General features: G+C 32.2%; 1 protein-coding gene across 4 annotated transcripts; it reads right to left on the bottom strand.

The window, feature by feature from the left end:
- Positions 1 to 24,201: 24,201 nt before the first annotated feature.
- On the bottom strand, positions 24,202 to 125,350 carry Nhe3 (Na[+]/H[+] hydrogen exchanger 3). 4 transcript variants are annotated; one of them, XM_085823183.1, is made up of 19 exons: positions 124,875 to 125,349; positions 113,780 to 114,018; positions 101,419 to 101,496; positions 100,660 to 100,736; positions 96,265 to 96,362; positions 93,518 to 93,623; positions 88,914 to 89,063; positions 87,748 to 87,848; positions 86,631 to 86,719; positions 86,423 to 86,536; positions 82,521 to 82,632; positions 77,488 to 77,641; positions 77,289 to 77,340; positions 71,505 to 71,531; positions 61,535 to 61,647; positions 58,965 to 59,073; positions 43,388 to 43,492; positions 31,320 to 31,360; positions 24,202 to 26,560 (listed from the first exon to the last, which is right to left on the bottom strand). In XM_085823183.1, the coding sequence occupies exons 1-19, from the start codon at positions 125,119 to 125,121 to the stop codon at positions 26,545 to 26,547; spliced, it is 2,028 nt and encodes a 675-aa protein (XP_085679309.1). In that variant the 5' UTR covers positions 125,122 to 125,349; the 3' UTR covers positions 24,202 to 26,544. The 4 variants fall into 4 exon arrangements, with proteins under 4 accessions (XP_085679309.1, XP_085679307.1, XP_085679308.1 ...); XM_085823181.1 differs by lacking the exon at positions 31,320 to 31,360 and having other exon boundaries at positions 124,875 to 125,350; XM_085823184.1 differs by lacking the exons at positions 24,202 to 26,560; positions 31,320 to 31,360 and adding an exon at positions 31,857 to 31,901 and having other exon boundaries at positions 124,875 to 125,350.
- Between the last annotated feature and the right edge of the window lie 7,808 nt (positions 125,351 to 133,158).

Genomic DNA, 133,158 nt, shown 5'->3' with positions numbered 1-133,158 from the left:
CCTGCTCCCCCAAGCAACGTCAGTTCACCATCTTATGCACAGATGGTGAAGAACACCACCGAGCACGGATTCAAATCCACGAATCCAAGACTGCCGGTTGCAGAAGCCCCTGCAGCCCCAGCAGTGTCAGCCACAGCAGAGTGTAGCAATGATTCAGACGATGTCTTCTCATCTACACTAAAATGCTTAATCGAAATCTCCCGCGACCCAGCGGTAGACAAGCATATTCTGCTCCTTGCCTTCAAAAAAGAAATGCCTAAACTCAGGCAAGCAGATGCTTTAATGATGGCATTTTATATTTATGAAAGCTATGTTGAGCTTTCAACCTAATTCGGCTTTTTTAGACCCATGTCTTCTGTTTTTCAGTGAAGAACCTTTAATAACGGCTTAAAATTCAATTGTATGAATAACAGTTCAAATACCACCAGAGAACTGACCATTTGCACGTGGAATGCCAATGGTTTAACATAAAAAATTCACGAAGTTCGTGATTTTGTAGTAGAGCACGATATTGACGTGTTTTTAGTCCAAGAGACTCACCTTACCCCAGGGAATACTCCCAAAATTGGGAATTATGATATTGTACTGACAGGGTGTCACAGGGCAGAAATCCCTGTGGTGGCACTTGTATCTATGTGAAGCGTTCGTTAAAGCACCACATGATACCGTCCCCTGATTTAAATTTTTTGGAAGCGACAATCATCAAAATTTTCCTTCAAAATTCCTCCCCGCTGACAATAGTCTCAGCTTATTTACCTCCACTGTCTACAGCACGTGGAAGGCCAGCTTTTCCTGTCAGTGATTTTGATAAACTTTTGAATATTTCAAATCACCTAATAATTGCTGGTGATTTAAATTCACGCCATACCGCATGGTTTTGTTCTAATAGGAACAGGTATGGTATTAGTCTAAATTCATGGTGCCAGAGTAACCATGTACAGATCATAGCTCCTACCCTCCCGACTTTTTACCCTCATACAGGGTCCCCTGCAGTTCTTGATCTGGCTGTCTTTTATAATATATTCTTTCGGCATGAGATAAAAGTGATTCAGGAATTGGACTCTCATCACTACCCCGTTTTGATATCCCTAGATATTCAAAATCGATACTCAAAATTAGAGGAGCAAGTCTCAACAAACTGGGACGACTTTAGATTTATTTTGGTAAAAACTTCACTCCCTTCCATCAAAATTTCGAGCAATTCGGACTTTGACAGGCATATCAAAAGTTTGGAGTCTTTACTGAAAGAAGCGAGAGCTGCGGCTTCAAAACCACGCAAACATCCAGGTGCTAGGCTCCCACCTGAGACTAAATTCAAAATTAAGCAGCGAAATTACTTGCGAAGAATTTGGCAAAGGTCACGAGATCCCAATATCCGTTCCCAATTTCGCAAGATACAGAACGAGATAAGGACCGAAACCCGCTTATTAAAACAAGCGGAGTGGAAAACATTCATTGAGTCCCTAACGACTGAAGACAAATCGATTTGGCGCGCAGCCGCCCGATTACGCAAACATAAAACACACATTCCGCCCCTTCAAACGGCCGATGGCGCGCAGATGGCCTACACTGACTCAGAAAAGGCGAATGTCATAGCTGACAGCCTTGCAACCCAATTCACAACAAACCACGACTCCTACTGTAACCGCCCGGTTACACAGGGGCGCATACAAGAACGGGTTAAAGATTTTTTAACACAACCTACCACATCTGAACTCAGGCCGACGGACCCTACTGAAGTCATGGTTTTCATAGACAAACTGAAACCTGACAAGGCACCTGGCATAGACTCTATTTCGAATCGCATGATCAAAAACTTCCCCCCTATGTTTATCGTATGGATCACGGTACTCATAAATTTAATGCTCAGGAGAAGCTATTTCCCCGACTGCTGGAAAATTGCAGCAGTCGTCCCCATTCCAAAACCGGGACAAAATTTAAACCTGCCCGTCAATTACAGACCCATCAGTCTGTTATCTTCTCTCTCTAAGATCTATGAATTTGTCTTACTTAATCGCCTGAATGAATTCTGTCGGGATCAAAATTTACTAATCCCGGAACAATTCGGCTTCCGACCTAAACACTCCACGGTACACCAGTTACTCCATGTAGTGGAATTCATTCATGAAGGCTTTCGTAAGCGAGAGAGAACTGGAATTGTCTATCTAGACGTTGCCAAAGCCTTTGACAGGACTTGGCATGACGGGATTATTTACAAGCTTATGCGGCTTGGTTTTTCGGCTCATCTCATTAAAATTATTAACTCGTACTTGACCGGACGCAGTTTCCGCGTGCGAGTTAACCACGAATTCTCCTCTCCCCGCCCAATCTATGCTGGGGTGGCTCAAGGAAGTCTCCTCGCCCCCGCAATCTTTAACCTTTATGTAAATGATATTCCTAAGGCCCCAAATATCGATCTTGCATTATACGCAGACGATACAGCCATCATTTCTCAACACTCCAACACCCTCCAGGTAATCTCACAATTGCAGAGTTACCTTTCGACCTTAGAACTCTGGCTCGGTCTGTATAAAATCAAAATTAATGTCGCAAAATGTGCTGCCACCATGTTCATCCGAAGAAATATCCCAAATTTACCTAACTTAATGCTCTTCGGTGAACCCATTCCCTGGGTCTCTTCTTACAAATATCTAGGTGTTTTACTAGACTCAAAATTAACTTGGCAGCCTCACATCCGCAAAATCATAGCGGGTGCGACAGCTGTCAAAACCGCCCTACGCCCCCTCTTAGCTAGTCATAGCGACCTGTCAACTGATAACAAAATCTTGCTCTACAAATCAATGATTAGGCCGGTTCTTACGTATGCGTGTCCCGTATGGGGCCCATGTGCACTGACTAACAGAAAACATGTCCAAATTTTTCAATCTAAAATGCTTCGGCAAATTCTAAAAGCTCCGTGGTTTGTACGGAACGAAGAGATTCATAACGACCTCAAAATTATGCCCATTAATCGCTATATACAGCGACTTTCGGAAAAATGTTTCAAAAATATTCAACGTGTTGCAAATCCTGTGCTTAATATGCTACCCGTATACGATCCTGCTGTTGCTTCTTCCCGAAAAAGACCCAGAGCGGTTCTTAACAGGGAATATTCAGCTCTGCCATTTAAACGGGCTAGATATGAGCACACTGATAGCAACGTGAATAACTACCTCTCGTTCCTTAACCCCCCCCCCGCCTCTAAAGTTCTTTAATGCACACGGCATTAACTCGAGGAACCTCCTTAACGTTTCTTTAATAAGAAACATCACAGTCAAACAGGACTGATTTAACATACTTCAATCTATCAACTGCAATAAAACTGAAAAAGATTTTTTAAAACTGAAAAAGATTCTTTAAACTTTAACTTCTCTCTTCCTTTAAAAAGGAACTTTCTTAGGCGCTTAACAGCGTCCTTTTTGGCTTTTAAAAACCGCAATGAATAGCGGTCAAAAATGAAACTTCTCCCTCCCAGCTGATCACTGACAGAACTACTTTTTCGACCTGTAAACTGGTTCCCCCCTCCCTCCCACCCCGAAGAACGCGCATCGGAATTCCCCTGCGTGTCCTTCATCTGACGTATGCAAAGAAAATGATTATCAAGGTTCAAGGAAACTTCACCTTTTATTTTTCTAGTCAAAATTTTTCTGGCTGCCCCTATCTAAATTATTCCGGCCCTTTTTCGGCGCAAAATTAAGACCTTCTGAGTTTTTTGCCTTTTTTTGACTCAGTGTGAAGGCACTTACTCCAAGTCATTCGGCTTATCAAAATTTTTACCTTATTTGACAATACCCTCTTTCGGATGATTTAATTTCCTTTGAAGATGTGGAGGTAAAGGTGTAATTGCCTATGAACTCCATAAATTGCACTTCCTTGATCCTTGATCCTTAAGCTATTCGCTTAAGCTATTCGCACCAACATTAACCACGCATGCGCATTGAGTTGTCAAAGGCGGGTTTCTACCTTGGCGTAGTTTACCATTTTTTAAGCGTTGGCGACTTTCAAAAGTTTAGAAAGAAAAATGGGTTCCTTTTCTTATAAAAAGAAGGAACACATTTCCTTTTATTAAAATATATATAAAAAAGGGCAGATTTTTATGTTCGCAATGTTAATCCTTTTCCTGAACGGTTTGAATAGTTTAAATGACTGATTTGAAGGGGGGGCAAAATTGTGTTGACATTTTTTGTACTTCTTAGAATACATTTAGCTTTAAAGATGTGTTTTACTCAATCAAACATTTTATCATTCCTCTTTGAAAACTTTCGTCCGATAAAAGATAGTAAAAGTTAGACAGCGGATTTCTGTGTAGAAAATTTAGATATAAAATAAGTTAAAAGCTATTATATGAACTATTAAATGAATTATTCTGTATGCCTGCTTATTTTTTTTATGGAAATTTTTGGCATTTTCTGGACACAAAAAGTGCTTCAAAGAACTTTGAAATATTAATACAAACACATTAATCAATTAAATTGAAATAAATAATGGGATGTAATTTAAAAGACAGAAATAATTTAATGTAAGAGATTTAGATTTAAAAATTTGCACACACAAATGATTTATCAGATTTTATAAGGTTTTTATTTCATAAATAACTTTGATATTGAATATGGCATTTTAACCTATAAACATGAGTGGATACTGAAAAAGTGATGAATATATAAGAATATTATAAATTTCACTAAGTTTTCTTATTGAATAATAAATTCTGACAGTCCAATGTTATAAGACTAGGGTCTAAGTTTACATAAAAATTCCTCTGTTAAATAAAAGAATTTAAGTAATTTCTGTAGCCTTTTTGTCAATACACTAAAGATTTTTTAACTAATTACTTGTCCTCGCTTGCAATTAGAACCATCATTAAATCCCTATTTTATCTAACCATTTCCTGAACACTATCATGTATATAGAATGACTTCGTCTTTGTAACTGATAATTATTACTTGAAAATTATTCTTTTGCTGTTGAACTATTAACAACCCTTTCCATTGCTGAGTTAGGGTTAACAACCTTCGCTCTCACTACCGTCTGCCTTGTACTTGTCTTGGCTGCTTGTGCGCATGCGCGAACGTAGGTGGTGTGAATAGCGTGTTAGCTATTCGCACCGTCGGTGCGATTAGCCACTGCGAGAAATCTTAGCCAGGTACATCACAAAGGGGGAAATTCTCGCCAACAGGTTCCGTTGTCAAATCCCTTGGCGAATTGTCGCGGCGTAGAAGACAAACTGGTTTACATTAATTAAGACACAATAACACACCGAATAAATACTATTGAAAATATAACGCTGATTTTTGTTGTTTGACTTCTGAATTGGTTTACATTACGTCTATGGAGCCTTTCCTTCTTTACATAGACTTTCTTTGGTTAGGGGCCGTATTCTCCTAGTGTGCAACGAGATCTCAATACGAGTGATTAAGGTTCCTATATCTTACGAGTCTTACAAGTTATGTCACATATGACGCCTTTGTCGTGCGGAACGACAATTTGCAACGAGATACATTGTGTTGGAAATTCGGAAACTGTTTATTTTTAATTAGTTATGAAATTTGCATTTCGTATGTAATTATTATTTCATCCATTAATTAACTGTTCATTCAATTGGTTAGTATAAATTTTGTAACTCTTTCATAATACTCTTTTGTTCGCTGCTTTACCATATTTTGATTGTTGATATTTATTCTTGAATTCTTACCTTGATATAATTAATTTGTTAATAAAAAATGTAAAAATGAATACATAAAATCATGTTTATATAGATTACTCTTCTACATTGAAAAGAAAGTTACTATAAATATTTTTGAGTCATAATTTTATCAGCTTAACAAGGAGAACAGTAAATATAAATAGTTGGTTTCTGAAAATCGTAATAGTCAAATTTCCGGAGCACTGAAAATGCAGTTGGCCCTTAAATTATGTAAGGATAACGATGCCAATGTTCTGCGCAGTTCAAAATTAATATTTAATTTTTAGCAACTAACTATTATCCTATTGACAGTATAAAGTGCAAATTAACACATTTTGTATACTATAATATAAATGTCAAAAATTAAAATATAGAGATTTGTGCAAGAGTTACTGCAATACTAGCTGTAAAACTAATACTTTTTCATAATGCATTTTTCTTCATTTTATAGTAACAAATAATAAAAAAGTACTATCTGTATACATTTTAAGTTAATCTTGTAAGTTACATAATTAATGAACAGAATTTTTTTATTTTAAAATCACGTAGCTCAAAAAGGTTTTCAAGAGAATTTATTGAAAATATCTACCATAGGAAATAGACTAGTGTAATTCTAATGCATATACTTAAGGCACATGTTATCTCAAACTATGGACTGACACAACCATTGATTTTTAAGGACTAAATATACGCAGTGGCTAATAGCTAAGACGCTATTCACACCAGCTATGTCTGCGCAGGCGCACAATCAGCTCAGGTACCAGCATTTTATGCCTATTTCCGTAAGGCAGGCGCACGGAGTAAGGCATTATTATACTCCGTGGGCAGGCGGTAGCGAAAGCGAAAATTGTTAACCCTAACTCAGCAATAGAAAGGATTGTTAATATTTCACCAGCAAAGAAAATAATTTGCAAGTAATAATTATCAGTTTCAAAGACGAGGCCAATCTATATACACGATAATGTTCAGAAAATGATTAGATAAAATAGGGATTTAATGATGGTTCGAATTGCAAGCGAGGACGTGTAATTAGTTAAAAATCTTTAATGTATTGACAAAAAGGCTACAGAAATTACTTAAATTCTTTTATTTAACTGAAGAATTTTTATACAAACTTAGACCCTAGTCTTATAGCATAGGACTGCAGAATTTATTATTCATTAAGAAAACTTATTGAACATTATAATATTCTTATATATTCATTGCTTTTTCAGTATCCACACTTGTTTATAGGTTCAAATGCCATATTTCAGAATCAAAGTTACTTATGAAATAAAACCTTATAAAAGTTTATAAAATCTGATAAATCATTTGTGTGTACAGATTTTTAAATCTAAATCTCTCCCATTAAATTATTTCTGTCTTTTAAATTACATCCCATTATTTATTTCAATTTAATTTATTAATGTGTTTGTATTAATATTTCAAACTTCTTTGAAATACTTTTTGTATCCTGAAAATGCAAGTATTTCCATAAAAAAAATAAACAGGCTTACAAAATTGTTAATAACCAGCATTATATGATTAATTATTCATTTAATAGTTGATTTAATCGCTTTTAACTTATTTCATGTCTAAATTTTCTACACAGAAATCCTCTGTCTAATTTTTATTATCTTTTCTCAGACAATTTTCAAAGAGGAATGAATTAAAGTCTTGATTGTGCAAAACACATCTTTGAAGCTAAATCTATTCCAAGAAGTACAAAAAATGTAAACAAGAATTTGTCCCCCTTCCCAAATCAGTCATTCCAAACCTTCAGGAAAACGATAAGCATTGTGATCATAAAAATCTGCCCTTTTTACTATATATACTTTAATAAAAGGAAATGAGTTCCTTCTTTAATATATATAAGAAAAGGAACCCATTTTCCTTTCTAAACTTTTGAAAGTCGCTTAAAAAAGGATAAACTACGCCAAGGTAGTAACCCGCCTTTTTTTTAAAAAAAAAAAAAAAAAAGATTCACTACAACCAAGGAGGTTAGATTCTAACCTCCTTAACTACAACACTTAGGTAGTTCGCGCAAAGTTCTTTAATATTAAGAAGTTCGCGTACGAAGAATCCGTTCTTTTCGATTGGGTTCAAATGACGGATCCGACAACTCAATGCGCATGCGTGGTTAATGTTGGTGAGAATACCTCAAGCGGATAATCGCACCATTCGGCCCTAAATATACATACTAATTTAATATTTAAACTAAAAAACTCAGCAATCTCCTATTAAAATTTAGAATTAAGTATAAATTCTTATAAAAACATTCTTTTATATTAAAATGTTTCAGTATTACTGATGCTTCTAATATTACAGCTGTTGGCATACTTAATATCTGCATTGGAAGGTATTAAAAAAAAATAACATTCCGATATTTATGTGTATTCACTATAAATCGATTACAACAGCTAAAATATTAAAACACATCCTGATAAAATTAATAAAGTTTTAGCTTCATAATATATTCTATGACATTAATTAATATTAATAAGAGAAAATTGGCTTTGTATTTATGTTCTTGCAGATAAACAGACCTTTCACAAATTCGGCTGTTTCAGTAATTTAGAACAACTGTTCATGAACTATGATTATACTATTATTACACTTGCATTTAAGTTTGGAAAACGTTATTCAAGGTCTCGCGAATAGTTTTAAATTAACTGATATACACTTAGTCGTCTTAATGAAAACATTGTTAATACAGGTAAACATCACGCATAAGAAAAATTTATAAATCTTACCTCGTTTTCTGCAGAAATTTGCACAGATTTTTCATAATTTATTTCTTCATTTCGGCCTTAACACAGCTTGTTATAAGTACCGTGCTATCCGGCATTACTTTGAAACAAATATTGTTCAGATGTTTTTCCTTGAATAACAAAAGACCCTTTTTGTTGACATCAAGGAAAGAGAAATCATTTCCAAGCGTATTTGTTAATTTCTCGCAATAGCCATAAATTTCAAAATTCGAAAAATCCATTAATTTCATCGGAATATCTGCTATCTACTCCACTGTAAACATAGCACATGCGGATGTTGTTCTTAAACCACGTGAACACAATTTTCCCACTTCTTCACTTGCGGAATGTATCTCATGCTCGAACACCGATCGAAACCATTTCGTGCAACGTAGCGATCGTCTGGTTTCCGGCTGCTGATGTGCAACCGTTTAAAAATCTTGCGATCGAAAAGTAATGGCGTCGGATGAATGTTTAGGGGCGAATTCAAGTAGAACGCTCTGGCAATTTGCAAATTTCGGCTGGCAAGAGGCGTTCCTATACGTGCCACTATTCCAAAAACTACCAAAAATAAATTCTCTGAAAATAAAACTTAAAAGAATGGAGTTCCACCCATTATAGTGGATAATATTGTTAAATTGACGAATTTCTTGCAAATTTAAGTAATCAAACCAGAAGAAAGATAATGGGCACTCTTAAAGGAAACAGACTACAAATTGAACCCCCAGATACTGACACTCACCGCTTTATTCACAAAATCATAGAAGAAACACTCTTAAAGCCCATACATTTGAAAAAGTGATTAAAGTAATCAGAGGCCTGCCAGGTGACCATGAACCCCAATTATATTGTTCAAGAACTATAAAAAACCAAGGTTTTGTCTATATCATACAAATACGAAAAATAAGCAAATTACTCCTTACCTTTAATTCCGGAGTTATTGCTACCTTTAATGTGGATGCTCCGGTAGAGCATGGCTTTAATTCATTGATAAGGGTCCATGCGGTCGAAGACACTTAGCTGACGGAACACTTAACTGACACCAGTTAGCAGACAGGGACATTTAACCGACATGGACACTTAGCCGACAGGACATTAAGCCGACAATGAGTCTCGCTTCTCATAATGCTTTCAGATTTCTAATACTTTTACATTTCATTACTACTTTGCTCAACACATCACACTACATTCATTCCTGCATAAATTGGTTTCGCTCCTCCCACTAATGAAATTCCCATTCCCTAGACACCTTTTCCCTAGACACAGTCTGGACACCGTCGAGATAGAAGAACGGGTCGTTTTTTGCGATCTACTCGACAGAGAGCGAGTCTGGTGTCATCGTCTCGACCATTACAGAGATCGACGCGTCGGAAATTTTCCCGTCAGCTGAACAGCTGCCGTTAAGTTTCTGACTGTCGTTTTAGAGCTAAACTGAGGACAGCGGAGGTCACGGATTGTTTTTGAAAGTGTACGTAATAGATATTTTAATTTCTTAAGATTTGTGAAAACCTCGAGTATTTCGCTATAGAAATAACGCATTTGATGCTGACGATTCTACATTATTTATTTATTCTACATTACCAATGCCTTAATTAAATTTTAGTGAAAATAATATATTTGGTGTTTTCCTATTTCACATATAAAGAAGGGGTGCATACTTTTAATTTAAAATTGTAATTTTTAAACTAATGTATATATCAATGTACTTAATTTCATGTTTTGATGAGTAATTTATAAATTTTGAAATTTTATGTTTTAAATTATAATGTATTTCCCTCTGCTTTTATTTGAATTTGTAGTGTATAAAAATGTAATGCATTAGACATGCATTAAAAAATATGCAGTATATAATTCAAACTATGCACATCCTAAATTCAACATTTACATTAAATTGCTTTGAGTTAAAAAATTTATTTAAGTAGTTTTAACTGTACCGATATCAATGTCAATTTCTAATAGTTTCTAGAATCTCCTGTATAAAACAAGTTAAATTCCTGTATAATTTTCGGTTAAATTCTTGTCAATATTATAATGCAAGATTTATAATTAGTTATCAGATTTTTAAATGTGGTCTACTTTTAGATATTACATCAGTTTTGTGTATATTTATTCAGATAAAAGAAGTGCTTAGTTTTGGTTTTATGTAATTACGGCAAAGCTTCGAGGGCTATCTGCCTAAAGTGAGGGTTGCCTTCGTGGAGGACATTCTAAGGAAAACTAGCTCGTATACACGTAACACGTGGGGAAAAACACGAAAACGTCCATGCAACCAACCCGTTTGCGGGATTCCAACCTTGGACCGAACTTCTAGTGTTCAGCGATTTTACCGGCCGCTGGTGGGACCGATTTAAAAAGGGTATAAATATATATGTATTGCAATTTCTTTCACTGCATCTGTTAATATATTTATACAGTTATATATATGTATATATATATATATATATATATTTATATTTAAAACAGATTTTCTGTGCCTTAAACTTCTATGCTTCTGGAAGTTTGACACCCATGCGTCTAGCCCGTTCGCGGAATTCGAACCTCGGACCACACTACCAGTGTTCGGAGATTTTTACCGCTTGGCCACTAGTGGGATCGACTTAAAAAGGCTATAAATAGGAATATGTATTGCAATTTCCTTTCACTGCATATGTTAAAATATATGTATATATATGTGTGTACAAGATAATATGTTTTATGATTTAACCTGTAGTTACTTAATTTTTTTTATTTTTCTTCCTATTACTTTTGTTAAAAGTTTGTTATATTTTTATTCATTGCTTATTGGTATCTACGATACATAGTATATTTGTAGCTACGTGATAGGTATAATTCCTGAATAAATAAAATTATTGATATAATCATGGGTTGCTAAAAATTAAATTTTTTTGATTCAAATTCATTAGGAATATTAAACACGCGTACGCGGTGCTATATTTCAATAATTTAACGTTGTTGCATAATCTTTTCAGACAAAATAATGTATTTTAATCCTAAAATTCCTGTTAACAAATAGTTTACAAACATGTAACCTTTTAGAAAATTTCCATTTTGCAAAAGATCATACGTAAAATTATGTTTACGTTTCTTCACATACCTGAAGTTTTGAAAAGGCCATTTATTTCTTCGTTTAAAATATCCATTAACGTTCTCCATTTCTTTTTTCCATACTCTTTACTAAATCCAGCAGCGTATTTTTTCGAAAAATTTCACCATTTACTCGAACTCGATTTTTTTTCTACCGCCATCCTCAGTAATAAGCACGTGCGAAACAGCCCCTTTGACAACAAACTACCCCCTTCTCCTGAGCCTGAAGCAATGTAGAGGTGAGATAGACTAGTTGCTATGCAATAAACGTCACTTCCGCGCGGAATTTCCCCTTCACTTTCCGCCGACGGAATTTGAAGGGTCCAGAAACGCTCTCCCTTCTGCTGTCTACTGGAAAGAGAATCCCGACTGGTTTTCCGATATCGATCTCGACCGGTGTCCAGACTAGACCCCCCTATCACGAAGTCGAGTGATTCGCCCTACTCCTCGCCACACTGGAACTACATTTTTCTAAAATGCTATTTACACGTTAGGCATCGCATATTTATTAATCTGTGATAAGCCTCCGGCACGGGAATTCGTCCCTCGGGGCCACCTAACAAAAGTAGGTTTGGTTTATGTAATTACGGCAAAGCCAGAGGGCTATCTGCCTTTGGGGAGGAATACCTTCGTGGAGGAGTTTCTAAGGAAAACTGCCTGGTATACATGTTACACATGTGCAAAACACCCATGCAGCCTGTCCGTTCGCGAAATTCGAAATTCAGACCGAACTGTCACTGTTCAGTGACTTTACCGCTCGGCCGCTGCTGGGGCTAACAGAAACAGTGAACGTTTTTCTTCATATATAACCAGACTCTTCCAATGAAAATTGCCTTTTAGGCTAGAACTTTATAAGTGCATTCAGGAAAATGGGCATCAAAACTTTTCCTATTACCATGTAGCTAAACCAAAAACGAGAAAGAGAAGGAATGAAAGAGGAAAAAAAATTAATGAAAAATGAAATAGAAATTTATACATTTTTAACAGATATTGAGAAAAGTTACATTTTATAAGAAAAACATTAATATAACATATTATATTGAAAATTACCCATCGCGACTTTCAAAAGAGTATACATAATATTATCTAGTTGCATGAATGATCTAGTTAAATCTATCATCGATAGATGGAATCACATTACGGTGTCTTTTCAGGATGTCTGGCTTTCCTCCGCCCTGCTTGGTTTGTGGCCCCTCCTTCTGCAGCATGGAGGTAGGAAGTTAGATGAAGTGGCCCTAAACCGGTTTCCCCCATACCTTGTGTTGTGTAATTTGAAGAAAAAGGCTAGAGGGCGCTGTTGCTCGCTTAGTTGTAAGAGAATAAAGTTTGTTCATGTTGAAGGCGGCGGCCTAAGAATACGCTCTGTATATAGTAATTAAAATATTGTCAAAAATGAAAAAGTGTTAAAATTAGTGAACTCACTGAACCACCATCATCTGATTTGGAGATGCACAAAATTATTAGATGGTGCATCGGCCGGGAATTAAGGCTTTGTGAAGATTTTAGGTGTTCGATCCAAGTGTTTCGATTTCAATGGATATTTCATATTCAAGTGACAATGGAATTCCAAATAAAGGTAGGGAAATCTTAAATTAATTATTTAGTGATTATTTGTAGTACATTAGTAAGTATTTATTATTGCTGTCGTGGGTGTATTTAAATTAAATAAAATGGAAGAGAAGTTAGATAGATTGAAACGTAAACGTTCCACATTGAGATCGTCTGTTACTAGGTTAATTAAAGTGATTGAAGATAAATTAAAAATTGAAGGGGAGGAAAATTTGATTAAAGAATTACGAGAATTGTTTGAATTATTAACTGAAAAGAAAAATAATTTAAGAACGCTTGATGATGAAATACAAGAGTTAATTGATGTTAACTTAATTGAAGAAGATTGTAGTATAAGCGAAGAATACAATGACAAATGTATAATTGCTTGTAGTCAAATAAAGCAGTTTCTAGGTACGGTTACCGCAGTACCGCCAGCGAGGAATCCCCAAAGTTCTGATTTAAACCAGTCTAGTGGTAATGGAATTTTGCATGTAAGTTCCAGTTCTAGTGGGAGTAGTACGCTGAAATTACCAAAATTAATGATTGATAAATTTTGGGGAGACCCCAAACAATGGAATGAATTTTGGAATAGTTTCGAAAATTCGATACATAAAAACGAAACGCTTTCAAAAATACAAAAATTTGTATACTTAAAAACATTCTTAACGGGACAAGCTTCGAATGTTGTGTCAGGCTTTGAGTTAACAGAAAGTAATTATGATAGATGTGTAGCATTACTAAAGGACAGATATGGTCGAAAAGACCTGATCATTAATTCATTCATGAATAAAATTCTCAATTTAGAAGCCGTTAAAAATTCTGCTAACGTAAAGGCTTTACGTAAATTATATGACGAATTAGAAGTTTCGATTCGTAATTTGGAAACTTTAGAAGTAACTTCTGGCTCATATAGACATTTATTAATTCCAATATTATTAAAATTAATTCCGGACGATTTAGTTTTGGAATTTAATCGGCAAAGAGGATCGAAAGATAAAGTTGAAGTTTCGGAATTAACACAATTTATTAAAACGGAAATAGAATGCAGGGAAGTTTCAAATCTAGTATTAAGCGGAAGGAAAAATCCTGTGCCTCCGTGACTCGATCAATCAAAATATGAAACTAGAAAATATGTAAAAAATACACCCACGGCTGCATTTCATACTGCAGTTAATCGAAAATGCATCTTTTGTGATAATTTGCACGAGTCATTTAAATGCGAAGTGAATGTTTCTGATAAATTAAAGAAACTAAGATCCGAAAACCGCTGCTTTTCTTGTTTTAAAAAATTCCATACATCAGAAAGGTGCAGAAATAAAACTAAATGTAATAAATGTGGCGGTATGTATCACAATGAATCGATTTGTACTAATAAATCCCTTGTAAACAAAAAGTTGGAACAAGGTTATTCCAAAAATGAAACTGAATCTCTGACTTTGAATTCTGAGGAAAGAAATAAAGTTCAAAACTTAAAATTGATTGCTTCTGTTCCTCAAGGTGATAATAATAATGACTGTAATGCCAGGGAAATATTATTACAAACTTGTACAGTTTATGCTTGTTCTAAGTATAAATCAAAAGCCACTAGATTAATTCTTGATCAAGGCAGTCACAGATCCTTTATAACGAAAAAATTGGCCGACCATTTAAAACTTACTCCAATCCGTTATGAAAGACTTTCTGTTTATTCATTTGGTGCGACGAAGGCAATGAATCATTCCTATCCGGTCGTTGAAATCGAAATTCAGAATTGGAAACAAAATAATAAAATAAAAATTGAATGTTTGATCTCGGATGTTATTTCCTCGGCGTCCATCAGTGTGCCTAGTAAACAAATTGCAGACTTCATGGAGCATATGGGGTTGCAGATCGCCGATTGCGCAAGAAAAAATAACATAGATGTTGAGATATTAATTGGAGGGGATGAATTCTGGAATGTAGTTTATTCTGAAAGAATTAAAATATCTGAAGGGTTGTACGTAGTCAGTTCTGTGTTTGGTTGGGTTGCCGCAGGAATCGAGAAAAATAAAACAAACAAAAATTGTTCTGAAAATTTAGCGCTAATGACAAACACTGTTGTGTTGAAAGATTTAAAAGGTTTTTGGGAATTAGAACATATGGGAATTAATGATTCTGATGATTATTCCGATATTGACTGCGAAATAGTAGACCAGTTTGAAAGAAATTTGCAGTTTAAAAACGGAAGATATGAGGCAAATTTAATCTGGAAATACAGTCCAAATAATTTAGGAAATAATTTTGAGGTAGCTAAGAAACGATTCGCAAACCTTCACAATAAACTAAATAAAACTCCGGAGATTTTTCGGGAATATAAAAATATAATTGAGAACCAGATATTAGAAGGAATTGTGGAGGAATGTCCTAATAATGATACAAATTTGGGATATTTTATGCCTCACCGAGCAGTGATACGACCTAGTGAAACTACTAAGGTAAGAATTGTGTACGATGCTAGCTCAAGGACAGAGGACACGAATTCGTTAAATGACTGCCTTGAATCGGGACCTAATCTAAATCCAAATATACTAGACATTATGTTAAATTTTCGTAAGTTTAAGATAGCGTTTTGTGGAGACGTTGAAAAAGCCTTTTTGATGATAGGAATTGCTGAAGGTGATAGAAAATTTCTAAAATTTCTTTGGTTTAATGAAAATAATGACTCCTTTAAGATTATGCAAATGTGTCGCGTAGCTTTCGGTTTGACTATATCTCCTTTCATTTTGGCCGCCACTATAAAATATCACATTCGAAAATATAAAGATAAAATGCCGGACAGTTTCCAAATGTTAAATTCTTCTGTCTATGTCGATGACCTATATTTTGGAGCAGGAACGGTTGAAGATGCATATCGGTTATCTGTAGATGCGGTTAACATATTTAAGGATGCTGGGATGAATTTCAGAAAATTAAGAACTAATTCTAAAGCATTAAACGATTTATGGGTCTCAGATGGGATTAAGGAATCAGACAACAAATTAACTAGTGAATCGAATTTCTTAGGCATGATTTGGAATTCCATTGAAGACAATATAAAGTTAAATTTAAAAAATTTAATTGACTTTTCTACTGGAAACGATTTTGCTACAAAAAGGAAACTTTTGCAAAGCATCGCCCAAATATACGATCCATTTGGATTTATTGCACCCTTTGTTATTCGGGCGAAAATTATTATGCAAGAAATCTGGTGTTCCGGTTCTGACTGGGATGAGGTCCTTCCTGCAAAGATTAAGGACAAATTCAACATTTGGCGGGAGGAACTTAATGATTTAACTGAAATATCGATACAGCGAAATTTCTTTGATAATGATCCAATGAATATAAGCCTTCACCTATTTTCGGACGCTAGTCCTAAAGCATATGGGGCCATCGCATATTTCAGATATTGTACGAGTGATTCTAAAATTAAAACTTCCTTTATCATGTCGAAATGCAGAGTTGCACCTTTAAGAGCAATCACGCTTCCTCGTTTAGAGTTAATGGGAGCACTCGTGGCTGCTCGAATGTATAAATATTTGAAAAAATTGTTTGGTGATTTAATTGAGGAGGTTTATTTTTGGAGTGATTCCGAAATCGCCATTACTTGGATTAAAGGTTCGCCAAATAATTGGAAACCATTTATCGCCAATCGTGTTACAGAAATACAGAGTATATGCAACAAAAAATTGTGGAACCATTGCGAAGGGAAACAAAATCCTTCCGATTTACTAACTCGAGGAATTAGTGCTCAGTCACTAATTAAGAATGATTTGTGGTGGCATGGGCCACACTGGTTACGTTTTCCTACTGAAAGTTTTCCGAAACAAAAGAAATTACAACCAAATTCAGAATCGTTGGAGTTAAGGAAAAGTATTATTCTGACTGTACCTGTGATTAACAATGAATCCCCAATTTTGCATATAGAAAAATTCAGTTCTTTAGGAAAATTACTTCGAATTACTGCCTATGTATTTAGATTTATTGGGAGGCTTCGGAAAAGGTCTACAGGGAATGGACCTTTAAGTGCTTTTGAGATTAAAGCAGCTGAACATTATTGGGTAAAAATTACGCAACGAGAATCGTATCAAGCGGAAATAATTAAGTTATCAAATAAAAAATCAATTCTCGATTCTTCCATCTACTCCCTTAATCCAAGGCTTGATGAGGAGGGAATTCTTCGGTTGAAAGGTCGCATTCAATTTGCAGACTGTCACGAGAATTTAAAACATCCTATTCTATTACCCTCAAAATGCAAGTTTACCGAGTTGATCATCATGGACTCGCATGAAAGGGTATTCCATGCTGGAGTTAATTCGACACTAACTCAGATCAGAGACAAATATTGGATCATTAAGGGAAGACAGCGTGTTAAGACTATCATCAGAAAATGTGTGATATGCAAACGATATAGTGCTCGTCCTGGGGTACAGGATATCGCTCCACTTCCTCCAGACAGAATCCAAGAGTCGCCTCCATTTGCTGTGACCGGGTTGGACTTCGCCGGTCCATTTTTTACGAAAGACAGGCAAGGTAAAGTTTACATGCTGTTGTTAACGTGTGCGGTCACTCGTGCCTTATATATAGAGATAGTAACTGATCTCAGCACTGAAAGTTTTTGCTAGCTTTCCGAAGATTTTTAGCTCGCCGAGGACTGTGTACCACCGTGTACTCCGATAATGCCAAGACTTTTAAAAGAGCTGATAAAGAGCTAAAACATATTTTTAAAACTTTGAGTGATTCATCTGTGAAAGAATTATTTTCTGCTAGAGGCATAAACTGGAAATTTATTATTGAGAGGGGTCCATGGTGGGGAGGGTTTTGGGAGCGTATGGTACGAACCATAAAATCCAGCTTGCGAAAAATTATTGGTCGATCATCCCTTACTGTGAAAGAGCTTGAAACAGTGCTCATTGAAATCGAGGCAATGATTAATTGTAGACCAATTACCTACATGTTTACCGATCCCAATGAACCTTCTTCACTAACACCCTCTCATTTTCTGGTTGGTAGACGATTGCTATCTCTGCCTGCTAACAAAATAACATCGAATAATTTGATTGGGTCAAGAAATTCAATTATTAAACGATATAAATACCATCAAGATATTTTAAATCATTTTTGGAAGCGTTGGAGATCAGAGTATCTTCTTAATCTGAGATCTGCCAATATTTGTCCTCCACACTCTAACGCATCTCAGTTTAAAATCAACGATATTGTCTTGATTCATGACAACAAACATCCCAGAAATCTTTGGACAATAGGTAAAATTTTGGAATTAATGCCAGGCAGAGATGGTAAAATAAGATCTTGCATAATTAAAACACCTACTGGTACCTTAAAAAGGCCTATACAATTGTTATATAATATGGAACTTAACTAATGTTTGTATTTTGTATTTTTAGGTTTGATTCTCCTGACCTTGCTGATAGGTATCATTTAATGTTTTGTAAAATTTTTTGTGCTTATAATTATGTATGCATGTTTGTTATATTTAACCATTTCTCCAGGATTTATTGTCGAAATATTAATTGTATATTCTAGAATATATTATTGAAAGATGAACTCTCCACCGAGTTCAGGTGGGGAGTGTTGTGTAATTTGAAGAAAAAGGCTAGAGGGCGCTGTTGCTCGCTTAGTTGTAAGAGAATAAAGTTTGTTCATGTTGAAGGCGGCGGCCTAAGAATACGCTCTGTATATAGTAATTAAAATATTGTCAAAAATGAAAAAGTGTTAAAATTAGTGAACTCACTGAACCACCATCATCTGATTTGGAGATGCACAAAATTATTAGACCTTGCTTTGAAGCACTGGCGATCCCTTCGTTGGTGACCAAAACATTGAGTAATTTACCATTAAGTTGAATGGGTTTTGACACGATCGGATGTAAATATTTTGTAATTACGTCGTAAATATGCATATAAATGTATATATTTTCTTTTTTTTACAATACTTCAGAGCCCTAAGTACATGAAAAGAATACATTTTTAAACAACATTTCATTCTGAACGGAATTAAATGCTATACTTTCCACAGAACAGTTTGCTCAGAATGGTTTAATTTGAATGAAATATTTTCACAAGCTTTCGTTAATTACATTAGAAAGAAATTTTAAGGTAATTCGATTTTATTCGGTTAAGGATGAAAAAAATTAAGATCAAAGTTTATTGTATTAAAATTATGCATTATTTCTTTTCTATTTATAGAGCTTCTTCTTGAAAAAGATTCTCCTTCCCTCTCTTCAAGGGAAGTGAAAATATGCATTATATACATAATGGGAAATTTTATAATTTTCTGATAACAAATTCAGAACGTTAAAGTTTAAAATTTTAAGCAAAACTGATACTCTTACAACCCAATGAAAATATTCTTTGAAAAACAGGAAATCCAAGTGAAAGGCAATGGCATTTGAGTTAACAAATATTTGTTTATATATTTATAATTTCGTGGTTAATTTTGCTTGCATTTAAAAATAAAATGTTTATAGACATCAGTTCACATCAGTGACGCTAATAATCAGATTTCCGGTTGAGGATCCAACCGGAAAAGGTTTTCCTTCGATGATATTTAGTTCGCGGAAATTTTTAGCTGTTTTTGCATTGACATAAATGCATATTTTTATTGGAAAATACATTTTCTTTGTCGTGAATAGAAGACCATTACCGTATTTATGCGAATCTAATGCGCATCCCCATTTTAAAACTTTAAATAATAAAAAAATTGTTTGTCGGCGAATGTAATGCGCATCAATGGTGTGAGGAATTTATTGAATCTTATTTTATACAAATATGGATTTGTATATAAACTATCAATCAATGGTATGATAATTTTATTTAAATTTAGATACCATATTTTATACAACAATGGATTTATACATAAAGTAGCACAACATAGAATTAACCTATTAGTGGGCTATTGTTATGTGAAACAATCATTGTTAATTACCACTACCGTATATACGGTATCTATCGTAAAATATGAACATGAAATAAATCGTAACATTTCTATAGCTAGCAGTTTCTACAAACCGTGATTAATAGTAATCGTCTTTATTCACTAATGTTTTCATCACTGGAATCCTCGCAGCTCTCTTCGTCAGAAGCAGATTCATTTCTTCTTTCCTCATCGTCATCCTCGGCGTTCCAGAGCACGTCATCTTCACTGCCATTCAATGAATTTGAAATGCAGCATTTCTTGAAAGATTTCGCAATCATTGGATCTTCGATGCTTTTCCAGGCAGCAGAAACCCAGTGTGCAACAATGTGCGGTGCAGTACGCTTAATTTTTCCTATCGGGGTCAATTCACGGTTTGGCTCACAAAACCATTTTTCGTACTCCGCCTGAACGCACCTCTTAAAAGGTTTTTTTATACTAACGTCCAGTGGTTGTAACACAGACGTCATCCCTCCAGGAATGATTACAAGATCACTGCCTAGGCTGCGCGTGTTCTTTTTCACGTCGTCGGTGAGATAACCACGAAATGCGTCCAGACAAAGCATTGATGGTGGATTGAAGAGCCACCGGGACGGCGTTCCCATACATTTCGGAGCCAATCAAGCATTAATGATTCCGTCATCCACCCCTTCTCTTGGTTTCGAATCAGGACATCATCTGGGAACAGCTCTTCATTCTTAGGGGTTTTAAGGTTTGTTTTCCGTTTGAAGATTAAGAAAGGGTGAAGTTTGCACCCGTCTGCTGTTATTGCCAGCATCACTGTTACGCGTTGTTTTACACATCTCCAAGTTTGAATGATAACTTCCTTCGTCCCCTTCTCCGTAATGGTGTAGTTATGAGGCATATCAAACCAAATTGGCGTCTCGTCAGCGTTGCCAATTTGCCCCATTGAAAAATTCTTTTCCTTCCGAAGTGTGATGACGTGCTGAAATGTTAGTAGTTTTCCCTCAAAATCTGCAGGAAGCTTTTGGCATATTGTTGTACGGCGTCTTAGAGATAAACCCATCCGCTTCATAAACCGATCCACCCATCCACGGCTAGCCTTAAACTCTTGTTTCGGTATTCCAAGAACTTCAGCCTCCTCTTTTGCTTTATTTCTTATGGTGTCACTAGTCACAGGTTGTTCATTTTTCTTCCTTTCACGTACAAATTCCAAAACTTTTTCTTCAGTTTTAGGGTGTCTTCCTTTGCGAGAGCCAGTGAATTTCTTTCTACTAGCTTTAGTTGCAAACAGTGCCAATTTCTGTTGCCGCCACGAGCGAACACTGCTCTCAGCTACGTTGAACTCTCCCCTGCCTTTCTGTTGCCATTTTTTTCAGCATAAAGAATTACTTTACGTTTGAAAGTAGCGTCATATGACATTCTCCTCTGTTTGCCCTCCCTTTCGTGACTACGTACTCTGCAGTTTGTATTCTCTATGCAATAATGTGTCAACGATAAATGTAACGGTAAATCTAGTCGACAAATACAGTAATCCATTGTTACGATTTAAATTTGGTTGACGTCATCGGCGAACTTTGCACTCGAATCTAATGCGCACCCCAATTTTGAATATTACATTTGGCCAAAAACGATGCGCATTACATTCGCGTAAATACGGTATATTACGTAAAAGTCTCTGATCTAGACGAACTTTAAACCACAGGAAAAATTTTTTAATTTCGATAGAAGATTCAATGGATATTCTAGCCTGAAATTTAGAATGTTTTCAATTATTTTTTCATAATTTAGCTAAAAGTATTTAGGTTTAAGCTAGATAAGCTAATAAACAAAATTACAGAAACCACTTTAACAAAAGAGCAAATTTTAATGCATTGAGCTTAGTCTTTGAATACATGTACGGAAACGAACGGCGTAATAACTTTTCTTTGAAACATTTTCTCAGCCTTACGTTCGTATTGATAAATATGTATGTTTCGTCCATTTCTAATATGATCCAAGTTCAAAGTGTCGTCGCAAGCTGCGATTATTGTGCAATTTCGCACAACGCGTTCCGGCTGTCATCAAAACTGGCGCTTCAGGTAGAGGAATGCTTGACTATGGGTCCTGAGACGCGTAGCGTGGTAGTTCGTGACCTTCGAGAGGGAGAAGGTCACGGGTAGGTGCCGCAGTGGCTAATCGAACCGATGGTCTGAATCAAGGACTTTGTCTGAATAGCCTCTAGGCCTCTACGCAAATCGCACCGAAGCTGTATACAAGGTTCTTTAATATTAACTTAAAGGAAGCCACCAATACTTTTTATGTGAACAAGCCTTTCCTCCTCCTGCCTGCCGATATAAGAAATAGCATTAAAGAGAAAAACCAGATCCGTAAAAGATGGCAAACCACCAGGGATACACAACTCAAACACGAACTAAACTCTATGCAAAAACAAATCAACAGAAGAATCAAGAATCATGAAAGCAGTATCTTTAGTGCAGATAGTAATCACCACCCAAATCTATCATTTTCTGCCAATACTTTGGTAGCTTTTCAAAGCCTTCGGTCCAGAAACGTGGTGGCCACGAGTCCAAAAACAGATCAACCTCATTTTCAAACCAGATCAACCTATGCAGAAGGAAAGAAAGCACCAGCAAGATATAGCTGCAGGTGAGAAAAAAGGTAGATGTCCGAAGGAGCGATGCTGGGGCTATATGGTGTGCATTGCAAAATATTCCATTTCAGTTTAATAGAGTCCAGCTGGTGAATGCAGAGACATGCGGTCTTGCAGTATCTTGATGCAATATTACCTTTTTGCACCCGAACTCAGTTCGACGTTTTTCCTTGATAGCAACGTCAGCACGGACTAGCATCTCGCTGTACACCTTGCTGCCGAGGGTTTTTACCTTTTCCCAGATATTCTTTGTGGATAATACCACGACAATCCTACCAGATACAAAGCATGATCTTTAGTCAGTCAAACTCCGATTTGCGCCGCTGCCGGGGAGGGCAGACCAACGCCATTTTCGGCTTGTGTTGTTGTTTCATCATAAGTGACGATTCGGTCCAGAATTTTGTCCATGTGTTGATATTCGAGCATATTAATGCAGGTCCCAACAATGTCTGTCTTTATCTGCTTGAGTCAGCTCATGCGGCACCTAGAAATTGAACTTACACATCAAGTTTATGTGATGCATAGCGTGACTAATGGACATGGCACTAACGTCTCACTCCTTAGCAAGCTCTCGAGTGGTTGCATACTGACCTTCTTTCACAGGTTCTCGCAGGCCAGCCAGAGCACTCTGCTTCTTGAATGTCCTTGTTTCTGAACTTTCAGAACAAAACCTTCACAGTACCATATGATACAACATTTGTACCTACAGCTCTACACAGGATTTGGTGACATTCTGTAGCTGACTTTTTGCAACAGAACTGGAAGTAAATGATGGTTCTCATCTGGTAGCGTGATAGTTCCATTTAAGACACCTTGTATTTAATGATAACGATTTGTTTCCAAATTTCACAACACAATGTTCTAAAGAAGGCCTCTTTCAAACGCAAAAAATCGGTTGACAAAATATGATTAAACACACAAATGCAAACAGTTTCCGCAGATGATATTTGCGGCGGTGGGAAACTTTCGTTAAAGTCCTATATATTCAGATAATGGACCTTAACAATTCCTTTAAATCACTTTCATGAATTAGATCTGCTTGGATATATATTTAATATTTGCATCAGGTAAATTTAATATTTCCATGATATTCTTTTCTGATCTACTGGTGCCTTTATTTATAATTCAGTTACATTTGGTATGTGGAAAGAAATTCCAATGAGAAATTAATAAGTTTACAAATATATCATTAATATTCTCATGAATATTAACAATTAGTTCCATCCTATTTTAATCATTTTTCTTTTTGTCTCCTTACAGATCATATCAAGTGAGGAGTAAGTTTATCATTTAGGCATGTGTTCAACATGATTTTTATAGCAAATTTTATAGATGTGTGGAATTTTTTTATGCAGAGTGAATACAGATGCATTTTTAATAAAGATAGATAATATAATCGTATGTAAATAAACATAGTAGAAAAATTACGTAAAAAAATTATAATATTTTATTTTCTTTTTGCACTCCTAATTTATGTTCATGAGTGTTAATTATAAAAATTTATGTGTCACATACATGCTCAGTTAAAGCAAAAAATTTAATTCTGAAGACTTGTTTTTTTATGCAATACAAAATAACGAGCTTGTAAATTCTAATGATTTAAAAATAAATGATTATAAACACAAAATGAAAAATCTTTATGGTTTCTTAAGGTGAGCAGTTACATCTTTGTGGCTTGCAGTGCAAGGTGCAAACCTTTTTCTAAACAATGACTAGAGTACAAACCAGATGGCCCATCTAATTAACTACAGATATAATCTTTGGATATTTTAATCATTTCTCTCATTTGAATTAATACTGCTAAATTCAAATGAATTATTTTTCTTATACATACATACATACATACATACATACATATCTATATACATATTTATACACCACAGAGAAAATAAATAACAAAGTCTGAATTTAATGGCCTACTCTGCCAAAATGTTAACATGTTTGGAGGTTAATAAGGAAATATGATATGGGGTAAAAAACATCACTTCAACACGAAAATCTAAAACAGAGATTAAAACTGGGGGATCGCTGACAAATGAAAAGAGATAAATAACATTAAAACATCAAATGTCTAAAACAGAAATTTCTAAAATTTCTTTTATCATCCAATTTTCACAGTTTAAAAGAACAAATTTTAAGCTTAACATTAAACAAAAGTATCTGAAATATCAAAATATATTAATGTAAAACTGAAAGGCAGAATTATGAACTTTTTCAAATATTGAATATTAACATCATATTTCAGCAATCCTTCATTTATAAACGAAATTTGTGTATTAATTTTTAAAAGTTCTTTCTTAGTTCTTAGAATAGTTCTTTCTTTTTAAGTGTGCTTCTTTGCTCTTCATTTTTGCAAACACTGCATTCTCTCAAAGTTTTGGCACTCAATAAATTGCAGATACAATGCTATTTGCTTCTGCTTTTATATTTAATTTCGATAATAACATTAATTAATAAATGGATTTATCCACTAAGTAGAGCTTTAAACAAAACAATTATTTTAGCAGCACAAAAGCTTTGACTCTACAAGAGCAAGTTACATACATATAAACTAAGAAAGTCATGTAACATTTAAAGAGAATTAAATATACATCTGACCCTGAGATTACAGTTTTTATGTTGTAAATAACTCCAATGAAAAAAATCTAAAATTATATAATTAAATTGTAAAGAATAAGTTAAATCAAAAATAATATATTTTGAGCTACATGACACTATTTGCATATGCCAGATACCCCCTTTAAATGAAGGCATACATGCTTGAATTTCTTAATTAAATTAATGCAGAAAACATAACCTATAAATTCAATAAATATTTTAAGGATGCATAATTCTAATAAGTATCACCATATTTCTATAATAAATATCTCATAAGTGTCTGGTTTTAAGTCCATACCAGATATAAATAAGTTTTGCAACATACATCCATTCTCATCAAACAAGCATCTGCACCTCACACTACAAAAAGCAATCAATGATTTCAAATAACATTTTTGTAATAGACACACACAGGCCATAAATATAACAAGGCTGCTGTCACAAATATTAGATTACTGAATTTTGTAAAACAGTGCTGAAATACGCAATTGCTTTTGGATACAAAAATTATATAAAATTAGTACTTTAGACAAGTAAAAAAATGGCCTTTTGTGTAAGAGTTATTATCACAGCAATCAAAAAATAAGTAGGACGACAGCCTTGTTTTTCTCCATTTTTAACTTTCATCATGACTATAAGAATGTGATAAAAGAATGCAAAACATTTACAGTTCAAACTCCAAGGCATTAAATTACAGTATGATGTGAATTATTATGCAACAGTAGATGGAAGTGAGAAACTATAGAAAATTCTTCCTTAAAAAATGTAATGTGACATAGCTAATGAATCAAAACTATTTACTGCAAATGGAATTATTTTACAGCCTTTATAATAAGCTGCATAATTTGGTCTCAAATCTAGACAAACAATTAATTTAATACAAAGAACAACACAAAAGTTTTTATAAAAAATTTACGTAACAGACATAGAAAACATATAACACTCTGAGAAAAAGATTTTTGATATTTCTAATTTTACTAGAGCAAATAATCAGAAATGTTTATAACATACTCTTTTATGAAATTGAACTACAAGTTTTATAGCCCCCCCCCCAATGAATAAAAATGAAAACTCTTATTTTTTCAGAAAATTATACTTAGGATTACATATAATCTAAACATAAATATTTTGGTTGATCAAAGTGCTAATGACCCATGTGCAAAAACCACTGCTTCACATATAATTGTCTCAGTAAATGGAGCGTGAATTGAAGACACACAAATCATCAGAGAGGGCTCTGAGAAAAGTACACAGATAAATTATTATTATGGATCATACAAAATCTCCAGATGGTCCAGGGATTCGAACTCTGGAGTTCGGAAATTCTGTAAGTCGCCCAGCAAGTCCAAGCTCTCCCTCTATTTTGGGGGTACCCTAAAAACATAAAATAAATGAAGACGGCATTCCAGAGAACTAACTTTCTCTCACTATACTTTTTGGAATACTAAAGTATTTTACATTTTGTACACTATTTAAATTACATGCAAAATAGTTTTTAATATGCAACTTAAAAACAATTTTTAACAGTAAATATTTTAATTAATTTTTCAATGAGACATTTTAAGTATTTGATAGTATATATTATTTAAAATAATATATTAACTTAGTTTGATGAAATAATTATCAATTCAGAAATTACAAATACATCGTAAATTTAAAGTTAAAATTTGCTCTGATCTTTATGCAATACTTGCATTACCCTTAAAATTATTAACCCTTAAAATTCAGTTGCTTCACATAAAATCCTGTATAATTCTTCCTTTTGTTTTTAAATTACTTTCTCCTCTTCCGTTACTTTAGCATATTTCCATTTTTTGTAGCACATGTCTATTTTTATTTTATTACTCTATTCATTCCTATACTTATACACAGCAGAAGAAGAATTCAGAAAATCAAAAATGGTAATTTTTTTCAAGCACATTTACTTGTAATCATTTCAATTATTTATCAGCGCTTAAACAGATGATGATGAACATAATAAATAACTGCTGCACACTTTGCACAATATTGAAGTTACATGTATGTAAAAATCAGTGTCAAGATAAGTCAAACAAAGCTTCTGAAGATGTAAAAAATGTTAATCATTTTATTAAAAAATACACACAAGCACATATATAATTAATAAAATTAAAAGGAAAAGTCTGGGCAATAAGATAGATTATAATTTCTTCCCTATGAAGGTTCTAACCAATTCTTCCTCAATAACAGTCACAACCCAAAAGGAGTACATGTAAAATTAAAAAACTTCAAATACGTATAAAAAAATTGAAAATAAAACAATATAGAACAAAAAAACTATCTCCTTTGTTCAATAGAAGAATTGGTTAGGACCTTCATAGGGAAGAAATTATAATCTAGCTTAGTGTCCCGACTTTTCCTTTTAATTTTATTAATTGTATTAATTTCGATCTAGCCGTATTTGTGTAGATCCATTTCTTTGCTTTTAAAAAAACTTTATTTTAAGAATTCCTTTTTAATTTCCTTAAGAGTTATGTATATATATATAAACATAAAACATCCAAAATAAAAAATAAAATTAATTTGGAATCAAGATAAGGCAATTTCTTATTAATAATTGCAACCATGGAAAAAGGTCCACATTGCAACTAATTGAAATCAATATTAATATAAGAGTTCATCAGTAGAATAAACCCAAAAAATAAGAAGAAAATTGGTAATAGAAATAAAAACTACAAATAAACCTCTTTTTTTGGCTTGATAAAGTATGCCTTTACATATAAATTACTAAAATTAGCTTAGAAAAGCAACAGAACTCTATGAAATACACTTAATCACTTTAAAATAAAATAGCTGGCATTAAGTTATTTTCTTGACAAACTACACAAAAAATTTTGTTTTTTTTTGTGTAGTTTGTAAATTTTGTTTTCTGATTTTTGTTGTTTGACTTCTGAATTAGTACACAAAAAAGACAAAAACAAACTACAGTACTAGGCCTAGTCTGAATATATAGGCATATTTTGAATATATAAATTCTCTTTAATTTTACAAAGGTGCAAGCTTATTTTGATACAAAAAATCCTTGCAAACAGATTCCTTTTAAAGAATTATTACAAGCTGAAACCTTACCATCTTCAATTTAAACAATTTCATGAAACCTATATTTTCGAGCATTATGCACAAGATGAAATACTGGACACGAGTATAATCTATAATGAACAGTATACTATGTATACAAATTGTTTCTGGCATTTTACTTCATAAATTCTGTCACTAGAAGTAATAGAAAAAGACGCATGCTAAATTATATTTCAGAAACTGAAGAATATAGAATAATTTTTGACAGAAAATTTTGATTTACATTATCACTACACATTAAGCACAATATAAAGCAAAATTAGAAATTGTGGATAACTATATTTTATAATATAGTTACAAATAGTTGCTTATACAACTTAACATCGTCACTGTACACTATGGGAAAAAAAAAAAAAAAAAAAAAAAAAAGAAGAAGAAAAGAAAAGAGGGGGGGGCAGTTCTACGTAGGTAAGTTGAAAAATAAGTTTCCCCTGTCGACTGTGGTCAGAGTTGTGTATGAAAGTCAAAAAATAGAATGAGACATTAAAGATATGACATACCTTTATTTTTCCACATAGGTGACAAGTACATTGAGACATTTGTCATATCGCTTGATAAGCTTCAAAAAGCCCTCCAGGAAAAAATCAGGGCTTTGCATCGTTGAACGACTATGGGCGAAAGGCGGTAGGTATGGAGAGAAGGTGCGTTTTGAAATCGTGGTCAAAGGAGGAAGTGAGAGCGGTTATCCGCTATGAATGGGCACGTGGAGTATCAGGAACAGAAATTCATAACCGCCTCGTGGAAGTCTATGGGCCAGGTGTGATGTCGAAGCAAATGGTGCAGAGATGGTGTCACACATTCAGTGATGGACGTCAGCAAGTGGAGGACATACTGAGAGCCGGACGGATGCGCACGGCCACTACAGATGCAAATGTCAGGAAGGTGGATGACATGATTAGAGCGAACCGGCGTATCACCATCGATGAAGTAGCGGAAGAACTTGGAATCTCACATGAGCGAGCTCAAAACATCATCCACGACATTCTTTGATACAGAAAAGTGTCAGCACGATGTGTGCCCCGACAATTGACCTCGACACACAGGGAACAACGCATGGGGGTCAGCCTGGAAAATCTCGTGCGTTACCATGAAGATGGCAATGACTTTCTGTTTCGGATTGTGACGGGGGATGAACTGTGGGTCCACCATTTCACGCCAGAATCGAAGGCCGCATCTATGGAGTGGAAACATCTGTCATCACCTGTCCGAAAGAAGTTCAAGACAACTCCCTCTGCAGGTAAAGTGCTCTTCACAGTTTTCTTGGACGCCTAAGGAGTTTTGTTACTGGACTTTTTCGAGGTTGGAACCATCAATGCTCCCCGCTACTGTGACACTCTGTCGAAATTGCAAGAGGCGATTCGGAAAAAGCGGCCTGGCCTTCTCACATCTGGCGTTCTGCTGTTGGATGACAATGCCAGACCACATTCGGCTACGGCAATGCAAAACCATATTGCAACTCTTGGTTGGGAGCGCCTACACCATCCGCCATACAGTCCTGATCTCGCACCAAGCGACTTCCATTTGTTTTTGGCTTTGAAGAAAAATCTCGGGGGAAGGCCCTTTGGAAGCAATACTGAAGTGAAACAAGCTGTTCAACGCTTCTTCCATATGCAAAGCCCTGATTTTTTCCTGGAGGGCTTTTTGAAGCTTATCAAGCGATATGACAAATTTCTCAATGTACTTGGTACCTATGTGGAAAAATAAAGGTATTTCATATCTTTAATGTCTCATTCTACTTTTTGACTTTCATACACAACTCTGACCACAGTCGACAGGGGAAACTTATTTTTCCAACTTACCCTCGTATATCTCTTGTTATACTGGATCGACTGACAAAATTCAAATTGCGTTTTTCATGTCTAGAAAGCGCGACTTAGGATAGATATTAGTATACCTGCTACATTTGATGTTTTATCGCTTTCATATATGCCAAATTTCAAATATGCCAAATTTCAAAATGCACCAATATATAAATTCACATAGATCTTTGGAAATTTGGAATAAAAAAAACTGTATTTTTTTGCAGGCATGCTTAGAAATAAGTCTTCTTTAAGATGATGATAAAATGTTTATAGATTATAATGCAAATTTTTTTTTGAAAAAATTATAAAAATTATTTAAAAATACAAATTTTAAAAATAAATCATAAAAAATGGGTAAATTTTATTTGGAACGAACCTGAATTTTGAAATGAGAAAGGAAGAATCAAATAAGTTCAATAAAAAAAGAGAGATTTATAAATTTATACCACACTCAATTAACATTGAGGAGCTAAAATTTTGAGAACTAATTTTTTAAAAACTACTCGTGTGATTTTTTACAAAACTTGGAAGTTTGCCGTAATTTGAGTCGTAGAATCGAAATATGTAAAAAAATAATGGTATGTTATTTCCAAAAAGTCTAATTTTGTGTCAAAATACCTATATTAGAACAATGCTACATATAAATCTAATACATATCATAAGTCGGCCTTCCGAGTCATGAGAAACGCAAGTTAAATTTTTTCGATTGACTCAGTAGAAGAGATATAAAACTGTCCGCCCCCCCTTTTTTTTTTCGTAGTGTACAGTAGCTCAAGTACAAAGCATAATAAAGAATAAATATGTTTTATAACATTTTACTGATCATATATCTTCATATTTTTATCACATTATATAATATTGACATGATCATGAATATCGGAATATTTTGTGAGACTACTTCCAGAAAACTTTTGTTTTCCCTAAGAGCTGTATATAAAGTGCATTACAGTAATTCATAATTAACTCCATGTCTTCATACTGTTATTATTACTTACTACATGATTTTAAAAATTGCAGTTAATTGAAATACATTCAAACTTATTACCATGGTTATGAAAATACACATTTACCATATGTACTGAGTTGGTATGTAAATTATTTCAGTTAATAACAAGAAAAAGATGCAATAAGAAGGGCAAAAAAGGAAACAAAAATATAAAAATTAATAAATAAAAGAAAGAAAAAAATCAGAAATTTTTTTTAAAAAGTGCAAAATAAAAACCAGAGATACTAACATTTTTAACTCTTTATTCAGCTGCATCGTTGCAATACTCAACTGGAAAAACAAAAATAAGGCATAATCAGCTTAAAATAAAATTTCGTGCTATCTGAAGATTTTTATATGTACATTTAAAGCCTAGAAATTTAAGGCAAAATAAAGAATAATTCAAGCAAAAATGCAAGCATAACAAAATGCATTCAAAAGTTTCTACTTTCTCAGATTCATCCATTGAATTATTTTTTTTTTTAAATTCTTAACTTCTGTGATTTTAAAATTTATGAGTCACAGGCAAGCAATCAGAAGGTACTTCACCTATCATAAAAAATAATAAGGTGAGTATAAAATACCTGCTACATTTAGAATTTAAAAATAAGTTAAAAAAACTAGTAAATTTTTCAAGTTTAATTCCAAACTACAAAACCAATGCAATAATTTAGGTTCACTTGAACAAAATAGGAGAAGTACCAACAACTAATGGTCTACCCAGAAGTTAAAGCTTTGTTTTTAATGTGACATTAGTGCAGCAATAGTGGCTTTAGAATATTTATTTTACCAAGTTCTTTAGATGAGCACACTATGGAAATTCCAGTTCAACCTATAATAAAATAGTTTTCTCAAAAGGTTTATTCATGAAAAAGGGATATACTTTAGAAAAAGCAGAAAGCATTTTCACAACTGAGTTACTTAATTTTAGTACCATATAATGCAATAAAATTTTATCCGAACAGTGAAATTCAACTTCATATAATTAAAAAAAAAAAAAAAAGAGAGAGATTTTTACATGCGATATATAAATGCATACACATTTATAAAGTTGATTCACAGGGCCTACAGAGTTCCAATACTGAACACTCCTTCCTCTCAATGTAGGCCTTGTAGAAACTGTATTGGACCAGATATCGCTGTGTGCGCTTGAATTCCTTGGACTCGTGCAGAACCTTGAGGATTGTGAAAGATGTAACACGAACGCGAAACACTAACTAAAGTTTATATGTACTTCCATATGATAAAAGGCGAGAATGCGTCTGACAGGTAAGTGAAATTTCTTTATAATTTATTATTGAGTTTTAGTGACAAATAATGTATTTGCGTATTTACAGGCCTCTCTTTCTTCCTCTCAGTGCAGGCCTCTCACTTCTTCTTGGCCTTCTCAGGAAGTTTTCTTCAGGCATCTTGGCTTTTGGCAACTGTTTTCCAGTTTTGACCTTTAGAATGTTTAGGTCATTTTCAACATAACTGATCCCTCTTAACAGGTGTCTATCTTGAGGTGTGGTAATCTTCATGCATTCTGACCAGATGACCGGTCCGTTTATGTCTCTGTAGTTTAAAGAACTTTAAAACACCAGGCTTTCTATAGATCTTGTATAGCTCTAAATTAGATCTTTTTCATGATCCATTAACATAGACTCCATCAAGTATTCAATGCAAAATCCTTTTCTTAAAAATTCCCAAAGCTTCCTCATCATGTAAAGTCAGTGCCCAAGCTCCCAATGTAGAAGTGAGGACAGATCTGACACTTGTAAAGAAGTAATTTAGTTCTTAACTTGAGAAAACTGGATTTTAAATAGCTCTTCAGGCCACGAAAACTATTTACAGCAGAGATTTTGTTAAGTATTTCAGAAATTTTCTCAATTCATTTCTACTCCAACAAAAGTGAAATTGTAGACTTTTTCAAATCTAAACCTACAAATTTCTAAATGAATAAGTGGCTAAGTCAGATCTTAATATATTTAGTTTTATTTTCATTAATAGATAAGTTAAATCTTTTTGGACTTTTCCACAATGCCATGAATGTCTAAGAGGAGGAAAAGTATGGGCAACGATGAAAATACCATCTGCATAAGGCAATAATTGAACAGTCTTATTAAAATATTTCCTCTAGTATTGATCCTAGAATCTCTAATAACTTTTCTGAGTGCAGTATTAAACAGGATGCCTGCTAATGCATCTCTCTGTCCCTCTATTCTTGAGCTCAAGTTGTTCTGTAAGGTCATCTTTTAAACGTAAGGTCTGTAAGGTCATCTTTAATTTGTATCTTCCTTCAAAGCCACAAATGCAACTAATTTTTCTGGAATATCTCTTTGAATCCTTTCATATTTAATATTAATAAACAAAAATAATAATTTCTGTCCTATTAGTTATTATATTTATTTATTTTTGTCCTATTAGTTTATTCCGAAAGAAAGTATACTGCTAGTTGAAAATGCTTCTGTTTAAAATAAAGATTGTCTGCTCATAATGAAAAAAATATCATGTCTTCAGTTTCAAAAGTTCAAATGCCTTTTCTTTATAAAATAAGATAAAAATTACATTTTTATGAGACTCACATACATTCAATTCACAATATAACCATGGAAAAATATTATAAAAATTTCTGAAAACTTAATTTAATTTTACTACACATTAAATTTTTGAATAAAGTTCAACAAATGTATGAATTTTTGTCAAATACAGTACAAAGTCTGTAACCCGGACTCGTCGGGACTTCGATTTCGGATTAGTGGTTTTTTCGGATTATAGATCATCAATCTGGTAAGATGGCATGCAGAAATTATACAATTAAAATATGAAACCGTAATTTATTAAGTAAAGATAATGACCAATTATGATCTAAAGGTATCAAAATTTACACACACACACACACACACACAAAAAAAAAAAAAAAAAAAAAAAAAAAACAGCACTTAATATTTATTTGTTTACTTTATTAGACATTTCTTTCAATGCAAGTTGTTAAGTTGCTTCGTTTTTTTTGTGCTAATACTTTCTCTTTAATTCTCTAAACAGACATAATTTCTTGTTCCGTTACAAAGTTCTGCTGTTCAAGTCCTGTAGTTGCTGTGTTGAGAATACCGACTAACTTGTCAATCAAAATTTTTTCGTTTTCAATAACCTCTCTGTCACTTTCTTCACTATCGGAAGCCCGCATGGGTAAACGTTTTACGCCATGTGTAAGTTTGTGGCTTTGAGGTCCGGATTATAGATCATTCCGGATAATGAATGTCCGGATTATGGACTTTGTACTGTACAAGTTCTAAATTCAAAATTATACAAACATAATACATTTCTAAGGCTATAACTACATTAAATGAAAATATATTAGAAAATTATTCATTTTACAAACTATATTTCATCTTTCTTTAGAAAAAGGTTCTTTACAATGTTAAATAAATATTATCATTAATTTAAAATAAGTTGCATACATTACATAATTTATTTTATAGTAACTAATATTTTAAAACATATATAAGTGTAACAAAAGATATGTTAATTTATCTATAGTGGGCAAAACATGTAATACTGTGTAAAAAAAAGATGTTATAAATTTAAAATAAACTGCATAAACTATGTGTTCATTTTTTATTTTTTGGTCACTGAAGAACCAAACCTGCAATGTACCTGATCAATAAAAATAATTGCCATCAGCATCAATACACATTGAATATTTTTCTACAAAAATGTTCATGGCATTTTATTTTATTAGATTTTCTTTCTTTCTTTTTTTTTTTTTAAAGAGAAGAACAGGCTTTGGGAAGTAAACTGTAAATGGCTCAGATTATTTATCAAAGCATTATCAAGATTCCTTTTTAAGAGAATTTCAGAAAATTATAATCATGAAAAACCCGAAAGGTAAGTCAGGTGTGACAAAGCAATATTAAAATTGGCTAAATTTCTTTCGTTAACTATTATTATTTTATTTCTACTTCTTTTAATTATAATTTATGTCACAAAATATATAGTTGGACATTGTTTATGGTAATAAGACATCATATCTATTAAATAAATCGTAGGCATTATACCTGCAATTTTTCATGCATTTGCACAAATCTTTACAGTGTTTGTGAAAGGCGTAACACCTTCAAAAAAGTGTTAGATGATGTTTGCAGATATCCACCATACCATAATCAAAGTTTATTTTGTCTAGTTTCTTAGCATTTCAGTCATAAAACAATGTTTGGAATTATCCTTCAAAATTTACTCATGATAAAAAATCATGGTGTAACACTTAAGTCTTGATCCATTTAGGATTGAGATGATAGTTCTTACTTTATCAGACTTTCTTATTTTGGCAAAGCTGTTATGTGCTGCCATATAGCAGAATAAAGATCAGTCAATTACTATGTGATCGTTTCTTTACAGTATTATTTTACATGCCCCTACTTCAAAGATAACTCAGCATGAAGGATTTTGTTGCCTGAGTATTATTCTATTAAGCAAGACCATAGGTTTATTTAATGTGTGTTCTTTCAAGTCATCAACAAGCATCATAATAATTAAAGCAATGCAAAAGGCAAGAATTTTCACATTTTTCACACAAATACTTCTAAGCTAAAACACAACATCATTAATTGAAGGACTTAGCAAAAGTTACATACCAAATTGAATTCAATTTATTTCATACATTATCAAATAAGAAGATATGACAATTTTTGTCATCCTGTATTGTTTGGAATCCAAATACTTATTTTTTGTTATAAAAATTCTTCATGGTTTACAAATTTGGATATTATCTCCAGGTTGTAAATGTTGATCTTTACCTGCACATTTCAACATCTGTTTTCACTCTCACATATTTCTTCATAATTTGACCTTCTTTGTCAGCTGAAATTTTATCATGTTCATTTTCAGGCCATTTACTATAATAATCAACTAAGGTAACAGCATAAATAGAAATACAAGGAGCTTATCTTATGTACGATTTGGTAATTTAACACCTTATAAAAATTTTGCATGAGTTTATTGACATAAATATCTGTATGAGCATATGATGTTTCCGAATCATACAGTATTAACTGAGAACAGCCTTTAGTAAAATTATTATTCATCCTGGCTAACAAAATATATTTCAAGTTTACCATTTAGTATGAGAAATTCCTTTGTGACTTTCATATGAAGCATAAAATACTCTAGTATGTAGCATTTCAGAAACAATTTTGAAGTAGACCCTACATGATATAATCATCAAACTACAGCTATTCATTTCTAACTTGATTTACTTGTCTTTTATGTTTTCTTAAAAACTTACATTTTGAACATTGTATGTGGTTTAATTAAAGCTTCAAACTGTTGATATATGTTTACAAATTCTAATCAATTTAAAGAGCATATTTTGGATTATAGTTAATGCTTTATTTGCTTCTTCTTCCTTCATCTTCAGATATTTTTGATAGCACTCCAACAACATTGATTCCTTGACCCACATGATATTTCATAATGAAATATAAGTAATCCAGCTGATCAAAAAGAATTCTTATATACGCATGATAAATTCTTTCAGTGGATAATAGCATTTTAATGTTTGATGATCTGAAAGTAAAATCCTTACACCCTTCCATAGGCAGTTACACCATTCTTCCACAGCTCATACTCAAGCTAATGTTAAAAAAACAAAACAAAACAAAACAAAACAAAAAAAAAAAAAAAAAAAAAAAAAAAAAAAAAAAAAAACTACAATTTTTCTTGTTAGCCTACATTAGGACATAAAAGCTGTTGTACCTTTAATTTCTTCTGAATCAATTTCAGATCTATCTGTTCCTAAATCATAATCTGAAACATCAGTGTATAACATAAGTTATGGTAAAAAACTAATACAACAATATTATTGTGAACGAAACTATAACAGGTAAAATCTAGTCTTTCAATTATTCTCTCACTTTACAATTTAAGGCAGTTCATTAGTCACTTTAATTGATATCGGTAAATTTGTTAATTTTTGGTTCATCAGCTTTACACAAGGCTGTATTTTAATTTCATTCATAAGGTCTTTTGTATAGTCAGACAATTTATAGCTATATAATTTATATTAAACTCGAACTTTGTTCTTCCTGGATAGTAGAATAGTATTTCTCTTGAATTTGGCTTAAATGTATCAATTCTGCAGGAATCCAATTTCAAACAAAAATTTTTCACTGGTGTTCAAGATACAGTAAGCTAATGTAAACCAAACTTAAATATTCTTTTTAATATTAATCAATGGTTTTTCCTTTTTATAAAACTAAAATTATTCATATAAGTAACTCTTAACATAATTAAAACTGGGGAAACACAATCCACTAGCATTTTGAAAGACCACCTTTTGACAATACTTTTATTGGTTTTTAACAATACTTACATTCCCATACACCTTATCCTCTGAACAATGAGCATGATCCATTTTATTAATGCAGAAATTTAAGAAATATTTACTTCAAGAACAGTTTTATTAACTGATTTTGATGAGATTTAGTTTCCCACAGAAATTGCACTTTATTTTTTTAGCTCTGCATAAAAGATTCTCAACTAAATGAGATTTCAGATTCATTTTGTGTGGTTAATTTATATTTTGTATGACTGCACTCATAAACAAAGTCTCTGTTAATCTGATTTGGTTTCATGACTTATTTTGCCACTAAGTGGCAGAACCTACAACTGGACATTAAATTTTCCAATTCATGGGAAGGGTACTGTTAAAATGAAATTTGGGGATACAGTTATTTTGCTTAAGGATGTTTTATACTCACCTGAACTGAGATGAAATTTAATATCTGGACCTAAGGTGGATATCAATGGAGAGAGATTTTATGGTAAAAATGGGCAAATTAAAGTTACTGATGATGAAAATGAAACCTTGTACAAAGCTAAGTTGATAGGAAGTAACTATCATGTATTCCCGAAAATAGTGAAAAAGGGGGGCAAATCTGTAAAATTTGAGGCATCCACAGTTCAGCATAACAATAGTGAATTATGGCATGGTAGATTTTGTCATATAAATTATGGTGCTATTGTCAGGACTAGTAAGAGACATTCAGTTCGAGGTCTTCCTGTGTTAAAGCACTCACCTAATTTGTTTTGTGAACATTGCCAAAGCAATAAGCAAAGACGAATCTCCTATAGACCCTTAGAAGGTATTCAAGTAAAGAGGCCGCTTGAAAGGGTTTTTTCTGATGTATGGGGACCTATTAACATTCCAGGTAGGAATAGTGAACGTTATTTCATTTCCTTTATTGACGAATGTTCTCGTTATGTGGTAGTGTACCCCATTGTGGAGAAAAGTCAGGTGTTTGAAGTATTTGAAAGGCATATAGCACGTGCAGAAAGATCTTTGAACCTTAAGTTGAAATACTTTAGAACTGATAATAAACGAGAATATGATAATGAACAATTCAGATCATATTGTAATAAAAATGGTGTAAAGCACGAATTTACAGACGTATATACTCCAGAACAGAATGAAGTTTGTGAGAGATTTAATCAAACAGCTCTGAACAATGTACGTGCAATCTTACATGATAGTGGAATGAATTCTGAATTTTGGTCAGATGCAGTAATGTATTTTGCATATTCATTTAATAGAATTTGTCATAAGGGCCAAGACAGAACCCCATTCGAATTGTACACTAAGCGGAAACCATCAGTACGTCACCTTAAGACATTTGGAACGATTGCCTATGTGGGAATTCCAAAGGCTAAAAGAAATTCTAAGCTTGATCCAAAGGCAACGAAGGGCCGATTGATTAGGTACAGTGTACGAACAAAAGGGTACAAGATTTGGTTGGAAAATGAACGAAAGGTAGTAGAAACCTTAAATGCTACTTTTAAAGAGTCAATTGGAATGCAGAAAATTGGCAGTGGAGCTGCACTGGGCACCCTTCCTGATTTGAAATCTGAAGAAAGGGTAGAGTTCCAATCTACTGATACTCCAGTTGGCTATTTTCCTAAAATAGAGGAAAGAACAGATACCAACGTACCTTCTTCTACAATTGGCACTGACACTCAATCTACATTGAGACAAGTAACTTGGTTTCGTAAACCTGTTCCAAGGCCAGACGGCACTCATACGGACGTGTATTATTTTGAGAGGGGGTCTAATCAAAGACTACGATCACCAAATGATGTAGAAAGGTATTGCACTGAACATAATATTCAGTATGATCCTAGATTGTTTGATTTCAAGGGAAGCAATAGTTATAGTGGTGAAATCGACTCAACTGGCACTCCTTCAATGTCATATACCCGAGATAGCTGACTAGAGGTTTCAATTCCAAACACTTATAGCCAGGCAAGTAAATCCACAGAAAAGCTTAAATGGATAGAGGCAATGGAAGAGGAAATGGCCAACATGCGAAAGCATAAGGTATGGCATCTTGTTTCACTTCCTAAAGACAAGACTCCACTAGGTTGCAGGTGGATTTTCAACATTAAACGCGACGAATTTGGAAACATTGTTCGTTTTAAAGCTCGTTTAGTGGCTCAGGGTTATCGGCAAATTAAATACGATGCCTATGATGAAACCTACTCGCCTGTAGTCAACTTTTCAGTAATAAGGCTCTTTTTCTCCCTTTTAGTTGCACATCTTGGACAGGAAAATATACAATGCGACGTAAAAAGTGCCTATCTCTACGCTCCTTTATCAGATCAAATTTACATGTCCCAACCTCAGGGTTTTGTAGAGCGAGATAAAGAAACTTTTGTGTGTCGTTTAGATACAGCCTTGTATGGTTTGCATCAGAGTGGGCGATTATGGTACTACGAGTTGGATAGAACACTATGTAACTTGGGATTTATCAAGTTTGAGTGGTGTAATTGTGTCTATCGTTTTAAAGATTTTGTCATTCTGTTGGTTTATGTTGATGATATAGTTGTGTTTGGAAAAAGTGAAATTCAGGCCAAAAGGATATTAAAAGTCCTGAACTCACATTTTGATTTGAAAATTTTAGGTAAAACAAGAAAGCTTTTGGGTGTGGAATTTGAGTATGAGAACAATAGTGTTTTAATTCATCAGCAATTGTATATAGAAGACATAGTTGATCGATTCAAGTCTTTTAAAATACAAATTACTTCCCTTCCAACAGTTAAAGGTGTGAAATACTCAAAGTCCCAGTACACAAGAGGAAACGACTGAAATGATGAACTATCCTTATAGAAATATTTTGGGATGTCTCTCGTTTCTTTGCAATCGTACTCGTCCGGATATAGCTTATGCTGTTAATATATATTTTCTCAGTTCCAAATCAATCCTGGTAAGTTTTACTGGGAAGGATTACTTTACCAGACAGCACAAACTTAAACTGGTATGCAAGGAACTGAAGCTCAATATTCAGATTCGGATTTTGCTTCAAGCAGGGAGGATATGGTGTCTATTGGTGGACAAATAGCTTTGTTGGGAGAAGCACCTGTATCTTGGCATACATTTAAAGAAAGGGGAGTGAGTTTGTCTACTATGGAGGCTGAATTTATCTCCATGACTGAATCCGCAAAAGAATTAGTTTGGTTTAAAAACATCTTGGATGAATGCATTCAGTTTAAGATTGCAAGTAACTATGTTTCAAAACCAATATTGTTTGCTGATAACATGGCTGCTATATGTTTTACAAAATCACCCATTGAAAACTCAAGGACAAAACATATAGATGTGAAACTATTTTTCATTCGTGATCTATTGAACAGGGAAATTTTTGATTTAAAATATGTTCCAAGTAAAGATAATCTGGCTGATTCCATGACAAAACCGCTGACTAAGCATAACCTGATAAGATTTTGTGGAATAATTTTCTTATGAAATTTGTTTTTGTGTGTATTTAAATTAAGAGTTTTGTTTATTTGAAAATAATATGTTATAAGTCATATTATGATGGATATTAGGTAAATGTAAAACTGTATAGTGTAGAATGTTGTATGATTGACCAGGGCCCTGGGTAAAAGTATTGAGTGTATGATCATACATATGTCTTTGTATTGTTTTGTAACATGTTGAACTTTCTTGTTATGGTAAAATTTTGAATAATTGGATAAGATGTTCCCAAAGGAAAATTTTCTTAAAAATTTCTGAATTGAATGAAATTGTGATATTTATTTATTCTTGTTTTGAATTTTGTAAAGATGCTGGCGTTCAGTTTTATTTCAGGTCAGAGATGATGATGTGGGGGGCATTTGTTGGAAAATATGACTTATTGTAAACCTTTTACTGCATCATCTCTCCTCCTTGAAATGTTTATTAGGCTTAGTTCTTATTTTAATGTAATATAGTAGTTACTTCTACTTCTTTTTCTTACTGCCACTGTTTGCGTTGAGAACGGACTGTTTTAATCTAATTAAGATGCAAAAACGAAACGTGATGTTACGTCATCTGGAAAACCGTTTCGTGCCGATAGCTGATTGGTTGCCGTAAGATGACGTCATGCCTACTTCTGGTATAAGTATCTCGCACCGCTCTGGCTCAGCCCTTTTAGTTCCTGCTTTCCTGGCACTTGGGTGTGCGGTTTCCAGCCCATTTTGAAGGATGCGTGCAGTCCGCTGAATAAGTTCCTTGGTTCCTGTCTACAAGATAACTGTTCCTGAATAAGTTCCTTGGTTCCTGTCCGCAAGATGACCTTTCCAGAATAAGTTCCTTGGTTCCAGAGGCTACAATGTGAGTGACTGCCATGGGCGGCATTCATGTTCTTCATGAAGGTAGCATTTAAAATAAGTTAGCGGCGATTCCTCGTGTTCAACTAATGTAAGTGGAGTTAGGCCGGATTTAAGTGCTTTCAAGAACTTAATTTAAATTTCAGGTGCTATCTTGACCATTGATCATGGACTTATTGAATGTGTAGCCAATTTCATTTGGGACCGCATAATTACTGTTTAGGACATTTTGTTTGTATTGAATGCCAGTATTTTTGGAGACCAGGTAAAAATATTATTTGATGAATGATGGTTATAATATATTTTTTTCTAAGACTCTGATATTGTTTAAATTTTTTTTTGTGTGTGTTTTTATTCTTTTTTTTATATTGTTAATAAACTGGTTTAGTTTGAAACCTCTTTATTGTCTTCAATGTCTGCACAACATATTATCTCAGGGAGCTTTTATTGCTACTATTGCTAAAAATTTTTAATTTTATAAACTTTAAACTTTCCTTTAGCATCAATACGGACTGAAATTCCATATTTTATAATTTTTGCAGGATTATATGTACGAAAAGATAGCCTGCCCCTTCATGGAATGATACCTTCATCCAGCAATAATTCTTTCTTGGGTTTATAAATTTTTTGAAACTTTTCTACCAGGTACAAGTAAACTGGTTTTATTTTATCAAGCCTTTCTAGGCAATGCTCATTATTACTGAAGTGCAAATACTTTCATAACTGCCGAAATTGGTTTCTTGGCATAACATTTCCAGAAATAGGTGTATGTAATCCAGGGTGAGTAGACCAATAATCGTCTTGTTCTGGTTTTCTTACTATTCCCATTAGAATAACAAGCCCCAAAAGGTTTTTCATTTCTACAACATTTGTATCAATCCAAGCTTTATTCTTTGTTGATGCATTGCTGTTATCATTATTCTTCTGATTATGATATAAGTTTGTTTGTGTGGCAAACAAATTAAATAAATCGTCCCCAATGAACAATTCCACAGTTGATAATATATCTGGTGTGTATGGTACCTGTAATCCAAACCGTTCCAGGCAAGCATGATAGTTAGGTTTAAAATCAACTTCTGACCAATCATTTACCACGGAATTCTCTTCATCACTTTCAGATTCACTAATTATTGGTCTTTCCTTATTTTTGAATCATCTCACAATTATATCGCTCCCACTGTCCGAATCACTTTCACTATCAGAGTAATTATCCTCTTCTGATAACAGATCAGCATATATTTCCTCATTGAAGAGCATTTTGAAGGATATCTTTAAATCTAACGTAAGTTTCCGATATTTGAAAGCAGTTAACGACAGTCTCAAACTAACAAAACAAATGTCCACAAAAAAAGATTTCAATAATAGACAGTCTGGTGAACTGGGAGAGGAAAACAGTTGAAACCAATGTTTCCTGATCATCAAATGTTTTGCTATTGTATGTCTATCTATACAAACATCGATGTGAAGCATCGTCGTTGGTGAAAATTAAGTCACGCGTACGTGACAGCGGCCGATAACTGTTGGCGAGCAAAAGTCATGCCAGCGTGACAGCAGCCGATAACCGTTGGCGAGCAAAAGTCACGCCAGCATGACAGCGGCCCACAAAGTGTTAAAACAAGAAGATATTAAATACTATTTACAAGGCCCTATAAAAAGAGATGAAAAATCATACTCAAATTATTAACTAAGATAAATTACCGTTGATACACCCGGATGTCCATTAGAACGGTCTCCATATGGAACATTTTCATCTAAGCAAAGATCTGCATCTGAATCCTCATCATCACCTTTTATATTTTCTTCCTAATATGAGGAATAAATAGCATTTATGAATAAAATTAATGTCACAGTGAATGTGATTTCTATCAAAGCACATTTATAATTAGTACTAAGAAAGATAAATATAATACTGTTATAAAAATTTAAAAACTACAATCAAACAAAAATTTTAAAATTAATACTCAAATTTATGTACAGCTATAGATATGTTGCAAATATTTTAACAATATATTGCTATTAAAAATATGGTTGCAAACAAATAAGATTCAGCTTTTGCAAATTTAATGATGCTAATGCATCTGGAAATGCTTGAAGAAGCCTTCAAATTTCAATCCCTTTTCTTTATTAGCATTCATTACAATATATACAGTAAGTCCTCTCATAGCGATCACCTCTAAAAGCAAACAGTAATTTTGAGGGGGAAAAAATTAAAATCAATATTGATATTTATATTCTCTTAAGATGACCAATCTGCAACCATCATTTCACATTTGTATTACAAAAATCAACTTTGTTATAAAATTTAAATATTTTTTACCTACTAAACAAATCAAAACATCACATTTCCAATTCTTATAACATCATAACTACTTTTTGCTTCCACTGTAGTCTGCTGTCTTATAAAGGTCACAAGCAAAATCACCACAGCAAAAACATAGCAAACGAAATGTTACACAGAAAACATCACAGTTCTAAAACATTGTTGTCAAAAATAAAGCACTTGCCGCCCAGATGGTATAGTGGTTAGGGGAGACTGACTGAGATATCAAAGGACCCAGGTTCGAATCCTGGAGAAGGCATGGGTGTAAAATTGTCTGTCCCTTCATAGGAGGTAACAGTGGCCGCCTATTAGGTGCCTTCACAAAATGGCCACAACTCCTGGCTTTAGTAATGGCCAATACCGTTATAGACAAGTGGCCACCATTTTTTTTGGAGGGGGAAAGGCAGTTTAAAAACATCCCAGTTTTAAAACATTGTAGAAAATATTGTAACATTAAACACTGTAAAAATTGTAGAAAATATTGTGGTAAAAAATAAAGCACTTACAAATCAATGCATGACTACACTATTGCAGATGTTTTTCAAGCTTTAGATGTTGTTAAATGTCTAGTAATTAATAAGTAATTTAATAATGAATAAGTTGGGCAGGGAAAAAAACGAAAAGGAAACTTAAGCATTCAAAACTGAAAAGGAGTAGGAAATAAAGGTTATGGATAACAATTTTAATATAGGTAACCTCATGAAATCACCCATTTTCTAGGCTTTTTAGACTACATTTTTTTAAAACTACCAATGCAACATTATAAGAGATTAATTAAATAATATATTTTAATAGTTAAAAACTTAAGTTAACTATTTTAACTACTACTCAAAAGATCTATTAAAACTGCTATATGAAGCATTAATTTTCTGCTCATTTTCAGTTTTTTAATGCTTAAGTTTCCTTCTTACTTTTACAATGTTTCATACCACAATATTTTAGAGCTGTGATGTTTTCTTTTTATCTCCCATGATGTTTTTGGCAGACACTTTATCACCTTGATTCCATGGATAAGTTAGTAAATATAGTAGCAAATATTTATCTGTGTTTAGGAACTCATTAAATGTTTCCTTATATTCTTACTCTTGTTTATACTAATTTTTTCATTTACTGTAAGCATAATTGCTATCATATAACATTGTTCAAAAGGCAGCAGTTCAGTTTATTTCTGTTTTTCATGTTATTACAATTGGTCGCATTTATTTCAAAGGGATGTGGATGGTTGACTAAATGTATTTGGTTTGTTTTTGTTTTAAATTTCATAAATTCTAAGTGATTAGTCTTACAATGAGATGTCTTCAAAACAGAAAGGAAAAAGGTTAAATTTAGAAACATGGTTAGAAGAATGCTGCTAGTAATCTGTAACAGAGGATGTTGGCAGAAAAGTATGATAGATATTTAACTTACTTTATGAAATTTAAATTGTTTCAGAAAAGGGAGTAATCAAACAGAAAAAATAAAAAAAGGATTCTTAATCAGGTGAATATATCAAGAAGCAGTTAGTGTTTTTGAAAGCACTAAATTTATAATTCAGAATTTTTTTTAATGCATAAAATTAAATGTTTATTTTAAAAATAAAATGTTTATTTTTAAAAATACTATTTACTAATAAATTTTCAGAAAATTAAATACAAGATATTTTTTCCCGAAACTTTATTTCTATTAAGTACTTTACTTGATACATTGTAATTAAACTGTAATATTGATAATCCCATATACCACATTTTTATTTCAGCAGACTTTTAAGACACGAAAGCCTTGAATAGAATCAATTCCATAACACAAACTGAAAATCACCTTCTGTTCAGGGTGATCATCTTCTCAAAGATGGCCACCTGTGCAGGAAATGAAAATCTAGAAATCCAAGTCATTCTTACAGAGAAGGTTCAATAAATTTAAAATTAGAAATTGAAGAAGTCCTAAATATTTCTGATGATGACAAAAATTTAAGATGAAAACTGTATACACCACCTGCATATGTATTTAAGTGGCATGGAGAAATTTTAGATTAACAAAATCTTTCAACATTGCAGTCTCTTCTTAACATGGTTTGCATGTATCAAGAACTCACTCATATTTATGGTAACATAGCTATCAGCAGAAAACCATCTAAGCTCATCAGATGAAAGGGAAATATCAGTCAAAGGGGAACACTTTGGTCTGGCTAACTCTATCCCAAAAAAATTTCTTTCACTGAAATCTCAAGAGTGGGGGGAAAATCTAGGCTGAAATTTTGGTACAGAAATATACCAAAATTTCAGTTGAAAATTGAAATTTTCAACTTGAAAAATCAACTAGGGAAAATATACACCAAAAATTCCTATATACATATTGGCTCCTTCCCAATGTAGATGGAAATGGCTGCGCATGTGCGAAGTATCTGTTTCCAAAGTTCGAAGCCGGAGTTGAAGTTCGAAAGTCATGTTTATCAAGAGTCCATAAAATGAATATTGTTTTAACAGGGGCTATCTAGAATTTCCAGCACCCGGGGACAACTGAAGAATTTATGCCCCTTTCTGTGTGCCAAGAATTGAAAAACATTTCATTAAAAAATTTTGTAGCATCAGTTTGGCGCCCCTTGAATACTGTGCCCAGGGACAGATGGGCCCCCTTGCACTACCCTAGCTACGCCACTGCATTTTAAATTTCTTTCTAAAACAAATTTTTTTTCGCGCAAGTAAATTAATGAATGGATTGTTTATTTCGAGCAAGAAAAAGGGTGGAAATCTGAGTCTAGAACGTTTCTTCTTAACACGTGTTTCTCAATTTCCTGTACACATCGAGGAGGGGGGAAATTCTCATTGGCAGGTTCAGTCACCAAATCCCTTGGCGAATTTTCCCTCCTCCTTCCGCGGCGTAATAGAAAACTGGTTTACATTATGCCTATGGAACCTTGACTGAAAACAGAGATACAATATTGACTGTTTAGGACAAGGATGTCAAACTTGCGGCCCACAACAAATATTTTTGCGGCTCGGCCAATATATCGGCAAATAATAATATATAATAATAAAATAACATATCGACGAAGAAAAAAATGAAATGTTTACTGCTAAGTAATTAACGATAATTTATTCAGTGTTGTTAGATTATTCACAGCGAGCTGACACACACACTACTTAAATTACAAATGCGTGTGAGTAGCTTGCGTTCAGCTACCTTCGGCTTTTGGGGGACACGTGCACTCAGAACTTGTACGCATTACCCGATGGCCGAACTCATGGTCTCAGTTTTCCAATCATAGTTTTGTACGATATATTAGTGCATGCATGCACTTTGCTTTATTATTAATTATTCCTTAATTCATATTGTTACAGATTTCATAGTTATTTATTTATTTAGTTTTTTTTTTTTTTTATTTAGAACTGTAATTAGATTTGCTTCATGTTGCCTTAGCAACGCAGATGATTTGTGAAAAGACAGCTGCGTTGGAAGGTTAAAAATAGAACAGCGTGTGAACAATGCTAACAATATCACAAAATGTGACATTTTGTGATATTGTTAGCATTTAAGCATTTAATACCTAATAAATAAATATCTCGTAATTGCTGTTGTCATCCACAAAAATTCAGATATTTATAGATGTTTCCAGTATATTTGAGAAATTAATTATAAAGCTTATAAAAGCCGAGAACAAACAACTCATCTCAGTAGTAGCTGTAGTTCTAGCAAACTGTTTGTTTACTTAATGCTGTGATTGATTTGTAGCGATTTCGCTGTGAGATAGAATTAGTTTCTCTATTTTGAATTGATTTTTGCTAAACGTTTGACATTTTGTGATATTGTTAGAATATTTTTGAAGAAATATTTCAGCATTTTGATTTACCTCTTGTGGAAAGAATAAATTTTTGTTAACTTTTTAACGTTAACCATGTTTATTCCAGCCCTTTGTACTCAGTATGTCTATATCAAAACCAAGTGGTAGTAAAATTAAACGAAAAATCGCTGACGAACATAGAATATTCCAAGTAAAATGGGAATTAGAATATTTTTGCTGTGAAATAAATGATAAAATAATCTGCTTGATATGTAATAATACTATTAATGTACCAAAGTTATATAATATTAAACGCCATTACGAACAACACAAATCAAAATATAACAATTACAAAGGATTAATGAGAGAAGAAAAGTTGAAAGAGCTCAAGTTAGAAGTGAAAAAGCAACAGTCCATGTTTAGTAAAGTATTGCAAGAAAGTGAAGCGGCGGTACGTGCAAGCTACGTCTTGTCCGAGTTGATAGCTAAACATTCGAAGCCTTTTACTGACGGTGATTTCATCAAGGAATGCCTAATGAAAGCTGGAGAAATTGTTTGTCCTGGAAATGTGAAGGCTTTTCAATCAATTTCATTGTCTCGAAATACAGTTGCGGAAAGAGTTACTGATTTAGCCGCGAATTTAAGTGATCAGATCAAAGCAAAATCATGTAGTTTCGAAAGTTTCTCCATTGCCTGTGACGAGAGCACGGACATTAGTGGCAAAGCTCAATAAGCAGTGTTTCTTCGTTCTTGTGACAAGAATTTTAACATTTTTGAGGAATTACTGGAACTAATACCGGTGCCTGGTACTACCACAGGAGAAGATATATTTACTTGTGTTTTTGGACTTCTGCAGAAATACAATCTACCTTTGGCAAAATTAAATTCTGTAGCTACAGATGGCGCTCCATCAATGACCGGGAAAAACTAGGGCTTCGTAGCATTACTAAGAAAAAAACTCAGTGAAATTCACAGTTCAAACATTCATCATATGCATTGTATTATACATTAAGTTCTATGCACGAAAGTAATAAATATGGAGAATGTTTTGTCATATATAAAAAAAGTTATAAATTTTATAAGATCTCGAGGTTTAAATCAGCGTCAATTCACTGCTTTCTTAAGTGAGTTAGATAGTGAATATTCGGGTTTGTCCTACTATACCGAGGTACGTTGCTTATCTTGCTCCAAACAATTCTGGCATTTGAAAGAAGAAATATGTCAGTTTTTAAAAACGAAAAATCAAGACGTAAGTTTGTTTTACGATCCAATATGGATACAAGATTTATCTTTCTTGGTTGATATAACCAAACACTTAACCGATTTAAATTTATCATTACAAGGAAAAGATCATATCATTACGAACATGTTTGACATAATTAAAGCATTCAAATGTCAACTAGTTCTTTGGGAAAAACAACTTAAAAATGAAGATTTGACACACTTCCCGACGTGCAGCATGAACAAATCAAGTTTAGATGATACTTGTTCGTATCAAAAATACGCAGAAAAAATTGCAAATTTAACAACTGAATTTGAAACGAGGTTTAATGATTTTAGTTCCCTCGAAGACAAATTTTTTTTTTTGTTTTCTTCGATTTTCTCAATAAGTATTGACTCAGTACCCAGCCATATGCAAATGGAGGTGATCGAGATTCAATGCTACTCAAATTTGAAAGCAAAATTCATTGAAGTGGGCGTGCCTGAATTTTACAAATATTTACCAGCCAGGTTTGAAAATACTCGAAAATTCGCATATGAAATTATTTCCATGTTTGGTAGCACTTATCGGTGCGAGCAGTTATTTTCAGTCACGAAAGGTAATAAGTCTCCTATTAGAAACCATATTTATGATGCTCACCTTGGGTCAGCGTTGAAAATTATCACTGCAAACAAAATTTCTCCCGAAATAGGAAAGATAATAGCAGAGAAGAGATGTCAAGTATCAGCACGTAAACATTAAATGTTTCTTGTTCTTTTCTATATAAATATATATATATGTTTATTATTGTATTATTCGAAATAAATCTACGTTTCTATGAATATTGATTTTTTTTTTTTTTTTTTTTTTTCCGGCTCGCCTAAAGTTAAACCTTGTTTGTTTGACCCAAGTGTACCTATGAGTTTGACATCCCTGGTCTAGGATTATGAAATAACTTTGAGATAGAGTCACAAGGTCTTCTTTATAGCTGTGATATGTAGAAACACCTGTTGCAAATAACTTTTAATTTGTGATTATATTTCCCATTTGTATTTTGCAACATGTCTGGCAACACGATTTTTACTTCTTGTTTTTTGGCCATGTTTTCAGTTGTTGTCACTTGCCTTACACTTTACCATGCTTACCATGTAACATCCAGATAAATCTCTGCTTATTGTTTTGTCTCCATTCCTAACACTAGACTCTTGTTTATACTATTTTTTTTTCATTTATTGTAAGCATAATTGCTAACACATAACGTTGTTCAAAAGGCAGCAGTTCAGTTTATTTCTGTTTTTCATGTTATTACAATTGGTCGCATTTATTTCAAAGGGATGTGGATGGTTGACTAAATGTATTTGCTTTGTTTTTGTTTTAAATTTCATAAATTCTAAGTGATTAGTCTTACAATGAGATGTCTTCAAAACAGAAAGGAAAAAGGTTAAATTTAGAAACATGGTTAGAAGAATGCTGCTAGTAATCTGTAACAGAGGATGTTGGCAGAAAAGTATGATAGATGGTTAACTTACTTTATGAAATTTAAATTGTTTCAGAAAAGAGAGTAATCAAAGAGAAAAAATAAAAAAAGGATTCTTAATCAGGTGAATATTTCAAGAAGCAGTTAGCGTTTTTGAAAGCAGTTAGTGTTTCACTTTTAGTGAAGCAGTTAGTGTTTTCAAGAAGCAGTGTTTTTGATCAGGTTATGACACCCAGCATGCTATAACTGTGCAGAAAAATTTAGAAGCAAAGCGGAGATAAACATTAGCAGCAATTCGTAAGCCTTACGCGAGCGAGCAAATTAGTTTGCAAAAATGGAAGCTGAAAAGATATCTGTTAAGCCATTATGCAGAAAAAGTGATTGGTCTATTTGGAAATATCGAATTAAGTTCGTATTAAATTATCACGAAAATGCTTTAGAAGTCGTGGAAGGAAAATTGAAGAAGCCAGTGGAGCCTGATCATGAGGCCGCTGAAGAGATTCGAAAGAGATTCAGAAATGACATGAAGGTTTTTAATAAAGCCAATACTTGCACTATGATGGTTCTTACAAACTCCATGACTCAAGATACTTTACAAAAGCTAATGAGATTCGATAGCGCAACAGACGTTTGGCTGGAACTTCACAAAGTATTTGAAGATTCATCCGATAATCAACTTTATAACATATGTTTACAGGTCTTCAAATTCAGTTGTTCAAATGATGATATGGCAGCTCATTTATCAAAACTGAAAAATCTATGGAATGAACTGAACAGTGGACTTGAAAATAAGGAAGAAAATAGACTGCCAGAAATGCTGTTGATTTGCAAAATATTGGATACCCTTCCTCCCAGTTATCGTATTTTCAGATCGAGTTGGTTACTTCTTAGTGATGAAAAGAGAACTTTAGACAAATTAACCACACAATTGTGTACCCATGAAAGAGAAGTAAGGAAAGCTCCAAATTTTTTAGAAACTTTAGATCAAAAAGCATTGATAGAAAATTCGGAATTTAAGTGGAAATCCTCTGTTAACAAGAAAAACAATGGCAAGTACAAGGGCAGTGGTTTAGAAAGTTGTGTAAATGATTAAACTTGAAGCACCAATTAGCACTGTGGAGCAATGCAATGCATGTCTGAAGTGCACACCTGATAGAATGTAAAAGGGCAGGTGTGACGACCATTTACAGCCACACTTGACATGACATTGTAATGAAAGACCCTTTAAGATGCATTTGATGGCATTACGAAGAGTTGTCAGACTTTGAAAGGGATCGCATCAGGGTTAAGGAGGCCAATTGGTCGAACAGGTGGATTGGCATATTGGTCCAAGTGATATGGTTGCCGTTCATTAATGGAACCAGTGGCTCATCAAAAGGCATAGTCAGATGTTGTAGTGGCTCGGGATGTCCCTGGGCAACCAATGCACGAGATGATCATGTAATTATAAGAGCTGGCACACCTGCAGTTATGCTATCATCAATTCAATGGCATTTGCTAACTCGCAGGGATTTCAGGATATGATTCACAGAGGACTAATTGATGCTGGGGTCCAATCTCAACTTAACATTGAAACTTCACCATAAGTAGTGCCATCTTGCAAGGAGCCATTCTTGCTCAAGCTGGACAGAGTCTGATGGAGAAATGTTTTCTTCAGTGACAAACCATGCTTTTTTATCAATGCTAATGACTGCCACCTATGTGTCTGGAGACAGAGAGGTAAGTAGCCCAATGTACCATTTGTTACCAAGTGACACACAGCCAGAAACACAATGGATGATAGTCAGGGAAGTGATCAGTTGGGACAGCTGTCCAGCATTAGTCATGCTGCGAGGTGTTCTAACTGCTCGCAGATATGCTGACATGATTTTGCAACCGATTGTACAGTCTATGCTAGCAGGTCATTCAGGTTCTGTTTTTTAGAAGGACAACGCTCGGCCACACATCACATTATTTTCCCAACAATATTTTCGATGTGTTAATAAAGTCCTCAACTGACTTGCCATATCTTCAGATCTGTCACCTATCAAAAATGTTTAGGAAATGTTGGGCATGCAAATCAGCTGTGTAAAAATACATCCCAACTCAGTGACTAGTTGTCGCACAATCTACTGCAGAGGGCCATTAGCAACTTGATAGACGCCATGCCTAACCGAGTATCGGCTTGTATAGCTGCAGGGATGGCATTATCACCTACTGATTTTCACATTTTTTGTGCTGCTACTAATAAATAAAATGCTTAAGACACAATAACACGCTGAATAAATACTAATTCAGAAGTCAAACAACAAAAATCAGCGTTATACCTACAAAATTTTCACAGACAAAATTTGTAAAATTTTGTAGGTATAACGCTGATTTTTGTTGTTTGACTTCTGAATTAAATAAAATGCTTCTTTTGTCAGAGTTTTTGATCACTTGTTTATCTCCTCGAACACTATACACTGCCGACTTTTGCAGTTTTTTTGCAACAGAGTGCATTTGAATCATTTTAAACGGGTTATTAAGTTCTCTTTGATGTAAGTTGAACTTCATTTTCAGATAATTTTGGTCGGACTTTTCTCCCTTCCTCGAATAATGATTCTCAAAGCTCTAACTTTTTATCACAAAATCAATTTTGTCCGTCACTTTGAAAACATTGCTCTATATTTTTAATCTATTCTATAATCTCACATTAAGTTTATTTATTTTTGAAATAATACCAATTAGTTATTGCAAGTCCTTCAAGTCTTCCATCATGTAAAATTTCAGGCTTAGTTAAAAAGATAGTCTTCAAAAAAGTGAACCTGCATTAGTCACTACTATCTGTAACAGTTCTTATGCAATTTAACAACTTTAAAAGAATACAAACTAAGTTAAAACATAACAGGTGTGGGCAGGGTAGATGAAACTTGTTACACTTATCTGTACACATTTCTACCAGTAACACTTACACTGGAAATCCTGGTAATTGCTTTCTTTTTTATTTAACATTAAGCTTAAACTTTCTGAATAGTTTGCTTATTATCAACATTTATTGTAACATTTTAATATTTTCCATCATCATTAATCATGTTCTCATATAAGGGAACAAGGAAGGTTTGAATCCCGCGAACGGGCTGGCTGCACGGGTGTTTTCGTGGTTTTCCCCATGTGTAACATGTATACAAGCCAGTTTCCCTTAAAAAGTCGTCCACGAAGGCATCCCTTCCTTAAGGCAGATAGCCCTCGAGTGCTTTGCCGTAATCTAATAAACCAAACCTTTGACAAGGCCATCAAGTATCCCTTGAGGTATGTATGCCACTGACTGGAAAAATGCTGAAAAAAAAAATCCCAGTTTCTTTGACACAAAATTATTTCAGAGACTATATTACGTGTTAGATCCTACTCTGAAATTGCTTTAGACTAACATCATCATTTGTGATGCCAGAATTAAAAACTAAACTTTCTATTACATATGAAAGCTCTGAATTCTAAAAAAAATATAAGTGTGAATGATTTAATTACCAAACATATTAACCTGACCTCCTGACATGACAAGAAAAGAGAATAAAGGATAGAAATATTGAAACTACTGAAAAATGGAGCTTGTTTAAAGAGGTTATATTAAGATAGGTGATACTGTTTCGGGAAAATTAAGAAAGCAATGAAGAATGTTGGGATTGGTTTGACACAGACTGAAAAATAACAATAAGGAAGAAAATAAAGCATTTTAAAAAATATTACAAAAGTAATGTTCAATATATTCATTGAAGGAATACAGACAAAAGGAAATGGTGAAGAAAAATTTCCTATCACATGAATATATAATTTTCATCAAACTCCAGTATTTACTGGAGTTTGATGAGACTGCTTCAAAAAAGACCTTTTTCTCCTGAAAACGAAAATCTGAAAGCTCAAACTCCAGGAATTGTACATGGAATTATCAATAATCTCTAAACACTATTTCTAGAGAAAACCGGATTCATCCCAGGCTGTTGAACCTTGGTTTGAAGAAGACTATGACATCAAAGAGAGTTATGAATTTTGAAAGCATTCCTAAGCATTGTAAACAAACTAAAAAAAAAAAATCTTCATCTTTATAACTAAGTTATTAATCTTAATAACTTTCAGTTTTAGTTTTATTAGTTATTTAACCTTTACTTTTATTCTTTATTTCTCATTTGCACTCTAATTCATACATTTAATCAATAAGTACTACCGTTTAAAAGAATTTATCTTATTTAGTAATACTAAATATTACAACAAAAATATAATATATTATTAATAACACCCTTTAGAGATGTTATTCTTTTAAATTAATGGTTTTCATTCAGTGCAAATAACGATTAGAGATAGCTGTCATTTGGCAGTCAGTCACACTTTAGTTTTATCATTTAAATTCTATTTCACTAAAAGGCATTACTCAGCAGCATAATAAAATTTATTATTTAACATAGTCTAAACACCTTAATAACATTTTGTAAAATTGGTGTTTTATATTATGAGAATAATTGAATAAAATAAGCTTTTGATACCATATATAATATGCCAATTTCAAAATACCTAACTTTACATCTTATGTACATTTTTCCTTGCAAGAGAAATAAAATTTATACTTATAATGATGTGATCTTGTAGTAATATGTAGATTTTAATCTTATGTACATATTTATGCTTCAGCATTACTCAAATTGTTGCGTTTTTTCTCATATGGTAATATGCCTTTAAATAACTTATTTTCTAATTGTTTTACATTGAGAACAGATATGAACAAAGAAGCATCAGAAATTCCAAAATTAAACTACATTTTTTGCATTGAGGTTTTAGTTTTATTTACAAGTGTAAATATTTAGTTTTATCATTTGGCAAGTAAAGGTATTATATTCAATCATTCCTTGTTTCATCTCCTGTAAAATGTTAAATGATCAGAAATTTTAAGCTTCCAAAGCTTCATATTATTTTTTTAACTGCAATAGGATTTTGGAATAGAAGTTCAACCTCTCTTCGGAGTATGCTCTGGCAACCACTGTTCCATGTGATGTGGACACGACAATAATAACTCAATAAGTAAATAAATAAATAATTTTAGAAAAGATTGAACTGCTAGAATTCTAACAACAACATATGTTTGACTGCATTAAAAAACACATAAATTATTTTAAGTTCATATTAATATACAGAAAAACTACATAAACATTTTCAGGGGTGTTTGTGGGACCCGAAAAAATATCCTGAAACTTTTACGGACTTACTACCACATTTTGGAGTTTCGAGAAGGGGGGGGGGAGATAAATGAAAAATTACAATTATGAAGTATTGAATGACCTAATTAGAAAAGTTCAATGAATTACTTTTTTTTGCAAAATTAATAACCATAAATTTTCAAACATATAAACTACTACATTTTATGTAAATATTTTAAATTACCTGAATTAATTCTTTAAAACAAAAATTATCTAATTTCTGCTGCTTTTTTTTATTTTCTGATGTTTGTGGGCTTCTCTTTCTTTTGTGGTAAACTTCATAATTGCAGGAAGGTTGACTTTTATTTTCCTCATTTACAGTTGAAGAAATTTCCTCGAGAACTGCACATGCAGAGGTAGAAGCAGTTTGCTTTTCTGCTAATGTAGAAGGTTTTTCAGAGACTTTTATAGGTGACTCATCTGAAATACATGTTTTTAAGTCCTCTTGATATGTTTTCCAACTTCTGTTCATATTCAGTAAGAGATCTTTGTGAATTGGATCAGTCATTGGATTCTTTGAGCCATATTTTTCACATGAGGTTTCTTTAGAAGCCATTAAATCATATTTAATAGTCTGCACTGCATCTAGGGAATCAATCTTAAGAGAGGTTCTATAGTCAGTGACAAGTGTATCCATTAAGTTGAATGCACTTTCCACTAATGGGCCATGGAAGCAGCTAAGGCAGGCTTTGACCAATTTAACCAATGTAGGATACTTATAATCATTTGTGAAATCATCTTTTAAATTAAAAACTTTAGACCAATATTTATCAATTGTACACTTGATTTGATTTCCACTTTCATCAGATGTGTAGAGCATTTCTTTGGTGATATCAATATCACTCTGGAATAACCTTATTTCAGTTTCTACTTTTGACTTTTCATTATCACTAAAAATATGGGACATAAAAGATAATTTTCCAAAAGCTAATATTGTACTGGTTTTACCTCTTAGCTCTGGATCTAATGCTGTAAAACTAATTAGATATGAATTTTAAGGGGTAATTTCTGTTTCATATGCTGTGCTGTATTAGTATAAGCTTTCATCAGAGAAATTTGGAATTCTTTTGCTATTGGATGATTTTTTGATAATTTCTTCAGGAGAGTGGAAGCTTCTGCACCAGTAAATATTACTTTGCTAGGTAGATGGAATTCTGGATTTGTGACATCAACCTTTAATAAATCATTATAAGATGTGCACTCTATATTTTCTGGCTTCATAAAAAAAAGAGAAAAATTTTGCCATCAATTTATAAATACTGGAATGTATTAAATGAAGCATTGGTTTTTTTGTTTCAAATAATTTAATATATGTGTTGAACTCTGGTAATACTGCTGAATATAATGCCATATGCAATAAAGTTTTGTTTTGCATAACAAATAACCCATTTAGTATTCTTTTTTTCCGAGCTAAAGCATCCTTTGTGAGTTGTTGGGAATGCAAGCAAGAATACACCTCTTCAACAATTTTTTCTGAGCTGCAGAAATATTTCTTTTATTGTATACAGTTTCAACATAAGAAAAATAATCCCTTTTATCAGTTTTATCCAAGTAGTGAAAATAAAATGCAAAAAGAGCATCCCACAGATCTTTCATTCTTTCTAAAACACATAAAATGTACACCCACCTATGATCTGGTCTCTTCAAGGGCTTAAGTTTTTTAATCGCAAAGGATTCACAGATTTTGAAAAAATTTTCTCTTTTACTGCAGCTTTTCATATCAAAATAGATGTCATCAAACAAATCTTCTAAGTATCTATCAAAACATGAAGCAAATTTTTTTGCACAGTTATTAGCTGTGTGACATGTGTCACCATCAATATCTAATAAGTGGGGTGCTTTGTTTGATCGTAGTCTGGTTTCAACACCCTTTTTTTTTCCATGCATAGTGTTACATGAGTCCATTAATACACTAATTAAGTTTGCCCATGGAATATTGTTATCTTCAATAGTATTAACAACTGCTTTAAAAACAGCTTCTGAATTGCAAGATTCCATCTTTAGATATGCAAAATGATGAACTACAACTTCATTTTGATTGTTGTCATAAAACTGCACCAATATTGCCAGTATACTTTCTTGAGCATTTCTAGTACTTTCATCCAAATTTAGAGAAAATGGAGTCTCCTTTAAAGTTTTAATGATATTTTCCTTAATAGTTTTTGCGAGCTCATATTTCATCTTATAACATGCAGTAGTCCTGGACATTTCCAACGAGTTTAGTGCCATCTGATCGCGGCTCAAGTGTTTGCAGAGTTCAATTAAATTGGGAGCTACATTGAAAGAAAGAGAATTCTCGGTGATAAACAAAGTTATTAATACCTCTTGGCGTGCTTTTCTTGTCACTATATCCAATGGCCGAGCATCAGTCTCCAGTAAGTCATCAGTATTTTTTTTAATTAACATAATTACTTGAAGTCATTGAATGTCTACTGCACTTTGAATATTTTATGTGCGTCACAATTTTAGAATGATTTGTGAAAGCCTTGAATCCTTCCCCACCATACTTCAGCAGTGAGTACCAAAAAAAACACAATATGCTTGTCCAGCAACATTTATTTTCTTGCACCATGTGCTGATGGTATTCCCATTACCATCTCTCCGTTCAATCCAATTCCACCTAAATGCATTCCGGACACCTTCTTCTAATTGTATAATATAACTATTTATATCGAGAAATTTCATAGTGAAATTCTCTTGCGTACATAAATAAAAAAATATTTCAATAAACGAAATGAACAATTTACACGTGCATCAATAAATGAAACAAAAATTTTACACAGCGGAGAAAAAAAAGTTGAGAAGCGATCAATGACAAATAGCTAATACGGCGAAAAATTCCCCTTCTCTACTTATTGGCGCCACGCCAGGAGAGATAAGACCTTTGAATCCAGAGTCACATGATCGCACATCTGGTCGAACGAAGTCTCTCCCTTTTTTTTCTGCCGCGCCTACTTGCCGAAAAGAATCCAGAAGAGAATGTCCAAGAACCGGGGGAATGAGTCATAACTCGCAATAAGGAAAGAACAAAAAAGAAGTTTTTTCCCCCTTTTCACGCATTATCACTGCCTTTGGAGAAAGAAAGGAAAAGTTTTCACCACACACACTGACCTTGCGTTTTCTGCTTTCAAAGCAAACAAAATTACCCAGATCAAAATAAATAATTCATTATTATTTCTACTTCCTTTTGAACGACGATCCCCAGAATTTCCAGGTATCGAAGTTAAAAATCCCGGGAGCACAAACATCCCTGCATTTTACAAATATTTTAAAGAAACATGAAATAATAAAACTATAATTTGATGAAAAATCCTACATTAGAAAGTTGTTGTGTGCTGGTAAGAACTCTAGCAACAGAATGGCAAAAAGAGGGCAAAGTTTCCATAAGAGTTGGACGACTATGCGTTAACAGCGGTTTCATATAACTATTTGAATATTTAAGGAAAATTTTAATTGTGACAATACAGAGAACATGCAACATATGCATAACAGAAATGTTATAAGATATATGACATACAGTAAACACAAAAAGGAGACCTAAATATATCAGAAAATAAATCGATTTAGCTTTAAGTTAATACTTTTTTTATATACACAAAATATAGTATTTACTTTGAGATATAAACATTGGTTACAATCCTTTGAGATATAAACATTGGTTACAATCAAGCAGAGGAACTTTTCCAGTCATTATTAGAGAAATGAATAAAACTTTGCTTACAATTTTAGAATTAAAATGTTTTCTTTTCACTTTTTTTGGGTCAATACTATATTATAAAATTATGTGTATGATGACTAATATTAGTCCTGTTAATATTTATGTATATTGTTATTTTACACAAAAGTTTTATGTACAGAAAAAAATTTAACTTTCAGATTCAGGAATAGCGGTCAATATACCTACTTTATACATTCATTATTACGCCCATTAATAGAGAATTTCATTTTATTTTATAATAAAAATATATAAAATCAACACAAATACATTTATTAAAAAGAAATTAAAATTCGTCTTGAAAGGCTAAAATTATCTCTACAATCTCTAATTTATTTTATACTAAAAATATATAAAATCAATATAAATGGATTAAATAAACAGAAACAAAGAAAAATTGATCCTCTCTTAGACAAAAATATATCATGGATAAATACAAAACAATATTTTTTTTCCCCTCCTTTTCTTCTTATTTGGTCATCCAAAATGCACGGGGGGGGGGGGGGGACAAGAGATACTTAAGCCAAATTTATTTCAGAGATTACATGCAGTATCGATGTTAATTGATCTGAAATACAACCTTCTCTGAAGTGAGGGAGTCAAGAAAATCAGTAATGAGTGTTGCCTCCACATTTATCAATGACTGCCGCTATGTACTGTGGCACTGAGTGGAAAAGGCTTTGGATGTGTTGTTTGGGAATGGTAGCCCATGCTGCCTACATACAAAGTTTATCTGGTGTGGTATGCCATGCTAGGTATTCTCCAATCATTCCGAGACATATTCAATGGGTGATAGATCTGGAGAACATGCAAGCCAGGCTAACAATGCAATATGCCAGGCTAAGAAGAAAACTTGAATATTGCATGCAACGGTGTGGTCATGCATTGTCCTGCTTAAATGTGGCTGCAGGCAAACCTTGAAGGTAAGGATGGAGAAGAGGGAAAAATACCTCAGAGTGCTGGCTGGTAATTGTACCAATAATGCATACTAGGGGGTTCGGGAGTAATATCAAAACCAGCTTACATCATAACACCAAGTGCAGGACCACTATGACGATGCTTAACAAAATAGTAGAGCAGCCTCTGTCCACAATGTCTACAAGCTCTAATCCAACCATTGTGGAACTGGAAGCAGAAGTGTGAGTCGTCTGAAAACACACCATGTCATTAGGATGTCCATCTCCACCACTTAGTGTGCCATTACAAACGCAAATGCCTTAGGTTTAAACATAAGTGACAACTGACGTCTAGCGGTCAGTCCAATGTACTGTTAACAATTGTAACAAATGTCAAATTGTTCCTGCAGATACCGATTACTGCATTATAGACTGCATCTCTTGTGATATGATTGTGGATATGGCAGTGATCTCCATCAAAGCCTGTCTTCCCATGCACACGATATGCACATTTTTCCATGGAGTGGTGCAATGAAGTGATTGCATTGCTCCTGTCTGTCAGTCATTCCCTCTAGCATCCAATGATTCCATATTTATATGACTGTTGCTTGGTTATGTCTGATATGATGACCAATTACCTGGAAGGATCATCCACAGTCTCAATATGCAATGATTTTGCCTCAGTTGAACTTGGACAAGTGCTTGAATGATGCTCGTGTTTTTCTACAAGGCACACACAAAAAATCTCATTATTCAAAACAGCAATCTTTCCTCCCTTTATATAGGGATTGTAAGGAGTGCTGAACTCCCTCATGATGTGTGGATGTGCTGAAATTGTAATCATTTGCATATTCCATCATGGTATACATATGATGCAAGTTTTATGTTGTTTGGATGCTTCCTTCATGGTGTTGCATTTTGGACAGCTAGCAGTTTATTATCCCTGAAGTAATCTACGACATATTTGCAAATTTAAGAAGCTTTTATGAGCTTCTGAAATTTGCAAATATGTCATAGATAAAACACACTTTGCTTTTATGAGCTTCCAGTATGGTGATCGAGTATATTTTATACATACACAATTTTTTGTTAAGAATTTCAAAGCTGTACCTAGCATGATACAAAATAATGAAATTTTAAGTTTTCATAATATCATTCCACATTTAATTACATCAATCCATATCACCTGATAACATATGCATATATGGAAGATGGATATTAGTATTATTTATTTAAAGGATATACTACTAATAATAATTGTTAAGAAAAGGATACCGCATATCAAAGTTGTACCACTTCTTTACCAGCCAAGCTTTCTCATAAGGCGTCTTAATCACTTGGGGTGCAGGAGGACTCCTCAGATCTGTCGGTGTTGTTACTTGGGATGTCTAGATAAAGGAAAGCAAATCAGTTAATTTTTCTTTCTATCAAATAATCTAGTTAGTACTAGTAATAAAGAAACTATTTTTTAAATTTATATCTTATTTTAAAATACATATGAATTAATTTAATCATTTGTAATGATTTCTTTCCGTCAGTTACAACTATTCTTTTCACTATTAACAGCTTTATGAATGATCACTAATCCTTAAAAATCTACCAGAAAGTTAAAATTTATAAACTCAGCCCTGGATTCTTAAAACAATTCAAATGGGAAAAATTATGAATAACTACTGAGCAGACAAAAGATATCATATAAACTAAAATAAGATTAACTACAATAACTGGAGTCAAATATCTTACAAATGCCTAGCAAAATATCAGTAGGAAAAATTAATCTTCCTGGGAGATGAATGCTTTTTTCGGATGCAGCAATAATAATGACATTAGACACATCTCTAAAGAAACATTATTATTTAACTTCCAGAAAGCAGTGTCAAACTCACACACACACAAAAAAAAGGTGCTTATGTATTATTCAGTTGATGATGAAACTATTGCCAAATAGCATGATTTAGTTTCAATTATCGATAAGCGTGAGGTAACAGTGCATCTGCACTTTGTAATTGATGATACTTCTGTAACTTTGTATCTGATGTAACTCTAACTGAATTTCCATAAAAAACCTTTCATTTTTGTAAACAAGGATATAAATTAACCATTAATGCAGTATTGTATTTTGCCTTATATTTTGAAAACAATTACTGCAATTTGGAACCTGCTTTCTACAGAAAAACAAGCAGTGAATTATTTTCACAGTTATGGGATCTTTCCATGAAAAAAGTGTGTAGTAACGAACATAGTATGATCGGCTGCATATAGCCAATAAAAAGACAATAAACTGGAACAATTACCAGCGAGAATTTTGTCCCCATACCGTTTGAAAAAAATCGAACAGCCAAACAATATAATAATATAAATCGATGAAATTTTTTTATAAATAAAGAGAGGTTAGTTACTCGAGAATTCCACAAGAGTGATTGGCAAAACTTTGGCGGGATGTTACACGACTAACCCCATACAAAATTTAATTTATGATGGAAAAACTAGCAACATTTTAAAAACATTTCAATACCTAGTAGCAGAAATCCTAGTAACTTGTAGCAAAGCAGACAGAAACTTTACAGAAATTGCTTTTAACTTTGCACAGTAGTGCCAAACTTGCTAAAAGGATTAGTTAAAGAAAACCATGTAATGAACCACATTAATAAACAAACTAAAAACCTTCGCAGAAAAGAATTAGTAGCAGAATATCATAAATGAACTACATAAATGGGGGAAAAATCAGAAGTACTTTTTAAGCAAGTTATTAGATGACTGGTTGATAAAACAAATTAATTTGTTGCAGTTCATAAGAAATGATGTAAATATAATAGAGGAATAATTAAAATTTACATACACTAGATGTGTGTTATCCATCAAAATTTTGCTGTTCCAGTATCATTAATATTTTTCAAGGCCAATGCTGAATTAAATTCACATTTTAATTTAGGAAAGGACAATTTTGCTATCAGATTTAATAGAAGAAGTTACATGTAATAGTCTGATGATAGTAAATACGTAATGATACAAGATGTATTATGTTAAATCATCAAAATATCACACAGTTCATTTCTTTTGGTTTATTAGAGGAACTAATCATTCGAAAATATTGGACGGAACTGCAAAAGCAGAATATCACTGCTCTAAAACATCAATGTAAGATATAGTTGTGGAAAATATTACTAAGAATAAATAAATAAAAACTTCTAAAAAATAACATACAATTGACAATTTTTACTCTTAACATTTAAAAATCTTTTTTGATCTCCATTTTATATATTATCATTTAAGCAGGGTGTTTAATTCAGTTTTTAGTTTGCCTTATAAATTGCTTTATTTGAATAAAGACTAAAACTCTTTTAAGTTGCTTTAAATTTGTATATTTTCCCCCTTGCTGTTTCTATAAATATCAATAAACACATTACTAAAAAGGGAAACTGTACTTCAAAAGATGATAATGAATAAGAAAATATTAAATTCCCTACAACATTTTACATCATGAAAAAATGCATAAAAAATTGTCGAACCTATGAATATATATATTGCACATGCACATAATTAAAACATGCTTTCATGCACACTTATAAGATAATACATAGGCATGGTTTAATTCATATTTATGGCATAAAGAAGGAAAAATACACGAAATGCTTATTATGTAAACATCCCCAAACCTCACACCTAATTTATAACATGAATTTCAAAAATGTACTTACCTAGCTAAATCTGTAAATTATAATACAAGGAAAAATACTTTAAAAAAATATACAGAATAGTATGATTTTATAATCATTTAAACTTGATAAATTTTTCTTAACATTTTGACATTATTTAAAATATTTATATTTGGTGCAGCATTTTCAGTAATATATAAAAAAATAGAAAATATTCTCCAGTGCTTGCAAAAAACCATTGTGAAGCTAGTCTACTTAACTATTTTTTTTTAATTATACAATAGAATAATGAAAAAGCAACATTTAGGCAATAATTCTGTAACAACAGGAAGGCCAGTGTCAAGCTTGTGAATTAATTTTTTTTTCCAAATCTATTTAACAAACTTTAATTTGGTGAACAAATTAATAAGTTATCTTTTAAAAAAATTACTTCATTTATAATTTTATTGGATTTTAAATAATAATATGAAGTTTAATTCTACAGCTTGTTAGCCTAAATATGACAACAAATTATAACATTTTAAATTCAATGGAGAAAATCTTAGGGAATTCTCTGATAATTATGATGATCTGTTTAAAAACCAATTTTATAACTTTGATAAAATATATTTTAAAGATTGATTCAATGGAGAAAATCTTAGGAAATTCTCTGATAATTATCTGTTTAAAAACCAATCTTATAACATTGACAAAATATATCTTAAAGATTGATTTTGCTATACAAAAGCACACCACAAAGCTCAAATCATAGCAATATACTTTATTTGGCAATGAAAGAAATTATTCTGAATGCTTAATAAGTTATAATTCCTTTTTTGTAGGTTTGTAAAAGATTTCTTAAAAATATTCTGGATGGAATACTTAGATGACTATACTTTATTATTTGATAAAATCAAAACAAATTATGGTTATCTGCCTAAATGAAGGGATGCCTTCGTGCAGGAATGTTAAGGAAACAGATTCACATGCACATTATACACACACACATACAAAAACAAAACAAACAATTCAAACCCAGGCCAAACTGCCAACATTCAGCAGTCTGTCAGATATTTGGCCGCTTAAAAGACTTTTACGTTAGTATTATGTGTGTGATATCATATATTATAATGATAATGATAATGGGGAGAGGGAAGTATGAATGAATGTCAGAGATTGTTTACTTCAAAATTTTACTCCATTTACCTAGGGATTTGGAAAACAATCTTTTCTAAATTCCATAATTGTACAAAGGGGGGGACAGTTCTGTATCTCCCAGTCCACTGGGCCAATTGACGAAATTCAAACTACGTTACTAATTCAGAAGTCTAAGCTTTTAATGACTCAAATGCGAGATTTAGGATATATATTAGATTTATATATAGCATTGTTCTAACATAGGTATTTTGACATAAAATTGGACTATTTTTAAAATAACAAACCAATTTTTTTCCATATTTCGATTGCATGACTCAAAGTATGCCTAGATATTAAATTCTGTAATTTTTTTAGAATTTTATGGAGAAATTCAAGAATTTATCTTGACGCATTTTTCAGTTTGCACCAATTCACTTGGCAAACTTCTTAATTTATAGCAACCTATTTTCCTTTCCCTTTTTTTCATTGTAGACGATCGGAAAAAACGTTATCGTTCATACTTTCAAACAATTTTAACAAATTGCATAAACCACATTTGGCATTATTATCACTCACTTATAACAAATATGACAAATTTCAAAATGTGCCAATATGTAAATTCAAGCATATCTTAGGAAATTTTGAATATAAAACTCTAATTTTTTGCAGGTATGCTTAAAAATACATCTACTTTAAGATGAAGGTACAAAATTTATAGGTTATATTTCAAATTTATAAAAATTATTTTAAAATACAAATTAAAAAAATAAATCGTAAAAAATGAGCACATTTTATTTGGAATGAAACTAAGTTTCGAATTCTGGAAGAAGGAATTCAGCAAGTTTCATAAAAATGAGATATTAATAAATACATAGCAAGTTCAATTAACACTGAGAAGCTAAAATTTTGAGAGGTAATTTTTTAAAAACTGATTGTGCGATTTTTACAAAACTTGGGAGTTTAGCAAAATTTGAGTCATAAAATCGAAATATGGAAAAAAAAATGCCATGTCATTTCAGAAAAAGACCGCTTTTGTGTCAAAATACCTACATTAGAACAATGCTATATATAAATCTAATACATAGCCTAAGTCACGTTTTTGAGGCATGAATAACACAAGTTGAATTTCGTCAATCGGCCCAGTAGAACGAGAGATACATAACTGTCCCCCTTCCTTGTTTTTTGCACAGTGTACAAGACTTTTTACACAATTTTTTCAAGACAAAAAAAAGTATAAAACATTAATGCAAGATTTAATGTAAGATTAATGTAATTTTGTAAGATTGGCTTATTTATTAATTTACGAATCAAGTGATAACTTTTATATAACATTTGATTTATATACTAGATTGTTAGTACAATAATATTAATAATTATACATATGTAAATGATGCATTCCTGATATCCAAATAAATATATATATATATGTATATTTTGTAAGTACTATAGTGTAACTACTATGTGATTAACCAGCCATTTTGGGATTAAGCCACTATGTGCCACCCTCTTAACCAGCCACTGTGGGATTAAGCTCTTAACCAGTTTAAGTAAATTATGCGAAATTCAGTAAACATCACTTCAAAGGATGAGAATAACTTAAACACATATTTACTGTATTAACGTATTTTTAAGCTGCACAAATGTCAACTTAAAAAAAAAAAAAAAAAACCATTTAGAGCAGGAAAGCACTATATTCTAGAAGAAATTATTTTCTTTTGCTTTTTTCACAACTGCCTTTTTCTTTTCTTCCCTTTTTTTTTTTTTAAATAGAATGCCAACTCTAGTGCCGCTTTCATTTTAGCACAGTCTTCTTTTTATGCCTCAGTGTTTTAGTTTTTTCCTTTATTGCCCTTGACAATAACAGCTTAATTAATTTCACTAACTTTAGAACTCGTACTGCACTTGTCATCAATAGAACCATTTAATCAGCAGTATCCCTTTTTTAATTATTCTACTCTAAGATTTGACAGATGTGACTTAACCACTATGTAGGTGATGTCTTTAATGTTTACAGTCTTTAAAGTAGCATTAAGTACAGTGTCTTCAGCAAGAAAAGGATTTCTAGAAGAACTTGTACTTGTAGTGACTGTAAAAGCTTTTTCGTAACACCTTGCTCCACAGACTGTAAAGCTTTGTAAGATTGCGAGGCAAAACTTTTTATGTCCTTCTTTCATTCATATTACAGTTTTTTTTAAACGACATAGTGCATTGTTTGTATTTGTTGGTATTTTCAAGCATGCCATGTATTTTTAAACAAGCAGACTTCTATCCAAACTGATTTTTGTACTCAGTAGTACAGTGGAGGAGATAACACAATCAAACTGTTAAATGCATGAGCTATTGTCTCAAAAATTAAAAAAAAAAAAAAAAAAAGATGTTTATTCTTTTCTGTAGCAAGAGAACAGAAAGTAACAATTATTCTCTTTTTGCTTGATTTGAATTCTGATCTGATGTTTCTTGAATAATAACTGAAGTTCTTTTTTAATAGAAGTTTTAAATTTAACCCATGCCAGACAGGCATCCCATGTATGCATTCCCTACAAATGTCTCTCAAAACCAGTGTATCATCCATGGATCAGTGGAGAATGCCTCAAGGGACGGGTGATGTGTATGAGCGTTTTAAGCTGGCTTTAAATACAACTAGATGATGTCCTGTGCCCATTATGTTTGAACTGAACATAGTTTTAGGATCTCGATCTTCAATATCATTACATTCTGGACAACTCTGCTGTCAGCTATTGCAGGGCAGGAGGGAAAGCGTAATGTAAACAAACAGATTTCGGCTCTTTAACTTGCTATGTGATATAAACATTACCATTTCTGTTATCCCTTTGAAATCTTTTTATGACTTTTTTTTTTTTTTTTTTTTTTGCTACCATGTAGGGTCTTTTAGGGATAGTGAATAGGGTAATATTATTCTTTGCATTGCTTTTATTGCATATATTTTGTATGATTCCCTTTTTATTTTGGAAAGCCTTGCCTTCAGTTTATTATGGCAAGCCTTATTTATCAGAGGAAGGATATACTTGCATGATAAATGCACCAATTAGTGGTATGAATTAGAGTGATTTTAATATGGATATTTTGTCAAAGACTGAGCTCATCAAGTTTCTGCCTTCTACTTCTCGTGAAAGATTTTGTTACTTCTTCTTGTAAATAGTCTTTCTTGTACTTTTTTTATTAATTTTATATTTGATTAATGTATTTTGTCAATTAAAATTTTAGAATAATTTGAATATCGCTTCTGAAAATTATTTCTTAAAATAAGTAATTTTTTTAAAATATATTTTCATGTAAAGTAAAAGGATAAGATTATTAAATGCTAACAGATGTGATAGCTTAATTAATAATCTAAAATGGTACCAAAAATTACATTACAACTTACACTTTTTTGTCATTTTCCCCCCAAAGTTAGGCTTCATGGTGAAAACCCTCCATCCTGTGGAACAATTCCTTTCAACTCCCATTTGTCCGAAATGCTATCTCAAATGGTTACTCCATTGTCCTCAATATGACAGACCTGCTTTGATTATAAACCTTTTTCTTTAAAGATATATTGAAATTTTTTTGGAAATACCTTTGTTGCTGATAGTTTTTCATCATCACAGCATAGTTGCCAACCCTGACATATGAAAAACTAGGTTTTGCCAGGCGTTTTATGCACGGCTCTAAAACTCAAAAAAGGTCCCCAAAAGAAAAAAAAATTCTCCCCCCCCCCAAAAAAAAAGGTTCTAAGGAACTTCAAACTAACTTTTAAACTCACTTCATAATGCATGATTTAGGTTTGTTACACAGTGAAAATTCTGAGTACAGAAGGAGAGCTTTTATTCATCAAAGTACTTTTAAATACACTAAAAGTAAAATCAATAATTAATACACATACTATTGTATGGATAAATTTAATAATGTACTATATATTGATGTACAGTAAGTTCATGAACAAAGTGGGTGATCTTCTCTTATTACTAAAGATTTGGTGCAGAAAATTGACGAGTGAAACAGAAGATTGTTTATGATTTTGTCATTATTTGATGACTTTCCTGGGGTTACCATGCAGTGTTCTTTACGAAATTGTGAGCTAATTCTTAAATTATTGAAAACTGCACAAGCTGGGCAGGAAAAATTTTGACGGATGTCCCCAAAACCAAATGTTTAGGTAATGCTTGAACTTCCCTTCAACAGTATGGTGAGGAAGGTAATGAATTTTTAAGCCAAATTGTCACAGGCAACAAAACCTGGGTGGCCTACTTACGCTAGGACTGAAGCAGCAATCTTTGGAATGGCGGTTTTCATAATCATTCAAGAATGTAGAGTTCAAACAAACAGTTTCAGTTCAGAAAATCATGTATACTGTGTTCTAGGACAGGAATGCGGTGTTGCTTGTGGATTTTCTGCCTTGTGGTGATACAATAACTTCTACGATGTATTACCAGACCTTAAACTGTCTCGCACTTGTGGCATGTTGAGAAAAGATCAGTTTGCTTCACGACAATGCCTTCATACTATCATTTCACTGGGAACAACTAGATCACCCTCTGCACAGTTTTAATTTAGTTCCCAGTGACAACCACCTGTTTCTGCATTAGAAAAAGTATCTGAACGGTCTTCACCTAAATCACAATGATTAGGTCAAAACAACCATTTTGCAATGGGTGTCAAATCAGGTGGCAGACCTCTGTGAAGAGGGGATTCAAAACTTATTTTTACAATATGATAAGTGCTTTAAATTTGGCAGAAATTATACTGAAAAATACACTGAGATGCAGGTTTTCATATAAAAATAAAATTGGTAAGAAAATTCTACTTTTTTTTTTTTATTCCTAAATGGTACTTACTTTAAAGCATGCCTTGGAAAACAAAATTAAATAAAATTATTAATTGATTAAACATTGGCTAAAATAGTCATAAAAATTTTTACAAATAGCTACAGTAGATTAAGATGATTAAAATCAAATAAGAATTGAATAAAATAAATAAGAAAAATTACACTGAAAATCACTTAGGGTAAAGGAATGGAAGTTTCACAATTCAAGTTTTGCTAACTGAAACAATTTCATTTGTTGCTCAAAAACATTTTCCGTAGGCTAAAAATTAAAAAGATTTGATGATCTACCAGGAGACTAGAATGAAAAACCAGGAATCTCCCTGAGAAACTGTAACAGTGGGCAACTATATTAAAAGAAACTCCATGGTATTTTTTCTAACGGTACAACCATTTGTTATTTGCTGAAATACCATTTCCATTTTCAATTTTGCACGCAATTTAAAAGCCTTCTCGTTCAAACTTGGCCCACTTATTAAATTATACCACTTGTTTTGAAACCACAACCACAAAGCATCTTTAACCAACTCATTTATGTTTTCCAGACATACAATGTGATAAAAGTGTTTTCTCCAATTCATATACAAAACTGCTGAATGGATTTACAACTTCAGCACCAATAATCTAACATACCCATTACCACACAAAGTTCATGTGATATTTGCTTTTTTGCTTTACCTTCATGTAAATATTTTAGAGCAACAAATGAAATTGTTTCAGTTAGCAAAACTTGAATTGTGAAACTTCCATTCCTTTACCCTAAGTGATTTTCAGTGTAATTTTTCTTATTCTAATTTTTACTACCATTGTTGCTAGAGGCACATTTTAATTTTTTGTTTATTTTAACAATGATATTTCTTTTCCTAACATTAAATTACAGTAACTGGATAGAAATAACTATTTACACTGCTCCCACAAAGCAACAGTAAAGATCTAGGTACACAAAAATACACCCACTGCTAAAATGAACACAGTTTTTAACAAATCACAAAAACAATATACAAAGATTTTGTCACAGATGCTCAGAGTCATTTTCACAATTTAGTAGTCAGTTAAACCATGACCAATTAAACCAAAACCAGTTAAGAGGACATCTATTGTAGTTCTAAATTTTTCACATCATAATGAATAAAAGAAATATTCTTTTATTGGTTAGTATAGTCTGCATTCATATCTCATTTTAAGAAAATTGTTTTACTTATAATTTTGATTATATTTTAGGCTTTTAATAATCTGTGATTTATATTATGAAATTAATATTTTCCAAGAAGTGTTGCATATATATATGTGTATCTTCTGAAAGACAATATTTTCTACTTTCGTGTTCCTAAAGTTAAACACAGAAATAATTGTTTTTATTATCATTAATTTTGCACACAATCACTTTTTCAGCAAATTATCATTAATTTTGCACACAATCACTTTTTCAGCAATCACTTAAAATGGCTGGATTCAAGTAATGCATTTAATATCAAAATATTTTGTAAAAAAGCTGGTACATGAAAGCATTAAACATAAAATATTAAATTAAACATCTCATTATAAATTTAAATAAATTACAAATTAATGCATTGATCTCTTGTTTTATTTAAATATTTTTTTTAAACAGAAATATTACTTGCAACTAAAGGAGAATGGTTACATAGCTTACCGTGTCTGTTTCTATTGTATTATACATCTAAAAACATGCAAAAGCACAAATCAATCTAAAGGTTAAATGGTAAAGCAATCATCAAAGCAGCAAGATGAACAGAAAATAAAATACACAGTACAGAAGCACCAGGCATGCAAGGTTAAACAAAAAGTTTTCAAAAGAAAAAAATTAAATAATTCACTGAAGTTACAATAATAGTACTACAAGGAACTACAACAACAGGTAAATAAACAAGAATCTGGCAAACAAAGGGAATGGATGCAAATATTTAATACATTATGTTTATTCTCATTAAATAAAAACATGACTTACTAAAACAAATATGTGAAATTTTAAACTACAGAAAATTTATTATGCCTTATGTTAAATATCACTTTTATTAATTTTCTGTCTTAATTATGCAGTGTGAAAAATTCTTTTTTGTTTTTATTATTTTATTTTATAGAAGTTTTATTTTCATGGAAATTTAGAAAAGAACAATGGTTACAATATATTCCATTAAAAAATGTTTAGTCTATTGTTAGAAATTTAAGAATTCACAACATCCAATTTAATTTTTTAAACCAGAAAACAGCATTCATAGTTTTATGCATCCATAACAATTACTCACACAATTAACAAGCTTACTACAGAAAGGAAAATCTGATATATCAAGCACAGGACCTCCTTCTGATTCCATGTTTTAAACAGCAATGTAGTAAGATATCACTTTCAGTTGATCATTTGTAAACAAAATCTGATGATTTATCATTTCAATAAATGGAAAAATCTACGATACGAAATTATATTTTATCACGTATAATTGGGCATGTGTAAAAACTGCTTTTTCTAAATTTTTACCAACATAATCAAATTTTTTACCCTTCTTTTTTTTAATTTAAAACTATTTTATTAGGCAGTTGAAAAGCATAAAATTTTTTTGGTTTGAAGTAAATTAAATTGTTTTATACATATTTAAAATAGATACTTTGAAAATTTGAAAAAAATACCACAATTTAATTTTCTTCAGTGTTATTTTTATAGTATAAACAAATCTGTTGAGCATGTTGTTCACTTTAGATCCCTTCAAATTTTGGAATCATATTGGATATAGCTACTTTTTCCTGCTCTACCCTTTTCACTTACTATTTGCTTTTTACTATAGCTTCACACAAATGGAATGATGCTTCATCGAGATTATTACCATTTAGCATCGGATACTGATCTTTTACTGATATACAAACATTAATTAATCTCGCATGCTTCCAAATTTTGTCTTCATTTAAGTGTTACAGTGAGTTGCATAGTACCTTTTAAATGTCCTTCCTTTCATATAATCAGCACATTAATGGGTACATTTCTAAAACAATATGGTCTAAGTGTTATAGAATGTATGGTAATTATTTGTAGCATGCAATCTACTGCTTTTAGCTAGATATTTACTTTTAGATGGTCCCACTAAATGTTATTTTTAAATTCAAACAAGTGATAAAATGGTAGGAAAAGAAATGATTAAAACAACAGCTAATTTTAATGGAGCTATCTAAAAAATAAATAACTAAAAGTGGTAGATTACACATTGCATAATTACCAAAAATACTCTGATTCTAAAACTATATAGTCTAAATATCATTTGAAAATACAAGTGACTTCATGATTATCTGGTGTAACAGCAAAAACAATGTCCATAATTAATCACAGCAGGTTGGAAAAAAAAAGGGGGGGGGACGTGTTTAGGATATGACCTACTGCTAAAGAAGAAAACTTTATTTGCTGTAATAATATATGAAATTTTGTATTCTATTTTATAACTGGCCATGTATAAAAACCGACTTTCCTAAATTTATATCAACATAATCAAACGCTTTCCATATAATATACAATTTAATTGTTTTTATTTAAAGAAAATGAAGTGTTTATAATACAGCACCTACCGCTTATTAAACTCAATGATTAAAAAACACAGCTATTTGTTATGTTTGAATTTCAAGGAACCAAAACAAATTTATACTAAGCCATACAAAAACTGCCATTTCTTAACCTCATCTCTGCCACTTATTAAACTCAGACTCATTCTTCAGTGCCAGAATATCCCAATTGTACATATCAAGCTTTTCGTAGTTTATCCATTTAACATACTGCAGACTGTGGCTTTATCATTTAGTTTCATTTAAAGTTTCAATAAAATGGATTTGACCAAAAATGTCCTACTTCCCTGTTCCTGCACCTAAGAGACACTTTTCTGTGAGAATTTGAATAAATCACTAGACAAAACATTTTAAAAGATTTGTTGTGAGCTTAACTTGTGAAAATGCCAAGTAAAAAGAGAAGCATGAGAGAAAAGAATTAATTGCTAAAAGATTTTAATGTTCTTGGCAATTGCAGTTAAAGAAAAACTACATTCAAGTTGTGAATTTCCCAAACCGCATTGTGAATTTTATTTAAACAAAGAATTATGATTGATGAAGAACTACTAAAAATGCAAACATATTAAGGAAGTGAAAAAAAAACGAGAGGCGTTAAAATTACTTTTTGAGAATGGTTTCAAGATATAAAACTAAAGAATGTTTCTGTTCCCAGAACGTTTTTTCACTAATTGCTAGGACAGAATTTTATGTCAATCGACATATGGCTCATGAGCTACAAAAAGAGAAACCCCAAATTAATGATCATAAATTACATCATGAGAAGGAAAAAGCAGATCATCCTGCAGCTGATATTTGGGCAAAAACTGTATAAAAGACGTTTTACTTGGGCTGCTAACGAATACACAGCACTTAAAAGTTATATTACAAACAAAACTGGACATCATTACAGAACATTGCCAGAACACACATTAATATTTAAAAATGAAACAACAGTTGGTTTAAGAAACTGAAGGAATAAGTTACTGTTTCATTAATGTGCAGTATGGATCCAACAACTACAATGACAGTACTGGTTATTGACACATTCAGAAAACTTCAATTTTTGAAAGGGGTCAAGAAAGTACTTCTGACTTATCACAACAAGAACTCATGAATGGCAAATAGTATTTATACTGATTTTCTTTTGAAATGGGACAGCAAACTAAAAAATGGGGAGGGGGACTGCACACACATTTTTCTTCTGAAAAACATTAGTGTCTCTTCTTGCAAACACAATTTCTAACATTCACCCTTTTATTTTAAGGTATTATAAAAGCTTTCGAATTTTAGAAAAGGTATCGAATAACTGATGAAAAGAACTGAATTTTATGAAAATGCCGAGACTTCAAAAGAGATAAGTAAGTTGATATCTCTGCTAGAGGGTGTATATTACAGTCAATGAGAGATTAAATTTCTTAAAATCATTTAAAATTGTTTTCAAAAATGTAGCTTTTACGTAGAAGTCTTGGAGACAATTGCAAACTATAGCTAATGTTTCAGATATCTCCGAGGGAGAATTCATTTTTAGAATGTTTTTCAATTCACAACAATATTGCGACAAGATGCATAAAAATTGGAAGTGTTTAAAGAACTGTGAAAACTGATAGTGAAAGAGAGGACATGCCGCCGTCAATCAAATTTAGAAAAGCACTGCAAATTCTAAGAAAAATTCTTAAACTGAAAGATGCTGATAAAAAAGCTATCAGAAAAATTCTTACAAAATGGAGAATGCAGTTGAAAAAACATTGTTACAAATACATATAAACTAGCTGTTAATAAGAGATAAAATTTCATCAAGAATGCAATTACAAAAATATTTTTAGAAAAATTTTAAAATAAATTTCAAAATTGAGTTGATAGTTTTATTTTAATAATAATTATCATTTTATAATTAATTAATTTTTAGTTATAATTTTATTTGAAACATTTAACATTACTTCCCTGTTTGTGATACACTAATTGTTGTTTATTAAACTCAACTACTTAAATTAAAATACGTTTAGTATGGAAGTGATTTTAGTAAATGGGGGATACTGTATATTTAAAATAAATACCATAGTTTCATTTTCTTCTACATTATTTCTATAATATCAACAAGCCTAAAATCATTTTGATCTGCATGTATATCCTGTGATATTTAGGTATTAGTAAACAATCCTTGTTAGTTTATAGATCAACAGCTGAATAGTGTCTACCATAAATCTGCTATTTTAATCTTGTGCCACTGCCAACAGCACAAGAAAATATTTTGAAGTTTTTGAAGTTTCAATATTTTGAATTTTCAAAATATTGAAATATTTTGAAGTGCATTTTGAACATGGAATTTAACTTAGCATTACGGAACATAAAAAATGGTCAAGTTGATTACTAAAGAATCTCCACTTTGGAATTTAGCCCTATTTCTTGACAGTAGTGGTGTGTTGTGCATAAAAGGAAGATTAGAAGAAGCAGCATTTACAAAGGATGAGTTTCACCCTATGCTTCTTCCTAAGCAGTCTAAATTTACAGTTAATTATTATTTGAGAGCATAATACAATTTTTCATGGCGGAGTTCTTTTACGCTCACCAACATTAGGTCTAGATTTAGGATTAAACAAAGATAGACAAATTGTAAAAAGAGTATCAGGCAACTGCTTAATTTGTCGAAAATATAATTTGAAACCAGATAAACAAATAACTAACTACCCAAACACAGAATTACTGAAACCCCCCTTTTACTGTAACTAGAATGATTTTACTAGCCCAGTTTTAATAAAATCAGGATATGCCTCATGAAACGATATGCCTCAAAAAGCTTACATAGCATTATTTACAAGCATCGTGAGAGCTGTGCGCATTGAATTAATCACAAATATGTCAACAAAAAATTTTATTTTGTCATCGAGGAGATTTTGGGCTACGAAAGGAACTTGCAAAGTTATAATTTCCGACAATGTTAAGAGCTTCAGAGGCACTAACGAAATTCTGAAAGAATTTGCAAAAATTATAATAGATTCAAAATTAAAAGATTTCATATCAATTAATGGCATAACTTGGCAATAAATATATATTGCCATGCGCCTTGCTGGGGAGGGTTTTATGAAAGGCTCAAGAAAAGCATCAAAGAACCTTTACGAAAAATTCTTGGAAGGGCTCTTCTTAACTTTGAAGAAATAACTATTCTGTCAGACATTGAGTTAGTTCTAAATGACAGACCTTTTACTTATATCCACAATGAAATAAAAGAGCCATGAGCTTTCACACCTGCCCATTTCTTGTTTCCAGGGCAAGGCAATGTTCCTTATCCTTTGCATTTTGTCGACCTTTTTAGTAATGAACCATTAGGTAAACTTTAAGTAGGAGAAAACTGTATCAAACTAACCTTTGGAAACGAATTCGAAAAAAGTGGAAGGAGAATTACCTCTTCGAGTTAAGAGTGTGCAAACACTTTCTAAATCCTTTTCCTGAAAGGAATCTTAAAAAGAGTGAGGTTGTATAGCTGAAGGAGTTGATGAAATCAAAATTATTATGGTCTCTTGGAATTTAGTATATAAAAAAGTACATTTTTATCATAATTTGATTTCAAATTTTAAAAGAATATGCTTTAGATCACATTAAACATTCATTACACTGTATAATAAATAAAAATCCTCCCCCAAAGTCTTTGAAATTCATTCAGTTAGTATTTTTATTCTGACCGTACTACTCTGCATGTACCAAACACAATAAAAGCAAACAAAAAAATAGCACTTAAATAATTATGGTCATCAAATAGATCAGTAGTAACTAAAAATTAATTTATTAACTACTGCTCTTAAAAAGCTGTTAAACCTCAAAATAAGAATTATTAATATTACCTAAAGATTAACAAAGACACAATTATTCTGTAATTTACTCTACAGTTCAGTTAACTTACCGTTCTTAAACTTCCAAACTGTAGCATTTCATGATCTTCTTCAACACCAACTCTAAAAGTACCAATTAAAACATTAGATTTCAAATCCTACTCTAGATGATGAAAAACTTTGCCCAAATTTAATAATTTTCAGCACATTTGTAAGACAATTTAGAATTAACTTAAAGTAAAATCCCAATAAAGAAACATAATAACTTACGGAATACCTAACCATGCCAACAGCTGTGTTGAAAGACCTCCACATACAATAACAGTTACGATTGCTATAACTGATGTGGTTGTCAACATAAGATGTCTCTGATCAGACAATGTATTACGAATGGCTAATGCAAAAGCCATTGCTCCTCTCAAACCTATAATTGATAAACTGACAATTACTACATTTCAAACTGACAACTACTACATTTTCAGATTTTTTTAAGAGTAATTTTGATTCAGATAAACACATTTAACTAACAATATTTGATTATGCATTTCTACTGTCTTAAAAGTTTGATGGCTTAATTAAAAAAAGATAAATACTTTTTCATATCAGCACTATCAAATCAGTTTGGCAAACTTTTTCAACTTATATTATTACAAAATCAAAACACTCACTCTTTTCTCACGAAATTCTAAAAATAAGAAACAATTAAATAAATGCCCATTATAACTGGAAACAAACTGGATGCTGATTTTATCTGAAAATATTTATCAATCATTTTGCTACACTTCAATTTTATTTCTTTGATTTTAAAATAGAATCTCTTTCAATATAAATATCGGTAGTTGCATATTATCCCATTTGTGAAATTGTTACCAAACAATATGATTTAGCACTAAGCGTGGATAAGCATGATGCAACTCTGACTGATTTTCGATAAGCTACATTTTGTTTTTATGAACAATGATATAAATTACTGTTAGTGCTGTACTTGTTTTTTGCATTTGCTTTGTAAAGAACAGCAAGCAGTGGATTATTTTCAAAGTTATGGGATCTTAGTATAATAAAAATCATGTGTATTAATTAATGGATACAACATAGTAAGATGAATATGGCTGACAAAAAAGTAATAGATTGGAATAATTACCTACAGCTAAGTTTTACTCCCAGCATTTTAAACAAAGTTTCCAGTAAAATCGAGAAGTCTAACTAAACATAAGAAATCAATGAAAGTCCCTTTTTAAAATACAAAAATGAAACAATTTGAACACTGACTCAATTCTGTAGGAATGCTTGGAGCAACTCTGGCAGGTTTTCTACCAACTTTCATGGTTAGTGGGATAATACATAAGTACTTAAATATCCCTAAATAAAGGATACATCTTAAAATCATAGGTTTTTAATAAATTTTCTGACACTTTTCCCCATTGCACCACATGGTTTCCTTTAATGCATTTTGTTCATTCAAAAATATGATTGAAAAAAATACACTATATTCTTGGTGGTTTAGAAGAGAAAGAAAAGAATAATAAAAATATTCTGGTGACTCACACATTAAATGTGAAGTAGATTCTGATACTGATTACGATGCAAGTATCAACTATTTTAAAAGAATTCAGATTTTGGAATTGGTCCATGAAAAATAACTGTAACTAAAACTGAAACATTAGTATTAGTTACGTTAATAAGTGAAATACTATCATAATAAAAATATCTATCAGATATACTTCAGCATTTTGTTCCATTTAACTAATTTTATTAGAACACTTTTCTTTTTCAGTTGGTAGTAATCAAAGGAAAGTCATTTCATGTCATATAATTCATCATAATCTATGCAGTTCTATAATCAAAGTACACACATACTTACCATGAATTCGATATACATGATAAATATAAATAAGTATTAATAAATGAGTCAATATTATATCCCACATAAAATTTCAGAGATCACGTCACATTTTACCTTATGTGAAATACTTTGCTACCAATCTTATAATGATAAATTTTGTTTAAAAGCTTGGAATATTATTAAAAAGAAGTAAAAACTTAAAGCTCTGCAGGTGTGCAGGTGTCAGTATCCATAACACATAATAGTCAGATTTCAACAAAATGTTAAAACATTGCTCATTTTAAATTAGTTTAACTCGAATGATTAGTAAATTTTACTTTACAGTTTGTTAAACAAAATAACATATACCTAAGAATGATAAAACTCCACTTTCTACAATAACTTAAACATAAGCAAAAGAGGCTCCAATCATCCAAGAAAATTCTAATTAGAAGGAAAAAATTACATTTATCAGAATTTTTTTATTTAGTTTTCAATCTAAAACTAATAAAATTTAGTAAGATGCTTATCTCAGAAAGCAAGAAAGTGAATATGGAAGTATGGATGTGTAACAAGATATTAATAGAGCAATCACTATCACAAACTACATGAAAAGATATAAAATTCAAGTATTATTTAAACATTTTAAAGTTATTTTCCTTTTTGAAAAAAATTACTCTAACTATTTAAAATTTAAAGATATTTTTTAACTCAGATGATTTTTTACCTCTTGTACTCCCCCATACACATATTTACACTAAGAGATAAAGTCTTATAAATTCCTTTTGTTTAATGTACTCACTTAATGCAGTTTTGCTTAGTGTGCATTCATGGGTGGATTAATCAATTACTTTAAGCATGATTTTTCTGCACAGTTAGTACATAATTGATATTTTATGAATCTTAGATTTCTCATGTATGAAAATAAACTTCTGACAACGTATAGTCACTCAATACTGATTTTATAAACTACAAGCTGTGAATGATAAACCATAGCTACCTCTACAGAAAGGGAATCTGATAAAAGATTGCACTTCTCAAGGATGAAATCAATAAAATTCAATAACCTTCTTAAAACATTCAAGTTGTTTATTTACAAAATATTTCTAATACACTAATTGTTATGAATTTATCTGTGTAAACTGAGGAAATATAATAATCAATTTACAAATAAGAAAGTTAATTAAAATAATTTTATATGTAGAAAATTATGATTAAGACTGTTTTCAGGAGTGAATTTTTTAAAGAGACAGAAAATTATTTAATTAATTATTAAATTAAGGATAATGGCCTATACAGTCTAGTCTGATTTCATGATACGTAGATGCACTTTTTTCTTTTTGTTGGAAAATTCTATAGTCCTCCACCATATTTTGATTTTTTTAAATTTATAAGATAATTTTATTTAAAAAAACTAAACATATACACACATGATGGCATTCTTGGAAAAATTATTAATATACTAAAAAAACCTATCATATTCTGCAAAATCTCAATCTTATATTGTTCAAAGTTTTAAAATGTCCTGATTAGTAATTCGTTTCCATTTACAATTTATGAAAAATACATTGACTTTAGAAAGGGATTTTGATGAAATATAAATTTTAGATAGGTTGAACAATGGCTATAAATATCTCTAGTTAAAAAATTCATAAAGGTTATTTGCATACACATTTTACCAATTATGAAGTTTTTGTATAAGGTTTTAACTGGTCTTGATTAGAACTGATAAAGTATGCAATACAACAGTCAATTTTAATTAGTACTGTTGCTATTACAGTCTCACAAAAAATTACATAAAAAAGATTGAGATATCGTTTTATGTGATATTGCCCTCCTAACTAACTGTTTTTTTTTTTTTTCCATAAAAAGGTGTTATCTGTTTTTGTGCAGTGTTGAAATATACCAGTTTTATGCATTTACTCAAAATTATCGTTTTTTTTTCTTTTTTTTTTCTCTTTTTTATTTCAAACTACAACCTTCAATAGTTTGAAAATTATAAAAAAATGGTATCATCACTGAAATTTTAACACTTCTGCCCATGGAATCTTTCAAAATAGGAAACAATTCAAGCTAATTCAACTCTCACTATGTATTTAGCATAGTTAAATGGAAGTTATACTGTCAAATTAATTTCGTAGGAAATGGAAGTCGCCTTTTCTTCCTTCCCCTCAGCTCTTGACATTTATAATCTTTTGATAGTCATCAATGAGATGAGCTCGTATTCCAGTTACACATTGCAGTGAGCAGAAATAAATACAACTCACATTACAAATTTTTACGACTCGCAGATATCATGCATATTTAGGAAGAAATAATTGCTTAATCTCACTATCACTGAAGGTTTAAAACAAATTATGAAATAACTAGTTTATTCGAAGAATAATAACAATAATCAGCAGTTCTAGTTCATGTGATTCAAACAGCCCTGTTTAGGCCAAAGACGAGATAAAAATCATACTTTTACAAATGGAAGTCCTCTGGGGATACAAACTTGAGGCACAACCATTATACAGCATAATCTGCGTGTGCATACATATTCAAGCTTGTTATACAAAAAATGATGCTCTTTACATGATATAAAATATAAAATAAAGTAAAATAAATAAATAAATACAAAATCTGAAAACTTTCAGATTTTATATTACGCCAAAACAGGCATTATTTTCATTTACAGACATGTTTCGAAAGCATTTGGGCTAACATCACATCATGCTAAAAATATTTTAAAACAGAGTATTTTTAGAATTTCCGGCAGACAGTCTCGCATGCTGGAAATAATTCTCCACAGTGTTGCCACTGCTTGCTTTGAAATTGTCGAGTTTTTCAATAAAAAATTTGTTAAAGTTTTACAAAATATGAAACAGACGATAAAACAAATTCCAAATTTGGGCTTTCAGGTATCTATGTTGGATGCATGACTATGTTATTCAAAATTTGATGACTCTAGGTACCGTACTTTTTTCACAGTGCGAAAAATATATATGCATTCATGTAGATTTTTCATTATTTAGTTTCTTTATATATAATACAGGGTGATAAAATTTGGTGACAATATTTGAAAAGTGATTCAGACTTTTACAGCGATTCAACGCAAAATGTCGTTCTGAGACTAATAGCCCTTCTGGGTTAATAATACAGAGCTGTTGCCTTTTTTTAAAAAAAAATTATGCAATTTTAATAATCCAAGACATTAAGAAAATAATTTAGTATTAAATCATTAACTTTATTCTTTTGCAAAAGAAAATTAAATTTACAGCAGATAACAATTAAACAGAAATCAAAAATATATTTTAGATTAAAAATATAAACTTAAAACATATTCTAATAAAGTGGTATAAAATTATCAAATGACAAATACTTTTATGAAAAATTATATTTCTTTTATTGCAGCTTTCATTTAACTATACTTCTAGAATTTATAAAATGAAAAATTATATTTTGAATTAAAGTAAAAAGTTTAAAAAAAGACTGAACTCACCTGAAAAAAAGAGTACATGCTGAAAGCTCAAAGGTATTTTATTGTGCCGACCTAAATTCAGAAGCAATGATAATGGATAAATATTTAAAGCTCTACCAACAGCAATAGCAATCTAAGCATCAAGTTAAGTACAACCCACTAAATTTTGTGTAACTTAAATGACCTTATCCTTAAAATGATACACATTTATCAATGACTTGCTCTTGTTCTCTCTATATGTATATTTAACTTTTTTCTCTAAAGAAGCAAAATACAAGAAGTATTTTAAAGACGCTTTATGATTCCATCTTGCATTTGGTGTACAAATACTGCAATTAACAGAAAAATTTTTAGATTATTATTTTATGAATGAAAATAATGAAACCATTTTTCTGTCTAAAACTCAATTTTAAAATATTTGCTTGTGGGATCTGCCTGTATGGGAAGAAATTGCAACAAAATTTTCACAGAAATATGGTTTTTCTTGCAAAACCACTAAAGGGAAAAACTACTTTGAGCCTCTTCAAGAAAGCACCGTGAAAGTTCCATCAGAATAAAAGAAAAAACAGCTAAGTAGGTTTACTGAATGCTTTTAAGAGATAAATAACTAGTTAACCACTTCCCTTACAAATGTTTTTGAAAAAAATTGCAAAAAATCATCACATTTTTTATTTTATTATTAAATACAATGAAATGAAACAAATCGAAATATGTAGGTTTTAAGTTGGATTTTAAATTTTTTGAAGGTATAAAAGCATTTAGTTTTAATATTAGTTTAGTATCCCGAGTTATCTCGAGCAAACGAAAAAACGCTAAAGTGCAGAATCGCTCACTTATTCGTTTGGCGCTTTTTACAAGAGTAAGAAGCATTGGATTTTTCTCAATTTTCTTTGACTTTTTAAAAGAAAATAGGTTGATGTGTACATGGATAAAGTCAAGAGTGTGCGCAATGCTATTTTTGTGCAATTCTGGGATGATTTTTTAAGTGAAAATAGGTCGACGTGTACATGGATACCGCATATGTGGAATTCTTAAAAACAAACGTGCCAAGCAGCAGGCGATTCTGCACTTTCACCTTAAAAAAGGTTAAATATTAGTCTTTGTATGATAGTTTTTGAATCAAGGGTCAACACAAAGTGATACCTGACATTCTACACTGGTATCTGGTCTCTTTTCTTACTGGCTTACAGCTGGAATCTTTTTCACGGGAGCATAGAGTACACTGTCTCGTTGGATTTGATTTTTAAAAAAAAATGTTTCCCCCACCTCTTCATTAATCACTCTCTGAAAAATCATCGCTTTTGCTATCTTGCATCATTGCCATTATTTTATTTTTTCAACACATGCATCTTTCTTTATACATTACTAATCCACAAGCTGACGTATACTATAGAGAAACACGTGACCGGTCCCTCCAAAAGAGCCGTGCAACCAGCAAAATTTGGCAAACTGCCAATCAAAGCTGAATATTTCCTTTCATTTCCGCCAGGCTGTGTAAAACCGTGATAAAACAAATCATACTAACAAATTCGGCTTCGCCTGAGTTTTCACGGGATAATAATTAACTTATATATACAAACTACGAGATAACTCGGAATAATCAGGCAAGCGGTTAAGATGTAAAACATGTCTGTGATAATGTTTGTATGTAATAAATAATCTTTTATAATTATAAACCATTCTTTTTTTACATAAAAATCTGCCAAACAGCACCAAATTTGTTGTGCTATTACATAAGTGCCCAAAATAAATAATGAAGCATTTGCCAAGTAGAACATAAGAACCAAAATTAAATTCTACATAGAAAATGCTTTTAAATTTCTTTTTTGATTTAAAGAACAAAGAAAAATATTATGCAGGTCAATTTATTTAGGTTACAATCAGATGGCTGCTTATGCAAATATTTTTAAGTGACAAAATAAAAGCTTCCTTTCACATGCGGAAAGGCAAATAAAATTTATATTATACAAACTTCTCAGTTTAATTCCATAGCAAACATCTTGCAAATTATAATGCCTAATAAAGTAATATAAATTCCCTTAATTTTTACAAGTATTCGGCTTTTTATTATGAAAATGTATTTTCTCAGGCATTGAACCTTTATGCATTCTAATTGCTGTCATTAATCTGTGCGACTATCACCAAATTTTCAATCAACAATAAACTTCAGAAAGTAGCAGCAGCTTATGAACATATTTCTATGATTTCTATATTGGTTTTAAGAATGCCACAGGTACTTTAATATTTTCTTAATATATAAAAGACTATTTTTTTACTTAAGTTTCAGAGTTTGAAAGTAAAAATGGGAATGGAGAAATGTGATATGTACAAATATTAGCCACACAGTCAAGTTACTTATCTCCACATTTACTTTCTTGATTAAAATATTAACCATAAGGTGTTATCAGTTGCAAGACTATTATAAAAGCTTGCCAGCTGGCTATTAAATCAAACTAACACAATATTCTAGGGAAATTATCAATCTCTGCAGACTTCTTTATTCAGCCTTTCTCATCGCGAATGCCTGTTTTTCTCGCCACCCTATTGGGATAGCGGTTAGTGACCCTGACTGCCATACTTAACAGCCCAGATTCAATTCCCAGAAAAGGCCTGGATGTTGACAAGCATATAGTATAGGTGTTTTCAACTTTTTTTGCAGCATGCATCCCTTTCACTACAGCAGCAAGTTCATTTCTACCTTCCCTTCCTTTAAAAACTTGAAAAATATAAACTTGCTTCATTAAATAATTACTTTTTAAATAAAAATATATGTATATTTATAGAAATGAACTGAGGAAGATTTTAAGGTCTAGACATCAAACTTTCCAAAGAAATGTTTTCTAAAACGTTTTTTGAAGTTTGCATGTTTAACATTTCAAAAAATCTATGTATAAAGTAGTAACCTCAAACATGCATTGCCATGCACTTCTTTATATCAACATTCTGAGCAACAACATTTCTTTATATCAGCACTTTAAGAACTACTCTAATGCTATCATAATAACAAATAACTTTGATTAACACTGTAGTGACAATAAATCCTTATGCTTAGCATATAGAAGTAAATTGCACATAAGGAAATTAACAAGATAAGTTTTAAGCCCGTGGTCACCTTTTACAACACTGCAAGCAAAGTTTCCTGAATTACACATATTGTAGTGGCTTTTGTGCTTCTTTGATCATGCACACTGTTGCCTTACACAGCCCCATGGGTAAAAAATCCAGATATAGATAAAAAAAAGGGGGGGTTCTAGAAGGTTACAAAACCCTGTGGTTGTCATTTCCACTGCTTCTGAGTAACAAGAGAAGAAATTCATAAGCATGAAAAAATTTGAAGTTTCTAAATACTATGGAATCTTTCAAAAGTTGATGATTCTCTGATTAAACATACTAAACAATAAAAATAACTAAATATACTTTCTTGCAAATAACTTTAAATATTACATCATAACCTCATATTTTTGCACAGCATATTCTAGCATAGCTGCTATAGAACTGTTTAGAGGTACATGTAAGATACATTACTTTAATACCTTACTAATTATATTTAGAATAAAACTCAGTTTTAAAACATAATTTTTCAAATCCATTACTTTATTAACAAAAAATAAAAGCAGTATTTTTAGCTCACCCACAAAAAAGTCACTACTTCATTATAGGACTGCAAACATTACATAATTATTGTGGAACTGTCATTTTAACATTCAACAGCAGCTAACTTTGAATGTGGCATCACAATATGTACGGCAGTCAAGAAGCATGTTCTAACAACTAAGTGAAACAAAACTTTTCCCAAACATAGCAAATTGTGCATTTAAACTTTGTAAAATGTTTGAATTTTATCATATCATAATAATTTATGCTATTCCTATAAATTAATTTTCTACATATGGAATTTATACATTACAAATTTGAAAGGATACAAAGGCTGTTATTATGAATCCAACATGCCAGTAATGCTTTTGATAGGTAAACATGCTTACTCCAATGTAACAAAAAATGAAATTTTCGGCTACGAAACTCAACAATTCAAATAACTAGAAAAAATGAATGAATAAATATTTCATTATTTTTACAAAAAACTTCAACCTTGTATTAAAAAATATCAATATCATTAATAAAATCACTCACTTGTTTTGTTCTTGCTCTTGATTCTAAAGTCAAGTTATTATAAGTGTAATGAGCTTGACAAATGCCACAAAATAATACAGCAACGATACCTGAAACAAATTAAACAGACAATTCGTAATAATAAAGATATGAATCTAATACTTCAAAAAATATTTCTTCCTATATTAAATTTTACAGTACACATTTAATCATATTTATTGGTCTGCAGAACTAAACCACAAATAAGAATAATATACTGTTGATAAATACTCTTGCAATAATAAGATAAATAGCTTGAAAGCTATGGGATAGTTGATGTTTCTGTATACTAAATAATATGTTCAAACAAGCAAGAAGAAATGAACAATTTATTATGAAAAAAGCACAATAAGTAGCACACCAGCAATATAAATAACTAGAAACAATTCAAGGAAAATGCAGATGCTAAGGAATTCTTCCTTACCACATGAAATATACTGTAAAGTTTCTCAAAAATCCGTAGTATGGAAAAAACATTCTCACAAATCTTTCAGAAAGTCACTAAGTTAACAGGAAATCGCGAAAAGTTGGCAACAAAAATTGTCACTAAGGTCTGCCAGAAACGAAACTGCCCATATCATGCATTTTAATTATACTATTTTTATAATTCCACTTAAAACTAAAAGATCTACAATTCTATGTAACAAATAAAAACTTAAATACAAGACAGGCAGATAAAAGTTAGATTAAACACAAAATAAACACAAAAATTATCAAACTAAAACCAATAAATGGTACCCTTCTGTTATCGGAAGTGGATTCAGAAATGTATGAATGAATAGATGAATGTGTTTATGTACGCACGTATATATGTATGTAAGAATGTACGTGTGCAAATACACACATGCACACATCTGCATATACATACATTTATGAATTCGAGACTGATAACAGAAGAGTACCCAATAAATAAATAAAACATTATTCCCTCAAAAAAAAAAAAAAAAAAAAAAAAAAACAGTCAGAAAAGATTCAAATATTTACAATGATATTAATACTAATAACATTAGTTAAATTATAGGTTCACATAAAAATACTAAAATACTTTAAAAAATTAAACATGTAATGTGACCAAGTTAAAAATTAATATGAAAACAACCTGTGAGATCAGCTGCTTCTGCCATTAGAAAAGTGCTATATGACATGAGCACAAATAGACTGGACTCCAGAAGAGGAAAATCACAAAGACGGGTAAATTTGGTTAAGTAGACACAGTTAAGGAATTTATTAATGCAATAATTTAATTTCTCTCTCTCTCTCCCTCTCTGTGTAGGGGGGAAGACAGGTTTAGGAGCATTTTTCTCTTTGGCACTGGCACATTACATTAATAACAAACTATATTAATATAGTGCAAGAAAGTGTGTCACTTTCCAGTCTGTCTAGTCTTAAGAACAAATTTGATGATCAGTGCACTAATTTAAAATACATTGTGCATGATCTAAGAAAATATTTTGTAAAAACACTATCTTCTTAGTATCTAAAATGAATCCTTTTTTTTTTATAATCTGAATGCATTATTTCACAGCACAGAAAACCCTCATTTCATAAAATTAATGAAGATGCGTCATCCTGGATCAAAAACTTCACCAAAAACCGACTTCCAAAGTAATTATCAAATGATACATATGAAGAATAAATACTGAAATGCAATAATTTTTTAGTTAAACTATATGTATAATGCTACACAGTTGGTCTAATAGGCACAATCAACGAATAATCTGCATGTATGTTGGCAAAACAGATGGAACTATACGTCTAGTGACAATTATTGATACATTATTAAGAGCAAATACAAGTGAAAAGTAACTTATGCTTCCTATTGATCTTTAAAAAAATCTTAAATGTAAAATTTGTGGTTTTGCAATCGATAATGCAATAAATATGAGCGAAACAGAAAAACAATTTGCATATCACATATACTTAACTACTAGCCAGAACCTTTAAATACATTAAATTTTACTGAGCATGTTGTTAAAACACACATGGTAACAATGTAAATAAGTTCTTGTAGGAAAAATATTAAATTTGATTTAAATTTAATAAATCAGATTAAAAAAATTTAATATTTTCCCAGACAATGATTTTTTTACACTCGGTAGAGGATATTAATAATCAAGTATCTCAATTTTAAAAAGAAAAAAATTTTGAATCAAGAAATCATTCACACTTTTTAATTAAATAACATTTTCAAATCAAAACATTTTAAGCACTTTTTAAAAGAAAAATTCTTAATTCCACATTTAACTAAATTCTAAGATTCAAAAGGATATTGCAGCAGTCAAACATCCAGTTCCAGACCCAATTAAAAAGGAACAAATAAAAATATATAAAAAGTTTCCTACAGACTGAAATGCAGCTGAAGACTGAAATCCATCTTCTCCTTTACCATACATCTCAGCATAGTTACCTATTGATCTAATTGGAGAGTCAGAGTTTGGAAATGAATCATCAAGCTCACTCAACATTTATATTTCAAGAGTAAAAATTTTATTGCAATCAGAATGTATAAGAAATTAAACATGATTTTTATCATAAGGCAACATTAATTTAATTAGAAATAAAAGTTCAAATACTAATATAAAACCGACATTATTTCTGCATTAAATGTGCTCATATATTTTTTAAAAAATTAAGATTTTTTTAAGGAAAAAACTAAGATACACACATCATATATATATGTAAGAAAAAGGATATGTAAAATATTAAATTTAGCAGCGTAAATTAATTTCCCTTCTCTATTCTAAAAATAGTATCCCCTCTCTGCACTGCGTCATTTCGAGAAAATTCTATGTCATATGACTCTTACATAATTCTGATGAAGTAAACGGAATTAAAACTCTTAACAGCCAATAATAATTTTACAGCAATATTAACCATCCAATCAGAAGGCTTTAAAAACCAAAACTAACTCAGTCTGCATTGTCATGCAAACGCATGACTCATTGTCATGCAAAATGAGAGAAACGTTCTGCAGAAAGTGTCGCCGTTTTTTTCTCAAAGCTGTTGGAGATTGTGCTCCAAAAATGAGCAGTGATACTGCACAGTGAGGGTGTGCTGTGGGGAAACGGTATGCATTAGGACGAAACCATCACGGTCGTACACGAGAATCACCATAACTTTCACATTGCTGGGGTTCTGACGAAATTTCGAACGTTGTGGTGACCCGTGATGACGCCATTTGTTTGATTGGCATTTCAGTTCTGGCTGGTACGATCGGGCCCAAGTCTCATCCAGCATAATAATACGGCGTAAAAAAGCATCTCCTTCGCGCTTATAGCGCTCCAGGTGGGTTCGGGCAGCGTCGTATCGTAGCCATTTCTGCATTTCCGTCAATTGATGTGGAAGCCATCGTGAAGCAATTTTTCTCATGGTCAGGCGTTCCTTCAGAATGTGCAGCACAGTTGTATGCGCTAGTCCTGTTTGTCCGGCCAGCTGATGAATCGTTTGGCGGCGATCACTGTCCATTAGTGCGGCAACAGCTTGCACGTCTGCATCGCTGACACTCGGACGACCTGGCCACAGCATGTCTGCCACGTTTTGGCGTCCTTCATTGAATGCTTTCACCTATCTTGCTATGGTTCTGTAAGGCAATGCAGATTCCCCCCAAGCCTCTTGAAGCTCTTGATGACACTGTCGTGCTGTACAACCTCTGGCACATTCAATTTTTATCCAACATTGTTGTTCTTGTTTTGAAAACATCCTGACAACACTTACTTTAGACCGCGAGCTAATACAAGGATCCGTTCTTCGCGTCACTCCGCATGCGCGTGACGTAGGCAGGACGAGTCTTTTTGCTGAGAGGTAAGGTAGGTATGTAGTTCACGTGTAGTATACGCGATATTCTTTGGTTTTGTTGTGTAGCGCTTTTTCAGCTGTGTTGCCACTATTAAAGTTCCAACCCTCGTATGTAGCTTTATTCTAGCTTCGAGAACATTCCCGAGTAAAAACGCCAAGAATGCATTCTAGAATGTTCTCGCTCCGTCTATGGCATATTGGCAATTTTGTTACCAAATTTGCAATTTCGCACCAAATCTGGCACATGTGCTTTTTCCTGTCACTTTCTGGTAACCCTAAACCCACTTTGCGGACGAGCTATTTTACCACAGATGGGTATTTCACAACACTGCCCCCTCCCAAGGACTGCATATCCCAGGCAGTATAATCCTTGGTCAGAAGCCGAATTCAAAAGGTAACAAAACAAACAAATAAAGTAAATAAAGATAAAATAACAACTATTTACAAGTTATATACACAAATTAACCACATTTTAAATTACATAAATTAAATCTCAGAATACATTTCAGTTTCAAACTTTCATCAAGGTTAATTACTTTTCACTGCAATTCTCCGATGTATTTCTGTTTTGCATATCATAGTCTAAAGATTCAGCCCTTTTAGATTTTGCCTCCAAAGAAAGATCTGAAACAGTTTGCTCACCATTATGTAGTTTATTCACAACAAGCGTACAGTTCACCTCGGTATTTTTAGCAGTTGGTACATGCTTACTTTCCGCTATTTCCTGAAAACCAGTTCCGATTTTTGCATCAGAGTTATGATTAGAATTCAATTCTTTACAAATAGAAGTCACCTGGTTTTGTGTCTGTACAATTTGTATTGTGAGATGCACAGTTCGTGAAGTGGGTGTTTTTTTGCAATACCGGAACATTCTGCTTAAGTTGTGCATCAGCTTCTCCAATCTCTGCATCAAATGAATTTTCAGATGGTTCAGTTCTTACTAACTGCGACTTTGCAACTTCACTATCAGTTTCTACCAACTTAAAAGTAACATTTTCACTTTTTTCTACCTCTACTTCAGGCGCTTGAGAATCAAGAACTTCATTTCCATGAATTATTTCTTCACCTTTTTCAGATGCTTTACAAGCCACTTCTTTTATTTCTTCATCTTTACAAACAGTATTATCACTTTCTTCCATTTCAACTTCAGGCATTTGTGAATCAAAAGCTTCTTTCCCATCTTTTATTTCTTCAACTTTTCTTTCTTGATCTTTCTCAGACACTTCACCAGCTCCTTCCTTCATTTCTGCATCCTTTCATTCCTCAGTTGCCACTGCTGTCATTTCCACATCTTTTATTATTTTGGCTCCAATTTAGCTTTTCTTGTTCAACCATGACCTCTTCTTGCCTGGCCTTCATCTCTTCTTGTCTAGCATTTACAGCTGCTAACAAGTCCAACAAAGCCTCCATTTCCTCCGCCATGACATTTTCCTGTAGGCCAGTTACTAGCATTGACTCGCAAACCCCACTCCCAACATCAGTTGTTGCATTCTACGGGTTCGTGGTTATGGAGTAATTGACGATGACACTAGATGAAGAATCAAAACACAATTTATTTGCCAGTATTACAGAGGAGAGTTCCAAAGACATGTTTACAGTCGTCAAAAAACTGCAATACACACAGAAACAATCATCAACACAGCCTTCAGGCTACAACAATAAACACAGCTTCATGGAAAAGCATCAAAGTACAGATCCTGACTTGGTTTGGTAGCTCTCAAGCTAATTTCCAAGCTCAAAACACTACTACTGAACTCAACATACTCTTCTCTCTGCGTACAGGCAGGGTATATATAGCTTTATCCTACCTTTGAAAACATTGCTGAGTAAAATCATCAAGAACGTGTTCTAGAATGTTCTTGCTTTGTCTATGGCATATCAGCAGTTCTATTGCCAAATGGGTGATTTTGCGTAAACTTTGACAATCCTGCTTTTCCCTGCCACTTTCTATCGACTCTAACCCCACTTTGCGAGGAAGTTATCTCACCTCAGCCAGGCATTTCACAACAATATACAGTCAAAGTCCGTAATCCGGACATCCATTATCCGGAATGATCTATAATCCGGACCTCAAAGCACAAACTTTTTTTTTTGTATGCTTTATGCATGCACTTTTAATGTATGATGGACGGCACATGCTGAAATGCAAATATAAAGTAGCATTTTAAAAATCTATGTTAAATTGAACAATGGCAAGATTATTCACAAATTTTTAGCATAAAATCTGCTGTGTGGAGCATCACAAGATCTTCGGAGGATGTGTCTTCAGATATGTTAAAAAATGCTTGGCATAATTTATGGCCAGCTACCATATTTCATGGTGAGGATGATGAAGATGATAGCCCCGAATTTGAAGGTTTTCGGACATCGCGAATTTTCCAGTTATTGAATTTTGTAAAGAAATGTGGAGAAGCGGTAATAAATGAAGATGATATAACAGAAGTTTTTCATTGCGATGACAATGCACCAATCATCAATCAATTAACAGACGGCAAAATCTGTAGTATGTTTCTAGATCCAGAAAATACCGCTTTTGATAGTGAAGAAAGTGACAGAGAGGTTATTGAAAATGAAAAAATTTTGATTCACAAGTTAGTCGGTATTCTCGACACAGCAATTACAGGAGACTTGAACAAGAAATTATATTTGTTTATAGAATTAAAAAAAAAAAAAAATGAAGCAACTTAAACAACTTACATTGAAAGAATTGTTTAATAAAGTAAACAAATAAATATTAAGCTTTTTTTTTTTTGTAAACTTTGATATCCTTTAGATCATAATTGCTCTTTATTTCATAAATTACGGTTTCATATTTTTAATTTTATAATTTCTTATTGCCATCTTACCAGATTTAAATTGATGATCTATAATCTGGAAAACCCGATACTCCAGAATCGCCGAAGTCAAGACGAATCCGGATTAAAGACTTTTGACTGTATTAGTGTTGCATGCAGTTTTATACAGAGATATTAAGAATTAGGAAGATACATAAATTACTTTTAGCTAACAAGAAAAACAACATGAAAATGATTTTTAACTTGGGAGGGGGAGCAAGAAGACTTTTAAAAACTTACCCAGCTAATACTATAGCAATGGCATCATTTAATATACTCTCTCCAAATACTAAAGCATACAAATTGACATCAACATGCAGGTCATGGAAGATGGCTAGTATAGTAACTAAATTTAAAAAAGATAAAAATAAAATAAGACTCGAGAAATATTCATTATATTAATAATAAAGTTGTATTTAAATTTTACGAATATTATTGCACCTGCAAATTATAACTTTTCAACTCTGGTAGACATATAATTACACACTGATGTATATATAATTATATATTATTAATAAATTAACAGTTGATGTGAATGTCAATTAATATATACTTCACATGATGCTATGAATGTTAATTCTAAAACATGCCTACCAAAAAGTTAATATATGAAAACTTAAGTTATTAGATAAATTTCAAATATAATTCAGTAACTCGTTTTATTAATAACAGAAAAAGAAAAACTGATCCATTATCTGCATTGGGCAGATGTTATGTAAAATTAAATTTATGGAATAACCAGAGATTTTTCACAAGAGCATGAAACTGAATTTATTGAATTTCAATGAAAATTGTAAGACAAATAACTTTAATTTTTCTAAAATTTAAATCAGATAACAAAAACTATACATAAGTTTAAAATCTGTATAAATTTCATAGCATAAATTGTACTAACACCTATGATGAAAAACCAAAAGAACCCAAAATACTTTTTATACTAACTTCTTTTCTAATTCTTTCTAAGACTGTTTACATCATGTTTAATTTCTTTTTAAAAATATCTGTACACAAACACACAGAACCTCAAAGAACTATTTGGTGAATTCAGCAAACTGAATTAAGTACCTTATTTAATGCAAATTGACTTTAATATTATTATTCTGCATATATCATGGGAAAAAAAAGCATGCTCAAGAAGAACAAAAACAAGTGCTGTTGTTGACATTAATAAAGGCATTTGTTAAAGTAAATTACCAGCATTCCCCCCCCCAATTTCTCTATGTTGTGTATGGACTAGTCACTAGCTACAAAATACCTGCTTTCATATATTTGATAACTGTTCTTGAAGAGCAAGAGACAGGCCATTTGGAAAAACAAAGATTAAAATGTTAAGAAACTTGATATTCTGTATAACTCTACGATTACTTTTTTATTTAATCACCAAATGATTTCTGCCAATCAAGCAGAACATTATCTTTGTAATAATGTGGTGATTTATTAATAGCTAGACTGCAATAACTTCTAATATTTCTTTATGGGTATGCAATATAAGTGCATTTATATTACTATATTCTCACAATTACAGTACAAATTTATGCATATGAATATCCAGCTTTGACCTAAGATTTGTTACAGTATTATAATTTTGTAATTTTTGTCTTTTTGTGACACTATTTCTTGGAAACTGTACAGGAAATTTAATGACAGGTTGATTTCTTTTCATAGAAATTCCTATCTATTCCATTTCTCTTCTCAATCACAAACTGATTGAAAAAAGGCAGTTGCTGTCAATTACCACTCACATTCCTATCTGTTGATGGCGATTAGCAGTCTTGCCTGATGGTTTATAGCTAAACCCTATTGCAGCGCTTCTTAAACTTTTTCCAGTCATGACTCCTTTTTATCACTGAGATCTTTTTTGTGACCCTCAGGCCCCCGTAATATTTACAAAACTTTAGTGGAACCCCACAAGCATTGCACAAATCTGACACATGCATGAGTGAAACCGTAAATTTGTTCACTTGTACTGTAAATATACTATTGCAGTTTTAGGTCATTAATTTCTAATTTTAAGACACAGAACAATACAAAAATTTTAAATAAGTAACAGACGAAATGAGAGCATCATGTGCAAAGCAAGTAAAATGAACTTTTATATTATAAAAAGAATGCGCCGAAACGTTTTCCTTTTTTCTTTGTCTGTATTGTATCTTTATCCGTTTTCAGATACATTGTGTAAAAATATTTGGTAATTGTAAAATTATTATAACAAGTTAAAGAAATATCAAAACTGCTAAAACTTTTAGTGACCCACAGTTTAAGAAAATCTGTGCTATCGTAAGCTTTACTTTCTGCTCATTCTGGCTATATTTTCTCAGTTTATAACATGCTTATAAGTTTTGTGTTGCCAGTGCGAGTGAAAATGTTGAAAGGAAGGGGTTAATAAAAGAAAAGAAACCAACATGATAATGGAAATGAAACGGGGTGCCTTAAGAGACTGGACAATGGAAAAAAATATTAATAAAGCTGCCATGGATATTAGTATTGAACCAAAAAAAAAAGCAAAATATCACGAGTTGTGAACAACCCATCCCCTCTTTCCTTAAACTCAACATTTTCAGTAACTCATCATTTTCTCAATTGATATGAAGTCAAGTTTGTAGGACTCTCTTCCATATTTGATACTGTGAAATTAATGAAGTATAACCTTAAATTCAATTATAAATGATGAGCTAAAAATTTATAATTTACCAATGATATCATAATATTTTAAATTTATCAATGATATCATAATCTTATGATAACCAAAAGCTAAAATGAAATACATAAATGAATTTATTAACTATATACAGAGAAAGAAGAATTTTTAATACTAATGATGGAAAAAGTATGACCAATAGAGTAATGTTCACGATGAACATACATTGACTCTACAAGTAAATATTGATCATATAGAGTTTTTATGCAATCTTCATATATAAAAATCAGCATTTAAAAAAATTGTCTTTATTTAATATATATATTAATCATATAGAATAGTTAGTTACCTGGATCAGTGGCAGAAATCACAGCTCCAAAATACAAACAATCATTGAAAGAAAATTCTAAATGAGGCATGAGTTGTAAGAGAGCAAACATAACACCCCTATAAAGACACATATTAATCAGAAATAATTTCAACATCTCAATTTAACAAAATAAGTATATTTTTGCCATGATTTAACTCAAAAAGGTGACTTTCTAATAAGTGCTACCCAAAATGTAATTATTCAACAATTTTCAGAACACTAATATAGCACATTACCATTGTCCTGGAAATTTAGCAATTTGACAGTTTTAGGCAATGACTGAATTAACCCTCACATAGAAATTAATTTTCCATGGTGTGAAGACTGACTTTCAAGACTCTTTTTGACACTACTTGTTCTTAAATGAGATTTATATACATATGTATATACAGACAAAAAGTAAGAAATTTAGAATTCATTTTACACAAAGACCACAAAGTGAAATTCAGTACCAATAAATTTAAAATTATCCTATAAGAAATAAGAATTGTGAAATTAAAAACAAAAAATTATAAATACCTGAAAAAATATATCAATACGAGAAAAATAAATGAAGAGGAATCTGATAAAATCTGATGTAATGTTATCAAGAGGAGAATACATCAGACTCAATTACAATCCCTCTTTGATTTAAAAAAACCTTGCAATTATGTATTAAAAATAAGTTTATACACTATTCTAAAGTTTATAACAGTTCATCCGAAAATTTTGAAGTCCTCCTCGACGGGAGGGAAAATTCAATATCAAATCAAGTAAAAGAATAAAATTAGACTTTTTCACTGAATTGAAAAATTATTTCACTGAATTAAAATAAAAAATAACAAAAATAAACTGAGAACATGAATTTAAAACTTACTCGTAGGATGAAGTAGCAATCCAGTAGTGAAAAAAATAGTAAAATCCAACTGAAGAAAATTTCAAATTTGAATAAAGTAAATAGTTAAGCAATTTTTTACACAATTTAGATTAAATTGAAATAAAATCTACTAGAAATGAAGCAAGAACACCATAAAGTATAAATTTCGAAATAATGAACAGAAACATTAGATTCAAAATAGATGCCAAGGGTTGCCAGTTAGCTTCATTGGTGAAGGCAAATTAGAAATCTTCTAAATGGTGAATTTAATGCTTAAAAGAATTTTTTTTTAATATAAAAGGAAAAAGTAGAGGGAAAAAAGAAAAGGAATAAATTTTAGAAAAAAAAAGTCTTCATGTTATGGGCACATCATGATGCCTGGAATATACTAGGCCCAATGTTATTAACAGCTAAGTCAAGAAAAGATACAAAAATAGAAAAAGTACACACAAATAAAAAAGTATAAAACTTTCAAAAACATCTTTCTTTATCCTTCTCTCGTTGAGCTTTCAGATAAAAAATTCAAACTTTTAATTATATGAATTTTATAGGAAATTTTGAATTTTATTGGCATTGAATTTCACTTTTTTGGTTTTTGTGTGAAATGAGTTCTAAATTTCTTACTTTTTGTCTATACTGAACAATTTTCAGCAGCATATTACAGAAAAATACTCTGAATAGTTTTTCAGACAGCTGGAGTATGAAGCTTTCTCGAACTGTTTTGGACAACAAATTATCGAGCATGGTGGTAGTGTTGAATGGTCTCCATAATTGCCGGACCTCACTCCGTTGGATTTCTTCCTTGTGGGGTTACATAAAAGATTGGGATTATGCAACTTTACATGCAAGTCTGCTGGAAGTTTACATTAACTTGCTATCACCTGTGTAGCAGTTAGCTTTAGATTTTTTTGGTTTGTGTGTGTAATGTTATCAAACTGTACTGACATACATACATATTTCATGCAATAAAAAGGTGTTTATTTCTTAATACCTATGTCTATTCCTTTCAAATGCTTACACAAAGTGGAGTGCTTCGGTTGCAAGATCTTTGGGTATACATGCGACAATTTATCTTATCTGTGTGAAATATATGTCATTTTTTACTAATTAGTTGATGCTCTAAAACTTTCTAATTGGAAATTTTGCTCTATCTCTTTTTGCTTTTGATTTGGAATGCCTACCTTCCAAATTTTGGCACTATGGCCACTGCTGTCATTTGCATTAGGTCGGGTATAGTTGCTTTACTATATCGTTACATCATTTGCAATAGCCATAGTTCTCTCTGTTCACAAGATTTTTCAGGTTAAAGAGACTTTCCTATGCATCCTGTATATATGTAATAAAACCAAAATTTAAGAGTACTTATGTAAGAACACTAGGATCACGGAGACGTAGAAATGCAGCAATGTTGTTTGGTATAGAACTTAGAATTCACAGAACGTAGTAAATCCATATTGAAGAGATAACATGCTAAAATGAATACATTGCAGCTACAATTTACTTGGCACTCTAATCGTGCTTATTTCCAGAACATTTAAATTTTTGATACTATTGCGACAGGAAGAGAGCACAGCAAAATAGCGTCCAAGCAGCACAGCTAAAACATAAAAGTGTGCATTTATCCAGTATGGCAGTCTGTTAAGAGAAAGGTTTTGGTTTAGGTCAGAAAGGTGTCAGTTCTGAGAGTTTAGATTCCAAATTAACTACCTCATCAGCATTATGCAAGCTCTGTGGCATACGTTCATCTACAAAGTCTAGAAATGTTGTTGTTATTTTTAGAACAGAAAGCTAAATACCCAAATTAAAACAGAGGGATTAAGAGACTATTACTAAAATTGTAAAGCTGATTTACATATTTGCTTTTATTACACACACACATATATATATACAGATATACATATATATAGTATAAAAGCAGTATTTTTTAAAACACACACACACATATGTATTATAGTTTATGATGATTTTCTACTTCAGCAAAAAATGTTTAAACAAATAATATAACAAAAAATCTTCTATAACAAAAAATGTTTCATTAATCAAAGACATAACAGAAACTACATGGCACTCAATGATTTTTTTTAAAAGAACTTAAATTATTATTTTTCAATTTTAATCTTGTGTAAAAAATTGCTTAACTATTTACTTTATTCAAATTTGAAATTTTCTTCAGTTGGATTTTACTATTTTATTATTTTTTTGGATTTTACTATTTTGTATAAGCCACACTTCCTAAAACAACCTCTATAAGAGTAATTGTCATATCTGGTTCTAGTTGAGAGTGGTACAGGATAAAACTGATGTATTTTTTTATCATGCAATACATAAGATACTAGACCAGATTGCAGCAGGGAGGTAGAAAAGCACACATACAGTCACGAATTATTAAATATAATCAAACTAATAATATGAAATAATTTCTTTTCTTAAATTAAATATCAAAAAGTTTGGAAATAAAATTATTAAATTAAATATAAAAAAGTTTGGAAATAAAAGTGGGACTGAAAAAATTGATGCATATAAAATCTAAGCTTTTTCTACATTATGCTACTTGTCATAGTGGATCTGCATTCCACCTATTCTGTTTGTATACTATGCATGTAACGATGCATAATTAAATGAAAGGCCCTTCAAGTATTAGATTGATCTGTTATTAAAGCTCTCTAACCTGTTGTCCAAAATACAGTTATCACTGCAATTTGAATAACATCTACAAAAAAATATGCATGAATAGTGCATAAACGGTAACAGAAATTTTAAAAAGAATGAACAGCACATATAAAGATAATGGTAACTGCAGAATTTAAGGAAGAACTAACAGTCATCACAAACTTTCTTCCCATGAACATGTGTTCATTCTTATTGAAATTAATATAAAAGTATTATCATTCATGCATTTTTTCATAAACTCATTTCATTACTCAATATGTAATGAATTTCAAATGTTTTTGGTTTTCAATTTATAAAAATTTAATAATTATGTGATCACGCAATTGGCAGACATATTGATTCAATTAGCCGGCTGTTTTTACACTCAAACTACAGAAACAGAAATGGATGAGATCCTTATGATTACTGATCATTGTAAATATCCAACCTTTTATACATATATTATTTTATTCATAACATGTTAAACATATATTAGTATATAAATACATGTATTTCTCTGCATTTCCATTTCTATTTAAAAATTAATTAAAAATCAGCCACCACATAAAAATTTCTTCATACAACACAAATTTGTCTTTATTCACAACATCCAAAATGGGTTTGTCAAGTACAAGAAGTTTGATAAAATGCAATGATAATGTGTTAAATTAAGGCATTAAAAAATCAACAGTTGGAGAGTACCAAACACATGCGATGTAGCTTTTATAAAGTTAAATTAAAGTTGTTTAATAAAGTGAAAGTTGCTCCAAAACATACTTCCTTAAATAACAGACCTACTTCCATTTAAAATCATTTCCTCAACTTGAACTTTTACTAATGTAAGATTAAAAATTAGAGAGAAAACTTACCCAACTGCAAAACATGATATTGTTGTTCCAAGAAAAGCATATGTAAAGATGGTACCCAAATTTCTGAAGAAAAATTTCTGAAATATAATAAAATGATAACACACAATTAAGTATTGCCATTAAAACTAACATGTACATTTAAATGTAATTAACAAAGACAATTGCAAATGTAACCTAAATAATATTTACTGGGGTAATTAGATTATATTTTCAATGTTAAGTCATCAAATTATATTGTGATATCATCTAATATATTAATTTTATGTTGATTTAAAATTAATAATTAATTAATAAACAAAGAAAAATCACAATATTTTAATAATAATTATTTATCATAACTTACCTAAATACAGTTTCTAGTTTTAAAAATATTAAAATTTTGAGTTACAAGAGCCAATAAAACAAGTTTAAAGTTATACAAATCTAACCAAAATTTAATTTGTTTAAAATACATTAGAAACATTACATTTTTAGAAGCTCAAGATATAAACATTTTAAACAAAACATTACCCGAATTTCAGGTTTAGATGTATTCCCCCCCCCCCCCGCCCCAAAAAAGCCTTTGTTCAAACACTATAAAATAGCATATAAGAATAAATGCACAATTAAACCTTAATTTAATCTAATTACACTGATAAGCAAACTGTTCTATCTCATTTATTTCTTAATAAGTGAATGATAAGTGATTATAAGTGGATGAAAAAAATTCACATCAAGTGATAAATAATAACAAACTAAAATATACAAATGGATACTCACACGCTTCAAACTGTACCCAGCATTAAATATAATAGGAGGTAGAATGATGTTGAAAAAAATTTCTGGATCAAAAGTAGCCTGAAAAAGGTGATGTTAAACACATAACTATCAAACTTATTTCTTTTTAATCCAAAAGTCAAACACTTATCATTTAACTATACATATATTGAGCAAAGCTTGTTTGAAGACTAAACTATCTTACTTATAATCAAAATTCATAAAACAAAATCACTAGAGCAAAAAGAAAGTATCTTAAAGGGGAAAAAATTTGTTTATAACATATAAAAAATAAATTGTTTATTTTTACAGAAACTAATAAGTTGTAGCTATATCTCCTTTAAAAATATTCAAATATGCCAAAAATTCAATAATTAGTTACAACATATATTTTTACTCGCAACTGAAGTATGAAGTAAAAAAATGGTTTAACTCAAAGATTACACACATACATATATAATTTATTATTTATCTAAAACAAGGCAGAAAAACAATACGCCAAGTTATGATTAAATGGATAACTTCACAGAATAATAAACGCCAATGAATTTTGCTTAAAAATACTTTGTTGTTCAAAATGCCCAACAGGTTTTGAATTAGCTCTACAATTTTTCTGTTAAATTTCAATTAACATTTTCAATCATTCACGGACTTACTAAAATAACTGTTTTAACTTTTCCTTCAGACAGAAAATATTCATTAATATTAATATCTAATATGAATGAGAACACAAAATAGAGCAGCTTAGCCAAAAACATTTGGTACTTTCTAATTATATGCCCAATCATGAATATGCTACAACATAGACAGGCAACCCATAATGTCACAAAAACTTATTTACCTGCATGTAACTTATTTATGTGGCAACCCACGCATGAGTGCATGCACAGTGGATATGGATTTTAGCTTTTCAAAAGTCATTTTTCTGCTTAGTGCTTGATAAGTTTGCAAATTTCTTTCCTTGTGAGTAAACATTATGGGGATTTTGGAGTTTGCTGGTTGACGAAAAAGACGCCATTGCATTTCTTCAAAAATATGGCATTTTGCCTAACAGTACAAAATGCACAAATTTGTACATCATAAATGATTAAATTTTTATGCCGATGCTGCAATTTGTGTAATTCTCTGATTTTTTTAAACTGGAAAGAGATTGCTGTTGCTCATGGGAAATCAACAGCATGCACGATGGATGTAAAATATGTGCAATTCTCCAATGCTTTTTGAGTAAAAACAGATTACTGCATACATGGGAAAACGAGAGTGTGCAGGGCCAAGTTGTGGATGATGCTAAGTTTCTGCAGGTCTTTGATGCTTTTCGAAGGAAGCACAGATGACTATGTACGTGGGGGTGATGAGCAGTGAAAAAGAAAAGAAAAATGTTAGGTGTATTATTTTACGGATATTTCTTGCATTTTAAATTTTGTTAGTTTGTTGCTGTTTTATGTAGTTTTTACTGCACTGCCATTTTGGAAAATGCTTGTTGTCTTTTGCACCTTAGGTTAGTGAAAGATTAATCGCAAATGACTGGCAATTTTGGGGAGAATTCAGCAGGTAATCAGGAAGCACACAAAATTTCTAAACTTAGTTGAATAACTTACCAAGCAATATAAAATCCAATAAAAAAATATCAGAACAGCTTAAAATAAAGTTTGGTTAATTGATTGACAAAACACTCAACCGCTACCAGCTTAAACAAAGATATTGTGGAGAACTCTCTTTATTATTATTATTTGGCCGCTGCCCCAAGAGAGGGCGCTACCAGCTTTCTCCCTCTTCCTCTCTGGAGGAAAATTCGAACTGGTTACTTGGTTCCTGGCTGCCGTCGGTGAAGCACACACTCACCTCTCTTTCCCTCCGTGATGTTATCGTAGCTGTAATATGATTTTCTTGATTTTTACTCATGCGGACTTGCGAACTGAAAAATGCTCATCTTGTAACTACATGCAATGTGATTGTGTATAAAAGGATATATGTTAAAATATATATCATCCTAGAATTAAATATAAATGTTAATATTACCAAGTCAGATTTTGTTAACATTCAACGTGCAATCAAAAATGACATCCATTAACAACTGCCATAAATGGCAACTCGTCAAGTTAGTGAACACGTGCCTCCTGTAACCTGCTTGCATCCTCAAGTTCTGTGATTATAACGTGCTATGAAGTGAAAATTATTTCTGTTCATGCAAACTACTAGCGTAATCCATCATTATTTTCGTGTCATCAGCAATATAGTGTGAAAAACAGTTGTGCCTGCTTAACAACGTGCTTGTGAATTATCATGTGTCTCATGCAAATCGTCAAAGTGCTTTGAAATGATCTCCATATAAATCGTACAACGTGGTTACATATCATGAAATAAGTTTTTTCGGAATATTTTTCTATAAGTGAATTGTGTTGTGCTGAATCTGCTGCTGACTGAGCAAATATTTCTCGTATAATTCGGAAGTAAGCCACACAAATTCTTAGTATTACTTATGCTTATATTCGGATAGCTTACCTGCAAAAGTGTTTCTCTCACGTTAATGCTTACATTAACTTTATTTATTTTGCACTAGTATCGTATGTGAACTTATTAGTGACTGATTATTGTGTATTTATTTGTGTCATATTGGCAATATATATTTGTTTTTGTGAATCATGGCTCCACCACAACCCATCACAGATGATCTTAATATTTCACGTGTTCCGTCAAACCTCCCCCCTTTTGGAAGGTCAACCCTACTTTGTGGTTTGCACAACTAGAGGCCCAGTTTGATATCGCCGGAATCACTGTTGACTCCACGAAATTCAATCATGTGATATCTGCAATCGAATCTGATATTCTCAATAGCGTTTGTGATATCCTTTTACACCCACCTGTGACTGGCAAATATGATACACTAAAAACATGCTTAATTGAATTGCATCCTGAAAGTGAGGAGTCAAAGATACGTACACTTCTTCAAGGGCTAGAACTTGGCGATCAACGCACATCACAATTACTTTGCCGTATGCGAAACCTCGCTGGAGAGACCGTTGGAGAACCTTTGTTGAAATCCCTATGGATATCTCGTCTCCCGCAAAATACACAAAGTATTCTTGCTGCCTTAAGTGATGATCTTCCAAAACTAGCAGTTGTAGCTGATAAAATTACAGATCTCGAAACTCTCCCGCACATAAATAGTGCTGCTACGGCATCTATCTCTCCCATTGAACAGCAAGTTGCAGAGCTGACAAAGCAGGTAAATGAACTTTCGCTAGCCCTCAAAAACAGCCGTGAGCGTTCCTGTGAACGAAGAGACTATTCCCAACGCAACAGTAGGCGTCATAGATCTAGTGGACGCTATCGACAGTATAAAGAACCGTGCAACAACATCTGTTTCTACCATACTAATTTTGGTTCCAAGGCACGAAACTGTGTTTCTCCGTGGAATTTCCGGCAGTTGGTAAACTAGATCGGCGATCGCTTGCTGGCCAACGTTGCGACCGCCACATCAATCGAATTCTTTTGGCCGATTTATCCTCAAAGCTGACTTTTTTAATTGACACCGGAGCCGATTTATCTGTCATTCCCAAGAGTTACAGTCAGCATGCCAAAATACCAGCTGCATTGGAACTCTTTGCCGCTAACAGCACTAAAATTGCAACATATGGCACCAAACTTTTGACCATCAATTTAAACTCACGTCGCTCATTTACTTGGCCTTTTATCCTGGCAGACGTCAATCAACCCATCATAGGTGTTGACTTTCTCACAAAGTTCAACTTACTCATAGACGTTAAAAACAACCGTTTAATTGATGGACAAACAAAACTATATTCTTGCGGTAGACTTCCTCATGTGAACCCGCTCAGTACTAGCATTCATATTTTGATGGGTAACTCAAAATTTGACAAAATTCTTGCCGATTACCCTAGCTTGACGAATCCTTCACAAACTTTTGAGAGGCCAATGTCAACGATTTTCCATCACATTGAAACTAAAGGACCTCCTATTTTCTCCAAACCTAGAAGATTACCTCCAGAATTACTTCAAGCTGCACGTCAAGAGTTTGATTTTCTCCTATCAAAAGGCATCATTCAGCTTTCAAAAAGTCCTTGGGCAAGCCCCCTGCACATGGTTCGTAAGGCTAATGGCGACTGGCGACCGTGCGGGGATTATCGTTGCTTAAATGCCGTTACAATTCCGGATCGCTATCCCGTATCCCATATTCAGGACTGCACTCAAATGTTTTCAGGAAAGAACATATTCTCAACACTTGATTTAGCACGTGCCTATCATCAAATTCCTGTTAACCCTGCAGACATTCCGAAAACTGCCGTCACAACCCCTTTTGGTCTTTTTGAATTTTTGGCTATGCCGTTTGGTTTACGAAATTCAGGACAAACTTTCCAACGTTTTATACATGAAGTTTTATTTGGATTGGATTTTTGCACCCCTTATTTTGACGACATCCTTATTGCATCGACTAGCGAAGAAGAGCACATCTGTCATCTTCGTCAAGTGTTTGATCGTTTGAATAAACATGGTTTGACATTAAACCCTAACAAATGTGTACTCGGAAAACAATCTGTTTCATTTTTAGGTTGCCTCATTACTGCCTCAGGTGTAAAACCCCTGCCTGAAAAAACAAAAGCAATTGCCGACTTTCCAAAACCTACCACTATTGTCGAGCTCAGACGTTTTTTAGCCATGATAAACTTTTATCGCCGCTTCTTACAAAGGCAGCCGAGACCCGAGCTTCACTGAATGAACTCTTAAAAGACTCATGTAAAAATGATAAACGCCCTGTTCCTTGGAACGATGAACTTAATCAGGCATTTGAAAAATGTAAACACGACCTTAGTAATGCTGCAACTCTCTCCTATCACTCTCCTAACCAAAAGCTGAGTGTTATGGTCGACGCTTCTGACATTTCCATCGGAGCTGTCTTAAACGTTCGACATTCTAATGACTACCAGCCGCTAGGATTTTTCTAACGTAAGCTGTCCCCTACCGAACAAAAATACAGCACGTATGACAGAGAATTATTAGCTATTTACGCAGCTATTAAGTATTTGAGGCATAATCTTGAAGGTCAACACTTCACTATATTTACTGATCACCGACCTCTAACTTATGCATTCACATCAAAATCAAATTCTGCTTCCCCGAGACAAATACGGCATTTAAATTATATAGCTCAATTCAGCACTGATATTCAGCATATATCAGGTTCCAGCAATGTCGTCGCGGATACTCTCTCACGTATTCAGGGCATCGATGCCAATGCACCACTGGATTTCACGCTTATTGCTCACTCGCAAGCCACTGATGAGGAGCTAAAACTTCTCAGTGAAGACCGAAAATGCTCGCTGAAATTCCAATCATTACAACTTACTTGGAACCTCCAACTATTGTGCAATATTGTCCAACTATTGTTAACTCCAACAACAGACTGCGACTTTATGTACCACTTGAGTTCAGGAAAAAAGTTTTTGACTGTTTTCACAACCTATCACACCCAGGTATCCGGCTTCCAAAAAGCTCATACGAGAAAGATTCGTTTGGCCATCCATGCTAAAGGACATTGCCAACTGGACTCATTCCTGCATCATGTGCCAATGTTCAAAAGTTACCCGGCACGCACATAGCCCTTTGGAAAAAATTGTGATGCCATCCGAACGTTTCGACCATGTCCATATAGACATCGCCGGTCCTCTGCCACCATCTGACGGTTATCGATATCTACTCACCTGCATTGACAGATTTACTCGTTGGCCTGAAGCTTTTCCCATTCAGGACATCTCTGCTGACTCTGTGGCTCGACAATTCATCACCGGTTGGATTGCACGATTTGGTGTACCATCAGTTGTGACTACTGATCAAGGTCGACAATTCCAGTCACACCTTTTCGCTTCTCTGACATCTATGCTTAGAATAAGCCGAATTCGCACTTCACCATACCATCCTTCCGCTAATGGCTTAGTGGAATGCTTACAGCGCGACCTGAAAGCAGCCCTGAAGTGCCATAATGACATCCGTTGGACTACTTCACTTCCTCTTGTGCTTCTTGGTTTGCATTCTTCTTTCAAGCAAGACCTCGCAGGTACATCCGCTGAACTTGTCTACGGCACACCCCTTCGATTACCATCTGAGTTCTTTCAGCCATCCTCTGCTCCAGTCAATCCAGCATCCTTTGTCCAGACTTACCGATAGGCGATGAAGAAGCTGTCTCCGACTCCTACTTCATGCCACAACAAATCTGCCCCTTTCGTGCACCACGCACTGAGCACTTGCACTCACGTGTTTGTGCGAAACGACGCGGTCAAACCACCACTCACTCCTAAATACAATGGACCCTTCAAGGTCTGTGCACGTAACAATAAGCATTTCACCGTTCTCGTTCTTCGACCGACAAGGAAACCGTCCTGAGCATAGATCGTCTGAAGCCTGCTTTCTTCGAAGCTTCAAACACTCAGGTTCCTGTGACCAGCGATCCTCCTGATGCCCCAGATTTAACTGCTACTCCGGATACTCCTCCTTCGACCGACCTTACGCTTCCTCCCAGTGCTCCACCAGTCATCACACGATCGGGAAGATGCGTGCGCTTCAACACCAGATATTTGTCAACTGATTTTTTTCATCGTACCTTTGGTACTCGGGGGGGGGGGGAATACTGTGGAGAACTCTTTATTATTATTATTTGGCCGCTGCCCCGAGAGAGGGCGCTACCAGCTTTCTCCCTCTTCCTCTCTGGAGGAAAATTCGAACTGGTTACTCGGTTCCTGGCTGCTGTCGGTGAAGCACGCACTCATCTCTCTTTCCCTCCGTGATGTTATCGTAGCTGTAATCTGATTTTATTGATTTTTACTCATGTGGACTTGCGAACTGAAAAATGCTCATCTTGTAACTACATGCAATGTGATTGTGTATAAGTGGATATATGTTAAAATATATATCATCCTAGAATTAAATATAAATGTTAATATTACCGAGTCAGATTTTGTTAACATTCAACGTGCAATCAAAAATGGCATCCATTAACAACTGCCATAATATATCTTTTTGAAGGAAATTTTAAGAGAAACTGAATAATTGTGTTATTAGTGGAAAAAGGAATCAAAACAATCTAAAACCTAGGATGAATTATTAATGATCAGTATTTTTAGTCATTTAGAAGCTAGCAAAGCTTTAGTATTTTTTAAAAATCAAATTTGCAGAACTATATGATGGCCACACTTATCTTTTGAATGGTTTATCCAGGGATAAATAGAAGGGCTAGGTCATTCCTTTGTTCGACTCCTCGCCGACGCGAGCCTCATGGAGGGGGGGAAAACCAGAAGTAATCTGACGTGTCTCTGTTGCACCTGCTCTGATTTCGCGCCTTTAAAACTGTAGTTTCATTCATTTGCGAGACGATTTTCTGGAGATCGCATATCCCAAATTAATGTTAATCATACATATTTGTTTTCTAATAATGCAAATATTTAAAATAATTTGTGTGTGTATATATATATATATAGTTTTAGTCAGTTTTCCTTTTAAATTCTATATTTAAAGTATCCTTTATGTAATATGGCTTCTTGTGCTGTAGCAACGTGCCGTAACACTTATAGAAATACGAAAGAAAGAGATATTGTATTTCATTCTTTTCCAAAGGATAATTTGCTTTTGACGAAAGAATGGATACATAAATGTCGAAGACAAGATTCTGTTAATGTGAAAAACGCAAGAATTTGCAGCGAACATTTTCTGTGCAGTGATTATGAAGATCACATGAGAAATCGCTTGCTTGGATTGCTGCAAAAGAAACTGTTAAAATGCAATGCTGTGCCGAAAGTAAATTTATCGTGCGCAGTAAACGAAATAACACAAAGAAATTGAAGACATTTGAAAAGAAAACTAATGCAGAGTGCTTTTGAAAGACTACACGAATTAAGCCCAAAGAAAATTTATTTTGAGGCCGAGAACAAAATTGAAGCTGACAATAATAAATCAAATGTGAATGATTTTGAAATAAAACTCACAAGTGACAATGCCCTATGTGACAATATCCCTGAGTGCCCTAAGTGTAAAGATAAACAAGAATGTATTGATAATTTGAAGAACAAAATAATATCCTTAGAAAATTGTAATAAAATATTGAAAAATAGAGAAAAGAAAAATTTTAGAATGTTTGCTCAGCGACAAAGAAGGTGGACGACGCCTAGAAAGAAATTTGTATCGGAAATTCAGAAATTAAAATCCCAAACAGCGAAATTTAGGAAAAAACAGAACAGATCGGAGAATTTGGAAAAATGTCTAAAGCATATTTTTACAAAGACGCAGATTAACGCATTGCTAGAAAAGAAGGAAAAAATCAGGTGGACTAGTGAAGATATTTCACGTTGCATTGTCATAAGAGCTCTGTCATCTAAAAGCTACGATTTTTGGAAAGAAAAAAATGGGAATTCCTTTACTTAGCACTAGCACATTAAAGAGATGGTGCGCTAAATTTTCATGTAGTCCAGGAATTCAGAGTGATGTTTTTGCTGTAATGAAGGAAAGATGCCAATATTTGAATTCTGTAGAAAAAATATGCGTTCTTAGTTTCGACGAAATGCACATAGATTCTAAACTCTGCTATGACTCTAAACTGGACCAAATTCTCGGTCCTTTTCAAAAAACACAGTTTGTTTTAATCAGAGGTCTCATTTCGCAGTGGAAACAACCAATATTTTTTGATTTTAACACTCCAATGAAGAAAGAACTTCTTTTTTCACTCATAAGACATATTCAATCATCTGGAGTAGAAGTGAAAGCAATAGTGTCTGATTTAGGAGGATCTACTACTTTGAGGAAAGAGTTACATATTTCGATTAATAGTTCTCAGTTTCCAAATCCAGTATTCCAAACGAAAAAAATATGGGTTTTTGCAGATTTAGCGCACTGCCTCAAATTACTGAGAAACCACTTTTTAGATAAAGGATTTGTTTTAGAAGATGGAACTGTTTTAAATGTTGATATTATTAAAGAGGTTTTAAATAAAGATTCAGGAGAAATTAAATTGTGTCACAAACTAAAACCAAATTATTTAATGGTCAAGGGAAATGAGAGACAAAAAGTCGCTCCAGCTTTTATTGTATCCTCTGTTATTATTGATTCGATTTTGTGTTAGCTTAGCATTCTAGATAAAATATACATAAAGTATGATATTAAAGTAATTGGCATAAGAAGACCTGCCCCCTAATCCCCACTTTTGAAAAATTAAATAATTATTTTAGGTACTGTGAGTAAAGTTGTTTTGTCTAAATTAAGATAAGAATCTTACATGTATTTATTTAAATGAAATATTGATGTAAGCCTAAGTTAAAAAATTATTTAAAAAAAATATATGTTATTATATTGAATCGGGATAAAAATATGCCAATGTAAAATTTACAATTAGGCTGAAACTCAAACTTAGATTAGCAGAAATTTTGCCATATATAACCATACATGTTTAAAACTATGCCAATTTAAGGTTGTGTTTTGATTAATTTTAAATAGCTGTTATTAGTTATCTTAGAAGCAGTAGTACAGTTCTCTTAGTTAACATGCAGATAAAGAAATGATTAGAAACAAACAGGCATTTAAAGCAAAAAAAAAATCCCTGCAAATAAAAACAGGAACTTTATGCTAAGAGTAGCGCACTTTATCTCTTATTTTAAAATTGAGTAAGTGCTATTAAATTTTGTAATGTTCAGTGTAAAATGCATACTGCAGTAACATTGTCTCTTCCAAATTATAGCTATCTTTCACACACAGCTCATTTTAAACGCTGGTTCTTCAAATTTAAAACGCTAATTTCTATGTTGTCAATTGCATCTCCGCGCTCGGTGGCATCATTGCTACGTCATCACTCCTCACTGCATGTTTCAGGGGGAAACGCTCTATGAGTTAGCCCTTCTCTCTAGTCCTGGGTTTATCTCAGACTCTTACATAATATACTTTATAAGAATTTCTGTTAATATGCCAACTAAAAAATTGAGATTGTAGAAGAAATGTGTGATAAAAATAAAGTAAAAGCTTAACAAAACAGGCTTTTGTTGCAAAAAATAATTTTATAAAGGCAAAATGCCCATTATAGTATTACTGCATAATTATAAAGAGAAAAAGAATTTGCATATGGCATCTAAAAATTGTAACATTCAAGATATAAAGTTCGAGATTCAGAGCTAATAGGACTTCCGTGATCCTGCATTTTGAAAATTTCCAAATTTTAGGTTATCAATTTAGATCTAGTAAAATGACATGTATAAATTATAAAATTATAAAAAGAAACTCTATAAGTATTTGTTTGTTTTATTAAATTACATAAATAAATATTATTTGTTTATTTGTTTATACTATTTAATGTAAGTTGTTTCTTCAGCTGTTTCATTTTTTGTGTTAATATCTTCTCTTTAATTTTATAATAGATGTAATTTCTTGTTTGGTTACAAAGTTCCATTTTTCAAGTCCTGTAGTTGCCATGTTAAGAATTCTTACTAAACTGTCAATGGAAATCGTTTTATTCTCAACATCCTCTTTGTCACTTTCTTCACTATCAGTAGCAATATTTTCTTCATTTAAAACCATACTACAGATTTCATCTGGACATTTCTTCACAAATTTCATAGAATGGAAAATTTCGCTTTTGCTTGCAGTCTTCACCACAGTTCCTTTTTTCTGTTTTTCCAATGTAATACTCCTCACAATTTTGGACCAATTATGCCTCTATTTTGAAGCAATTCTACTTTTTGCTTGACTGACACAGAAACATGCTTTTGCTTTGTAGATCTTATTGCAGCTCACGAATTAAGAATTCTTGTCAACATAATTGAAAATTCAAACTTTAATTTTTATAAGATTGCTGTAACTATAATAGCCTGCAAAAAACAAAAAACTGGATCAAATAAAATAGTTACAGAAGAGCACAACTTGCTATGTTGACTGTTCCTAGGAATCTAATTCTTTCTTCTTTCCTTGCTAGTATGCCAGCAAAAGAAAACCAATATAAGCAACATCCCCTCCAAACAAATATCTCGGAACTTTTATGTTTAGGCCAAACAGAAAAATACTAACCCGTCCACAATTGCTCAAGTGACAGAAGTGTGGTCATGGCTAATGTCAATTACGTACAGTAAAAGCCTAATTATCCAGCATTCAACTACCTGGAAATCTATTAGAAATTTAAAAAAAAAAAAAATCATTCAAAAATTTAGTAAATGAGAGATTTGTAATGAGTTTGTTATAAGTTGCATATAAGTATCAGAGTTTGTTATAAGCACATATATAAAGAAAATGTGCGATTTAGCACCAAACATGGATAAGCATGTCACAATACAATCATAAGATTTTGGCCTTGGTTTTATGTAAACCTAATTAATTCTTGATGAGCCAGTTTAACTTTTGTTAAAAAAAAAAAAGATATAAGTTCTGTTATTTCTTTTTGGTCACATTTTGAAAAAATTATTAATATTTGTGACCTTTTATCATGGGACAGTATGCAACAGGGTAGTTTCTAAGCTATAGGATACTAACATCAAAAAAGACACAATGTGTGACTTTACTTGAAAATGGATAAACAATAGTGATGGAAGAATAAATATCGTATGATAAGTGATTTAAGTTTTCATATACTATATCCATAATTTGCAACTTTTTATATAAAGAATGATCTGCCGCATGAAACTTATCGCAGACTGACTGGTGTAAATGTGGCAACATTTCCACCAACTTCTGGTGAGATTTCAGAATTGGATGATATTTTACTTTCATGTTTAAGGCCTACAAAATATGTCAGCATTTATGTATGAAATGTATTTTCCCCAAAAAAATCTTATACAATTTTAAATGTAGACTTTTAATATTTCAGCTGGTAAGAAATAAAACAATTGTTTTTATAATTTTAAACTATGTTTCTTCCATTCGTTCGGCTTTTCTACCGAGTTCTAGTTTTATACGCTCAACTACCTGGAAATTTTGCATATCCAGAATTCGGAATTTCTTGAGCATTCTGGATACTTGAACTTTTATTTATATTGTCACTGGACATGGTGTGATTTCCTAGTCAGCGGGTGTCTGAAAATGACATAGCAGAATCTCAATTAGTCGGGAGAAAATTCACTTTTATGTCTCACCTGCTTTTTCTTGAGAATTATTATTAAAAAATTGCTGATGTTCTACAGGTCTCAATTTAGGATATTGTGCTGTATTACATATGTTAATACTAACCAAAACAGCCATTAAATTATTTAAAATTTTGATTAAAAGCAAACTTAAAACCTTAATTAAAATAATATTGCATTCCAAGTTGAACAAGAAATGAAAATATTTAAGTATTTCTCATAATTTATTCTGTATTATTAAAACTGAGCTTACGTAACTCACTTACTTTTTGGTCAAGTTTCTTATTTTCCACATCAGTAATTTCTCCACGAAATGAATATGCATAGGTCTTATTTATTCTAGCCATTGCTTCAACAGAAGTCTGCTTAGCTACTTCCATAGAAAAGAATAAGTTATCTGGTGGAATGGTCAGATTTCTTCCATAACCTCTACCTGGAACAACTCGAATATGGCCAACTTCATAGTCTTGTCCACCATAACGAATAATGGCACCAACAACTAAACCTATGTTATAAAAAAAAATGCTTTTAAAAAATTGAGAATTATGATTATGAGATAATGAATGTGAAAATTAATGCATAAAAGTAATATAAGCATACTATAAGCAGAATGAGCAAAAAGTTGAAAAAAAATTATTTTCTATTTTTAACAGCATGAAATCTTATATTAGTCAAAAATAAACAGCAAAATGATACACAAAAATAAATTGCCTAATTTGAATTAATTTTCTCCTTGCTAGCTAATAAACATCTAGTTATCATCTAGAAATACTGTTTAGAATTTTTGTACATGCTATGCTTGAAATATATATACCGTATTTGATGGCATATAAGACGCACCTTTATCTAGAAGGCCACACACATATAGATGTAGAAAAAGTTATGTGTGTCTAGACCTTTATCCAGGCTAAAAACAGCATTCAGTATTGAAAGTTAACCTGTGTCCTAATTTAGGAAAAAAAGTGCGTCTTATATGCCGTCAAATACGGTATTCCACTTTTTTTAAAAAATTATTTTACACAGGTGAAAATGTATGACCAAGGAGATAAATAATGGACTTTTCCTTTTTATTCTATTAATCCAGTAGTTTTCAAACATTTACACCCCATGCACTCCTTTCACCATTGCTTGAAGATTACCTCTCCCTCTTTTTCCAAAACTTGAAAAATATGCACACAGACATATATATATGTAAGATATAATAAAATACAATGGCTAGATTAAGAGATAATTGACAACCTCAAAATTGACTATTCTAAATTTGATGTTCCCCCCCAAGTTCATCTTTTTTCCCAAATCCGTGATCTTTCCAAATTACATAACACTATTTGAAAAGAGAAATAAAACATAAAATTAACCTTAGCTGTACATATGCACCTACCCACTATAAATACTGTTTCGCGAGCAATTACCTCATTTCTTTTCTTAACTTATGTCCTGCAAACATCTCTGCGCTGCTATGCTTACCAGTTTAAGATGTCATACTTTTTTAACCTGTGTACCTAAAAATTATTGTAGCTGCTTATGATAAAAAATATCTTGTTTGCAGGCAACAGATTTAGTGTTATTATCAAGAACAAAATTATGTTTCGAAATAGGAAATTCTGGAAATTTTTGGTTTATGCATCCATCTTTCTAATTACGCTGTAAAGCCTCACCAATGCCAATCTGTTGAAACTTTCTTCAAGTCTAAATATCACATATATATATACATAGAGAGCAGTGGCGTGCAGTAGGTTTTCATGCAGGGTGTGCAGAGAACAGCAACAATAATAATAAAACCATAAAAATGTACATTAAACACTTCTTTAACTTTTTATTATTCATTTGTACACAAAATCCATATGTCTATCCGTATTATTAACAAAATCATCAATTACATGATCATAAAACTCTGTTTTGACTGTAATAAGTGTAACATTTTTTTTCTATTGTTATTAGAGATAAATTGCTTAATCTATCCTGGCTCATTGTATTGTATGCATAATTTTTTACCTTTTTCAGTGCTGAAAATGATCTTTTCTTAAATGTGCCAATTTATTAACTTCACTTAGGGCATCTGTTCAATCATTCAGCCTTATATGCTGAATAAGTTTCGATAAATTCATTTCGTGGTATGACTCACTACGATAAAGAATGCATAATTCATTGGTTAGATTTACAAAATCGAAATGTTCTGCATAAGCGTTCTTTAACGAATTAAGGCATTCCTCCAGAAATTTACTTTGATATTTCTTAAAAAAACTGAAATTCAATAGTTCAAAAAATATGAACAAATTTAATTTTTTTAAAATGGACATCTAACTGACAATAAATAGGGTCCATTATTTCATAATATAAATTTTTAAAATGTTGGTCTTGTTCTACACTTGAGTTTTGTAAATTTACACGATGTTTTTTTAAATTTGGGGGACCCACTACAGAAATAGTCTCTTCATAAACTTCATCAAATGCAACAGAAGTTCGCATATTTTGAATTGCATCTTTTACTTCCTCTACTTTTTGACTAGAATATACTATATCTAAGTTAGTTTTTTGTAAAATATCAAATAGAGCATCAGTATAACTAAACACTTTGGTCAAAATATTTAGGAGAAAATTACCTTTAAAAAATTCTTTAAAAAAACATGTGATAACTCTTTGCAACATTAATTGTATCGTTATCCCAGCCTTCTAGATTCTCAATAATATTTTCAAATAAATCAGATAGGCCTTGCTTTTCACTTTTTATGGTATTTATCAAACTAGATGAATAGTTCTAACGTGTTGTAGCTAATTTTGGTAATTTTCTTTTAATAATCTCATTTAAAACATGATTTCTTTTTGTAGACACCGAAAAAAATGAGGCTATGCTAGAAATTGTTGCAAAAAATAATTTGCAATCTTTTATAAACAATACAGATTACGACAGAACTAAATTAAGTACATGTGCGCAACAATGCAGAAACATAGCTTTTGGGAAAACGTCTTTTACTTTTTTCTGCATCCCATTCAACGCTCCTGCCATGACTGCCGTTCCATCGTACGTTTAAGCAATCAGTTTATTCTCACACCCCCAACTCAAAATCGTTTCTTGCACAACATTACACAAAGCTTCCGCTGAACGATCACCACTAACATCTTTAAAAAACAAAAATCTTTCCACTGATGCACTATAATTATTAACATATCGCAGCACAACCGATAATTGCGATTTGTGAGGTATATCAGATGTTCCATCCAGCATAATAGCAACGAATGGTGTTTCTTTTACCTCATTTCTAATTTCTGAAATTAAAATATTTTTTATCAATGCAAAAATATCATTTTGTATTCTATTAAAGGTTCCAGAAGATACAGTTGCAGTTCTTAGATGGGTTGCTAAAATGTCATCATATTTACTAATTAAAGTTATTACTTCTATATACACTGATGTGAAAAATTTAAGCAACAATGTAAATTTTAATCAGATAGCCATTAAATTTTAGAAAAGGGGTTCTTGCATTCAATACAATGAACATGCAATTCAGTAGAAAGGTCATGCATATGCAAATGTCAAGAAAAAAACGTCACAAGCTACGTGAACGGATGCAAAACGCGTACGGTTGGCATGCTCAACTTGGGACTACCATAAAAGAAAGGATGGAGACGCAATTAAAGACATTCACTGCAAGTACAGGGAATTCTTTCGTGAAATATGGCTAGAAGAAATGATCTGGATGACTTCACATACGGAAGAATCATCGAAAATCTGGAGTAGGGGCGAAGTGTGACCAGTAGAGCTGAAGAGTTTGGAATCAACAAAAGTGTCTTTTCGCGCACTTGGAAAGCCTTACTAACCATAGGTACGGCTGTTAGAAAGGCTGGTGGTGGCCACCCAAGGAAAACAACTGCAGTGGATGACCGATATATTTTCCTGCAGGTGAAAAGAGCCCGAAACCAGTCACCAAACTCCATAGTTCAGCAACTGTGTACAGCAGCGGGGCGAAAAGTGTCGCGGTTTACTGTCTGCAGACACCTTCAAAAAGGTGGCTTATTCGCCTGCCATTCTGAACGCTGCATCCCTTTGAAAGTTTGCCAGCAGCGTCACCGTTTACAGTGGTGCAAGAAGCACAAAAACTGGGCATCTTATCAATGGAGTCGTATCCTCCTTACGGATGAGAGTCGTTTTAGTGCCACAAGCGATTCTCAACACAAATTGATTTGGAGAGAGGTCAGAAAACGGTTTAATCTCAGTAACATCACGGAAAGAGACTGTTACGGTGTCCTGAAGATGTCGTTTGGAGACGCATGATGCTGAACGGGCGGACAGAGCTCCACGTTTTCGACAGAAGTTCTGTAACCGGAGATAGCTATTGTCAGGAGGTGTCCTTCCTCATATGCATCTGTTCCGAGGTGTCATTGGAGAAGACTTCATTTTTATGGATAACAATGCAGGGCCACACCAGACTCCTGCTGTTCAGAAGCTACTGAAAAGTGAAGATATCACTCGAGTGGATTGGCCAGCGTATAGTGTATTACGGCCTCTTGATTTAAATCCCACAGAACATGTGTTGGATGCTTTGGGGAGATGCCTTGTGGCACGATTACATCCTCCGGGGAACACCCAGCAACTAAATCAGATGCTGATTGAAGAATGGGCACTCTTACCTCAAGATCTTTTGAAAAATCTGGTGCTGAGTATGGAGAGACCGTTCGAAGCAACCATTGCAGTAAGGGGAGAGCATATCTCATAGTAAGGAACATCTGCTTGTTGTTCTTCCTCTTTTACAGACAATCATTTATAATGATACTATTTAATCATATGAGTTCAATAAAGCCTATTTTTGTTTGATTTCATACTGTATGCATTGTATTAATTTTTAGCACAATTATGCTTTTGTCATCGTTTAAATACAAAATGCTGTCACTTAATTCTGAATTTCATGTCTCTCAGATGATTTCTCGTGGAGTTATGCAAAAAAGAACACATGTAGCTTAAGTTTTGCCCACCAGTGTAATTTTCTCAATTAAGGGAATTTATATTCTCATTGTGTCCACGAAATGCATCTTCTTGTTTTGCTAAGTAAAAAACTACATCTATTAATCTCTTAATAATATTTCTATTTCTTGTTACTTTTCCATTGTGTTGAACAATTAATGAAGCCTTTTGTTGATCTAACATTAAATCTATCCTGGCGGTACCAAATGTTTTTAATAGTGTATTACGGCATTTATGTGAGATTGTGTTTTTTCATGTTTCTTTGCAGCTTCGTGGAGATGATTTAAATTGCCATAGCCTTGTTTTGTTCAATTATTCTTGTCCTTTTCAATTAACAAAAAGTAAACATGGCCAACAGTACAACTTAATCAATTCACTACAACCGGTTAACCATTTTAATTTTTCATACATAGATTTTTGAAAATGTCGTACACACTGTTGTCCCTTAAAGTTTTGAGATATAATAATATCCAGCATTGGTCTACTTAATTTAACTATTTCTTTTTTTGTAGTAATGTCTCGTCTCGAAAATGGATTTTCCAATAAATCTTTAATTATTGAGACATCTGAGTTCTCTATTCTGAAATGGGTTATTTATTATGAATATAAATTTAAAGAATACAATAAATAAAATATTTACTTATGAGTAGTTGAGGTATACCTATAAATTAACTTATGAGACTAAAACTTACGAGTGTTCTACTAGCACTGAAGCAACTTAGGAGAATTCTATGAAGCTAAACTTACGAGCTAACTTATGAGAATTCTACTACCTAAACTTACGAGAATTCTACTAGCACTGAAGCAAAAATCATGTCTTGTGTTGTATGGTGTCATATCGGTGGCAAACAAAAAGCAACGCTTCGGGCTTCCACGAAAAACTTATATTTTCAGCAAATGTAGGACCACACGGCGTCCGCTGCTGCGGTGCCTCATCATCAGCCTGATGACATCAGGATGCTCATTGCTGCCGCTAAACCGAACATCTATTCCACCTGCAGAGGATTTCACTGCACGTTGGTACACTAGAATGAACTGTTTCTTGTTCGGTCAGTGGATTAAATTTTATTTCTTAATTGTTTTTGACATTTAGAAATCATATATTCTGCGAAAAACATCTTGACAATTTTTAAAAACAAAACCAGGGATATTGTGTTAAACAGATATAACTTATATACTGTCTGTAAGACACAATGAATGGTAATATTTGGACTGTTCTGTTAAAATTCGTTTCTTTTTTGTCTAACAAAACAAAATAGTTTTTCAGCGAATTATTTCTATAAATATAATACATCACCGAAATTACTTTACCACACTAAAACATTTCCCTTTATATTGATGAAATACTTCTTTTATATTTCCATAAAAACAAAATTTTACAATATATAAATTTAAACATTAACCATCTGCAAAATCGTATGGCCAGTTAATCAGTTAAAAAACCAAAAACGCTACAGCACGTAAGTCCCCGCTCTAATACAACGCTTAATAAACCGTACCTTCGGATGACTCTGATTGCCAAGTGCAGGAAAATAGCTGCACTTGTCTCACTGCTATAGTATGCTGTGCTTCTCCAGTAGCCCATACATATAAACCGTGATTTTCTATTAGTGCACAGTGAGTCCACATCAAAACTTCCTATGTTCGTTTGCTTTTGAACACGCTACGTGGTGCAGCACCTAGTACCGCACGCACTGCAAAAATACAAGCAAGCAAATCAACATAATATTTGAATATATTATAAATAATATTTATTATATACCATATAAAGATAGGTGTAGAAAATTATTGCCTCTCATAATTTTGCCAGGGTGTGCACTGCACACCCTGCATATATGGACCGCACGCCACTGATAGAGAGAAAGAGAAACAAATTTTTATATAGAAATGCATAATTATTTCATGTATTTTTACACATTATGCCACTGAATATTGGTTAGTAAATATATAAAGAAAGAAATGGTTGATCTTTACAATATGGTAACTGGTAGTTTGGCGACATTTTGGAGACGATAAAGGTTACTACCTGGGTTACGCATTATTTTGTGTGAGGGAAATGAGAGATCATGGGATATGTCATGTGATATTAATGGACGAATTACGGTTCTTTAATCGGAAAAGGGGGGAAATCGGGAAAAAATCTGGAAATTTTGTATTTGGCTTTATTCTGTGTTGTGTGAAACAGTGTTCGTGAATTTTTGGATCCCATGGCCGTAACTAAAGTGAATTCGAAATGGGTATTTATGTATGTATTAATTTAATGTATGTGCTCATTTATATTTTAAGTAGTGTTTTTGAATTTTATTATATTTTAATGAAATGATAGTTATTTTGTGAATTTTATGTTTGTAGGAATTTGGTATACGTTTTAGTTGAAGTAAACGTGTATGGAAATAATTTAAATATCTGACACTAAGTATTTGTAATGGTTGCGGTATGAATTCATTGGTGACGTGTATAATGTAATAGATGATTTAGAGGTAAAAGTTTTTGGATATTTTATTTATTTTATATGTGGAAATGTTCATATTTGGAAAGGGTAAATACTTTTTCGCGATCAGGTAATTTCATATATGTTCTTTTTACCGGGTTTAAAGATTGAGAAAATTGTCATGTATTTTCGTGAAATTTTTCTAATTTATGAGAAAAAAGCAGTGTACATGGATATAGTGAAGAGTGTGCACAATGCCATTTTTGTGCAATTCTGAGATGTTTGTTTTTTTAAGTAAAAATAAGTCGGCGAGTACGTGGTTTATACGTATGTGTTATTTTGAAAAACGCGTAAGGAGTATGGTATTGTGCACTTTTTCCCAATTTTGCAGTGAATATTTGTCATGATTAAGCAGTTTTGTTAGATAAAATTTCTAGGATAAGTGTAATTCGGCTAGTAGATTGTTGGAAGAAGTGTTCAGTAGATAAAAAGAAAAGAAACATGTCTTTACTTCGTGAAGACAAATTGGCGGCGGGAAAAAAAAAAATAGAGGGTTGCTGTAGGAGAGTTGGTCGCCAAATTTTCGCCAAAAAATGCCAAGTTACCATAATGTAAAGATCAACCAAAGAAATTTAGAATTAACTTTTCACAAAGACCAAAAAACTGAAATTCATAATTAATAAATTTACATAAATCCTTTAAATGTAGAATAAGGAAAGTAAAAGAACTTCACAAACTCGGTATCCATGTACTGCCAAAAATCAACAATTTACTCCAAGGGGCACCCATAATTATAATTTTATAGCTAAAACTTTAGAAAGCATCAACTTATGGTAACAGTGGGGTTGTCCTTTGTGATAATGAATTTTCAAGAGACAGACCACTTACGTCATTTAAGAAAAATAACATGGTTGATTTCTTTGAAAGTTAAATCTTACTTATGTAATAATTTATGAATATTAATAAGAAAAAATCGCATATGACAAATCAAACTTGCATAGAGAAATTTACTAATGATACTTATCTTAAAAGGGTAAATAGCATTGAAAGTAAAATAAGAGTCTAAAAATATGGGGAAGTATTACAGAAGAATATGAACCACTGAAATCATATAAAAGGGATGATGATAATTATGAAAACTTGAAATAGCAAGATATATAATGAATCAAACTAAGACAGTTCTATAAGTATTAAAATATACCTATGAAAGAAGAAATAAAAAAACAGCAAAAACAATAGCTATTCAGATGAAATGTAGAATAGAATTAGCTTGAATAAAAATGAAGCAGGATGAATCAAAGTATTCAAATAGGTGATGAAATAAAAGATAAAGTATAAATTTACTTCACAGTAGAAGGACTAGGGAATGAATTTGATGTTAAAATCACTAACAACAACAGAGTTAAAAACACAGCTACAATTATACAAGCATAAAAAAAAAAAAAAAAAAAAAAAAAAATTTTTTTTTTGAAGGACAAAATTAAACAAAAATAAAATGAAAGACAAGAAACAAAAGCAGTCTGTAAAGTAAAAGAAAACTGATCGCAGTTAAAACATGCTAAAGGTAGATGTGTTTATATAGGAACACTTAATACAACACTTATCGAAATAATGTGGTAATGCCACAAAATGTTCTTGTGGAAAATTAGGTTGCAAATTAACATAATACAAAAAGAAAAATAAAGAACATTAAAAAAAAAAAAAAAACTCCAACGTTTAACAAATAAAACTGCTAGAATAGCATAAAAAGAATAGGAACCAGCTATGTGTTTATGCTAAGCATCTATGAAAACTGAAAAAACTTCATCTTTTAATCAAGAGAGAAATAATCCAGAGAATGAAATATAAGAACTACATGATAAAAAAAATAGATTATAAATTCAGGAGCTACATCTGACATGGCAAGAAGTAAAGAAATATTTAGCAGTTTTAAAGATGAAAAATGACAAATATTGACAACTGAAAAAAGAAGCTATATTTAAGAAGTTGGTAGTGGTGGTATTAAGATGGAAACTGATAGAAATATAAAAAATTTAAATGTACAAAATATTCTGGTGAAATAAAAATTTAGGTGACAATTTACAGTCAGTACTAGATTTGTTGATCACAATTTAACAGTAATTTTTACCAAACCTAAAGCCGAAGTGATCAATAAACATGAAGACATTCTATATATCTTCAACAGAAATTGAAATAAATCTGAAGTTGAAGGAAATGCAATAGAAGCAGTAGGTAAAATTAGTAATGTTAAAGATTGTTTGTTTCCAGAGTTTGACACATTCTGAAAATGTGGCAGGTTCTACTAAGGTCATTGCATTAATATGCAAGTACTTTTTGTTAAAGTGTATTCTTTTAAATATAGTCTCCTGTAGTTAAAAAAAAATGATTACATTTTCATTAAACAGCACTGCATTTTGCATCGGTTAAATGTAGAATCGCCCACGTATTTGTTTGGCCTTTTTACAAGAGTAAGAAGAATTGGATTTTTATCAATTTTCTTTGACTATTTAAGTGAAAATAGGTCGAGGTGCACATGGTCGAGGTTGCAATGCCATTTTTGTGCAATTCTATGATTTTTTTTTAAGTGAAAATAGGTCAATGTGTACATAGAAAACGAGAATGCACAATTTTTAAAAACGCGTTAATCAGTGGGCGATTCTGCCCCTTTTGCATCTTTCAGATAGCAGTATCAGAGCAGAATTTTAAACAGCAAATGAATTATGGGAAATGCGATGAAAGTTTTTGCCCTGAGCAAGCCACTGTTGAGGGAAAACAAAAGGAAACTTACAAAATTACGTAAGTAGTTCTAGCAAAAGTCATCAGAAAAAAGGCAGGGAAGGTTAATGGACAAAGACATTCCTGAACCCGAGGAGTAGGTGCAGAATTTCTTTCGTCAATATTTCAGTCGGAGCTACCTTTTTGAATCATTACAACTCTGATCTATTTTTTAACCATGTCCTCAAAGCATTAACTGACATAAAAGGATTTGTTTCCTTAGACTTTTTAAAATACTTTCTTCCGTTTAATAAGTTAGCATTTTTATTGTTTTGTTATAATACTATTCATCTCAGAGTTATTTCACATACATACAGATAATTTTGAACTGCATGCAATATACAATTTACGATACTTCCTTATTATAGCAGCCCTTAAAATTAAATCACTAATCAACCAAGATGTAACATGTAACCAGGTATAAGAACACATGGCGAGGTATCTCGACTGATCAGGTATTCAATCCTGAGGGCCACTATAATAAGGAAGTAACCAATTTTCCCATATACAAATCATAGAGCAATATTATATGTTACTAATAATATTTCATTCACACCACAGAAGATATAAGAATGAGGTTTTTCTTCATTTTTCAATTCTAATAACAGAAGGAATGCTAAATCAGAAACTGAAAAATATGAAGTAAAATAAGTAAAATTAAATCAAATTATTTATTTGAATACTTCCTAAACTATTTTTTTTCTTTCATGCAGAAAATTACAAACATAAAATTTTAGTCTTTTTTTGGGGGGGGGGGGGCAGCTATTAACAGAATTTAAAAAGTTACGAAAATTATTTTATATTTTATAGTATTGTAAATACTGTTGCATATTCATAGGTAACAACAATCAATGGTCATAAAGGGAAGAAACAGAGAATAAGAATCTACTAAAGAGAATTAATTGCAATTAAATTTTTAACATAATTTTAATTTCAGGTATCTTTATGGTTAGACTGGGTTTAATGATTTAATTCTTATTTTCTTCTGTTTCCCAAAATAACAGAAAAACGACAAATACATATTTATATTCATGCAAGTCTTTTAAATATTATAGCAGGTAGCTATTTTATCGTAACATGATTACGAGATTCCTTTTCACAATTAAATACAACTTAGCCGATTTCAAATTAAAAAAAAAAAAAAAAAATTTATTATTACTGTTTATAAATTTATTGCTATAGTTTTAAAACTTACCATACAAAATTGCTAAACCAGTTTCATGCAAAAACCTAGCTCGACGACGTTTGAAAAACCAGATGGTACAAACAGTGAGAATTAGTAATATAACGTAAACTAGAATATTCAAACAATCGATTTGATGAATCCTTTTAGCATTTTCGTCTAATCTTATATCATACGGAACATTTCCAAAAACAGTGTTCGCTAAGAATGAAATAAAAGTAAAAACTGGAAGAAGCATAATTTTCAGTCGAGGAGCCATATTAATTTAAACGCCCACAACCGGCGTAAAAGAGAAAATATTTAGACATATAATACTATGAAAGATTAATAAGCAGCACCAAAACGTTTGAATGCTAATAACTCAGCATAAGCCTACACTGCTGTGTAAATACGCGGTAAAACCACACGCGAGTTGCATATATAAAAAAAAAATTTAGAACCTCTGCCTAGTACGAGAAAATATTGCGAAACTGACTTGTCAAGTAAACATTGCTTAATATTTTGTTGCCATACATAGAAACCTAAATCTTTTTAAAGGAATGACTCGTTTCAAGAAGAAAAATAAATAGAAAATAAAGAAGTTGTAATTGCTTTTTATATTATTAGATGTCACAGTTTCTAATTGGTGTCTTAACAAGTGTAACTTAATATGTTTCGATCGAAGCATTTTTCTCTAAAACAGTGAAGTTATACTTTCTACAGCATGGTATGGAACGTAAACTTCCAATGACAACCTTCTCCGTTTTACTGAAGTTAACAGCTTTGTTTAGGTACAGGTACAAGATTTCACAATTTCATCATTGATCACACAGGTATAGTCTCAACTCACTCACGGAGAAACCTCTGTTACATATTATAAAATAATTAATATCAGTATTTAAACTTATCTACTACTTCACCTACGGTTTTGAACTTACGTTTGTGTTATCACTTTTCCTGTTATTGAATAGCAACGATTAGTACTGTTACTAAGGAAAATTTTCATTTCTTTTTTACGTAATCTTTAGAATGCAGTGTTTCAGTTTTTTCCCTCTTTTTTTAATGTTGTTTATGTTAGCAATGCAATTTAAGGCTACATTTTAATTGAATAAATAGTTGTTCATTTTAAAAGTTATCGTATTTATTCATCTGGAGAACATGCAGTCTATCTGAGTTATTTAAAAGGCGTCCACAAATTTTTGTTTGATATTGTTATTTACATTTCTTGACGCTACGCGATAGGGTTTTGTTTTTGGTTTCGAAAAAATGTTTCAAGTAGCAAAAGGATTTAACAAAGGAAAAACATCTATATTCACAGAGACCTTCGAATCGAACTTATTCAAGAGTATATTAAACGATTAGCGGTCAACTTCTTTTATTCAGTACAAACCCACAGTAATAGCCTTATTAGCACTCTCAGACACTCCCCGCATCCCAGAGAAAAACATCGATACCCATGTGACTTCCTACCCACATAAATTACAACCTTAATCTAGGTAGCAAAACTGTCTCAACCACATTGTAGTAGTAATAGTAAGCTCTCATTTAGGATCTTGTGCAAAGTAAAAATTTGATTGCGCTCAACATACATAGAGGATCATTTGAATGGGCTATATATTAAATGTGAATCCAAAAATTAATTCAAAAATGTATTCAAGTAGATAAGAAGTTGTATAAAGATTTAGCTCAGGCAGGAGAAAAATTATTGTAGTATAGATGACAAGACTAACTTAAAAAAAATATTTCCGAGTGTCTTTTATTTCTATTCACCGCTATTCACCGAATTTCAACACTTTATTTGCTTATGCATTCAAAATTTATTCATTTTTCATTTACTCGTTTATTCGATTACGACAATTCGATTCGCCTGGATTCGAAAACATGTTGGAACTACCAGTGTTCAGCGATTTTACCGCTCAGCCACTGCTGAGCCATCGAACTGTTGGGCCGACTACTAATGCTCAGTTACCTTTCCGCGCTGTCACAAGTGCCCATATTCCAGTCTAATCCATATTTAGTTTTTCTCAGTTTAAGGTCCTTTGCAATCCTCCCTTCTATGGATCCTGGTTCCTCTCATGTGATATATTTAAGTAGCCAACACATTTTACTTACTTTATGCAAAATTTCATGATAAAAACAAATCACAGCAAAACGTGTTTAATAAATATATTAAAACTAATTACTACAGAAACTGGAAAAAAAATTACAAAATCGTATAAAAGGAAAGGACTAAGTATTTTATCGTACAATTCGAAAAATGGAAAAAAAATTTAAAAAATGATTTACAGTAATAAAATTAATTTATCCTTACATATCAAAGGTTTCTTCCCATTAAGTAATCTTTTATATAAAACTATAGATATTGTAAATATATTTTAACAGGAAGTGAAAAACTTAAATGTTCATTGGAAAGTCACAACTTTGTGTGTGAATATTTAGCAAAACATTTTATACACGACGGAACTGATGCAAACATTAAGACTATTTGGAAGGGGAAAATATATTGAAAAAAGGTGTTTCAAAGTGGGATTCAAAATACAACAAAGATTTTAGAAAGCATTCACTTAAATTTCGTAGTGTTAATAAATCTTTGGTTTATTAAGGTGGAAAAACTGACGTCTCTACCCGAATTTATTGAAATTTTAGCATTTTATAAGGTATTTCTTCCCTCCTTTCCGCATGGTTTCGTGGTGTAACTGGAAGCATACTCGACGCGTATTCGAAAGGCCAGAGTTCGAGTACCGTCGAGGGCACTGTAAATTTTTCACGTCTCCAGCATGGAAAAAAAAAAAAGAAAAAAAAAAGTCTACAAATGGCGCCGGAACTCAAAAAAATGTGGTGGACAATAATTCGTCATCACCAGGATTTGGCGAATGAGTTCCATAATCCCCAGTCGCCCTTTAAAAGAAGGCGTACATGAAGTATTTTCCTTCTCCTTTTAGCATGCCTTCGTGGCGTAATTGGAAGCGTATTCGAGAGTATACCACTCCCAGTGAAGGCATTGCATATTTTTTACGTCTCCAGTATCCAAAAAACGTAATAATTCTACAATCTGGTATCGAAAAATATGGTTAAAATATGTAAATTACTTATCGTCGACAATTTGTGAAATTAATAGTTATAAAATGATAAACATCTTTAAATAATTATACCTGAAATAAAGAAATCGAAGAATTATGCATACTTGGTTGATCCACATCTAACGTAAGTCTTGTTGATTGATTTATAACCATATTTTACTATTTGTTACATAACCGAGAATGTGTGGAGAAGATCCATGCCTTTTCATCTATACATTTCCGTACTGGTATGGAAACTGTTTTACAAGAAGGACCATGTAAAGCTTTTAAATCCAAAAGTTACAAAGTGTGAAAAAGTTGCAAACAGCTTACAAAGCATCAAAACTACGATAATGCTGCAAACTTACCTTTAATTATTATTATATTGACTTATTTTCTTTTTAGTAGACGTTTAATTATAATTTTATTATTTATAGTAAATTTATTATTCTTATTATAATAAATAGTATTTGTATTATTATATATATTTCTTATATCTCCGGAGCTATTATGCATCATTGTTGTATTACGTCTCTTTTGTATTACTGAGTTATTTACTTACTTAAGCCTCGCGGCATATTCTGGGGAACATGAGGAGCTTTGCATTTGTTTTCTAAAACAGTAAAAAAAAAAAAAAAAAAAAAAAAAAAAAAACTGATGTGTACATCACATGACTTCCATGTATGGAATATTAAATTATCCTCATTTTTTTCCTGCATTTCATTTAAACTTATTTCCTCAAATTTCATTCCAGATACATCTCTCATTCAATTCATTCAGTTCTCACTGCGCGACAAGGCAAAAATACATAAAACCTCAAAATATCTTTATTAAAAATTGAAAATACTGAAAAATCAAACAATTAGAAAAAACAATTTTTACAATTAAAATTACAATTTCTACGCAAAAACAAGCAATTCGGCCAGCAAGCAAGACGGCAGATTTTTCGGGTACAAAACTGAAAGTTTCCATTTGGTCCCACTTGGCAAAATATTTCAGAAAGACATAATAAACTATTCTGGTAAGTTTTAAATGTAAACAAACGTGGCTGTTAGGTAAGACAATTAGGCTTAGCCGCACTTAAAAGTAACTTTTAAATTGTTGATAATTCTGCAACTATTGCATGAAGACTAAATAAAGGCATAAAAACCTCAACCGTAAGATAAGAACAACATAATTCAATCATTTTTAAATTAAAACCGCGCAGTTTACCTACATATAAAATTAAAAAAAAAAAAAAAAAAAAAAAAAAACCTGAGCTCACTGAACCGAGTAATGGAAAGGGTGTATATATATATATTTATATAAAATATATATTTATATAGTCTTGGTGCGGCCGATTGCAATCAAAAAGGGTGCACAAATACATGTTATATCAGTCCCATATACGAAATTTCAACGTTCTGAGGCTACTCATTTTTGAGGTATTAGGGGTACATGCATACTTACGTACGTACAGACGCCGCGGAAGACTGATACTTACGTACGTATACAGACGCCGCTGGACGCCTCTTGTGAATCCATTTTAAATCAGTTTTAAATTTCTTTTGGGGGAAAAGAGTCCTTTATTCTGTCCTTGAGAGAGTATTGTCATTCAAAAATATCGTTAAATTGCATTCGATAGCGGTCAAAATGAATATTTTCGTTGAAATATGATGCCCAGAATTTTTCTTGATTACAATGCTTCCTTTGCTTCGTACAAGGAAGTAAAAAAGAAAGTGTTGTCTGGGAGCTGCATTATATTTTAATCTAGTGGAAAGAACTTGGCCAAATATCTTCTTCGTTACCTAGCCATTGGAACGTTTTGGAATCTAAATTTCTTGAAAATAAGACACATTTCACAGCTGAGAGACCGTGGGTGTATTGTAGCATTTCTTTTATATCGATGAAGAATTCGCTTAAACAAACATTATATTTTATTTTGGTTATTTCATAATTTCGCCGGTCAGTATGCACAAAAAGGAATAGATACAAATTAATGTGCAACAATAATCCTATTTTCCGTTATTCCGCATCCATCCTCACACTCCAACTTGTAGAGTTCTTCTTAGTTCACTAACCAATTATTTTAATTTTAGTATCTTTCTGAATTCTTTTATTTTCCACTCACATTTTCTCGCCAGGGTGCAATTTAAGTAGGTGAACGAGAGTATTTAAATGGTAGAAATGGAAAAAGTTTAAATACAGCGCGATTTCGCTAGTGAAGCCCATGTTTCTTAATTTGTCCTCCAGTTGTTATCTTAGCAGCGGCTGCGCATTTTGCCCGTCTACTTAGCATATTGCTGGTGTAGATTTACGAATCAGCCTGTTAGATTAAATTGAACTGCATAGTTCAGCACTACATCTTCTAAATTTATTTGTCGAATTATTTTTAAGTTCTCACCGCAAGTAGTTGCTGAGTTGAGCAAGTATCCGCAAAGAGTTGTGCTTAATAAAAAGAGCTTTTTACACCTTTCCTCCCTGCTGTGCTGTTGCCGAGAAGCCTGTGCGAGAAGTCGCCAGGTTGGACAACCAGATCTAGTCATTTTGCATGATAGTTAAGAAAATTAGATCTTACAAACTAACTGATCTTTTTTTCATGTCCCTCTGTCATTGTCTTTTCACCTTTTTACTTCCTTGTACGAATTAAAGGAAGTATTGTATTCGCGTAAAATTTCGGGTACGCGGGTTCTCTTTTACACAGCTCGGTGAGTTCGGTTTTTTAATTTTTATATATTGGTAAATTGTGCATTTTTTGCCTTAAAAGTGATTCAATTATGTAGTTCTTACCTTCTGGTTAAGGTTTTTATGCCTTTAATTAATCTGGATGCAATAGTTGTAGAATCATCCACAATTTAAAAGTTATTGAAGTGTTGCTAAGCCTAATTTTTATTTACCACAGCAGCCATATTTGTTTACATTTCAAACTTGGCACTGTCTGCACGTTCAATGTCTTTTTGTGGAGCAGGACCAAAAGCACAAGTAAACGTTCAGTTTTGTGCACCGAAAAATCTGCCTTCTTGCCCGCTGGCCGAATGGCTTGCTTTTGCGTAGAAACTTGAATTTTAATTTAAAAAAAAATTTTTAACTGTATTTGGTGTTTTATGTTTTTTTGTATTTTTCAATTTTTAATGAAGATGCTTTGAGTTTTTATGTATACTTAAATTATGCTAAAAAACCGTTTTCTGAGACTGCGGACTTTGATATTTGCTTTCAAATTCAGTGACACTTTGTTTAACAATATCTTCTGTAGTCTTATCCGTACGCTGTATGGAGGCCATCCGTACGCTGTACGTCACGTTATTAACATTTCCTTGTCTTCAAATTTGTGACGTCATGCTATAGCATCTATTCTAACGTCCATGGTTATACCGAATAGAAAAGCAATTTGAAATGGGTCCAGTGAAATTTTATTATAATAATTTAACGGCTTGCATAAATTTGCTTTAACTTATATCGCGATAAGAAAGATTAAGATATATTTAAGAGATAAATTTAACAAAGTTAAATAACAGCATAATCCGGTATCAGATTTTACGTTAGTATTCAAGAAAGACCTACTAAACGAAAATGAATTTTTGACGAAAACCAGACAGCTAAAAAATATATCAGTTTCACTGATCAAGTGGATTTTAAAGTAAATATATTTATTTTACATTACTTGTGACAAATATACAAAGAAATTTTTACAAAATACAAACAATATCAAGGATTTAGCAAAATGCTTCAAGCATTCTTTGCAAAATGTATCGGATTATACAAACGAAATTTAAAAAAATTACTTAAATGACACTGATCAGGTTTATTGATACTGATAATTTACTTTAATGGCAAGGAAAAATTCCTGAAGCCCAACCGAAACAAAACAGTTCATAAAAAGGAAATTCAACCTTTTCTCCTGATATCCAATACATCCAAGTATCATTAAGAATTTACTTAGCTAAGTCTAAATAATGCAACAAGATGCAATCTTCTTGTGTATTAAAAAGAGTTAAAAATTATTTATAATGATCAATTTCCTGAAATAAAAACCGGAGACAAAATTAAAATTCTTTTCAGGTTTCATCCTCATTTTGTCGCATATCATTTTATTGTATCAGGATTGTTATTATATTAGTGTTTGTATTTTCTACTATTAGCTTGAAGGGCTGTTAATTTCGTTTTGGCATTTTGCGTTGATTCACTATAAACGACGAATCACTTTTCAAGTTGTTGCCACCAAATATTATCGCTCTGTGTTGTAGTTAAAGAAATTAAGTAATAAAGAATCTGCATGAATGTATGTATGTTTCTCCCATTGTGATAAAACGACGGTATCTAGAACCATCCAATTTTGAATAACGTAATCCTTAACCGAATATAGGCATCTGGAAGCCTAAATTTCGAATTTGTTTTATTATCTAATTTATATTTTATAACACTTTAACGAAATTTTGATTAACAAATTCAACAATTTCACAATTTCACTGGTTAAAAAAAAAAAAAAAAATAAACAAAAATTCAGATTACGAACAAAAAAAAAATCTGAAATGTTTCAGATTTTAAATTACGTCCAAAGGGGCGTTTTTTAACATTTTGTGTGTTACCTTTCTTTATTAAATATCATGTTCCTCGCACTTAAACCATAAGATCCAGTGCAACAGCAATATCGCAAAATAGTTTTAAAACGAGCATATCTTTAGAATTTCCGATACAGAGACTCACGCGCTGGAGATAAAAATGTTTTTTCTGCACAACGTTGCCATTGCTCGCTTTGAAATCCTTGAGTTTGTTAATCAAAAATTCGTCAAAGTTTTAAAAATTAGGAAATCGATCATAAAACAAATTTCAAATTTCAAATTTGGTCTTCCACATGCTCATATTCGTTGGAGGATTATGTTATTCAAAATTCGATGACTCTATGTACCGTTGTTTTATCACAATACGAGAAATATACATACATTTATGCAGATTTTTCATTATTTAATTTCTTCAAATATAATGCAGGACTCTAACATTTTGTGGCAACAGTTTGAAAAGTGAACCGACATTTATGAGTCCGACGCAAAATGCCAAAACGAAACTAATAGTCCTTCGGGATTCAAATCCCTTTAAACTAAAAAAAAAAAAAAAAAAAAAAAAAAGAAAAGAAAAGAAAAGAAAAAAAGAATTATATCCAGCGGATGAGACTGTATATCGGAAATTCTAAAGATATGCTAATTTTAAAACAATTTTGCGATATTGCTGTTAAATTGAATTTTATTGTTTAAGTGCAAAGAACATGATGTGTAATAAATAAA

This window comes from Stegodyphus dumicola, chromosome 9 (genome assembly GCF_044657685.1).
Source record: "Stegodyphus dumicola isolate Sdum_Otavi_A_Nest chromosome 9, ASM4465768v1".
NCBI classification, from domain to species: domain Eukaryota; kingdom Metazoa; phylum Arthropoda; class Arachnida; order Araneae; family Eresidae; genus Stegodyphus; species Stegodyphus dumicola.
Note: the sequence above shows the minus strand (reverse complement) of the source record. Positions and strands in the feature narration are given on the sequence as shown.

Excerpts from the sequence above, each read along its gene's own strand:
- Nhe3 (XM_085823181.1), bottom strand. The coding sequence starts at position 125,121 with ATGGCTCCTCGACTGAAAATTATGCTTCTTCCAGTTTTTACTTTTATT. Across the intron at positions 86,537-86,630 it reads CAAGAGCAAGAACAAAACAA|TTATTTGAATTGTTGAGTTT; the intron begins GTGAGTGATTTT and ends CATTTTTTCTAG. Across the intron at positions 43,493-58,964 it reads GCACACAACAACTTTCTAAT|GAAGAAAATATAAAAGGTGA; the intron begins GTAGGATTTTTC and ends TCCTCATATTAG.